The sequence below is a fragment of the Rattus norvegicus genome, chromosome 16 (genome assembly GCF_036323735.1).
Source record: "Rattus norvegicus strain BN/NHsdMcwi chromosome 16, GRCr8, whole genome shotgun sequence".
Taxonomy (NCBI): Eukaryota; Metazoa; Chordata; class Mammalia; order Rodentia; family Muridae; genus Rattus; species Rattus norvegicus.
In genome coordinates this window covers 87,941,461-88,085,639 of record NC_086034.1, presented here as the reverse complement: position 1 = coordinate 88,085,639, position 144,179 = coordinate 87,941,461, and positions in this window count along the sequence as shown.

Here is a 144,179-nt window from a genome sequence, read left to right as displayed (position 1 = left end):
TAGAAGAAGCAAGAAACTAATCGTCTTGGCAACAAAACAAAGAGAATGAAAGCACACAAGCATAACCTCATATCCAAATATGAATATAACGGGAAGCAATAATCACTATTCCTTAATATCTCTCAATATCAATGGCCTCAACTCCCCAATAAAAAGACATAGATTAACAAACTGGATACGCAACGAGGACCCTGCATTCTGCTGCCTACAGGAAACACACCTTAGACACAAAGACAGACACTACCTCAGAGTGAAAGGCTGGAAAACAACTTTCCAAGCAAATGGTCGGAAGAAGCAAGCTGGAGTAGCCATTCTAATATCAAATAAAATCAATTTCCAACTAAAAGTCATCAAAACAGATAAGGAAGGACACTTCATATTCATCAAATGAAAAATCCACCAAGATGAACTCTCAATCCTAAATATCTATGCCCCAAATACAAGGGCACCTACATACGTAAAAGAAACCTTACTAAAGCTCAAAACACACATTGCACCTCACACAATAATAGTGGGAGATTTCAACACCCCACTCTCATCAATGGACAGATCATGGAAACAGAAATTAAACAGTGATGTCGACACACTAAGAGAAGTCATGGACCAAATGGACTTAACGGATATTTATAGAACATTCTATCCTAAAGCAAAAGGATATACCTTCTTCTCAGCTCCTCATGGTACTTTCTCCAAAATTGACCATATAATTGGTCAAAAAACGGGCCTCAACAGGTACAGAAAGATAGAAATAATCCCATGCGTGCTATCGGACCACCACGGCCTAAAACTGGTCTTCAATAACAATAAGGGAAGAATGCCCACATATACGTGGAAATTGAACAATGCTCTACTCAATGATAACCTGGTCAAGGAAGAAATAAAAAAAGAAATTAAAAACTTTTTAGAATTTAATGAAAATGAAGATACAACATACTCAAACTTATGGGACACAATGAAAGCTGTGCTAAGAGGAAAATTCATAGCGCTGAGTGCCTGCAGAAAGAAACAGGAAAGAGCATATGTCAGCAGCTTGACAGCACACCTAAAAGCTCTAGAACAAAAAGAAGCAAATACGCCCAGGAGGAGTAGAAGGCAGGAAATAATCAAACTCAGAGCTGAAATCAACCAAGTAGAAACAAAAAGGACCATAGAAAGAATCAACAGAACCAAAAGTTGGTTCTTTGAGAAAATCAACAGGATAGATAAACCCTTAGCCAGACTAACGAGAGGACACAGAGAGTGCGTCCAAATTAACAAAATCAGAAATGAAAAGGGAGACATAACTACAGATTCAGAGGAAATTCAAAAAATCTTCAGATCTTACTATAAAAACCTATATTCAACAAAACTTGAAAATCTTCAGGAAATGGACAATTTCCTAGACAGATACCAGGTATCGAAGTTAAATCAGGAACAGATAAACCAGTTAAACAACCCCATAACTCCTAAGGAAATAGAAGCAGTCATTAAAGGTCTCCCAACCAAAAAGAGCCCAGGTCCAGATGGGTTTAGTGCAGAATTCTATCAAACCTTCATAGAAGACCTCATACCAATATTATCCAAACTATTCCACAAAATTGAAACAGATGGAGCACTACTGAATTCCTTCTATGAAGCCACAATTACTCTTATACCTAAACCACACAAAGACACAACAAAGAAAGAGAACTTCAGACCAATTTCCCTTATGAATATCGACGCAAAAATACTCAATAAAATTCTGGCAAACCGAATTCAAGAGCACATCAAAACAATCATCCACCATGATCAAGTAGGATTCATCCCAGGCATGCAGGGATGGTTTAATATACGGAAAACCATCAACGTGATCCATTATATAAACAAACTGAAAGAACAGAACCACATGATTATTTCATTAGATGCTGAGAAAGCATTTGACAAAATTCAACACCCCTTCATGATAAAAGTCCTGGAAAGAATAGGAATTCAAGGCCCATACCTAAACATAGTAAAAGCCATATACAGCAAACCAGTTGCTAACATTAAACTAAATGGAGAGAAACTTGAAGCAATCCCACTAAAATCAGGGACTAGACAAGGCTGCCCACTCTCTCCCTACTTATTCAATATAGTTCTTGAAGTTCTAGCCAGAGCAATCAGACAACACAAGGAGATCAAGGGAATACAGATCGGAAAAGAAGAGGTCAAAATATCACTATTTGCAGATGACATGATAGTATATTTAAGTGATCCCAAAAGTTCCACCAGTGAACTACTAAAGCTGATAAACAACTTCAGCAAAGTGGCTGGGTATAAAATTAACTCAAATAAATCAGTTGCCTTCCTCTATACAAAAGAGAAACAAGCCGAGAAAGAAATTAGGGAAACGACACCCTTCATAATAGACCCAAATAATTTAAAGTACCTCGGTGTGACTTTAACCAAGCAAGTAAAAGATCTGTACAATAAGAACTTCAAGACACTGAGGAAAGAAATTGAAGAAGACCTCAGAAGATGGAAAGATCTCCCATGCTCATGGATTGGCAGGATTAATATAGTAAAAATGGCCATTTTACCAAAAGCAATCTACAGATTCAATGCAATCCCCATCAAAATACCAATCCATTTCTTCAAAGAGTTAGACAGAACAATTTACAAATTCATCTGGAATAACAAAAAACCCAGGATAGCTAAAGCTATCCTCAACAATAAAAGGACTTCAGGGGGAATCACTATCCCTGAACTCAAGCAGTATTACAGAGCAATAGTGATAAAAACTGCATGGTATTGGTACAGAGACAGACAGATAGACCAATGGAATAGAATTGAAGACCCAGAAATGAACCCACACACCTATGGTCACTTGATTTTTGACAAAGTAGCCAAAACCATCCAATGGAAAAAAGATAGCATTTTCAGCAAATGGTGCTGGTTCAACTGGAGGGCAACATGTAGAAGAATGCAGATCGATCCATCCTTATCACCCTGTACAAAGCTTAAGTCCAAGTGGATCAAGGACCTCCACATCAAACCAGGGACACTCAAACTAATAGAAGAAAAACTAGGGAAGCATCTGGAACACATGGGCACTGGAAAAAATTTCCTGAACAAAACACCAATGGCTTATGCTCTAAGATCAAGAATCGACAAATGGGATCTCATAAAACTGCAAAGCTTCTGTAAGGCAAAGGACACTGTGGTTAGGACAAAACGGCAACCAACAGATTGGGAAAAGATCTTTACCAATCCTACAACAGATAGAGGCCTTATATCCAAAATATACAAAGAACTCAAGAAGTTAGACCGCAGGGAGACAAATAACCCTATTAAAAAATGGGGTTCAGAGCTAAACAAAGAATTTACAGCTGAGGAATGCCAAATGGCTGAGAAACACCTAAAGAAATGTTCAACATCTTTAGTCATAAGGGAAATGCAAATCAAAACAACCCTGAGATTTCACCTCACACCAGTGAGAATGGCTAAGATCAAAAACTCAGATGACAGCAGATGCTGGCGAGGATGTGGAGAAAGAGGAACACTCCTCCATTGTTGGTGGGATTGCAGACTGGTAAAACCATTCTGGAAATCAGTCTGGAGGTTCCTCAGAAAATTGGACATTGAACTGCCTGAGGATCCAGCTATACCTCTCTTGGGCATATACCCAAAAGATGCCTCAACATATAAAAGAGACACGTGCTCCACTATGTTCATCGCAGCCTTATTTATAATAGCCAGAAAATGGAAAGAACCCAGATGCCCTTCAACAGAGGAATGGATACAGAAAATGTAGTACATCTACACAATGGAATATTACTCAGCTATCAAAAACGAGTTTATGAAATTCGTAAGCAAATGGTTGGAACTGGAAAATATCATCCTGAGTGAGCTAACCCAATCACAGAAAGACATACATGGTATGCACTCATTGATAAGTGTCTATTAGCCCAAATGCTTGAATTACCCTAGATCCCTAGAACAAACGAAACTCAAGACGGATGATCAAAATGTGAATGCTTCACTCCTTCTTTAAATGAGGAAAAAGAATACCCTTGGCAGGGAAGGGAGAGGCAAAGATTAAAACAGAGACTGAAGGAACACCCATTCAGAGCCTGCCCCACATGTGGCCCATACATATACAGCCACCCAATTAGACGAGATGGATGAAGCAAAGAAGTGCAGACCGACAGGAGCCGAATGTAGATCGCTCCTGAGAGACACAGCCAGAATACAGCAAATACAGAGGCGAATGCCAGCAGCAAACCACTGAACTGAGAATAGGTCCCCCGTTGAAGGAATCAGAGAAAGAACTGGAAGAGCTTGAAGGGGCTCAAGACCCCAATAGTACAACAATGCCAAGCAACTAGAGCTTCCAGGGACTAAGCCACTACCTAAAGACTATACATGGACTGACCCTGGACTCTGACCCCATAGGTAGCAATGAATATCCTAGTAAGAGCACCAGTGGAAGGGGAAGCCCTGGGTCCTGCTAAGACTGAACTCCCAGTGAACTAGACTATGGGGGGAGGACGGCAATGGGGGGAGGGTTGGGAGGGGAACACCCATAAGGAAGGGGAGGTGGGAGGGGGATGTTTGCCCGGAAACCGGGAAAGGGAATAACACTTGAAATGTATATAAGAAAAACTCAAGTTAATAACAAAAAATTCCAATACAATTCTTCATAGAGTTAGAGTAATTTGCAAATTAATTTGGAATGACAAAAAGCCCAAGATAGAGAAAATTATCCTCAACAATGAAAGAACTTCTGGGGAAATCACAATCCCTGGTCTCAAGCTGTATTATAGAGCAATAGTGATAAAAACTGTATGGTATTGGTACAGACACAGGAGGGTAGATCAGTAGAATAGAATTGAAGACCCAGAAATGAACCCATACACCTATGGTCACTTGATCTTTGACAAAAGAGCTAAAACCATCTAGTGGAAAAAAGATAGCATTTTCAACAAATAGTGCTGGTTCAACTGGAGGTCAGCAGTAGAAGAATGCAAATGAGTCCATTCTTATTGTCCTGTACAAAGCTCAAGTCCAAGTGGATCAAAGACCTTCAAATAAAACCAGATGCACTCAAACTAATAGAAGAAAAAGTGGTGGAGATTCTCAAACGTACCAGCACTGGGGAAATTTTCCTAAATACACCACCAATGGCTTATGCTCTAAAATCAAGAATTGGTGTCTTAGTCAGGGTTTCTATTCCTGCACAAACATCATGACCAAGAAGCAAGTTGGGGAGGAAAGGGTTTATTCAGCTTACACTTCCACATTGCTGTTCATCACCAAAGGAAGTCAGGACTGGAACTCAAGCAGGACAGGAACCTGGAGGCAGGAGCTGATGCAGAGGCCATGAAGGGATGTTTCTTATGGCTTGCTTCCCCTGGCTTGCTCAACTAGCTTTCTTATAGAACCCAAGACCACCAGCCCAGGTACAGCACCACCCACAGTGGGCTGGGCCATTCCAACTTGATCACCAGTTGAGAAAATGACCTACAGCTGGGTCTCGTGAAGGCATTTCCACAACTGAAGCTCCTTTCCTGTGATAACTTCAGCTTGTGTCAATTAACACACAAAACTAATCAGTAAAATCAACAAATGGGACTTCATGAAATTGCAAAGCTTCTGTAAGGCAAAGAACACTGTCATTAGGACATAACAGCAACGAACAGATTGGAAAAAGATCTTTACCAATCTTACATCCAATAGAGGGCTAATATCCAATATATAGGAAGAACTCAAGAAGTTAGACTCCAGACAATCAAATAACCCTGTTAATATGGGGTACAGAGCTAAACAAAGAATTCTCAACTGAATGCCTGAGAAGTACCTAGAAAAAATCATCAACAAAGTTAATCATCAGGGAAATGCAAATCAAAACAACCCTGAGATTCCACTTCACACCAGTCAGAATGACTAAGATCAAAAACTCAGGTGAGAGCAGATGCTGGCAAGGATGTGGAGAAAGAGGAACACTCCTCCATTGTTGGTGGGATTGAAAGCTGGTACAACCACTCTGGAAATCAGTCTGAAGGTTCCTCAGAAAACTGGACATAGTACTTACTACCTGAGGGCCCAGCTATATCGCTCCTGGGCATATACCCAAAAGATGCTCTTACAACAAAGACACATGCTCCACTCTGTTCATAGCAGCCTTATTTATAATAGTCAGAAGCTGGAAAGAACACAGATAGTCTTCAACAGAGGAATGGATACAGAAAAATGTGGTACAGCCTCACAATGGAGTACTAATCAGCTATCAAAAAGAATGACTTCATGAAATCCACAAGCAAATGGATGGAACTAGAAAATAGCATCCTGAGTGAGGTAACCCAGTCACAAAAATCCCATATGGTATGCACTCACTGATAAGTGGATATTAGCCCAAAAGCTCAGATTCTCCAAAGATACAATCCACAGATCACATGAAGCTCAATAAGAACAAGCAAAGTGCATATGCTTCAGTTCTTCTTAGAAGAACAAAAATATTAATAGGAGGAAATATGAAGACAAAGTTTGGAGTAGAGACTGCCCCATCTAGGGATCCAGCTCATATACATACAGCCACCAAACCCAGACAATATTTCTGATGCCAAGAAGTGCATGCTGACAGCAGCCTGATATACCTGTCTCCTGAGAGACTCTGCCAGAGCATGACAAATACAGAGGTGGATGCTTGCAGCCAACCATTGAACTGTACGGGGGCCTGACTGGAGCAGTTAGAGAAAGGATTGAAGGAGTTCAGGGGATTTGCAACCCCATAAGAACAACAATACTAACCAACCAGAGCTCCCAAGAACTAAACCACCATCGAAAGAGTACACATGGACAGACCCATGGCTCCAGCTGCATATGTAGCATAGGATGGCATTGTTGGGCACCAATGGGAGGAGAAGCCCTTGGTCCTGCCAAGGCTGAACCCCTCCCCAACCCCCCGTGTAAGGGAATGTAAGGGAATGTCAGGGCAGGTAGGTGGGAAGGGGTGGTTCGATTGGTGAGGGAACACCCTCATAGAAGAAGGGGAAAGAGGGAGGAGATAGGAGGTTTATGGATAGGAAACAGGGAATGGGGATAATTTTTGAAATGTAAGTATAAAAATATCCAACTAAAAAAAACTCAAATCTTTCAAATGCATCAGAAGATCAGTGGAAGGAAGCAATGTGAGACTGTAGATAAAGAGATGGTGTGGTTCCTCCTTGTGTGAGCTGTGGGTCCTAGATGCCATTTATACAACAGTCCCTCACTAACTGTATGGCAATCAGAAAGACCACATACATAGATGTGCTGCACATTTTCTCGGCAGTATCAGGCGAGCCATTCCTGGACTAGACATTTGGTTGACACTGACCTAAGCACTACTGCAAAAAGCCAGAGGATGGTGGAAAATATGAGATCAGATCCACACTCTGGTGCCATGGTCCTTTATTCATCTTGTAACAAACCAAAAGCTCTTTGCCTCAGTGTTCCCAGTCTGAGTAAATACTGCTGATTTCTTGCTGGTCAAGTATAGTGAGAAAAATCTACATAAAGATTCCACAAGGGTGGAAATGATCAAAAATCTAACTCTGGGATATCAACACTTATCCAACTGAGGATTAAGAAAGAAAAGCTTGGGACTAAATGGAAACACTTGAATGGCTCTCCCAATGATCACAGACATTGACCAACATGATTAGTATGCCTAGTAACAGGTTATCACTCTCAATCATTGGGAATGGATGGCCAAACATGAAGAGACTGTGACAAGTTAAACCAAGTCACAAAAGGAAAATGTGGACATGTATAAGGCTTATCAGTAAAACTAAGCTTTCTAGAGCAGATAAGTGTTCAAACAAGCCAGTCTATAAACCAATGCAACTTGGTTATATATAGTTAAAAGTCTGACATTTACTTGAAGTCAAGAACCATTAATTCTGCCTAAACTCACTTTGTATATAGGATACATCTGTAGTTCATTACAAGTTAATAGTAAATGCTTTCAAATATAGGGACAGATTAGCTTTGAGTTCTCAGTTGAAAAAATAAATGGTTCCAATATGGGCATTGAAGACAAAGAGAAAAAGAGGAACTCCCAGTGCCAAAGATGAGGAATTGAACAAAACCACCAACCAACATTTATCAGGAATAGCCTGGCATTAACACTTGGCTCTGCCCACATGAGCCTGACATGTTTTATTCATATCAAACATTGAGATGTTGTTCTCTTTCAATAACTAGACTACCCTTGCCAGTTTATTTCTGATTTGCAGTTAACTACAATTCTCCAATTTGTAAATTTGGGTTTGCCTGCAGTTCTACAAGCTAATAAAGCAAATAGCTTTTGGAACTCTTTTTTTTTTTTTTTTACTCTAGCTATCACCTAAAGCTTCAAGCATTATAAATACTTCTGGTAGGAGTATAAAGCAATTGGGTTTTCAGTAATGGCTAAATGAGTCCTGTAACCCAGACATCTTACCCATGACATATTAATCTTATCAAAGAAAAATTGTGAACGCAAAATAATAGGGTGGATAAATTATACTTACAATTTGTCACACGGGCTCAAGTAGGTTTAGGTGTGGATGTGAAAAGATGAGTAGGTATGGGTGTGTAGATGGGCGTGCATGCTTAGGTATACACATGTGCATGGGATGTTGTTCCTCGGGGTCATTCACTTTGTCTTTTAAGACAGGGTCTCTCACTGGCCTGGAGCATACCAAGCTGGCTATGCCTGTGGGCCAGTAGTCTCCAGAAAGCACTATATCCCATGGATTTTGATTATAAAGAACACCAGTATCATGCCCAGATTTGTATGTGTTTCTGGGTATCAAACTTAGTTCCTCATGGTTGCATGTAGGGGAATGATTTGTTGACTGAGCATGTCTCTAGCCCTCACGTACATTTAAAAATAGGTGAGTTTCTTGCTTTTTTTTTTATTCTTGTGGAGGAGTTCTCTCAATCTAAATTCCTTGGCTTTGACATAAGAGGACTCCAGAGCCAAAATAAATACATTTCTGATAACAGAGTAGAACGCTCTTTTCTCTCAAATGGAAATTTCGGAATATTTGAGCCAAAGGTCCCAGCCCTTTCTGCAGGCGGTTGGACAGGGCATCATTAAACCTCTAAACAAGCCTCAACAGAAGCAATGTGGTATTTTTTTTTCTTGCCTTGCCTGGTCCTTCATTTCAGCCCATTGGATTGAAGCTTCAGTAGCTGAGCTATGCTAACTCAAGAAGTGTGTCTTGTCCCTTGACACTGTCACCTCTCAGTTACACATCCTTACTGAAATATCTGAGGATCCTGCCCACCCACTCCCAGTGTGGCTAACATCAGTATAGACAAGTAGGACTCACCATTTAACAGTTCCCTGCCTGTCACTCAGAAGCTGACCTCTAAGGAGAGGCAGTGAGCTTGCACACAGTGTAATTAAGTGTTAGGGCTAAGAGGTCAGGTGGTTGTAACTTTTCCAGCCAAAATAATTTGGAACCTTCATGTAGAGATTTATGATTGTGCTGTCCTGGCCATGCACCAGGACTATGGTTATCTTAACTCATCCAGGACCTGCACTGAAGAGCTAATGTCTGCCTTTGATAAAAAGTCACTTTATTTGTAGAGTATCACACATTCTCAGGCTGTCCCTCACCAATTACCTTGGTTGGAATTACTCATACTGGCTTGGTTGAGATGTGCTGTGCGACTTTTACTGCAGCTAAGGCAGAGTTATCACTGAGAACACAGCTTTACAATACCCCATTTACACTATCAATGTGTGCTTTACAGATGCCTTACAGCCATTGACACCTTCTTGTTAAACCAAGCCACAAGCAGGCTGTGCCTGGACACCACACAAGGCAAGCCTTTTCCTCAGCCTTTCTCTGAAAGAGAGATGGTGTAGGTTTCCTTTGTTCTGATAACAAACACATTGAAAAATCTCTCATTTTGTGTCTCTGTATAACAATCAAAATAGCATTACAGGATTTGGAGAGATGGCTCGGCCGTTAAGAGACAAGCTGCTCTTCTAGAGGATCCTAGTTCTCGACTAAGCACACATGATAAGTGGTTTACAGCTATAACTCCTGCTTTAGTGGATGGAACACCCTCTTCTTGTCTTCTTGGGTACATATACATGCCCATGGCACCACAAAGACATATATACACATATACATACTGTAACTTATTTTTCATTTATTGAAAAAAAATTTTTTTGCCTCACATAGCATATCCTGGTTTTGGTTTCCCCTCTCTCTACTAACCCTCTACTCCTCCCAATTCCTCCTTTCCAGATTCACTCCTTTTAGTCCCTCGGAATACAAACAGGTTTCTCAAGGATAATAATAAAATAAATAAAATGAAAACTAACATATCAGAATGAGACAAAACAAACAGACGTAGAGAAGGCACAAGAAACAGATACCTACTTGTTCACACACCCTGTTCACACACAAGGGAATCCAAAACAAAACAAAACAAAACAAGCACTAAACTGGAAGCCAATGTATGCATAGCAGACCTGTGCAGGCCCTGTGTGTGCCTCAGTCTCTTTGAGTTCATATGAACTTTGATTATTAATTTATATTTAACCTTTATATTACGCTTTCTTCTTGATTTGGAGAGCCTTGGGTTTTTTGTTTGTTTGTTTGTTTGTTTTTTATGTCTTCCATCCCCTCTAGCTTTTACATTATTTTACCTCTGCTTCTAAGGAGTTCCCTTAACTTTGAGGATAGACATTTGATAGACATAATCCATTTAGGGTTATGTCTCTTTTTCTGCATAATGCCTGGCTATATATGGGTTTCTGTATTTGGTCCCATCTACTGCAGGAGAAAACTTCTTTATTTATAACTGAGCAAGGCACCAACCTATGGGTATCATTGTTAGGCGTTACTTTATTGTTTCATTGATTTTATAGTAGTATTTGGTTTTACCCTTGAACTACCTAGTTTCAGGTTCTTAGACACCCAGTGCCAGATGGGTTCCATCTCATGGAGTGGGCCCTAAATCCAATTACATATTGGTTACTCCCACAAGTCTTGTGCCATTGGTAAGCATTGTACCACAATTGCACAAGGATATCTTGCAGGCTAGATGGCATTGGAGATTAAAGAATTTGTGGCTGGGTTGGTATTTACTTTTTTCTTTTGGTAGCCCGAAAGGTATCTTTCTATACCCAAGGCATTGGAGGGTAGGGCTGAAAACTCTATGTAGGCACCAATTCAACTTCCCAATGTTCATTGATTTATGTAGGTATTGCTTCCAGCAATGGGGCAACAGCTTAAGCCGTTCGGAAATTCTCATGGAACCCTGTTGGCCAACAAACAAATTGGATGTAACACAATTCCAGAACTGGAAGCTCCATTTGGTAACATGCGACAGCCATTTGGGGCTCTGTGTATCCCATTATTTGATGAATTCATTTAGATTGCCTTCATATCTGTATATATTTAAGGTAGCTTCTTCTATATTAGGTTTTCAAACTCCCCTTCAAATGGCCGTTAATTTTAGCCTTCTTTCCCTGAATTTTATCCTCTGTCCTCTCTCTCTCCATTTGATTCTATCAGATCATCCATCTATCCATAACAACCCATTCTATTTCCCTTTGCTAATGAGATCTTTCTTGTTTACTCTATACCTGTGCTCTGTGCATCTCCAGATTGTAGCCTGTGTATCACTCAGTTAACAGGTAATAATTACATATAAGTGAAGATGTACACTATTTATCCTTCTTAGGTAGCTCGGAATAATTCATTTCTAATTCTAACCATTTAGGAATTCTGTGCATCTCACGATTTCGGTTTCACACCTGAGTTACCACAGTTACACACTTTCTTCATCTGCTTTACTGCTGAGGGACATTTAGGTCATTGGCAATTTGAGGCTATTATGAATACCACAGCAATGAACGTGGTGGAGACGGTGTCTTTGTAGCAGAATAAAGCATCCTTTAAGTATGCCAAAGTGTGGTATACTTAGATTGTGTGGCAGACCAATCCTCGTCTTACTGAGGAGCTGACACGCTGATTTCCCATAGTGCCTGTACAAGTTCATACCCCCACCAACAGTGGATGAGTGTTCCCTTACTCAAAATCCTCATTAAGAGTTTGCTGGGCAGCTAGCCTACAGTGAGCTGCTGGTTCAGTGAAAAACACTATCTCATGGCCATAGGGTAGAAAGCAATAAAAGAAGATACCCGATGTCCTATCCTGGCCTTTGCAAATGGGTACATGCACCCCCACACATCATATCTCATATGCATACTTTTTTGTTCAATTTTTAACTCTGAATTTGGTTTTAATTCAAATATGTGGATTTGACATGCTACAGCAAATGTCCCTTTTTTAATATAAAAACAAAACAGTAATAATCATTAAAAATTTAAAATACTTTAATAAAATTATATGCTCAGTTTTTTCTCTTAATTTCTAACAATAAATTCCCAGCACAATATTCTAAGTGGGTTTTAAGATGCAATCATATCAAGTAAAAAGCCATGTTACCAGTGACTGGTAGAGCCCCTGAAGCCAGAGTTTCTGGAGGTCAAGGGCTGGAAGTCAATTGCCTACTGTGTTAGAGGCCAAACTGCATTTGCAATGGGGCTCAATCTATCTTCAAAACACTGCTGTGTGTTTTTGCAGAACGAATGGCATTCAGACACCAAATTACAGTAACTCAGACAAAATGAACTGGTGGTTTTAAATTCTAATTTTAACATAGTTTAAAAACTGTATGTTACAAGAACAAAAGAAGTCTATTTTCCACCTGACAATGATAAACGATGGTGAATATAGAAAAACAACCCATCTCATACACTGGTGCCAGTTTTGTAAATTGCTACAAAATTTTTTGGAGAGCAATTCAGCAATTTCTATAAAAACATAATATGATAATACCCATTGTCCCAGTCATTCCACTGTTGGAAATATATACCATGGATATGGTGCCACACTGCAAAAAAAGAATGAATGAGGATACTCAATGTAGTTTTAAGTGTTCAATCCAGCCATAAGAACATCAGCCATGTCCCCGGTGTCTATATGCAGCATGCTTAGATAAGTGTGAATAATGAGGGGAAATCTTATTTGTGAATAGGAAAAGAATAAAAGCAGCTAGACCCAATTAGGGTAACTTGCTCCTGTGAGATCATTTTTTAAGGATTAACTTATATAATAGATGATCATGGGTAAGCAGAGATTTTCCAGAGAAACAAAGCCAAAATCATATAATGGCATAGAGACAATGGAAACAGATGGGAAACTAGAAAGACAGAAACACATTATTTGCTTCTGAGGATCTTCAACTGATTCAGTAAGGGCCACTCACACTGGGAAAATATACAAATATAATTTCTGCAAAGTTCACTGAATTAAGTGTTAGTAGCATCCACAGCATCTAGACTGGGGTCCAACCAATCAAGTAAGGACCACAGTGTGCCACGCAACATAAATGATCAAAGATACGTAAGTATATGACAAGATAGCAGCTAAAAGGGAAACATGCACGAGTAAATTATATGAAAACATACCTACATCTTCACGGAAAATTCCTGTCATGAAACCATTACCTGTAGCCCCAGGTGATGTAATAAATATGGAGGAACAGACTTTACCATCTAAACCCTGTGATGCCTGGTTTTCATTTCAACCCACATGCATGCACGCATTGGATCTTAGTAACTACTTAACATATCAAATAACATACATGTAAATTAACATGAAAATACATGGAATTTCTCTTGTTACTCATGAGTCCTTTCAGTCTGTCCGCTCCCACAGCCTCTATTTTCTGCACCTGCTTTCTCTAAGCCTTAAAATGCTGTAGCTTGGTGCTGGGAGATGGCTCAGTGAGAGAAAATGCTTAGAGTGCAAACATGAGGACCCACATCTGATCTGGCACATATTTAAAAAGCAGATGTGGCAGTGTGTGTCTGTAACCCAAACACTGAAGGGACAAGATAGGTGAATCCAAAGAGCTCACTGGCCAGCCAGTCTACCCAAAACAGTTGGATTCCCAATCAGTGAGAGACAAGGCAGAGAGTGATAGAGGAAGACACTGGATGCATGCGTGACCCTTTGCATGTACACAAACTGGCAACTATACCTGTATGTTTACATACATGTCTCACAGGTGTCCCTTATCCCACACATTATTTTCTGCGACTTCTCTGAATCTACATTTCTTCCTTGTCCTTGCCACCTTTCTATATGGACTTTTATATATGTTCTCTTCATTCTTGTCCTGATGGCCTCATGCACTGCTCATTAGGGTATGAAATAGTTGATCATATGTCTGCACTACATGAACACTTTGGGTTAGATTTCCTCCAGTAGAGGCCACCGAGGATGACCATCTCTTATTTATGTCTGTCTCCTTCTGTTCTTATCCAAAAGCATGGATCTTGCCTTATCTTTATCATGTCCAGCACATCTGGAAATGTGCTTGAGGTGACTGCATGAATATGAGAATTCTATGTATCCTAGAGTCAAACACTATGATATTCTGGAGATTCTGAAACCCACAATTCACCACTTTCAAATAACCACAGATAGCAAGTGAGCACCTGAAGGCTAAGGTGCTTACATCAGGTAGTGCCTGAACATTCAGTGTCCCATGCTGGTATGTGAATCACATGTTCTCTACGACATGCAAACCAGCTGACTTTGCTCTCCTTCCTCTGAACCTACCATTTGTTAAGTATCTTACTATGCTGTATTGGACCTGCTAAAAATAACTTATTTAATGGACTTGAATACTCATATCCCTTCCGATGAGTATTGCTTTTTGCTTCTTTGACAAGTAAGGGTGAAAGCTAGAGAAAAGATTGAGGCATGCGCCCAGATGGTGACATTAGTGGCAGTTATGGCAGACCCACTGAAGCTCAGCTGTGAGTTCTTTCTGTGGCTGCCACCTGTAGCCTCTGCTGAGACTCTCTTCACACTAACAACTCCTGCCCCAGTACTGAAGCATAACGTGCGTAGATTTCCTTCAGATGCCCATCACTCCCAGTCACTCAGCTCCTGCTTATCTCTTGCATCCAGAGAATAGAACTCCAAAGGGTAGCATTTCTTCTAGGGCAGATTCATCTTTCTGCCTTCAGACACAACAGTGATGTAAGTTTAAAGTCTATGCTGACAATCAACTGCCTTCTTCACAGTAGATGACTCTTGAGTCATCTCTTAGTAGAAATCTCATTTATCTTCTAGAAACATAGACGTCAGGGCATTTCAGTCTTAGTTTTACTGACCGTTTGACTAGACAGGTCTTCCCTTGAGTAGTTTTTCTGAGTGCTGAGTCCTACCCATGTTCACTCACTAGACTTTAGTGGCACTGAAGAGTTCCAGCTGGGACACTCACAATGTCCCCACACCTCACTAAACGTCATCTCTGTGAAAAGAGAGAGTGTCACAATTTCATTTGTAAAATGGAGAATACCACCTACATGTTCCAACATCCCCTGGTGCTCTATCGACTTAAATCTAACAATCTTCTCTCAGTCGTCTTGGCTTTTATCTTCTAAGTTTCACTAATGCAATTATAGTACTTGTAACATTTGTGTTACTATGATCAAAAGAACTATTGATTAAAAACTATTTCAGAGAGGGCAGGAAGTCGCGCTCCAGAAACCTTGTGCAGTTTGGGAGTGAGAGCAGTAGGGGGGACTTTAAGAAGTCCGATTCAGAGTTCTCTGCACCCAAATCCCGTGGGAGGGAGAGCTAAACCCTCAGAGAGGCAGACACGCCTGTGAAACCAGAAGAGACTGCACTCTGCATACACATCTCTGACGCCAGAGGAAAACACCAAACGCCATCTGGAACCCTGGTGCACTGAAGTTCCCGGAAAGGGCAGCACAGATCTTCCTGGTTGCTGCTGCCACGGAAAGCTCTTGGGCAGCACCCCACGAGCAAACTTGAGCCTCAGGACTACAGGTACGACCAACTTTTCTGCTGCAAGAAAGCTGCCTGGTGAACTCAAGACACAGGCCCACAGGAACAGCTGAAGACCTGTAGAGAGGAAAAACTACACGCCAGAAAGCAAAACACTCTGTCGCCATAACAGGCTGAAAGAAAACAGGAAAACAGGTCTACAGCACTCCTGACACACAGGTTTATAGGACAGTCTAGCCACTGTCAGAAATAGCAGAACAAAGTAACACTAGAGATAATCTGATGGCGAGAGGCAAGCACAGGAACCCAAGCAACAGAAACCAAGACTACATGGCACCATCGGAGCCCAATTCTCCCACTAAAACAAACATGGAATATCCAAACACACCAGAAAAGCAAGATCTAGTTTCAAAATCATATTTGATCATGATGCTGGAGGACTTCAAGAAAGACGTGAAGAACTCCCTTAGAGAACAAGTAGAAGCCTACAGAGAGGAATCACAAAAATGCCTGAAAGAATTCCAGGAAAACATAATTAAACAAGTAGAAGCCATAGAGAGGAGTCACAAAAATCCCTGAAAGAATTCCAGGAAATCATAAATAAACAAGTAGAAGCCCATAGAGAGGAGTCACAAAAATCCCTGAAAGACTTCCAGGAAAACACAATCAAACAGTTGAAGGAATTAAAAATGGAAATAGAAGCAATCAAGAAAGAACACATGGAAACAACCCTATATATAGAAAACCAAAAGAAGAGACAAGGAGCTGTAGATACAAGCTTCACCAACAGAATACAGGAGATGGAAGAGAGAAACTCAGGAGCAGAAGATTCCATAGAAATCATTGACTCAACTGTCAAAGATAATGTAAAGCAGAAAAAGCTACTGGTCCAAAACATACAGGAAATCCAGGACTCAATGAGAAGATCAAACCTAAGGATAATAGGTATAGAAGAGAGTGAACACTCAAGGCTCAAAGGACCAGTAAATATCTTCAACAAAATCATAGAAGAAAACTTCCCTAACCTAAAAAAAGAGATACCCATAGACATACAAGAAGCCTACAGAACTCCAAATAGAGTGGACCAGAAAAGAAACACCTCCCGTCATATAATTGTCAAAACACCAAACGCACAAAATAAAGAAAGAATATTAAAAGCAGTAAGGGAAAAAGGTCAAGTAACATATAAAGGCAGACCTATCAGAATCATACCAGACTTCTCGCCAGAAACTATGAAGGCCAGAAGATCCTGGACTGATGTCATACAGACCCTAAGAGAACACAAATGACAGCCCAGGTTACTGTATCCAGCAAAACTCTAAATTAACATTGATGGAGAAACCAAGATATTTCATGACAAAACCAAATTTACACAATATCTTTCTACAAATCCAGCACTACAAAGGATAATAAATGGTAAAGCCCAACATAAGGAGGCAAGCTATACCCTAGAAGAAGCAAGAAACTAATCGTCTTGGCAACAAAACAAAGAGAATGAAAGCACACAAACATAACCTCACATCCAAATATGAATATAATGGGAAGCAATAATCACTATTCCTTAATATCTCTCAATATCAATGGCCTCAACTCCCCAATAAAAAGACATAGATTAACAAACTGGATACACAACGAGGACCCTGCATTCTACTGCCTACAGGAAACACACCTCAGAGACAAAGACAGACACTACCTCAGAGTGAAAGGCTGGAAAACAACTTTCCAAGCAAATGGTCGGAAGAAGCAAGCTGGAGTAGCCATTCTAATATCAAATAAAATCAATTTGCAACTAAAAGTCATCAAAAAAGATAAGGAAGGACACTTCATATTCATCAAAGGAAAAATCCACCAAGATGAACTCTCAATCCTAAATATCTATGCCCCAAATACAAGGGCACCTACATACGTAAAAGAAACCTTACTAAAGCTCAAAACACACATTGCACCTCACACAATAATAGTGGGAGATTTCAACACCCCAGTCTCATCAATGGACAGATCATGGAAACAGAAATTAAACAGTGATGTCGACAGACTAAGAGAAGTCATGAACCAAATGGACTTAACGGATATTTATAGAACATTCTATCCTAAAGCAAAAGGATATACCTTCTTCTCAGCTCCTCATGGTACTTTCTCCAAAATTGACCATATAATTGGTCAAAAAACGGGCCTCAACAGGTACAGAAAGAAAGAAATAATCCCATGCGTGCTATCGGACCACCACGGCCTAAAACTGGTCTTCAATAACAATAAGGGAAGAATGCCCACACATACGTGAAAATTGAACAATGCTCTACTCAATGATAACCTGGTCAAGGAAGAAATAAAGAAAGAAATTAAAAACTTTTTAGAATTTAATGAAAATGAAGGTACAACATACCCAAACTTATGGGACACAATGAAAGCTGTGCTAAGAGGAAAACTCATAGCGCTGAGTGCCTGCAGAAAGAAACAGGAAAGAGCATATGTCAGCAGCTTGACAGCACACCTAAAAGCTCTAGAACAAAAAGAAGCAAATACACCCAGGAGGAGTAGAAGGCAGGAAATAATCAAACTCAGAGCTGAAATCAACCAAGTAGAAGCAAAAAGGACCATAGAAAGATTCAACAGAACCAAAAGTTGGTTCTTTGAGAAAATCAACAAGATAGATAAACCCTTAGCCAGACTAACGAGAGGACACAGAGAGTGCATCCAAATTAACAAAATCAGAAATGAAAAGGGAGACATAACTACAGATTCAGACGAAATTCAAAAAATCATCAGATCTTACTATAAAAACCTATATTCAACAAAACTTGAAAATCTTCAGGAAATGGACAATTTCCTAGACAGATACCAGGTACCGAAGTTAAATCAGGAACAGATAAACCAGTTAAACAACCCCATAACTCCTAAGGAAATAGAAGCAGTCATTAAAGGTCTCCCAACCAAAAAGAGCCCAGGTCCAGACGGGTTTAGTGCAGAATTCTATCAAACCGTCCTAGAAGACCTCGTACCAATATTATCCAAACTTTTCCACAAAATTGAAACAGATGGAGCCCTACTGAATTCCTTCTACGAAGCCACAATTACTCTTATACCTAAACCACACAAAGACACAACAAAGAAAGAGAACTTCAGACCAATTTCCCTTATGAATATCGACGCAAAAATACTCAATAAAATTCTGGCAAACCGAATTCAAGAGCACATGAAAGCAATCATCCACCATGATCAAGTAGGCTTCATCCCAGGCATGCAGGGATGGTTTAATATACGGAAAACCATCAACGTGATCCATTATATAAACAAACTGAAAGAACAGAACCACATGATCATTTCATTAGATGCTGAGAAAGCATTTGACAAAATTCAACACCCCTTCATGATAAAAGTCCTGGAAAGAATAGGAATTCAAGGCCCATACCTAAACATAGTAAAAGCCATATACAGCAAACCAGTTGCTAACATTAAACTAAATGGAGAGAAACTTGAAGCAATCCCACTAAAATCAGTGACTAGACAAGGCTGCCCACTCTCTCCCTACTTATTCAATATAGTTCTTGAAATTCTAGCCAGAGCAATCAGACAACAAAAGGAGATCAAGTGGATACAGATCGGAAAAGAAGAGGTCAAAATATCACTATTTGCAGATGACATGATAGTATATTTAAGTGATCCCAAAAGTTCCACCAGAGAACTACTAAAGCTGATAAACAACTTCAGCAAAGTGGCTGGGTATAAAATTAACTCAAACAAATCAGTTGCCTTCCTCTATACAAAAGAGAAACAAGCCGAGAAAGAAATTAGGGAAACGACACCCTTCATAATAGACCCAAATAATATAAAGTACCTCGGTGTGACTTTAACTAAGCAAGTAAAAGATCTGTACAATAAGAACTTCAAGACACTGAGGAAAGAAATTGAAGAAGACCTTAGAAGATGGAAAGATCTCCCATGCTCATGGATTGGCAGGATTAATATAGTAAAAATGGCCATTTTACCAAAAGCGATCTACAGATTCAATGCAATCCCCATCAAAATACCAATCCAATTCTTCAAAGAGTTAGACAGAACAATTTGCAAATTCATCTGGAATAACAAAATACCCAGGATAGCTAAAACTATCCTCAACAATAAAAGGACTTCAGGGGGAATCACTATCCCTGAACTCAAGCAGTATTACAGAGCAATAGTGATAAAAACTGCATGGTATTGGTACAGAGACAGACAGATAGACCAATGGAATAGAATTGAAGACCCAGAAATGAACCCACACACCTATGGTCACTTGATTTTTGACAAAGGAGCCAAAACCATCCAATGGAAAAAAGATAGCATTTTCAGCAAATGGTGCTGGTTCAACTGGAGGGCAACATGTAGAAGAATGCAGATCGATCCATCCTTATCACCCTGTACAAAGCTTAAGTCCAAGTGGATCAAGGACCTCCACATCAAACCAGGGAAACTCAAACTAATAGAAGAGAAACTAGGGAAGCATCTGGAACACATGGGCACTGGAAAAAATTTCCTGAACAAAACACCAACGGCTTATGCTCTAAGATCAAGAATCGACAAATGGGATCTCATAAAACTGCAAAGCTTCTGTAAGGCAAAGGACACTGTGGTTAGGACAAAACGGCAACCAACAGATTGGGAAAAGATCTTTACCAATCCTACAACAGATAGAGGCCTTATATCCAAAATATACAAAGAACTCAAGAAGTTAGACCACAGGGAGACAAATAACCCTATTAAAAAATGGGGTTCAGAGCTAAACAAAGAATTTACAGCTGAGGAATGCCGAATGGCTGAGAAACACGTAAAGAAATGTTCAACATCTTTAGTCATAAGGGAAATGCAAATCAAAACAACCCTGAGATTTCACCTCACACCAGTGAGAATGGCTAAGATCAAAAACTCAGGTGACAGCAGATGCTGGCGAGGATGTGGAGAAAGAGGAACACTCCTCCATTGTTGGTGGGATTGCAGACTGGTAAAACCATTCTGGAAATCAGTCTGGAGGATCCTCAGAAAATTGGACATTGAACTGCCTGAGGATCCAGCTATACCTCTCTTGGGCATATACCCAAAAGATGCCTCAACATATAAAAGAGACACGTGCTCCACTATGTTCATCGCAGCCTTATTTATAATAGCCAGAAAATGGAAAGAACCCAGATGCCCTTCAACAGAGGAATGGATACAGAAAATGTGGTACATCTACACAATGGAATATTACTCAGCTATCAAAAACAACGAGTTTATGAAATTCGTAGGCAAATGGTTGGAACTGGAAAATATCATCCTGAGTGAGCTAACCCAATCACAGAAAGACATACATGGTATGCACTCATTGATAAGTGTCTATTAGCCCAAATGCTTGAATTACCCTAGATCCCTAGAACAAACGAAACTCAAGACGGATGATCAAAATGTGAATGCTTCACTCCTTCTTTAAATGAGGAAAAAGAATACCCTTGGCAGGGAAGGGAGAGGCAAAGATTAAAACAGAGACTGAAGGAACACCCATTCAGAGCCTGCCCCACATGTGGCCCATACATATACAGCCACCCAATTAGACAAGATGGATGAACCAAAGAAGTGCAGACCGACAGGAGCCGGATGTAGATCGCTCCTGAGAGACACAGCCAGAATACAGCAAATACAGAGGCGAATGCCAGCAGCAAACCACTGAACTGAGAATAGGTCCTCCGTTGAAGGAATCAGAGAAAGAACTGGAAGAGCTTGAAGGGGCTCGAGACCCCAAAAGTACAACAATGTCAAGCAACCAGAGCTTCCAGGGACTAAGCCACTACCTAAAGACTATACATGGACTGACCCTGGACTCTGACCCCATAGGTAGCAATGAATATCCTAGTAAGAGCACCAGTGGAAGGGGAAGCCCTGGGTCCTGCTAAGACTGAACCCCCAGTGAACTAGACTATGGGGGGAGGGCGGCAATGGGGGGAGGGTTGGAAGGGGAATGCCCATAAGGAAGGGGAGGGGGCAGGGGGGAGGGGGATTTTTGCCCGGAAACCGGGAAAGGGAATAACACTCGAAATGTATATAAGAAATACTCAAGTTAATAATAAAAAAAAAACTATTTCAGAGGGCTGGAGGGATGGATCAGTGGTTAAAGACCATGTACTTCTTTAGTTCGGTTTCCAATATCCGCAGGGGGCCACTGACAGCCACCTGTTACTCCAAGCACTGCCCTCTCCTGTACATGTGCACACATACTTTCTAAAGTAGAAGCTATCTATTTGGCTCACAGTATGAGATGATAAAGTCCACTGTGGCAGAGAATCATGGTGGCAGGAGCATGGGTAGCTGGTCACATTGGAGTCACAGTCAGGAAGCAGAACAATATGCATCCTAGTGCTTGAGACACTTTCTCATTTTTATTCAGTCTGCTTGTGGGATGGCACTGCCCACATTCAGGTCTGGCCTCCATTAGCACCCACTAAGACAGTCTCTGTTCAATCTCACTGGACTAGTCCTCTCCACGTGATGACATGGAGAAAAGGTTTCTTGGAGACATCATATACTACATGACTTCCTTTCAATGTTCCCCTGTGCTAGAGAAGATGAGGTCCAGGTTGTTGACCTTGCTTTTCAGAGGGACAGCATGTGGTCCCTCTGGTCTCCAGCCTTGGTTTACAACTCTCCTCTGCAAGTCTCAACAGGGCAGGTAGTTACTCATTGACACTGGGCTGTGTGTATGGCCTGATGTCTTTTCCTAATTCTGCCACCGCCTTTGGAAAAATCCTCCCCCATGGCATTTCTCTTAGGAAAGATTCTTTTCTTTCAAGACCAAGGAGATAACGTAGACTGCTCACAAATGTTCGCCTCCCTGGTTGACCTGAAATATGCTGCTTTCCCTGCCGAAGCAATGACTATTTACATAAACTCCCTTTCATCTCTTGAATAGCCTTTGTGGGATAACAGCTTTTTTCTTGTTGGACTGAAAACTTAATGATGGAAGACATTTAATTATATTCTTCTTTATGTACCCGATCACACCTCCCACACCAATGTGCATTTAGGTGGTTTTGTTTATCTAAATATATAATAAAAGCCAAGTTATTTCTTGCTGTCTTAAATCAGTTCCTACAATTGCTCTCTTAATTGTTGTACTGACTCCTCTCACCTCAACCCATCCTTCGCCTGCTACAAAAGGAACTTTCCAAACACAAGCCTGATCATGTTGATTCTGACTTAGAACTTGGAATAGCTCCTGTAACTATTGCAAATTCCTGTGTAGAGCACAGAAACCCTCTTGTGTTCTGGTTATCTTGATATGCCTCAGCAGTCCAACCTCATCTCTTGTGTGGCATGTTGTCAAGTTTCTCAACGTCGCTGTCCTGCCAGTATTCTGTTTCTAAGCCTTCTGTCTTAGTTAGGGTTCCATTGCTGTGAACAGACTCCATGACCAAGGCAACTATTATAAAGGACAATATTTAATTGGGGCTGGCTTACAGGTTCATAGGTTCAGTCCTTTATCATCTAGGAGGGAGCATGACAGCATCCAGCCAGGCATTGCATTGAAGGAGCTGAGAGTTCTACCTCTCCATCAAAAACAAAAAACAAAACAAAACAAAAAAAAAAAAAAAACAAAAACAAAACAGGAACAGACTGTCTTCCAGGCATTTAAGAGGAAGGTCTCAAAGTCCACCCCTACAGTGACACACTTCCTCCACCAAGTCCACAGCCCCTTATAATGCCACTCTCTGGGTCAAGCATATTCAAACCATCATATCTTCCATACCTCCAATTGTTCTGTTCCTTGAACCAGGATGTATATATGCATCTGTATTTTTTAGTCCATCTCCCACCGCTGAGCAATGAGAGCCCCCCACTGCTAAGTGTTGGGAGCCATTGTAGTTCTTGTAATATTTTGGTGAGTTGACCCTTCACATAATGGAATGCACGTCTACTTGATAGACTTCGACAACCTGAGTTATGTTTAATGGTAGTCTCTCTAATGATGCTGAACAACAAAAGAAGTTGTGGAAATTGCTGAGTTCCTGGATGGACAAATGGATGTATATATGTATGCATGGATGAATGGATGGATGGATGGATGGATAGATAGCTGGATGAATGAATGCATGCATAGATGAATGCAAGGGTGAATAGACAGATGAATTGAAACCAGAAAAATCAATATTTTTATTTACCAATGAAGAATGTAAGAAGCTTTGAGATTAATCACATCAGTGAGTAAATGTGACCAACAAGATCTGTTTGTTCTGAAACCTAAATGTTAGACACTACTGAAAGGAGACATCTGAATGAACAAGCTGCCGCTCACTGCAATTGTTCATTTTATATTTAGACAATTTAAGCTGCATTATGTATTGCCCTTCGTCACCCTGTCGGACACTCAGGAAGCACCTTTTTTCTTCTTCTATGTTGGTGTCACACAGTACAAATCCCCCATGTGAGCTGATGCTTGTCCACAGACGCCTTAGTGGAATCTGTCTGTGTAGAAGCCCATTTGCCCTCATTCTGCCTCCAACAGGTGTTACTCCTCAATGCTGTTTGCATAAACACTTAAGCATCTCTCCACCTTGCTCCTTCAGCACTCTTGACCCCTCACCTCCATTGTGCATCAATCTTATGATTCAAAAGCCCTGCCAGGAGAATTGAGAAAATCCAAGGTTATTAAATCACACACATGGTCCCATTTGATTGCTAAATCAACATGTCATAAAATAATGAATTAAACAATAGGTGTATTCCTCACATTTCTGGGGGCTCGGAAATAGAGATCAAATTACATGAAGATTCTGTTCCTGGTAAGGGCCTGTTTCCAGGTATGTAGATGGCACCTCATCATGTCCTCACATAGAAGAGAGAAAAAGATATAAAATACTCTGGGGTCTTTGCTAAGGGCTTGAATCCCATTCAAGAAGGCTCTGCAGTCACAGCCTCAAGTCCTAAAATCTGAATATTATACACAGGAGATTAGCGTCATTGTGTGGCTTTGGTACTGGGAAAGAACAAACCCAGTACCAAACCCCACACATGTGCTGAAACCCCAGCACATAATAGTTATACACTATTCTTATCAATAGGTGTTGTGGTGAGATGGTTGTATTTCTGACCCCTAAAAACACAAATGAGCTAGCTAGGGGCTTTTCCCTTCACATTGCAACGGCTTTACACACATGCTTCTGTGACTGCTCTCTCCCAGAATGGATTTTGTCTTGTTTAAAGATGGAAGATGGCTCAACACGACCATCCTTCACTCTCTGCATCCGTACTGTTATGCAATGTGAGCAGCTGCCTCGAGTGCTGATTGCCATGACTTCCTCCCCATGAAGGACTAAACTCTGGAACTGTGACCCAAACTTCCTTCCTTTAGGGTGCTTTTATCTGAATAGTTTATCACAACAACAAGGCAAGTAACTAACACAGAAAATAAAGAGAGAAAACTAAAAATAATGTGAAAGGCAGTTACTGGCTAAGAGAGGACAAAGGAAAGTGATGGAGTCACGTAGTCGGCTGTGTTGGCTGACTCACACCTACAATCTCAGACTAGGAGTATGAGGTGAGGTTTGAGATGAGTTTGACCAACCTGGAGTCTCTAGAGTGTTCATGAGTGCTGCCTTTTGTAGGGTTTTGGTTGCTATGACCATAAGTAACTTAGGGAGGAATGTGTATTTTACACTACAACTCTCAGGCATCAGTCCGTCACTGATGAAAGACATGGCAGGAAATCAAACAAGAGAGGAACCTAGAAGCAAGAGCTGATGCAGAGGCCATGAAGGGATGCTGCTTACTGGCTTTCTCCCCATGACTTGTTCATCCTGCTTTCTTATAGCTCCCATAACTACTAGTCCAAGGGTGGTATGCCCACAGTGATCTGGACCCTTCTACATTAATGAAAAATCAAGAGAATGAACCACAGACTTGCCCATAGGCCAGTCAGGTGGAGACATTTTCTGAATGGAGGTTCCTTCTTTTTAAAGCACTCCATCTCCGTTGTAACCTGAACCAGGGCAACTGTATAGTAACATGTAGTTGCTTGACATGTAGCTCAAAGGAAAATAAACAAAAAAGGAGAACCTAATAAGAGGAAGGAAAAAACAATTACAGTATAGGTATAATGATAACACATGGTTAGTAAAATAGGTTGGGCCATGACAGGAAATATAATCACAGAGGAAGGAAATCAATCCCGAAGAAAGAACAGAAAGAGTCAGGCCAACCCTGGTCTCTGAATGGTAATAATTAATACTTACTATGCATGTGCTTCCCAGCAGGCCCAGACAAGGCACCTTCCATGCATTATACTATTTAATCTTCACAATAATTTTTAGGTAATTATAAACCTTTTACCTATTTAAAGGTGAGAGGCCCTGGTGATTCAGTTATCTATTTAAACCAGAATAGCACATTCCTATAAAGAGTCATATGACTACAACAGCCTGTAACAATGCCTGTGGGCCCAGGAATGAGTACAGAGAAGCCATTAGGCTCAAGTCCCACACACTGTGCCTGCACCTGGTAAAATATGTGTGACCAAGTGCAGGTGACTGGTTCTCTGTGTTTGGGGGATAAGACAGGTGACAGCTGTTCTCCAGTGTCCTCCTTTCAGCCTAAAACTCATCCTGCAGCAGGCTAACTCTGACATGTCCTTCTGCAATGATGGTCAAAGGAAGATTGCAAATAGAAACTTGCAGATGCTGTTTCAAACCACCACCATCACCCATGATTCACAAGCAGTCAAAGTACCGGAAACAGAAGCAAAGTGGGCATGTGTGAGAAGGCTAGAGACTCAATTGAGAAGATGTCTCAACAAGACCAGGCTGTAGACAAGGCTGCAAGCATTTTCTCAATTAGTGATTGATGGGGAATGGTCCAACAATTGTAGGTGGTACCATCTCTGTCTGGGATGGTGGTCCTGGGTTCTATAGGAAAGGAGGCTGAGGATGCTGGGAGGAGCAAGCCAGGAGGCAGCACTCACTGCATCAGCTCCTGCCTCCAGGTTCCTTCTCTGACTTTCTTCAGTGATAGTTGATGTGGAAGTGTAAGCCAATGAGCCCTTTCTTCTCCAAGTTACTTTTGGTCATGGTGCTTCATCACAGCAACAGTCACCCTGAGACAGACATCTTCTAAACAGTGTGGCTCAAGAGAGAAGGGAAGGGTGATCCCCTACAGCAGAGGAGGTCAGTCAAAACACTTGCCAACAGCCATCAGTAGTTAGGTGTCAGAACTAGGATCCAAACTGGAACCATGTGACCTCATCTCATCCCTGTAAAAAGCTAACATGATTGGGAGAGGGTTCCATGCATTAGATTATGGAAACCTACAGGACAGCCATGAACAACATTCTTGAGAAAGTGATGGAATCCTGTGAGCTTAGAGAGGAGTGTTTAGATTGAGCTGTGCCTTGCTCTAAATTCCTCCATATCGTATAAAACACTGGATTTTCATGCTGTTCTTTACCCTAGGAAACTGGATTCTCAAGAAAAATCATTTTGAGAAATAAGTGTGACTATAAAGTCTAGGTAGACCCAGAAACTGCACCATCAATTGAACAGAGGCTGATATATCACTTATTCCTGGGAATAGAAAGCCACCAGACACATTATAAGTTTGGAGGTGTGTGAATTTAGACTGTAGGGACACGTGGGCATATTAAAATCATAATAAAGAAACCAAACTAATGTATCAACGACACCAGACCAATAAAAGGGTATCATTCTCTTGGCCAAACCTTATAAAGTGATGGACACTTAGTGCTCTGATATCCCAGTATTGGAGACAAGTGGCTGTAAGGTCATTTTATTTTCAGACAACAGAGCATTAATATGGATTTTCAGCATTGGCCAAGAGGGCAAATCTACACATCTGAGGGCTATGAGTCAGCACACAATGGTTGGCATACTGGACATCTGGGGACCCAAGAAGTAAGCAGTGATACAATATCTTATATAACTATTGGTGCAGAATGCCACTTCAGTGTGGGTTCAATATAAATATAAGGCCTTCCACCTCCTCTTTATCCAGACTTCCTGTTGTGTAGGCTTTTGTGCCTTCATGAGGTCTATGTGCCTGCTGGCAGCCATTTGCCAGAGTGAATAAAGTATGTTTTATCTGCCTTTGACTCCCTGCCATCTTCAAGCTTTTTGAACCATCTCTGTGCTCCCTTTTCCTGGCCTTAGAACATGGACTTACACATGCCTCTACCTATCATCTGATACCTGGCGTGCTCAAGACCAAAGACTCTCCAACTCGGTCTCCTTCTGCTGGCACAGTCGACTTCATTCTACTACTTACCTATCCACCTGTTCCTCCATCTGGACCTGGACCTGACAGGCTGTTTCCTGCTCCTGACCCATTTCCTGCTCCTGACCAGCTTTGGCCTTTACCCCACGGTTGTACTCTGGCTTCTCTCTCGAATCTTATTCCAACTGTTCCAACAGGCGCTCCAACCTGACACTGGTCTAGTTGATAATTTTGTCAATACAGACACTTTCTTGTCCTGCCTCTAAACCCTCCTGAACTTAGCTATAGCATCTTTGGCTTGTATATATATGTATACATATATATATATATTTGGAAAATACGTAATATTTAGAAATATATTTGGAAATATATAGAGATGTATATATTTATTATCCAATGTGTTGTGTGTGATACGAGTGTTAATAGTAGCAATTAAGATTGGAATAAAAACAAGCATTTACCTTGACCAAACTACGTAGGTAGGCATAAAATATGACAAGTATCTAACTCTGGAACCACTAAACATTACAAATCTATTATTATCTGACTTTGTAGGAAGATACAAACATGTTCACCTATGTCCCTGGCACAGCATACTAATGACAGCTAAATTCAACCTTAAAGCACCTTATTCCAAGTCTTCCCTACGAAGAGCTAGAGTACTGTGGAGGGCCCTTAATGTATGCGATGCCTACAGAGCGGCCATGGGCAACATACCTGAGAGGTGTGACAAGAATATAACAGAGTTCAAAATCCAATGTTAAGAGTGGGAGAAAGAGAGAGAGAAACTACAACCAGACGTCAGATGGCAGATGCACCAGGATGGACGGTTTGGGAACCGTTGCTTCTAAAACCACAAGAACAGCTTTGTCAAGAGAGGAAAGCGTAGAAGACAGAGAGGACTCTGAAAATATGTCACAGCGCGTATTTATCTCTCAAATGTCACTCCTCGCTTCTTATCGCTTTTTTGTTATTGTTGTTTTTGGATTGGGGGTTGTTTGTTTGTTTTCATTGTTGAAGATTCTACAAACAGACTTTATAGTGCAAAATGCTGACTGAGGTTTATTTTTTAAAATGCACCTATGGATTGCAGCTGGGGGAATGGTCATAACATCAAAGGCAGACGTCATCATCTTTGTTTTTTCCATATTTACTTTGTATTCAAGGAGATTTTAACATGTAGCAGAGGATAACCTGAATCTGGAGATCCTCCTGCCTCATCCTCTCTAGTGGGAGGATTACAGGTCTGCATATATAGCCCAAACTGTCTTTTTGCTTCTGTTTTTATCTCATGCTGTGTTAACACCTGTGTATGCCTATGTGTGGGCAGGTGCATATGCACAAGTGAATTCAGAGATTACCCTTAGGTGTCTGTCTCTACTGTCATCCACCTTAGTTTTTGAGACAGTATCTATCACTAACTCAGAAGCTCACAGGCTGAGCAGGACTACCTGTTCACAGAGCTCCAGGGATCCTCCTGTCTCTGCTCCCAAGCAAGAGGCTTACAAGTGCATCCACTATACCTGGCTTTTTACTTGGGTACTTGAAAGTCCGAACTCAGGCTCTTATACTTAAACAGCAGACATTACTCACTAATCCATATCCTCAATTCCTCCAACCACCCTCATAAATGAACTAGTCTGGCTAGTCAACCTTGAACCACCTTTATCTGTCAAGAATTTTACATCCTTTTGAAGAAAACACAGTAGCCACGCTCAACAAATATATCTGATGACAACCTTCTTAAATGTTAGCAGAGTGGTGTGTTAGGGTGGCGTCAGGCATAAATAAAAGCAAAAAAAGCAAAAAAGCAAAGAAAAGCATCTTAAATGTTAATTCACCTGAAATGAATCCTTTGTGAAGGCAGCTGCTGGGGTCATTGCCACCCACATTCAGCTTCAACATAGAATAAAGTAGACAGGTAACATTTTTCGGCATTCGTGACTGACTTTGAATTTAATTTTGTCCTGTGGCTAACTTCTAACTTGGTGTCTCCCCTGACAGAACCATTTTCACTGCAAGTCTAATCTGGATGTCATGGTCACGGTCGGAAGCACACATGATACCGTCACTTCCGTCACCTGTCCTTTGCCATCAGCTGTTCTGCTCTGACTTCTTGCCTTAAAGTTGCTGGTGCTCCCAGTGGGATAGAGTGAGAGCCTATCTTGGGATAGAGTGTGATTCTCTCTGACCATTATAGAAGCTATTAGGGTCAGAACCAGGAAGTGAGATAAGAGACTGACTGGGCAGGGATGCCACTTGCCAACATGATTGCTACTGTCCACTAAGTCACCCATGGGTGTTTTTGTTAATCATCCTGATGCTGTCATTCACAATCATAAGAGTCAAAAGCAACAGCATTTTCAGTGTTCACTATGATATATTTATTAGTTCCTTTTTATTATGGTGTCCAAATAGGACAGAGGCAACTTACTAGAAGAACAGGTTTAGGGCCTAGTTTCAGGACTCAAAGTTCATGGTGGAAAAAATGTGCAGGGCTGCTGCATGGAGGCAGGAAGTGTGTTTAAGGTTTCACACCTAAGGCTTCACACTGAAGTCAGACAGGAAGGAAGATTGCCTTCAAGGCCTGCTACAAGACTCCCATCCTCACTAAGTCCTGAAGGCTCCCAAAACAGCAGAGTATCAGGAGAGCAAGTGATCAAAGACAGGATCCTGTAAAGGGTATCTTACATTTGAACTTGAAATCCTGTTACCCACAGCATCTTTTTCAACCCTGAAGACATTTCTAGGTCAGCAGGTCATACCGATTTTCAACTCAATAGGACCTGGGAATACCCTGAAGGCAAATTTCTAGTCATATCTGTGAGGGATTTTTCCAGTCTAGGTGAGAAGACCCACCCTCATGTAACCAACACAGTTACCTTGTCTCAGGTCATTGGATGCAAAAAGAAAGAAAGAAACAAAAAAAGAGACAAAGAAAGAAAGAAACAAAGGACAACTAGTAAACAGAGGTGAGCATAATACAGCCAGCCACCTCACACTGCAGCCAGGCCATCCCTGTTATTACAGACTATACCCTTGAACTGTGAGACAGCTAAGCCTCTCTTGGGTTGCTTTTGTCAAGTATTCTGTCAGGAATACAGCATCACATAATTTAACCACAGGTCAACAGTGGCTTGTCATTGCAGGAATGACTGTGGAGGGACACAGCCCAGGCGTTGGTTCAGTCAGCTCCATTTCTGCCTATGGATCAGATTCTGTGGGAGACAGCGTCTTTTCCTTGCTCTTGATTTTGTCCTCACACCTTAGACTAGCAGCCACTTATCAAGATGATTCTAATATTATAGATTCCCCATGGTTTTTATTCACCCTGACAATGCCTGAAGCCACAGGGCAAACTCTGATGGGGGCAGGAAGTGCAGAAGGACAGAATTCGGATCTGGTGTCCTGTTAAACTGTCCACGTGAAGTGAGGCAGGCTATTTCCCCTTCCCAGCTGGGTTCCCTACTTCTAAACGTGAAGTGACTAATCTTTGCCTGGCCTCCCCTCAGGGTATGTCGTGAAGACCAACAAGGACAAAGTAGATGATGTTCTTTGTAAACTGCCGAGCAATGCATGCATGCTATACTGGTTTCTGCCTCATTAATCTCCCACTGTGGCCTTGGAAGAGCTGTGTCTTGTTCTTTTTGCCAATGAGGCTGCACAGCTGGACAGTCAGGTTAATATCATCCCACCTTTAGCTAGGTCCCCCTCCTGCTGACCCTCTGCTCTTTCCCATGCATACCCATGATTCATCTTTTAGAAGCAAAACAATATATCCTGATGACTTTCCCCTGCCCCTGCACTTGTTGCTCTGGCCTGCCTGCTGTGCTCTTTCCAAGGCATGCAAGGAGCTGGAACCAAATGCAAACATTGTCACCAATTAACACATGCTTACATCTCCTGCAAGGGACATATCCCTCTCTTTTCCAGAACTCAAACAGTGTGGCTTCCCCCTCTAAGTTTTTCTAAGCACTATGCAAACACCCGGCTACATGATGCTGAGACTCTGAACTCAGGAACAAGCTGTGACTCTGGGAGCCATGGGGTTTTTAAAAATTATTAGCGCTCTCCCTGGAGTCCCTGAAATATCTGTTTGTCTTAAAGCTACCCTACTTAGGAACGGTCTTCAACTGATTGCAACCCAGTACCTAAGCCTCTGTCTGTCCACAGAGAGAAGTGAGGACAGGTTGTGACCTGTATCTGTTTCATTGCCAGCACTGAGATCTTACATCCTGGGAAACTCCCCTCATCTTGAACAAACCGCACAATTAGTCACTCCAGAAGAGCGGTTCTCTATTTAGCACCTACCTGAAGCACAATGAACAATTATTATCTACCATTGACTTGTACAAAGCACTTTTTGGGGGGTGAAAATGTTTAAAAACAAAACCGTGAGCACTTCATTTTTGCTCTTTCATGAGAACAAAAATGTTCTTTCTTTGTCTTCCTGGGAATGGTGGCTAACCTGGGACACCCACATCTAAAGCCAAGCCTGAGTTCTTCCCTGCGTATTCTGTCTCCAACTCTTTCAATAAATTGTCGGCTGGTTTTTCATGTTTGCAGTTCTCCCAAACAATAAAGCAAGAATGTTTGTCATCCACAAACTACAGCTGCAAGAATAGTGTAGGAGTGATAATTGGCTGACACGCAGGAGAGGGACAACCAGGGAAACATCTCCCCCAAGGAAATGGAGCCTAGGAGAAAGGAGGCCATCCCTTGAAGCACCAACTCCTGGCCAGCTGGGGCCACTCTCTCTTCCTCCTACGATGCCCACCTGGTGTCAGCAATGGGGTTCCAGTTGCAGCACGCTCCCAGTCCTGAGACACAGATCACCTGCCAACACAATTTTCCCACACCCGGTGGTGGTGGTGGCTGCTGCAGTGGCAGCAGTCTGAGGTAGCCTGTGGGGGGGGGGGGGCTTTGCTTCTGTTTCCAAATGGGCCTCAGAGCTAGAAAAGGCCAACCACCCTTAACCCCACAAAGAGACCCCTTTGACAGTAAGGCTTTGAGTCAGAGAAGGTTTGGGGCTCTCTGCGACAGGCAGCTGTCAAACAGGGCCTCTGGCAGAAAGGCAGTAGGAACATGGATCCCCATGAAAGGAACACTACAAATGTTTGATCCTCTTATCCCTATGCGTCCCACTTGGATTCCTCACAGACAATGGTGCAACTTAGGAGAGTCTTCACACAAAGAGCCGTTTATTCTCCCTGATCTTGGCAGAATTGCTACTGCCTTTGAACGTCTTGTTGAGGGAAATCCAAAAGGTTTAAAAATCATCCCACTAGTTTTGAATCTTTCCTTGTAGCAACTGAGACCTGAGATCATTTATATCAAGGTCAAGACTTAAAAATAATGTCTCTGTGTTTTCTCACTTCCCTTGTTACAGAGGTGGGGGGGGGAGGTCTTTGCATAAACCTGAGAAGGGTTTTTAAGTCCTCTGAAGAGTAAAGAGCTGTGAAGCTCTTTAGAGACATACAAAGCAACACCTACAAATAGCATCGGTACAAGGCTGAAGGCAGAAAAGGCAGGGCAAGTGAGGCAGGGTCCTTGAGATTTAAATAAACAGGCCTCAACTCTATAAAGAGAAGAATGGGAGATTTGATTTGTGCTCCCTCTGCCCATTTATCCTTTCTAGAGAAGGGAAAGTGGGGCGTCATGTTGATACCATGATAGAGGGTACAGCTTCTGTCATTGAGGTCCAGATGTTATGGATTCGTCAGTGCATAGAACACATCTGTAGCCAGCCAGAACAGAAGACCCCTCTCAAGTTCAAAAAGGGTTCTGGAGATCCCTGGTATATGCATCTGGCTGCAAAAGTATAAAGAACTAAGTGTATATGGCCTCCTCTCTGCCAGAAGACATATTTTTGTCCCTGAAATGGGAATTCATAATCTTGGTCCCTACTGGCCACTAAGATTGTATCAGTCAAGAACTGTCTCTGCCAGTTCAGCTACAATAACAAACTGAGGTAATGCTGTATTTCCCATAGTACTACAGGCACAGGATCAAAGGGATACACGATCCCATATCTGGTAAGGGCTCCGTACTAATTTGCAAATAAGCATTACTTTAGATCTTCTCAACTCAGGGAGTAGAGAAAGGGAGCAAACAAGCTCCTGTGTTTCTCCTCATATGGATACTAATCCCCTTTCCCAAGGAGACCACCCTCATTATGTGATTACCTCCAGGGAGCTCCATCCTGATATCACAGGGGAGATATAGATTTCAGAGGACACATACTCTCAGTACACACCTAGGTCTTCTATAGAAACAGGACCAATCCCCTCATTACCACTGTGGGAATTTTCAGGCTCACCACTTGAGATCTTCAGGAGACTGAATAAGAACCACACACTCTGAGTACTCTGTCCCATCTAAAGTCACTGAAAGAAAGATATTAACCAAATGTTCAAACTGCCTTCGCAGCAACACCAGCACTAGGGTTTAAATAAAGAATTGACTTCTACAGCCCAGCCACACGGATGCACGTTAGTCCTCCAGGGATCCACCCAGTTCTTCATGGAATTCAGCTATCCTGTTCCACCAATCAGAAGGTATTTAGCAGAATTCTTATGTCCATTCTGACTGTAGTAATCACAGGTCCTACTCCTACCCCCTCAAACACACACAGCTGCATGGACACACCACATTGCTGAAATCTTAAGCGTACAGGAGAAAAATTCTTCAACCTGAGAGCTGCTTTCATAAAGCATGGGGTAGAAATCTTGGGTTTTATGTGTCATACTACAAACAGTTCTGCACTGTTCCAAGAGTAAGTTAGAGCCCAGTGATGGGCCATCAAAATAGCTCAGCAGACAAAATGACTTTGTCTGTAAACCCAATGACCTGAATCCAATCCCTAGAACTAACATCCAGGTGAAAAAAAGAAAGATTCCATAAAAACTGTCCTTTAATGGCTACACTTGTGCTGTGATATGCAGACACAAATATCCACAGCATATACACATAGACACATAATAATAAACAGAAATAAAAATTTTAAGAGTGGTGACATTTCTCTTCTTAGATACTTGTCTTTTCCCTTGAGTGTCTCTTTAGTACACTGAAGGTTAATCACCTTAATTAATATTAATTCTTCTTAATTAATATTCTCTTGTAGGTTCTCAGGAAGCAAAGCCCCATCTCTTGTAGGTGCCACCCACCATAGAACACTAACCTACCACTGCCTCAGGTATGATACCATCCTGAGCTCTCATTAGGGCCATGGTAGCTTGTCTCTTAAGACTTATAATTAAAATAAAGTCATATGACCAAATGGGGGGAGGTGTCCTAGTAACTCTAGTTAAGCCTTGCAAGTCAAGCCTTAGACTCTCTAGTCAAAATGACATAAAGGCTTAATATCATAATTTTATTTGATCTTTCATTAAACAGAATATATTTTACTTTCTGAATACATAAAGTAGCTTTGAGCTTGATGTGGATAAAGGCACAGTAACAAACCTACTTTTCCTAAATTATGGCTCCTTTTCCCTATTCATTATGTTGCTATTAACAGATTTGTGTGTACCCTCCTAATATATATGTATGTATATAAATGTGTCCTGTGCTCTTTCAACCATCTGGAGTGAAATGGCACATGGGTGGCAAACTGCTATTTTGAGCATTGAATGCATTATCTATAACTAAGCATGATTGTCTCCTGCACTGTTAATTTCCTGCTGGGTCTGTGTAATTCTGGTATCTTCATGGTCCATGCACAACTGTGCAGCATGTTATATTAAGCAGCCATGTGCATTAAGGAAGGGAGCCAGAGTTTTCTTTAATAGTATGTTAGCTACAACACTGTGGTGCCAGGGTTGCAAGATGAAGACCCCAGGAGGCTACTAAACCACTGTTTGTAACTGAAGAATACCTGTTTATGTAGCTGCTTCAATCAAGGCAAAGAAAAGCATCCAATTTGGCTTTTCGGCCATTAAGCATCATAGCCGGATATGGGAATTTCTTCTTGGCATTCCTCTCTGTTGATTTAAAACAAAGAACAGAGCAATTTTTTTTACTGGACTCTTAAGTGGCTACATCTTCTGTTTTACAGTGAGGTCAGCTGAGAACCATATGCTAAATGTGCACACTGTGAAGTACATCAGAGCCTGCATGTCCAATAAAGTGTTCATTTTGCAAACCTAGCAAAATGGCTGTACAGACTCAGGCAGAAGCCAACTCTGAGGTTATTTCTGGTGAGAGGCTCCTGGGGTTCACCAAGCCTGGCTGGATGATAGCATAGGCCTACTTCTCAACACAACTGAGTGCTGACACCAGCTATCCTCTTCCCCATGTTTAAGGAAAAATAGGTTTAAAGAGCCCCAGAAGGAGTAGACAAGATGTTAAAGGATTTTTTTCATCCTTCACCCTAATCCTGCTTTAAGACAAAATGAAAATGAATTGTGTGTCTGAAGGCCTTCTTCTTTGAAAGGAAAGAAAAGATCTATGTTCTACATTATGTATCCAGTACAGACTTTCCCAGGTTGGAAACTAACTTTACATGCTCATAAGGGAAGATGTCACAGATAGCAGGTCCTAATCTGTCTGAGTCCTGGAACTGCACAGCACTCTGCTTTCTATTCACCTGAGGAAGTCAGTATCTGGGACCCCACCTCCTCTTGGAGACCACACTCCTAACCAATTAGACTTTCACTCTTCTTTTTGTTATGTTTAAGAACATTCAGTCTTACACTCACAGTGAGAGAAAAATGGAAAACAGGTCCGGGCTCATTCTGTGTGAACGAATGCATTTATCCCCTATGATGGCAAATAGACTTTTATCCTGTTTGGTTTGCAAGTTTACCATAGCTCAAGGGTGAAGGCAAGCAGCTCAGACTTGCTACTTTGCATGTGTATTTTCAACTATTTCTCACAGAAACTGTGAGGATGGATATAACAATTCACATTTGCCTACACGAATATAGATTGCATTTCTTCGATTTATAAGAGGGGCATAAAATGCACCTGATTATTAACCCCTGATCTTCCTATCTAAGTATGATACACAATAATTCAAACTATTAATAATTCAAATGCCAGACGATTGTTATATGACTAAGCTGCCCTGACCAACTTAAAATTTAAATCATAACCTTGGACAATTACCATTGTAATCGGGACACAGATTCCCAATATTCTCTTATCCTGAGTCAAAGCAATTGTAAGGTTAAATGGTACCAGTTACAGTAGTAAGTACTGAGGATGGCCAGCTGATAAGAGACAATAATTAGAGGCATGCTTATTGGAAAAATAAGTGTTCCCTAGTGAGGTTTAGCGAGACATGTCAATTTTTACCAACAGATCCAAATACTTTTCAAACATCCCACTCTAGAGTTTGAGCTCTTTCAAGGAGTGTGACCAGTGTTTGCCAGGACTCAGATTCCTTGAAACAAGCCAACAAAATTTCAAATATTGTCACTCAAATATTGTTCATTAAGCTAGGTGTAGTTGTACATGCATGCAGTCCCAGCATTCAGGAGCCAGTGTTAGAAGAATCAAGACTCAAGCCCAAGTTACACAGTGAAAGTCTGACTCAAAATGAATAAATTTCATTTTGTTTTAATCTTCCATTATGTCAAACTACATCCTCGTTCACCATGCAATCATATGCAACCAATATGTCATCCAACCAATGTCATTCATATTTCTTGTGAAATCTTGAATCTTATGCAAGAATGAGAACCAACATGAGCTAGGAAAATCCTTCTGAACTCCCATCTCTAGACTGTTCCTCACTCAAGAATCCCCATCTGTCTATGGGTCAAAACACATCTAAAGCTGCTATACATAATACAATTTCTAATAAGACTTCGGTACTGAGTATCTCAAAATGAGAAGTAAGCCTACTAGGATAGAGCAGTCCTCTCCGGGTTCTATCACTAAGACCAGTTACTAGTTTTCAAGAACTATCTACCCAATATTTACTTAATAGGTGGATTACTGTCTATGAATTGATGGACAAAGTGTTTCATATCAGAAATTTCAGAAAGTTCATGTTCTAACATTTTAACCTAGGTTAAAGAGAACGGATAGTTTAGAATGACTGTGTAAAACAAAGGTACTTAAGATTTCTCTCAATACAGGATTGCCTACACACTGGAAACACAGCAAACACCAAGTGAAGGAAGAGTCAAACTGAACCTTGTGGAAAGGATTATTCATGTTACCTTATTTGTCCCAGGAGAGTTGTAGGGTAGACATAGACTCACCTTGTAAATGAATAGTTGGCTGCAGTAGAAAGAGAAGATAAGGCAAGCCTTGAGGCCCTGCCAGCTTTCCCACTGCCCAGCCGTCACCTACTGAGTAACACATAATTGGTCTGGGAGACATGGAATGGGAGAGGTTCTAATTATGGACAAGCTAATGATGCCCAAAATAATTACTCCGGAGCCTTTTGCATTGTGTGGTTTCCATTTTATGGTTTTAAGAAAAGAGAATGTGACATTCATCATGGTAAAGTCCAAATTCCTTCAAGATGATAGAAATGTAATACAACTTGACTTGAAAGAATTCTACTCAGTAACACCATGTGTACCCCTCCTGACAGACTCTGCAGCTCTCCCATTCCCGACATGGATTTCTTTGTAAAGCCTGTCAGCCATCTCAACCATCACATTGCATTTATTCTCCTTGAAAAATCTCATGTTCTGACCTTCTTCATTTCCTCCCAATACCTTATATCTCCTAGAACATTACCCAACCAGTTTTCTGTTTATCATCTTCCTGCTATTTTATACTTCCCATGTGTCTCACCAGCCTCCTAACAGGGTGCCTGCTCTAAGCCCACACCCCATAGAAAACCTCCTACAAGTTAGATTCCTTGCCCAACTTGTTAAATGATAATGCACTCATTAATTCTGAAACTGTCTTCTATTTTTCTCACTTCCTCTTTTTGTTAATTGCATTGCGTCTAAGCTCAAACTTCCCAGGTTGCCACATCAGTATGCATTTTAAGTGTAAGATTGCTTTACTGTGTGTACAGGGTGGGGGATCTCTACCAAAAGGAAGTTGAGACTCCCTCCAGTGCTGTACTCCCACTCAAGGCTGAGTAAGAAGTGCCACGAAACAGAAGGGTGGTACGTTCAAGGCGTCAGGCACTTCCTGATACAGATAAAATGGCTGTCCAATTGGCAAGAGGGAAGAACCTCCCACACTGAGGACCCAGGTTCAGAAGCCAAAATATCTGGAATATTTTAAATGAGCCACTGCAGAACTGCAGAAACTTTGGAGGGATGCGTCCCTTCCAGCTTATTTCTTTCCAAACAGAATACTTCATCATCATGATTTCTTACTTCACAGCAATGCTTAATACACAGTATTGCAGCTATGCTCAGTACCCACCAGTAATGCAGCTATGCTCAGTACACATCAGTAATGCAGCTATGCTCAGTACACACCAGTAATGCAGCTATGCTCAGTACCCACCAGTAATGCAGCTATGCTCAGTACCCACCAGTAATGCAGCTATGCTCAGTACACACCAGTAATGCAGCTATGCTCAGTACACACCAGTAATGCAGCTATGCTCAGTACCCACCAGTAATGCAGCTATGCAACATACTTCAGTAAGAAAATAAAAAAAATGTGGTATTACATATATGTACAAAAACATCATAAGGAAACCCAATACTTTGTACAATAACAAAGTGGTTAATTCAGTGTGATTAGAAATTGAACTGGAGATAAACGACTTTACATTTATTCACATTCTGTGATCACAGACATTGTAGCTATCAACTACTTTGTAAAAGCCTTCAATGGGCCTTCCTACTTCTTTGTTAATTGTTTAGTGCTTACCACAGACTCATTAACACAGATTTACCTTACTCACGAAATATCAGTACACTCCTAAATTTGTACTGTGTGTATGTGCATGCCTCTGTGTCTGTATGTGTGTGTTTATGGATACATGAATATGTGTAAATGTGAGACTATGTATGTGTGTGTATGAATGTATGAATATGTATGAATATGTGTGAATGTAAACAAATATATGTGTTATGTTTGTGTGTGTGTAAGTGTGTAAGTGTGTAAGTCTGTGTGTCCTATTTTTTGTTGTAAAATGAACACACAGTGAAACTCAACCTCTTTGGTTACTCAGTTATAAGGACTATAATTAATCCACATTATTGTGACCATTATAAAATAAAGATATACAAAGCAGCTGTGCCCAGAGGTCCCTCTTATCTAGATCACTGACCACTTTCCTCAGCCTCAGCATTGGTGGGCATAAATACACTTCCTTGTCCCATAGTCTTGCCTCTCCAATAATGCCATAAATGCATTTTACAGTATTTAGCCTTTTGTTGTTGTATGACATCAGAAGACACAGTGCTTTTGATAGAATTCTGGGATTCCAAAAGTGTCAGAGAAAGAGACTGACATTCATGATCAGAAAGTAAACAGCTGTATAAAAACCCCTTCTACATCCAAGAAAGAAGACATACACCATTGGAGACAGTATTGGAAATTGTTGTGGAGGTAATGGATAACAGAGACAGAGTGGTGGCAGAGAAAGGGAAGAGAGAGAAATTAAAGAAGCAGGGGAGAGAAGAGAAGAAACAAATGAGAAAAATCAAGTGAAGAAGGGAAAGAGGAGAGATACGGAGTTGACAAATGAGTGGAAGAGAATCAAAGGTGCTGTGCTCGAGTAGTGGCAGAGAAACAAATGACCAATATTTCAATATACAATTAAAAGTGAGGCAGTTGGAGTGATGAGGAAAGGCAGGCTTCTAGCTGTTAGAGTTGTACTTCCCTCTCTCACACACCCTCCTGTGCTTGTGGCAGCTCTTAGGTCATGGACTGGATATGTAGGGTTTGATTTAATCTCATCTTTTAACTGTGTTTGTTTGCTATGAGCTATGAGTAGTGGGGATTACAGTAACATTGTGACTACCTCAACGGCAAGGACTTTAAAGCTGATCATCAAATTTCACACAGTACTTCCCACAGTGCCTCATCCAGAATAGGGGCTGACAGATGTAGACCAACTATCCCCGAGTGAGTAAACAGGTTAAGATGCAGACAAAACCCTACTTCAAAAGCTATATCTGGACAAAGATTCTCAACAAGCATGTATTACTATATTATATTATTAAAAGATTCCTTAGAGGACTGTTTGCATTCCCCTACCTTGTATTAATTGCCCCCACCTCTGGCCATTGAGTTCATGTAAACAATCAGATAATCCAAATTAGTTCGCAGTGGAAATGGATCAATAGTAGACTTAGACAGAAGAATGCACCTCTGAGGAAATTGGATCATTATGGTTGGCGGACTATGAAATTACAGAACACCACCAGGCATATGCCATGGAATTTCATGTGATGTCCCTTCAGCAAGGCACCATTAATTTCTAGAACTCAGTGAATGGAACCACCACAGAGAGTCATTTGTCTTGAAGGTCTCCAATTACATTATACGATTGCTACATTCATAAAAACAATGCCTGTGACCTGCCATCAATTGGCCATGCCCAAGAGGCAGCTTACAGCTTCTGCAAATTGATCTACTAACCTGAGGAAGGCATCCAGGATAAGATGTGGTCAAGAAATAACCTGAGCCCAGGAAGAATGTTTCCTGATGTGAATAAAATTATTACTAACTCCTTCCATACTTAACCCCATATGCAGTTGAGTGATAGACTTATTATAAGGCTTTCAATGTGGGGAGGAAGGTAAAAAGGGTTGAAAGTCTGGCTTGTCCTTGAGCTAATTAGTAGAAAACAAAGCCTATCTCACCCTTACTGCAAGTCTTGGAAATACACTGCTAGAAAGTGGCTTCTTAGGAATTTGACTTCTCAGGCATAACTAAGACCTTTAAAATTACTTAGGTTTTCTCTATAAAGGATCTTGAAGGAAAATGATCTCTCTATAGTTTCTGAAAAGGTAGGTGCTCAACTCAGAACCTCTCAATGTGGGTTCATTATAGTAAATTTAACAGGTCATAATAGATGAAGGTAGACACTGATTCAATGCCATATGCCCTTCCATCAAGGAAACTGGCCACAAAGATTCACAGAAAAGGTAGGAAATGGGGAGTGTCTTGTGATCAACATGATGTAGCTATGAGCCTAAAAGAGCAACAAACTGGAAACCACCACAAGTTAGAAAGAGGCCCTGAAGTATTTTCCTCTACATTCACAGAGAGTATATGCCTTAGTTAACCCCTTGATTTCAGACGATTTTTTAGAAATGTGGGACAATAGATTTCTAATGGTCAAGCTATCAACCTGTGTGCTCTGTGATAGAAGTGGAAGAAAGTAACATGACGATTAGCCTTGAAGATCACCAGGCCCAGAGGTCAACAGCCAGGCTCCAAACACACTCCCACATAGGCAACACTAGCCACTCACCTGTTATCTTAGGGTTTCTATGCCTGCACAAACATCATGATCAAGAAGCAAGTTGAGGAAGAAAGGGTTTTTTACAGCTTATACATCAACATTGCTGCTCATCACCACAGCAAGTCAAGACTGGAACTCAAGGAGGTCAGGATGCAGGAGTTGATGAGAAGCCATTGAGGGATGTGACTTATTGGCTTGCTTCCCCTGCCTTGCTCAGCTTGCTCTCTTATAGAACCCAAGACTACAAGCCTAGTGATGACACCACCCACAATGGGCTGGGTCCTCCCCCCTTGATCACTAGTTGAGAAAATGCCTTACAGCTGAGTCTCATGGAGGCATTTCCTTAACTGAGGAAACTCTGTGATAACTAGCTTATGTCAAATTGACACATAAAACCAGCCAGTACACTTGGCAAATAAATGCCATGTCATTTAGAGAAAAAAAAGTTGGGGGTGTCATATGAAAAAGAGACAGCATATCTCAGCAGGAGGTGGTGTATGTACATCCAAAGGGTACATGAAGAGTGGCAGAGATTCAAGTGGGGCACTATTGAGTTTTGTGCTCTCTGGGATTATACCTTCTCATTGCTCAAACACATGTCTGCATGTATCACACATACATTCACCACAAACACACATACCCCAAATAGAAAGGTCAATATGCTTCAATAAACAAGCATATGTTTGCAGCTAAAAAGTCTACATGGATTAAAGTGGCAAAAACATTATTAAACATAATTTAAAAATGATATTAAATATAAACAATGATGGCTTAGAATTGTGTGCAAACATAAGGACATAGGTACATGCAAGTGGTCTTACATGTGCCCTAAAGAAATATTATAAGTATGTCATGTATGTCTGTACTTGAGGTGTTCTTGAAATGACAAGAGATCTCACTCATTCCAATAATCTTTACAATGAAAATACATTGGGAGTTTGACAGTTACTAGCTGCTCTTACAGAGGACCTCACTTCAGTTCCCAGCACATACATCACAATCATCTGAAACTCCAAGTCCAAAAAATCTGATTCCCTCTTGTGGCCAGTCTAAGTAATGTATGCATGAGGTGCATATAAGTACAAACAGGCACTCATGCATATACAAGAAATCTAGAAAAGGGGAAATTCCATGTGTCATTTTACATCTAGGGTAAAAGGTTTCACACATCCTTTCCTTCATCAAAAATTTCTATCATTTATTTCACACATTGTTTACAGATTAAAAACTAGAAGTAGATTTCTAAGATAACTCTCATTCTACTTAAAAACAAATAAACAAAACAAAACAAAAGCAAAAACAAAAAATGATGTTTCCAAAAGCTAATTTCCATCTTCTGAGATCTCCTTCAGTTTCTTTCTTCAGAAACTTGAAGTTCTTATCATACAGATCTTTCACTTCCTTGGTTAGAGTCACACCAAGGTATTTTATATTATTTGGGATTATTGTAAAGGGTGTCATTTCCATAATTTCTTTCTCAGTCTGTTTATCCTTTGAGTAGAGGGAGGCTATTGATTTGTTTGAGCTAATTTTACACCCAGCCACTTTGCTGAAGTTGTTTATCAGGCCTAGTAGTTATCTAGTGGAACTTTTGGGGTCACATAAGTATCCTATCCTATCATCGGCAAATAGTGGTATTTTGACTTCTTCCTTTCCCATGTGTATCCCCTTGACCCCCTTTTGTTGTCTGATTGCTCTGGCTAGGACTTTGAGTAATAAATTGAATAGGTAGGGAGAGAGTGGGCAGCCTTGTGTAGTCACTGATTTTAGTGGGATCACTTCAAGTTTTTCTCCATTTAGTTTGATGTTAACTACTGGTTTTCTGTATACTGCTTTTACTATGTTTAGCTATGGGCCTTGAGTTCCTCATCTTTCCAAGACTTTAAATATGAAGGAGTGTTGAATTTTGTCAAATGTTTACTTGGCATCTAATGAGAAGATCATGTGGTTCTTTTCTTTGAATTTGCTTACATAGAAGATTACATTGATAGATTTCCTTATATTGAACCATCCCTTCATCACTGGGAAGAAGCCTACTTGATCATGATGGATGATTATTTTGATGTGTTCTTTGATTTGGTTTAGGAGAATGTTATTGAGTATTTTTGCATCCATATTCATAAAGGGAATTAGTCTGAAGTTTTCTTTCTTTGTTGTGTCTTTGAGTGGTTTAGGTATAAGTGTAATTGTGGCTTATTGCAAAAATAGGATAGTCTTCCTTCTGTTTATATTTTGTGGAATAGTTTGGACAGTATTAGGTCTTTTATGAAGGTCTAATAGAATTCTGCAGTAAACCCATCTGATTCTGGGCTCTTTTTGGTTGGGAGACTTTTAATAACTGCTTCTATTTATTTAGGAGTTATGGGATTATTTAGATGGTTTATCTGATCCTGATTTAACTTTGATATCTGGTATTTGTCTAAAAAATTGTCCATTTCCTCCAGACTTTCCAGTTTTGTAGATATAGGCTTTTATAGTAGGATCTGATGATTTTTGAATTTCCTTAGATTCTGTTGTTATATCTCCCTTTTCATTTCTGATTTTGTTAAATTGGATACTCTCTCTGTGTCGTCTGGATTGTCTGGCTAAGGGTTTATCTATCTTGTTGATTTTCTCAAAGAACCAGTTCCTGGTTTTGTTGATTCTTTGTATAGGTCTTTTTGTTTCTACTTGGTTGATTTCAGCGCTGAGTTTGATTATTTCCTGCTGTCTACTCCTCTTAGGTGAATTTGCTTCTTTTTGTTCTAGAGATTTTAGGTGTGCTGTCAAGCTGCTAATGTATGACCTCTCCAGTTTCTCTTTGGAGGCACTCAGAGCTACGAGTTTTCCTCTTTGCACTGCTTTCATTGTGTTCCATAAGTTTGGGTATGTTGTGCCTTCATTTTCATTAAATTCTAAGAAGTCTTTAATTTCTTTCTTTATTTTTTCCTTTACCATTATTGGTTATCATTGAGTAGAGCATTGTTCAACTTCCATTTATATGTGGGCTTTCTGTCGTTTTTATTGTTACTGAAGAACAGCCTTAGTCCGTGGTGATCTGATAAGATGCATGTGGTTATTTCAATCTTCTTTTATCTGTTGAGACCTGTTTTGTGACCTATTTTATGGTCACCTTTGAAGAAAGTACTATGAAGTGCTGAGAGTAAGGTATATTCTTTTGTTTTAAGATGAAATGTTCTATAAATATCTGTTATATCCATTTGGTTCATTAGCTTCTTTTAGTTTCTCTATGTCTCTGCTTAGTTTCTGTTTCCATGATCTGTCCACTGATGAGAGTGCAGTGTTGAAATCTCCCACTCTCTTGTAGGAGGTGCTATATGTGCTTTGAGCTTTAGTAAGGTTTCTTTTATGAATGTAGGTGACCTTGCATTTGGACCACAGATATTCAGGATTGAGAGTTCATCTTGGTGGATTTTTCCTTTGAAAAATATGAAATGTCTTTCCTTATCTTTTTTGATAACTTTGGGTTGAAATTCAATTTTATTCGATATTAGAATTACTACTCCAGCTTGTTTCTTCAGACCACTTGCTTGGAAAATTGCTTTCCAGCATTTTACTCTGAGGTAGTGTCTGTGTTTGTCGCTGAAGTATGTTTCCTGTATGCAGCAAAATGCTGGGTCCTCTTTATGTATCCAGTCTGTTAGTCTATGTCTTTTTATGGGGAATTGATTCCATTGATGTTAAGAGATATTAAGGAGTAGTGATTGTTGTTTCCTGTTACTTTTGTTTTTAAAGGTAGAATTATGTTTGTGTGGCTCTTTCCTTTTGGTTCATTGCAAGGAGATTACTTTCTTGCTTTTTCTAGGGTGTAGTTTCCCTCCTTTGTGTTGGAGTTTAATCTATTATCCTTTGTAGGGCTGGATCTGTGGAAAGATATTGTGTAAATTTGGTTTTGTCATGGAATATCTTGGTTTCACCATCTATGGTAATTGAGTGTTTAGCTGGATACAGTAACCTGGACCGGCATTTGTGTTCTCTTAGGGTCTGTATGACATCTGCCCAGGATCTTCTGACTTTCATAGTTTCTGGTGAGAAGTCTGGTGCAATTCTGATAAGTCTGTCTTTATATGTTACTTGGCCTTTTTCCCTTATTGCTTTTAATATTCTTTCTTTGTTTTGTGCATTTGATGTTTTGACTATTATGTGACAGGAGGAATTTCTTTTCTGGTCCAATCTATTTGGAGTTCTGTGGTCTTCTGGTATGTTTATGGGCATCTCTTTCTTTAGGTTAGGGAAGTTTTCTTCTATAATTGAGGCAACTTTTCTTCTATAATTTTGTTGAAGATATTTACTGGCCCTTTAAAGTGGAAGTCTTTGCTCTCTCTATACCTATTATCCTTAGGTTTAATCTTCTCATTGTGTTCTGGATTTTTTGGATGTTTTGGGTGAGGAGCTTTTTGCATTTTACACTTTCTTTGTTAGTTATGTCTATGTTTTCTATGGTATCTTCTGCCCCTTGGTTTCTCTCTTCTATCTTTTGTATTCTGTTGGTGATGCTTGCATCTATGCAAGCATCTCTTTCCTATGTTTTCTATCTCCAGGGTTGGCTCCCTTTGTGCTTTCTTTACTTGTTTACCTGTGTTGTCCTGTATTTCTTTAAGGGAGTTATTTTTGTTCTTTAAAGTCCTCTATCATCATCCTAAGATGTGATTTTAAATCCAAATCTTCCTTTTCCAGTGTGTTTGGATATCCAGTATTTGCTTTGGTGGGAGAACTGGGCTCTGATGATACCAAGTAGTATTGGTTTCTGTTGCTTAGGTTCCTGTGCTTGCCTCTTACCATCAGGTTGTCTCTGGTGATAGCTTGTCTTATTGTCTCTTGCAGTGGCTTGACCCTCTTGTAAGTCTGTGTTTTATCACTCCTGTAGACCTGTTTTCTGTCAGCTGGATCTGGGAACAGAGAATTGGGTCATCTCCTGGTACAGGCAGAAACTAGAAGGGTCCTGTCTCAGACTGCTCCTGGGTTTGTATGTCCTCAAGCCTCCAGGCAGGTAGCTTGGAGCAGAAGGGTTGGTCTTCCCTCTGTTCTCAGGTGTGTCAGCGCTCCTGGCAACTGGCTTTCAACTCTGGGTGCAGGCAGAAACTGGATGGGTCCTGCCCCTAACGGCTCCTAGGTTCCTGGGCACTAGGAGTGTTCCTCTTGGGCCTGGAATGTGAGCAGAAGTAGTTGTCTCCCCTGAGCTTTCAGAATTGTCTGTACTTCTGAGAGTCCCGCTCTCTCCCCCACGAGATTTGGATACAGGGAGCCTGTCTTGCCTATCTTAAAACCTGTCATATTAGATTAACATCTTTTTTTTTTCAAAAAGTGATATCAGATAGATTGGCAGTGGTTATAGGGACTCAAGATCTTTCAAAGGGAAATTTAATTCAATTAGTACTTATTGAGAAGTTCATGATTTTTAAAGGTTGTAGCTCATGAAAGGAAAACTAGATATACTTGTTTATATGCATGAACACATATGAAGTTCTTACAGTACTCAACAGAGCTGTCAACTGTCTACTGCACTCTGATGAACTTTGATACCCAATACTTATCATCCACCCACAGAGTCCTTAACTACTTTCTCGGTGACCTTAGCCTCAGCATCTGACTTCCCCTCCAGTTCCACATTCGTTTTTAGATTGGTCCAGTGTAGTTTTTGTTTTGCCACCTATCACACACGTGGCATCCTACTCACTGGTAAATTTTATATCCATATAGAACTTGCCTGGAGAATGCTTCTAGCCCACTCATGGTCTGCCTTCCCTTTCTGTCCACCCATAGCAGCTACTCCTTCTAAGAAATTCTCATTGATATCTTTGCAACCAAATCACTCCTGAGAAGTCTAGAAAGCATGTTCCCATGAACTCTGCAGGCAAGGCCTCAATCACTGTGCACTTCACCTCTGTGGGGTTCAGTATTTTAAGCTACTGAGTACTAACACATAGGTCTTTTAAACTTTAGCTTGCTCATCTCCTGTCTTGCTCACCCCCTCACTCTTTCCCATGCTCTCTTCTCTTTCTATAATTCTGGTCAAAGAACAGGCACCTCCAGGATTTGGCTCTAGCCTCTTCACAACTGTTCTTTCAAACATTCATCTTGTCTTCCTCAGTTCCAACCCATGTCAAGTTAAAGAGCCATACGTCCAACTGCTTGCAAGATTGTCTCCAAAAAATTTTTTTTCTTATCTATTACCTACTTGATTATTACTTTAAAATTATAGCACTGTATTTAAGTATAAAAAAGTTGAGCCTGGGACCTAGAGAATGAGCTCAGCAGTTAGGAGCATTGACCACTCTTCCAGAGGACCCAGGTTTGACACTCAGCACCAGTGCCGCAATTCTCAACTTTCTGAAACTCCATCTTTAGGGATCTAATGCCCTCTTTCAACCTCTGCAAGTAACAGGTATGCATGTGGTATGCAAACATATATGTATGAAAAACACCCATAGACATAAAATAAAATAATTAAAAATGTAAAAAAAAATTGTGTCCATGTGTGTATGTACAAATTGACTTAGATATCTATCTGTCTGGGCAGCTTTTTCAGTATTTGAAATACATTATCAGTAACTCATAAGCTATACAGCAAGTACATTAAATTCCTGTCAAAACACACCAGTTTATTTGCATTAATTATGCCAGATGTAAATTTATATTGATAAAATGAAGTTGACTACTATTCATGGGACATTTTACATAGCCCACTGCCCTGATGATATGAGATATTACATGCAGAAAACAAGTGACCCCAGCAAGGTGCTGGCTGTAAGTGTCATCCTCCACTTAGTAACATGTAGCTTTTTTTTTTTTTTTGGTTCTTTTTTTTTTCCGGAGCTGGGGACCGAACCCAGGGCCTTGTGCTTCCTAGGCAAGCGCTCTGCCACTGAGCTAAATCCCCAACCCCAACCTGTAGCTTTTTTCTGCCCCAAATCCCTCTTCCATTTCATTATCCTCAACCCTTAGGCTATCCATTCATCCTGTTTACTGACCAGATCAGCCAACACATACTGACATAAAGCAAGCTAGCTTTCATCTCAGAATTCACTTTATATTCAAGGCAGTGATGACCAGAACAAACCAGTAGCTTATAGTTTGGCAGGGATGGGTAAGATAACAAAGCCCCCTCTCTATTTCTCGGTGACTATTGGCAAACACTGCTGGTGTGAGAGTGTGATTTGGTTGGTTATAGAGCATAAGAAGATAGTATTTCAGAGCTCTTTCCTGTCCCTCGGGGCTTTCATTATTCCCCTCTTGTTTTCCACTTTGTTCTTTGAATCTTAAAGGTGAGCATATGACTATCCTGCTTACAGATGAGCACACACCGTCACTTGATCTCAGCATCTTCAGCATCCATGCATCTCTCCATTCACCACCACTCATTATGAATTCTTTATGATTAAGACTAAAGCAGCCTTTGTTTATGCTTAGAAACGTAAGTGTTTAGAAGGCAGCTTCGAGCTGCATCAGTTTAGCCAAACAACAGTAAGAAGCCCATGCCCCAGGTCCTATAACACCCTCCACCATGGGTTTTTAGCATTCTGTCTTGTAGAACCTGCCTCAAAAGTAATCAGAGAACACCTGTTTGCCCCTGTAAAAATTGTACCACTACTGCTCAAGTGAGAGTATCTTGCCTGGCAGGGGGTATAGTAGTTCGTAGGGTTCAAACTGGGTAAAACAATTGAAACCCTTTTTTTTAGCTAACAGACTGAATTGTACCTCCAAACACTATGCAAGCTGGCCAGCAGGGAGAAACCTTCCAGCTCAGTTCCTGCTTCACTTCTCTGTGTCTTGAAGCAAGGTATGTGGCATTACAAGCAAGAAGAAACTATCAACTAGGTGTGATGAGCAACCAAAATGAATGTCAGGAGCTTGTATAGTTTGGGGAGTGTCTGGTGCCTGTAACCAATACCTCCCAAGAGGGTACCCAAAACCTGGCATTGGGATTTTTGTTCAGTAATCTGTTAGATGTGGCATAATTCTGCCATGTAGGCTGTGGCCCTTCTAATTCTCATATATTTTGGTTGTCTCAGAAAGTCAAAGTTTCCTCGTGGATTTTTCAAGCAACGTTCATTGAATTTAATCTTCCTTCCCCCTCCATCTTCCTTGTCCCTGTGCCATTGCCCCTGTTCAAGTTTCTTCTTCAGTATCCCCCACCTTAGCTTTATCACCTAGGTTATGCTATATCCCCACCCCTGACACCTTCACACTCATGATCCTCTTACAGTTTTCTAGCTTCCAAGTTAAACACACAAATCTATACCTTTGAAACTATGAGAGAGAACAGGTCCATTTGTCTTTCTGGTCTGGGGTATCACATACTGTGCAAATTCTACCTTCCTGAAAAACTCATAATTTCATTTCTCTTTACAGCTGAACAAAGTTCATGGTGAATATGTGCCACATTTGCAATGCTGACTCTGTTTCCTAACTGTTATGAAGAGAGCAGCACTGAATATATTGACCACCAACTTCTGTAGTAGGATACAGAAACCTTTAGGTATATGCCTAGGAATTGGTTGGTTAGGCTATTTGGTACTTTTATTCTTATCTTGGTGAAGAACCTTCACACTGAATGCTATGGTGTCTGGGCCAGAGTATACCCTCACCAACAGTGAGTATAGGGTTCTGTTTCACGGTATGCTCTCCAGCATTTGTTGTCATTTGATTTCTTAGCCATTCCAACTGGGATGAGATGGGATCTCATTTGCATTCCCTTGATGGATAATGATGTTGAAACTTTTCTAAATATTTATTAGCCATTGTATTTTTTTCTCTCAAGAGTGTCCTATTCATATCCCCAGTGCAGTTTTGCTTTAATTAGCTGGTTTTGTTTGTACTCAGTTATTTTATGTTATTGTGTATTCTGGATAGCAATACTCTGTCAGGTATATGGCTGACAAATAGTTTCTCTCATCCTATAGACTGGCTCTTCACTCCATTGACACTTTTCTTTGCAGCACAGAAGCCTTTGAATTTCATGAGTCCTGTCCATCAGCTGTCAGCCTTGTCTCCTGAGCAATGCAGCCTTGTTTCAGAAGTCCTTACCTATGTCTTTATCCTATAGAGCATTTTCTACATTTCCCTCTAGCTTTATGTTAAGACTTGTATCCATTGGAAGTTGATTTTATATGGGATAAGAGATAAGGATCTATTTGGATTTTTCTGAACGTAGGTACTTGGCTTCTCCCCCATCATTTGTTAAAGGTATTTTTTTTCAGTGTGTCAAAAAAATCAGGTGGCTGGAGTTGTAATGCATTTGTATCTGGGCACTGTATTCTGTTCCACTGATGTAGGTGTCTAATTTTGTGTAGTGCTGAACTGCTTTTACTACCATGACTCTGTATTTCAGTTTTGTCAAGAATAGTAACTCACATTGTTCTTTTTGCTAAAAATTTTGTGAATTTTAAGATTTTTTTCCTGAGGAAATTTCACTACAACTTTCATTAGAATTGGGTTAAGTCTGTAGAAGGCTTTTGATAAGTTGCCCATTTTTACAGTGTTGATTCATTCATTGAGCATAACAGATCCTTCTATTATCTTCCTCAAGTTTGCTCTTTGTTTTTGTTGTTTGTTTCATTGTTTGTTTGCTGTTTTAAATTTTTCTTCTAGAAGTTCATTATTTCCTTGCATAAGTTTATTCCAAAGTAGATTTTTATTATTATGGGTAAAACTGTTTCCTTGCTCTCTTAGTCAGGATGTTTATCGTTGGTATATATGAATGTTCTGATTTTTTTATACATTTTAAGTTTGTAGCCTGCAGTCTTCTGAAAATGTTAATAAACTCTAAGAGGTGTGTTGTTTTACATCTAGAATCATGCCGTTTTGAAATAGAAATATTTTTACATCTTTCTATTTTATCTGTATTCCTTTCATTTTCTTCTCTTGTTTTCTCAATCTGGCCAGGACCAACTAGACCTTATTCAGATCAAGTACAGAGCTGAAGAAGACCAGGGACTGTAAATACCATGGTCTCACTACTAAGTGTAATGGAAGTACTTCAAGATTTTCTCCATTTAGCATGAGGATGGTTTGTCATGTAAAGCCTACATTGTGCTTAGATGGCTTCTTGCCATCCCCAGTCTCTCAAAGGTTTAATAATATTGATATTTGTAAGAAAAAGTATTGTTTCAAAAATTCTTTCTTAATTTTATTTTTCTTGAATATTTTATGTATTTACATTTCAAATGTTATCCCCTTTCCCCCCTCTTCCATACTCCCTCCCTGTGCCCTGCTTCTATGAGGATGCCCCCACTCCCACCCACCCACCCACTCCAACTTTACCACTCTGGCATTATCCTACATTGGGGAAAATGTGCCTTCACAGGACCAAGGGCTTTTCCTCCTACTGATGCTGGACAATGCCCTTCTTTGATACATATGTGGCCGGAGCCATGGGTCCCTCCATGTGTACTCATTGGTTGGTGGTTTAGTCCCTGGGATCTCTGGTGGGGTCTGGTTGATTGATATTGTTGTTCTTCCTATGGTGTTGCAAACTTTTTCAGCTCCTTCAGTCTTTCCTCTAACTCCTCCATTGGGGTCCCCTTGTTCAGTCCAATGGTTGGCTGCAACCATCCTCATCTGTATCAGTAGGGCTCTGGCATAGCCTCTCAGGAGACACCCATATCTGGGTCTTGTTATAAGGAAAATACTTTTGTGGGTTTTATTAATACAAGATTACTAAAAATATCCCCAAGGGTCTGCTTCAAATGAATGTGGGACCACCCCTATGACCCATGTACTTTGTATGGTCCCAACAACACAATACTGTGTTGACAATTTCGTTGCAGCATATTAGTTAAATTTCAATGGCATTACACTATGTTTATTCCTAGATGCTCAAATGTGAGTGTAATCAATTAGGTTTGTATTAAGGAACAACTCTACTTGAAATAACTGCCTGGACATGACTTCCTACTCATCTATGGAGGTACATCACTAAATGGCAAATGGACAAATAATCCCCATACAGTACTCATCTCCAACTTCACGGATTATATGCACAATGATCCAAAAACAAGTGAATGTGCAGGAAAGTAAGTGTCAATCTGAGTCATGACTTCAATCCTAAAGGCAGCCAGCAATTCAGATGTTTTAGCTTATTCTGATACTTAGATATATAAATTAAATTCCAAGATGGACTACTTCATAGTTCAGGTTTTATTTCCAGCCTAGTACATGCTTTTGTATGGCTTCTTTGTATGGCTTCTCCAGGTGCTTCTCTTGGTTTATGAGTCTCCCACTCTGTGACTTTTTCTGTTACCATTTATTAGACTGTTAGTAGCAGCCAACCCCTTAGCATGTTGGATCTCAAAGAACAATGCTGGTTTCCAACAGCTATTCTTTAACAAAAAGAAATATACTTCTCTGTTGCTCATCTTTTCCATGTTTTCTCTATAATGAGCACAATAAAAAATCCTCCTAAACAAAATAATAAAAAGGAGAAAAATGACAAACTACTTGGACAATTAGAAAAAAAGTCAAAATGTAAACATGGCAGGGGTGCAAGTGAATTCAGAGCCAAAAGTAAACAATCAGCTGAATTGTAGAAGCTAGAATTTGAAATGAACACCACTGAACTAGTATTTTCAAACTGAACATATGGTATCTTACCCTTAATAAATTGGTGTTAATATCAACAGCAGAAAATCAGGAGAGAACATTCATTTGAAACCAAAACCAAACTGCAAGGGAGGAAAAATAGACCAAAGAAATGCAGCAAGCTCAAACTCTGTATCTGTTCCTTCATCCTCATTAGTCAAACAGGAAAAAAAATCAATGTTATTCTAATGAGTGTAACAGTCATATAAGGGGGAGTTTTCAGGTGGGTGTGATACAACTGAATGACACATAAAATAGCACCTTTATCTTTGTTTAAAGGGTCTCTTTTCTGTGAACAAATCTCATTTAAAGGGGCCAAAGTAACAGCTCTAAAAATGAGAAACCTTGAAATGCCAAAAATCTGTCTCCAGGTTTGAGGACTGATCTCCTGCAGAGCACAGTTCACCTGTCACCTGATATCTGAAGTTGTTCTTTTGCAAATAAATCTAAATACAATGAGTTACCTATAAGCATTGAAGAAACACTGGAAGACGTGAGTGGTGAGTCTTCTCTATGCCAAACATGTGTCTCCTACTGGCCACTGTACCTAGAAACACACATTACCAAAAATACTGAATATATTACTATATCAGATGGAGCCAGGTATCTTAGGGTTTTTATTGCTGAGATTAAACACCATGGCAAAAACCATGTTGGAGGAAATGTTTTACTTCAATTATATGTCCATCACTAGGACAATCATGGTAGAAATCAAGGCAGGAACCCTAAAGCTTCAGAACTAAAGTTGAGGTCATGGATGAATGCGGCTCACTGATTTGCTCCCCATGGCTTGTGTGCTCAGCCTGCTTTCTTATGCTCTGAAGACTGTCAGCCAGAGATGGCACTACCCATCTCTGAGGGATATTTTCTCAATTGAATTTACCTCTTCTAACTTGTTTCAAATTGACATAAAACTACCCAGCACACTAGCCAAACTAGTAAAAGATCTGAACAAAATGGGAAAGTGTGTGTGTGTCCATATACTAAGAAAGTAACATTTTTAATTCAGCAAGATTTTCTATGTTTGTACTTGAACTAGCTTTCCCCCCAAAAGAGTTGTTTGTGGGAGATGATGGATCATGAATGCAAATAGCACTTAAAAGGGTGAAGCAAGGAGGACAGGGACAAGTTTGAGTTCAGCCGAGGCTACATAATGACCACTAGAACAGCAGAGATTGCAGTTAGACTTAGCTCAGAAAAACAAACAATGATGACATTAATTAATCAAATCCAGCAAGACCTAACATTTCATGAAGGTTTGCTATATTATCCTCCTTTGAACCTTCATGTTTTTGTAAAACTGAGTTTCTCTCCAAGAAGAATTACATACATTTAAGATTCATTTTCTCCTACACAAATCAAATACAAATTTAACCAAAGCTACAGTAAACGTGACGCATGGCCAAGAAATTGGAAAATTACTTGTTTAATTAAATGTTGTTTATGCAGAAATAATTCAAAGGCCTGCACACAGCTTGGATTCTGAAAGCCCATGTTGGACAAGAGCTGACTCAGGTGCAGGAGCATGTGCTAGAGAGTTTGTTCTTGTAGTTAAGTCCTTGAAGAAGCATCTACTCCCTCTTTGGAAACTTCAGTCTCTGCATTAGTAGATTTCAAAGGAGGCCACCATCATATCATTGTCACAGGGCCACAGATAGAATGTAAAGGATGGCATCTACAGAAACGCCACACACATAATTGTGTTATGTGAATGTTATCTAGATTAGCATTCTTGGCTTATACTTGTGAATCATAAATAATTAGATTATATCAAAAACAAAAACAAAAGGGACATTAACCTTTTTCCAATGAAAAATCTTACAAAGAAATAGAATGATGGAGTATAGGTAAATCCAGAAATATGCAAATGGCATCACTGCTGAAGTCAGAAATACAGAATCCGGAAATATTCTAAGCAATTACTAACTGAACTCTACTCACTTTGAATTTTATGTAACCATGGAATTATGGTGATTTAAACAAAATCCTTTTTCTACATAAATCCCTAATGTGATAGCAGAAGAAGTTGGAACAGGGGAACCAATGGCCTTAGAGTACGAGATAGAAAAGCTTCAAAACTATTCATATTCAAAAGACATTGTTGTAGAAAAGACTCAAAACTGTTCATATTCAAAAGGCATCAATAAAATCTAATACCATGCGAGTGCAAACACTCTCCTCAGTCTGTGGTTTTATACAATTATATTATGAATAAAGTATATTAATTTCTCTATGACTTTTTATGCATTTTATTATATGAGCAAAAGGATAATGCAACCTTGGAATACCAAAGTGCTGATACAGTCAGCCCACTGTGTACAAGCCTGTCCTAAGCACAGGAGGATCAAGACTCAGATAAGGAACTGACTTCCAGCTCTGGCAAGGATGAAAGGACTACTCTCTTGCATATTTCTGGAAGATAAGCACATGACTGCAGCTTCTTTTGCAATGTTCTAGGCACTTCTTTTGAAATTAACAGCACCTAACATTCTCTGAGTGTTTTCTCCTTCAAAGACAAGTTACAGAAGAACACAAGACGCACATACAAGGATATTCACTGGAGTGTTTTCAGGATGGTGAATGGCAATAGTGACAGCGATAGTAGTTTTTAAAAATGTGACAGTAGCCATGTAAAGTATAATTTAAATGTACTCCCTGAGTTCCAGGGAGATGGATCTGTGGGTAAAAATGGTTTGCCTGGTGTACCTGAAAGCCTGGTATCAATATGCAGGGCCCATAGACAGGATAAATGTGAAGAACATGCTCATCTAACCCCAGGATGCCTACAACAAAACAGAAGGCAGAGGCAAAGAACGGCTAGACAGTCACAGGCTAGCAATCTTGGAAAATGCAGTGCATTAGTAGAAACAAGAGAGTCTCTTCTTTGGAAAAAGTAGGAGAAAATTGAGCCCTAAAAGTCATGCTGTGGTGCACACACATGCTTGCACACACACACACACACACACACACACACACACACACACACACAAACAGACATATACACATACACAGATACACACACAAACATACACACACACTCCAAAGGAAACCATATGCATAAAAAATAAATATATGTTAAAATATTACTATAGATAGATGTTGAAAATAAGGAGTTGTTTGTATATGTATGTCTATATGTGTACATCAAAGGGAGGTCATTATATATTGCTCAATAAAACAGTAATAAGCTTCAAAAAGGTTTTTTGATTACTCAATTAACAGCATTTATAAAACACTACACAATACCAGCTTATTTCAATTTCCAGGTGTATGGGAAGTAAACAGGTTTGAAGGTAATAGAAAAGGCAGTCCTGAGACAACTGGCATTGCTGTAACAATAGACATGATGGCATTTTAACAGCCAACCCTAGCACAGCTGAGGAAACCAGAACCACTCACCAGGTGAGAGCTACCGAATGGAGCAAACCCCATACATCAGCAGAGCAATGATCCTTTGGCAGTGCTGAAACCTGAACTAGACAGAATCAGGTAGTGTGGAGTGTATCTTTGCCACAGCTTTCTAAGACCATTCTGGACCAAGTGAGACTAGAGGATCACTGAAAGGAGTGACAAGGTACAACTAGAATGTAATGTGTTCTGTCTAGTGGACTGAGTCTGAATAAGCCAGAGTTATAAGTCTCTGGCCCACAGAAACTCCTCGGAATTTATCCTGTGAAATGTTTGGCTGTGTCTGTTTTTGTTGTTGCTGTTGTAGTAATTTCACACATGCAGGCATAGAAAGCTAAAATAAGTAGTGGAAATAACAATTTATACATCAGTATTTCTAAATCAAATTTACTGAACTGTCCTCATAATCTGGCATATCCTAGATATGTTGTGAATCATTAACAAATGAAGAAGCTCCTTAGTAAGAATAGGCCTGGATGTCCTCCCCACCTCTACCAGTAACAATCATTCCACTTCCTCTTCCACATATTCTTCATTAACCCTGAGGGGTGATGAAGTCATCCCATAAATTCAGGATAGAGTGTTTCAAAATCTCCCGCTATTTTTTTGTTTGTTGTTTTGGTTGGTAGGTTGGTTGGTTGGAAGGTTGGTAATTGTTGTTGTTTTTGTTTTTTGTTTTTCTACAATATACAGTTGTTGGTCTATGTATTATGGACCATCTAACTGCTGGAGAAACTGCCCTGATGATGACTGAGCCAGACACTGGTCTATGGACATAGCATAATGCTGTTAGGAATTATTTTATCGCTATGTTTCTTTTCAGCAGAACGGTGGTATTTGGCTCTTCCCTGGGTTCATGACCTATCTGATCCCCGGTTTTAGGCACCTAAGCAGTGTCAAGCATGGACTCCATCCCAAATGATGATCCTTAAATCTAATCAGACTGTGGTTGTTTACTCCTAAAATGTTTGTGGAATTATTGCACCACTGTATCATGCAGGCAGGTCACCAGCTGTCAGTGGAAGGATTGGTATCTGGATTGGTGTTAACCTTTCTCCATGGGTAATGTGCAGAGTGCTTTCTAGTACTATGAATATTGGTATGCATTGGGCAGTCACCCTGGCCTATTCAATGAGAAATGCTGACTCAAAAACCAACAAATAACAAAAAGGTGGACCTGAGGTTGTCTTTTCACACACACACACACACACACACACACACACACACACACACACACACACACACTACAGAGCATCCTTGTCTAACTACCAATTTCATACCTTTTGTCCTTATTGTTTCAGATTCCAACAGCCTCAGCATTCTAAGTGAATTGTCCTTCTTTATCCAAGATACATTTGGAACTTCCTGTGGCTTCATTAACCTTTGCATATATAAGTCCGTGAGCAGAAGAATGTCTCTTATTTTTATTTCACAAAATATATGAAACGCATTGATTTCAATATCAAATGTCCACAGCTCCTTTTCCACGTTCTCATCTAAATTATAAAACCATGTTGTCAAATAAGAAATGGTGACCCAGGATGGTATTTGCTCCAAGCACTAAGTCATTCCCTATGTGCTAGTCATAGTTTTATCTTCTGGTCACTGGCAATACAGCAGCTCAGATTCTTTTAGATTCTATAAACACTATGGGCAAATATTTGCAAGGCAATTTCCATCAGTAGAGTGGTACTGGGGACATTCAGCCAACCACATACAAGAGTATAAAGAGCTCGCATTATCTGTAAATCAATTTTATTTAAATAGTGTATCTAAATTGCTAGTAAACAAGTTTGCCCAAACGTGTTTCCCTTTGCACTAAGATATCATTTCCTTTGTGGCTGAAATTGTTGTCTCTATTAAATAATGTCTTGTTTCAACAATTTGCTTTCACAGTAGAATAAGTGTTTGGGCAGATGGACCACAAGATACAAACAGACTAGGAAGTGTGCTTTCAGACTGGAAAAGGCTTAGTTTTATGGTTAACACCGTCTAAACCTTCAGAAGGTGAGAACTAAAATTACTGGTTTCTGGTGACTGCTCCAAAACCACATACACAAGGAAAAATGGGCCATTTATTCAAATGAGAAATGCATTTTTCACGATCTTGCTCATTGTCCTACCCTATGACACACCTGAAGGTCAGAAGATTCTGAACTTTCTGTTCTTCTAACTTGGCTTCTTCATCTCCTAGAATCTCCTTTCTTAGACAGGCCTTTTCTCAGGAGGCTTCAAGGATGTTTTCCTGTAGTGTTTCATGTCCTTCCATGTAGACAAATCTTTGCACACCACCCCTATCCACTCCAAACTCCTTGCATCCTAGCCTCTGCTGGATTACCAGACCGCTGTCTACTTTCTTCTCTCTTTTGTACACCATACATCCTCCATGGAGTAGCTTAGCTATATTCTTCTTTGTACTTGTATCTTCAGACATTTATTTCCAGTCAAGTTCTCCGAGACGAATGCATCTTGTTGCTGGTGGAGACACTCATCTGAGTTTTTGAGGGCTTCCACCCCAACAATTCCGCACCGAGGTCACCAACTTCCTTCCTTTTCACTGTGCTCTGCACTTGCTCAAGTCACATGGTCACTGCACTCTAGCTAGACTAACAGTGTACAAAGCCCCCGGAGTTAAAGTACATAGAACACAGGGGGCATTTTAAACTCCTACCTGAATACTTTGTATGACATGAAATATTGTTGATGTTGATTAACAAATGCTTTTAGAAAGAGTTAGAGTGAATTTTATAATGAAAAATTAGAATGACAGATCCAAAAACAGAACAAGAAAATTTACAATAAGACAAAACCAAAACCAAGGAATTGTGGTTGTTGCTGCTGCTAGTGGTGGTGGTTGTAGTTGTTGTCTGGTTTTGAGAGGGCAAAAATAAGGAGGTGTCTGTGGGATGTTAAGCTTGCAGAGTATGTCTCCAATACCTGGTAGCAAGCAGGCATCCAAGAAGTAGATGTTCAGTGACTTCATGAGCAAATGTTCTCATCAGGAAGCTAGATTTACTCTTTAAACTTATAGCCGAATGACCGCTGTGTTTAGAATTTTTAATTTTCTTAGAGAATCCCTTTAATCAAAGTGTGCAAAAAACACTGCAGTCTACTGTTATCAGTAGGGAATAGATAGTACAATACATTCCTGACTCAATGTCTCTGTGACATTAGAAAGGCTGTGAAAGGGGATATAATCATCTTTAATTTGCATAACTAGGTCTGCATCAGAAAATTTCATATGTGCATGGAAACTACTTCAACAAGTATATCACCCTGTGTTGGGGGAAGTTTACAAATTTCACACTGGGAGGTACCTGAGTACAGGCATATTTGAATCTCTTCTTGAGGTGCATGGCAACAGCAGCAGCAGCTTGGAGTGTGGATGAGGTACCCACTTTGCTGCCTCTAGCTCTTTCTGATACCCACAAACCATATATGTTAAAGGTCAACTGGCTCAAATCATGACAGCAATATATTACAGTTCACAGCCATGTCTTTTATTTAAAGCGTTTTCCAACACATTTGCTTCCACAGTTCTTACAGGACAGGGAACCACTGAGTCAGTCACACTCTAAGCTGGCCATGTTTGAGCATCAGGCATTGTGTCTGGCACTAAGGATGATGAGTAAAACAACTAGACATCCCTTGGGCAGTCCTGGAGGATATAATTTATCTGACAAGTCATCCTCAAACACTAATTCAAATGATTCTAAAGTTAAACCAGGCCAGGTAAGAGGAAGGAAAGAGACAGCCATGATGAAATATCCACGCAGGCCGAATCAACAAAGAAACAGAAGATCAGTGGGGCCACTGTGCATCTTAAATCAACTTCACCAGCCATGACCCAAAAGAGTAAAAGAGTGGTTTTGTTTTAGCATGAACACTCTGCCATCTGCGAAAGTATTCTTATCAAGTCCTAGACTGAATGTTTGCAGACACTGAGGGCACAGTTTCCCACAGAGCTCATGAGTGACGAGTTGACCTGGGATCATGTCAAGAGGAAGAAGAAGAAGAAGAAGAAAAAAAAGGATGCTTTCCAAAGTTTCAAGGCTGTACAGCAGGGCCAGGGGCTAAAGGCAAGAGCAGTCAGGACAACATGGAGAGTAAGTTCTCTTCCCAGGAAACTTCAGAAAATACAAAATTGAGATCTTCCCAATGTACATCTCTTGAGACCACAAATTCTATATTTAAATTCTATAATTAAATTCCAAGAATACCTTTAAATTTTGACAAATGTGCCTTATTTAGATATATTACTTATAATTTTATAAAAATGGAAAACAAATGTTTAACTCATAAAGAATTTAAATAAACATGATCTGCACATGAAATAGGAATGGTTACTAAATCTACAGAGATGTGGGGCTGGAAAGATAGCTCAGCATTTAAGATACTGGCTGCTCTTCAAGTGAATCCAGGTTCAAATCCCATCACCCTTATGATGACTCACAACTACCTTTAACTCCAGTTCCAGGGGATGTTATGCCCTTTTATAACTTCTACTGGCACTACACACAGGTATTGTACACACGAATGCAAGCAAATTGCCTGATAACGTAAAAATAATGGGATACAAATGAAATTGTAGAGATATTAAAATGATATGACATGACACATAAGAGCATATACATACATATATTTGTGTATGTAAGTATGCATATATGTGTATATATATTATTTCATCTGAATTTGGACAAATACCAGTTGTGCATGCTCCTTCATGTGCATATGTGTTTGTGAGAGAGAGAGAGAGAGAGAGAGAGAGAGAGAGAGAGAGAGAGAGAGAGAGATTCTGCGAGATTCTCTACTTCTGTGTGGAGAAATACACAAATGTGTAAACAATAGCTAATCTGCCTTTTAGCTTCATTCTGTCTCATCCCTCACACCACCCCCAAAAGTCCACTGGTGATAAAAAAAAAAACCCAAGAAATGCAAAACAAGGCCAGGTGTTATGCAAAGAGAGAGCTTCAGGAGAGCCTTATCTCCTCTGGCTGACCCAGAGCCTTGGGAACAGTGAGTGTGTGCTTTAGTTGGCTTTCCACAGAAGAGTGATTACTACCACAGAGGAAATGGCAGTAAGAACTCAGAGCTACAAAAGAGTCTTTGAGAAATGAAGAATCTCTTTCAGAAGCTTTACCTCATGTTGCATGTAGCATGTGTTCCAAACAAGAAGCTCATAGGTAATCAACATTGTTTCAAGTTTTTTAAAAATCTTATGTGAATAATTCCAGGAATAATGGTCATAAAATTACAAGCATATTGCTTAAAGTAGAATAATCCAATTCTTCAGACATCCATCAACTATCTGGACTTTGAGAGGGATGTATTGCCTTAAAAAGTCATGTCTACTTCTACCTCTCTTTCTTTTAAAGACTCGTGTCTTTACTCTACCTTACTAATTCAGTGCAAGCAAGTGGCCCTTAACTGGGAGACTTGGATCATGGTCTCATACTACCTACATTGTCATATATGCTGAAGCTATGGCATCAGAAACTATCACCTAAGGACATCCCATAATCTTCAGGAAGACCCCTTAGGAGGCTCTGGGTGACAAGCCAGCATTGAACCTGGCCAGCCAGCCTTTGGAATGATGCTGTACACTTTCACATTAGGTCTGTGAGCCTGGAGCCCAATGCACCCAGGGGGTAAGACACACAGGCTGCCCTCCCAGCTGGTGGCCATCTGCCTAAGTGACAGCTGCCAGATGGGGAGAAAGCACTGAACTGGGGATCAAACAGTAAATAAAAGAGGATTTCTTGGGAAGTGGCACTGACACCAATTCTTCATATGATTTTTTAATGCCTTGGAAGTTTTCATTTGAAATATTTTGGGATTTTTTTTTAAGGCAGATAAAATAATTCTGGGATGAATGTGCCTAGTGTGAAGACATGAAATGCTTTGGGCTTCCTACAGAAAACACACTGAACTGATTTATAAATGTACTTGTTGTTCCGTTCAAACTTCAAACTAGACAGATCAAAGAATCAATAAATGCAGGCTTGTGCCTCCCTCACAGGATAGGAAGCACTCTGTTGCTTCCATTTCGTGGTAGAGTTCCCTAAAGCTCTTCTCCCAAGAGTCACTAACCTGCTGGTTGTCACACATTGGAACCAAACCATGAGTAGGAGAAGGGATGACCTGATGGGAGCTTGCCCCACTCTTCTGGTTTGCAAGCCTTGACTGAGGAAAGGAAGCAATAGAAAATGGAGGAACCAAGAAAAATGTACTCTACTTTTATTTTCCTAACTCAGCTAGGAAAGAAACACTTTTTTTTCCTGAATGAGTGTGTGTGTGTGTGTGTGTGTGTGTGTGTGTGTGTGTGTGTGTGTGTTGCTGTAAAATTATTTAAAAATGCTGTCTTTTACCCCACACTAGAGCTGGCACCATAGTGCCCCACGATATCTGGTAGATATTTTCATCTCAGTCAGCAAAGCATCTCATTCACTCTGCTCTATCCCATATCACACTGCCGATAGCTTCTCTCTGAGCCTGGCAGCAATCTCTTTACCTATCTAATTCCCAAGGCAGGCTGCCATTGTGTCAGACATACACATCCCAGTTACGTGGTGGCCCGGTGTCTCCACCACCACACACTCTCTGAAACTTAAATCACCGAGTGAAAGTAAACCTAAAAGGCGTTTAAAACCTGAGCATGTAGACCCGGTGAGAGAGAGACCCAACTGCCTGGTCAGGTAGGCACTCCTGAGGCTGCAGAGCGGAAGAGACCACCAACACTGCTCACCCCTGCCCACATCCCTGGCCCAAGAGGAAACTGTATAAGGCCTCTGGGCTCCCCTGGGGGAGGGCCCAGGAGCGGCAGGACCCCTGCCAGAGACACCGCCGGACCCTGAAGGAAACAGACCGGATAAACAGTTCTCTGCACCCAAATCCCGTGGGAGGGAGAGCTAAACCTTCAGAGATGCAGACAAGCCTGGGAAACCAGAAGAGACTGCTCCCTGCACACACATCTCAGACGCCAGAGGAAAAAGCCAAAGACCATCTGGAACCCTGGTGCACTGAAGCTCCCGGAAGGGGCGGCACAGGTCTTCCTGGTTGCTGCCGCTGCAGAGAGCCCCTGGGCAGCACCCCACGAGCGAACCTGAGCCTCGGGACCACAGGTAAGACCAAATTTTCTGCTGCAAGAAAGCTGCCTGGTGAGCTTGGGACACAGGGAAGCAGAATTTCTCTAGGACCGGGCACGTTGTGTGTTTAACGGAAGTCCCACACCCTCAGATCCCGGCCTGCAGCAGCTCTCTGCTCCCAGACCCGGTGAGAGAGAGACACAACCGCCTGGTCAGGTGGGCACTCCTGAGGCTGCAGAGCTGAAGAGACCACCAACACTGCTCACCCCTGCCCACATCCCTGGCCCAAGAGGAAACTGTATAAGGCCTCTGGGCTCCCCTGGGGGAGGGCCCAGGAGCGGCAGGACCCCTGCCAGAGACACCGCCGGACCCTGAAGGAAACAGACCGGATAAACAGTTCTCTGCACCCAAATCCCGTGGGAGAGAGAGCTAAACCTTCAGAGAGGCAGACAAGCCTGGGAAACCAGAAGAGACTGCTCCCTGCACACACATCTCGGACGCCAGAAGAAAAAGCCAAAGACCATCTGGAACCCTGGTGCACTGAAGCTCCTGGAAGGGGCGGCACAGGTCTTCCTGGTTGCTGCCGCTGCAGAGAGCCCCTGGGCAACACCCCACGAGCGAACCTGAGCCTCGGGACCACAGGTAAGACCAAATTTTCTGCTGCAAGAAAGCTGCCTGGTGAACTCAAGACACAGGCCCACAGGAACAGCTGAAGACCTGTAGAGAGGAAAAACTACACGCCCGAGAGCAGAACACTCTGTCCCCAGAACTGACTGAAAGAGAGGAAAACAGGTCTACAGCACTCCTGACACACAGGCTTATAGGACAGTCTAGCCACTGTCAGAAATAGCAGAACAAAGTAACACTAGAGATAATCTGATGGCGAGAGGCAAGCACAGGAACCCAAGCAACAGAAACCAAGACTACATGGCATCATCGGAGCCCAATTCTCCCACCAAAGCAAACACGGAATATCCAAACACACCAGAAAAGCAAGATCTAGTTTCAAAATCATATTTGATCATGATGCTGGAGGACTTCAAGAAAGACATGAACACACTTAGGGAAACACAGGAAAACATTAATAAACAAGTAGAAGCCTACAGAGAGGAATCGCAAAAATGCCTGAAAGAATTCCAGGAAAACACAATCAAACAGTTGAAGGAATTAAAAATGGAAATAGAAGCAATCAAGAAAGAACACATGGAAACAACCCTGGATATAGAAAACCAAAAGAAGAGACAAGGAGCTGTAGATACAAGCTTCACCAACAGAATACAAGAGATGGAAGAGAGAATCTCAGGAGCAGAAGATTCCATAGAAATCATTGACTCAACTGTCAAAGATAATGTAAAGCGGAAAAAGCTACTGGTCCAAAACATACAGGAAATCCAGGACTCAATGAGAAGATCAAACCTAAGGATAATAGGTATAGAAGAGAGTGAAGACTCCCAGCTCAAAGGACCAGTAAATATCTTCAACAAAATCATAGAAGAAAACTTCCCTAACCTAAAAAAAGAGATACCCATAGACATACAAGAAGCTTACAGAACTCCAAATAGATTGGACCAGAAAAGAAACACCTCCCGTCACATAATTGTCAAAACACCAAACACACAAAATAAAGAAAGAATATTAAAAGCAGTAAGGGAAAAAGGTCAAGTAACATATAAAGGGAGACCTATCAGAATCACACCAGACTTTTCGCCAGAAACTATGAAGGCCAGAAGATCCTGGACTGATGTCATACAGACCCTAAGAGAACACAAATGCCAGCCCAGGTTACTGTATCCAGCAAAACTCTCAATTAACATTGATGGAGAGACCAAGATATTCCATGACAAAACCAAATTTACACAATATGTTTCTACAAATCCAGCGCTACAAAGGATAATAAAGGGTAAAGCCCAACATAAGGAGGCAAGCTATACCCTAGACGAAGCAAGAAACTAATCGTCTTGGCAACAAAACAAAGAGAATGAAAGCACACAAACATAACCTCACATCCAAATATGAATATAACGGGAAGCAATAATCACTATTCCTTAATATCTCTCAATATCAATGGGCTCAACTCCCCAATAAAAAGACATAGATTAACAAACTGGATAGGCAACGAGGACCCTGCATTCTGCTGCCTACAGGAAACACACCTCAGACACAAAGACAGACACTACCTCAGAGTGAAAGGCTGGAAAACAACTTTCCAAGCAAATGGTCAGAAGAAGCAAGCTGGAGTAGCCATTCTAATATCAAATAAAATCAATTTTCAATTAAAAGTCATCAAAAAAGATAAGGAAGGACACTTCATATTCATCAAAGGAAAAATCAACCAAGATGAACTCTCAATCCTAAATATCTATGCCCCAAATACAAGGGCACCTACATACGTAAAAGAAACCTTACTAAAGCTCAAAACACACATTGCACCTCACACAATAATAGTGGGAGATTTCAACACCCCACTCTCATCAATGGACAGATCATGGAAACAGAAATTAAACAGTGATGTCGACAGACTAAGAGAAGTCATGAGCCAAATGGACTTAACGGATATTTATAGAACATTCTATCCTAAAGCAAAAGGATATACCTTCTTCTCAGCTCCTCATGGTACTTTCTCCAAAATTGACCATATAATTGGTCAAAAAACGGGCCTCAACAGGTACAGAAAGATAGAAATAATCCCATGCGTGCTATCGGACCACCACGGCCTAAAACTGGTCTTCAATAACAATAAGGGAAGAATGCCCACATATACGTGGAAATTGAACAATGCTCTACTCAATGATAACCTGGTCAAGGAAGAAATAAAGAAAGAAATTAAAAACTTTTTAGAATTTAATGAAAATGAAGATACAACATACTCAAACTTATGGGACACAATGAAAGCTGTGCTAAGAGGAAAACTCATAGCGCTGAGTGCCTGCAGAAAGAAACAGGAAAGAGCATATGTCAGCAGCTTGACAGCACACCTAAAAGCTCTAGAACAAAAAGAAGCAAATACACCCAGGAGGAGTAGAAGGCAGGAAATAATCAAACTCAGAGCTGAAATCAACCAAGTAGAAACAAAAAGGACCATAGAAAGAATCAACAGAACCAAAAGTTGGTTCTTTGAGAAAATCAACAAGATAGATAAACCCTTAGCCAGACTAACGAGAGGACACAGAGAGTGCGTCCAAATTAACAAAATCAGAAATGAAAAGGGAGACATAACTACAGATTCGGAGGAAATTCAAAAAATCATCAGATCTTACTATAAAAACCTATATTCAACAAAATTTGAAAATCTTCAGGAAATGGACAATTTCCTAGACAGATACCAGGTATCGAAGTTAAATCAGGAACAGATAAACCAGTTAAACAACCCCATAACTCCTGAGAAAATAGAAGCAGTCATTAAAGGTCTCCCCACCAAAAAGAGCCCAGGTCCAGACGGGTTTAGTGCAGAATTCCATCAAACCTTCATAGAAGACCTCATACCAATATTATCCAAACTATTCCACAAAATTGAAACAGATGGAGCCCTACCGAATTCCTTCTACGAAGCCACAATTACTCTTATACCTAAACCACACAAAGACACAACAAAGAAAGAGAACTTCAGACCAATTTCCCTTATGAATGTCGACGCAAAAATACTCAATAAAATTCTGGCAAACCGAATTCAAGAGCACATCAAAACAATCATCCACCATGATCAAGTAGGCTTCATCCCAGGCATGCAGGGATGGTTTAATATACGGAAAACCATCAACGTGATCCATTATATAAACAAACTGAAAGAACAGAACCACATGATCATTTCATTAGATGCTGAGAAAGCATTTGACAAAATTCAACACCCCTTTATGATAAAAGTCCTGGAAAGAATAGGAATTCAAGGCCCATACCTAAACATAGTAAAAGCCATATACAGCAAACCAGTTGCTAACATTAAACTAAATGGAGAGAAACTTGAAGCAATCCCAGTAAAACCAGGGACTAGACAAGGCTGCCCACTCTCTCCCTACTTATTCAATATAGTTCTTGAAGTTCTAGCCAGAGCAATCGGACAACAAAAAGAGATCAAAGGGATACAGATCGGAAAAGAAGAGGTCAAAATATCACTATTTGCAGATGACATGATAGTATATTTAAGTGATCCCAAAAGTTCCACCAGAGAACTACTAAAGCTGATAAACAACTTCAGCAAAGTGGCTGGGTATAAAATTAACTCAAATAAATCAGTTGCCTTCCTCTATACAAAAGAGAAACAAACCGAGAAAGAAATTAGGGAAACGACACCCTTCATAATAGACCCAAATAATATAAAGTACCTCGGTGTGACTTTAACCAAGCAAGTAAAAGATCTGTACAATAAGAACTTCAAGACACTGAGGAAAGAAATTGAAGAAGACCTCAGAAGATGGAAAGATCTCCCATGCTCATGGATTGGCAGGATTAATATAGTAAAAATGGCCATTTTACCAAAAGCAATCTACAGATTCAATGCAATCCCCATCAAAATACCAATCCAATTCTTCAAAGAGTTAGACAGAACAATTTGCAAATTCATCTGGAATAACAAAAAACCCAGGATAGCTAAAGCTATCCTCAACAATAAAAGGACTTCAGGGGGAATCACTATCCCTGAACTCAAGCAGTATTACAGAGCAATAGTGATAAAAACTGCATGGTATTGGTACAGAGACAGACAGATAGACCAATGGAATAGAATTGAAGACCCAGAAATGAACCCACACACCTATGGTCACTTGATTTTTGACAAAGGAGCCAAAACCATCCAATGGAAAAAAGATAGCATTTTCAGCAAATGGTGCTGGTTCAACTGGAGGGCAACATGTAGAAGAATGCAGATCGATCCATGCTTATCACCCTGTACAAAGCTTAAGTCCAAGTGGATCAAGGACCTCCACATCAAACCAGACACACTCAAACTAATAGAAGAAAAACTAGGGAAGCATCTGGAACACATGGGCACTGGAAAAAATTTCCTGAACAAAACACCAATGGCTTATGCTCTCAGATCAAGAATCGACAAATGGGAATTCATAAAACTGCAAAGCTTCTGTAAGGCAAAGGACACTGTGGTTAGGACAAAACGGCAACCAACAGATTGGGAAAAGATCTTTACCAATCCTACAACAGATAGAGGCCTTATATCCAAAATATACAAAGAACTCAAGAAGTTAGACCGCAGGGAAACAAATAACCCTATTAAAAAATGGGGTTCAGAGCTAAACAAAGAATTCACAGCTGAGGAATGCCGAATGGCTGAGAAACACCTAAAGAAATGTTCAACATCTTTAGTCATAAGGGAAATGCAAATCAAAACAACCCTGAGATTTCACCTCACACCAGTGCGATTGGCTAAGATCAAAAACTCAGGTGACAGCAGATGCTGGCGAGGATGTGGAGAAAGAGGAACACTCCTCCATTGTTGGTGGGGTTGCAGACTGGTAAAACCATTCTGGAAATCAGTCTGGAGGTTCCTCAGAAAATTGGACATTGAACTGCCTGAGGATCCAGCTATACCTCTCTTGGGCATATACCCAAATGATGCCTCAACATATAAAAGAGACACGTGCTCCACTATGTTCATCGCAGCCTTATTTATAATAGCCAGAAAATGGAAAGAACCCAGATGCCCTTCAACAGAGGAATGGATACAGAAAATGTGGTACATCTACACAATGGAATATTACTCAGCTATCAAAAACAACGAGTTTATGAAATTCGTAGGCAAATGGTTGGAACTGGAAAATATCATCCTGAGTGAGCTAACCCAATCACAGAAAGACATACATGGTATGCACTCATTGATAAGTGGCTATTAGCCCAAATGCTTGAATTACCCTAGATCCCTAGAACAAACGAAACTCAAGACGGATGATCAAAATGGGAATGCTTCACTCCTTCTTTAAATGAGGAAAAAGAATACCCTTGGCAGGGAAGGGAGAGGGCAAAGATTAAAACAGAGACTGAAGGAACACCCATTCAGAGCCTGCCCCACATGTGGCCCATACATATACAGCCACCCAGTTAGACAAGATGGATGAAGCAAAGAAGTGCAGACCGACAGGAGCCGGATGTAGATCACTCCTGAGAGACACAGCCAGAATACAGCAAATACAGAGGCGAATGCCAGCAGCAAACCACTGAACTGAGAATAGGTCCCCTATTGAACGAATCAGAGAAAGAACTGGAAGTGCTTGAAGGGGCTCGAGACCCCAAAAGTACAACAATGCCAAGCAACCAGAGCTTCCAGGGACTAAGCCACTACCTAAAGACTATACATGGACTGACCCTGGACTCTGACCCCATAGGTAGCAATGAATATCCTAGTAAGAGCACCAGTGGAAGGGGAAGCCCTGGGTCCTGCTAAGACTGAACCCCCAGTGAACTAGTCTATGGGGGGAGGGCGGTAATGGGGGGAGGGTTGGGAGGGGAACACCCATAAGGAAGGGGAGGGGGGAGGGGGATGTTTGCCCGGAAACCGGGAAAGGGAATAACACTCGAAATGTATATAAGAAATACTCAAGTTAATAAAAAAAAGCTAAAGAAATGAAAAAAAAAAAAAACCTGAGCATGTGAGTGGGTCTGGTTTGTAGTGATTTGGGGGTGGGCCTAGTGTCTGCGGTTTGGGTATGGGGCTTCCCTTTACAGCCCCCTTAATAACAGAGTCCACTTCTCCACTCTGTCTGGAATTAGATTCAACCAAGCACAGGTGAAAATCTCTAACAAAAACTGACAAAAATAAACCCTCTGATTTGACATTTATCCTGGTGTTTGTCTCTGGCATAATTGTTGAAAGATGGTAACAGGTCATTTTAATATATTTACATTTTTATAATTAATTTAATTATAATTAATTAATTTTATAATCAATTTAATATATTTACATTTTTATAATTCAGATGTCTATAATACTTATTTTATCTATTTATTTATTTATTTTTATCATTTTAATATATTTACATCTTTATAATTCAGATGTCTATAATGCCTATTTTTATCTATTGTGTGATTTGATTTCCTTTCCAGGGTTTTATTAGAAATATACATTGACACTGTCCCAAAAAATGATATAATCAGTAAGACCAAATTCGAACACTAGCATTCATGTAAATTGTGAATTCCACCCTGGAAACACAGCTGAATTGGGCTCTGTGTCTGACCAGTAAAATTTATTTCTGGGCAAATAGATACCAGAAAACATAGACTCTCGTGCATTTCCTACCAAAGTATAAATGTCCACGTTCTAGAAGGTGCTCTTGCTTCTGGATTGAAGGCACGCAGATGTCTGTCTGTAACTGCAAAGCTAAGAAACACACACAACAGAAGAGATCATTGCAAAACATTTTACAAGTGGCTCATCTCACTGCTTTTCGTAATCCATGATAAGCACATATAGGTCAAATTGAATTAAATGTCATATAAAATAACTGCAGGTACCCCCAAATATGATTTTTTTAATGTATAGGGTGATGTCATGAACAGTGGCAATTTCCTCCTACACACTTGTTACCATGATGTGTAAATTAAGTGAGCAGTTACCTTTCTGGCTAATTCCCAATGTACAGAACATCACAGGGCTGACCGCACATTTGTCCAAGAGAATTAAGTAACAGCACTGGATGACTGACATCCATCTCACTCAACTGCCCTCACATTTTGAAGACATCTCCCCTGTCTTCCTGCTCAGAGGATGAAGGCGTCAGAGGCTAGGTAGGTTTGTGGCTCACCTAGAGAACTGTTTGCCTACCATGCAAAAAAAAAAAAAAAAAATCCCTGTTTGATCCTCAGCACTGCATAACAGGACACACATCTGTAATTCTGTCACTTGGGGGGGATTGAGGCAGGAGGATCATAAATGCCTAGTTATCCTTGGCTACCCGGTGAGTTTGAAGCCAGCCCGAGCAAAGGACTCTGTCTCAAAAAAATAGAATGAAACAAATAAAAGACAAGCTCACCTTGCAGGTATAAACACAGGTGTGTTTCAGAGAGTCAGAATATAGCAGTTTGTCTCTGCCGCAGTGGCTAACACCATCTCCCACAGGCTCTGTGCGTCAGCAGGAGTTATTCTTACCTCACGCTGGGAAATCTAGCGAGTGTTATTTTGCAGTTTCTCATGGCATGCCACTTTCTTCAAAGTGTTGTGCTTTAGAGAAATATTTCCTAATTTGTAGCCAAAACTCTCAGCGTTTGGGAAATAGCATTGAGTTTCTGGCAAATTCCCCGATGCTAAGCTTTGAGGTTGAGCTGCAGCTGTTACAGATCCTGAGAGGACACACATCATACGCTGCGGCTCATGCTTCAGACCATTTCCCTCAACGTTTTGCAAAGATGATGGTGGCTTGTAAGACACCCCGCTTCAGGGCTCTTCCTCGAAGCGCAGGAGAGCGAAGACCTGGGTATCAGAAGCAAAAAAAAAAGATGTCCAGAGTCCCCGCACCACTGTGTGCAGCTCAAGGTAATCTGAAGCATTCCCAGTTTCCACATTTGAGAAATAATGACTCAATGAGATTTTTTCAGGCCAACCGCCTGGGTCATGAAATGCTTGTTTAGAGTAATATGGGGGTGGAGAGGTAACTCGGCAGTAAAGAGCATTTGTTACTCTTGTGGAGGACTTGGGTTCAGCTCTTAGCACTCGAATGGCAGTGCACGACTGTATGCAGCTACAATTCCCTTTTCTGGCCTCTCTGAGTATCAGGCATACAGTACACATGTATGCATGCAGGTAAATCCTTATACACATAAAACACAAATATTTAAAATAATAGTAATATTACTTTTTCTGGGGCATGGAGCATCCTACCAAGGTATCTTCTACAGCTGCAATCTCCCCAAAGTTTATGAGGTAGATACACGACTTATAACGTGAATACGGCAAAAAAGGCACCTTACTCTAAACTTTTACTGTGCACACATTGGGAATTTAACCTGCAACCTCGTGAACGTTAGATAAGCACGCCACCGCTGACCCACAGCTGCAGTCTCCTAAACTTCTTTTAAACCAAAATTATCAGGCAGACCAGGCAAGAGTCTGTGTCACTATCTGGGCAGGCATCTATCAGACCATCTAGAGGTGTGTTCAGGGTCGCAGAAGTGCCTAACGTGATTGCCAACGTAAGTTCTCGGTGCCCTTAAACAACACTGAGGACCTCTTAAGACATGTCAAAAAGCCAGGAGTTCCCTTGTGTTTGAAAACACACACACACACACACACACACACACACACACACACACACACACTCCTTAAATGTTTAGCAGTGCCCAACTAAAATGCCATCCCCAAATAAATGAGTTTAAAATCGGAAAGCTGAGGAATTTATCAATGGCAACACCCCATGCTTTCATGATTATCAGCAGTCAGAGTTAGCACTGCAGGAAACCAGCCTCCTAAGACTTCCCACCCACCCCGCCCCTAGATTAGCAGAGTGTCTTTCCGTGCTGACCTTCGTGATGTTCCAAAAGCTCCCTGAGATTTCTTTTAGCGTCTCCTCACTGTGGCCATACTTGAGGTCATCCCATAGAGAATCGGGCCCACTGAGTGTTTACTGAGTGCCACATCAGTCACAAACCCCTGGCATGAGAGGGGCAGAGGCAAACCGTGCCAATTTAGATGCTAAATGAGGAAAAATATTAATGTAGGCTCAGTCGATCAATAAAATATTGATGGGCTGAAGATACATGTAGTTTGAATTTTATACCATAAGGTAAAATACGGTCAAGATTAATTGAGAAATAACCAGACAAGAAACTCATTAATTGAACTACAAGACTCAACTTCTTTAAGAAGAAATTGAGGCTGTTCATCGAATTGTTGGGAGTGACAAAGAATCAGACTTAAGGGTGCCAGATATTAACCCCCGTACCATGCCATAGACTTGATACAACAGCAATCCTAATTTTCCACTATCTGTTCCTCAGTTGGGCTCAAATTTTATTTCAGCCACCTCCTGTTTCCACAAATCAACCCCATATACACAACCCTAAAAGGAAGATGTGTCCTCTGATGTTACCTTTCATTGTCAACCTGATACCATCTAGAATCACTTGGGAAGAAGGACTCAATAAGGGGTGGCCTATATCAAGCTGGTCTGAGGGCACATCTATGGGGATGTGGGGGATGGCTGTCTTTGTTATTTTACATTGGTGTAGGAAGACGCAGCCCAATGTGAGCAGCATTGTTCCTTAGGCAGAGTTTCCCAAACTGTGTAAGACTGGAGAAATCCAGCTGAGTGCAAACAGGTGACTTCGTCTCTCTCTTTTCTTGAAGATAATGTGACTGTCTGCCTTGACTTTTCCACGATGAAAGACCAAAGGCTGGAATTATAAGTTAACATACATCTTCTCTCTCCTAAGTTGCTTTTTGTCAGAGTGTTTCACCATAGCAACAGAAGCTAAACAAAAATAGGTCCTGAAAATGAACTTCTTGAGCCTCAGTCCTGAAAGTATCTAGAGTTGGTGAATTTGACTAGCAGAGCCCTGAGCTTTTTCAGCAGGAAAGGCTGGCAAGGTAAATAAGCATTGATGCCTACTGGAGGAATTTCTTTCATCTACATTAGATTAAAAGAAGAATCACCAAAATGTGGCCAAGGATCTATATCATGGGCACTCAAGATAAGTAAGAGTTCTCCTACTTCCAATGCTCTAGGTACCAGCTTCCTGCCGAAAACTCATCTTCCCTCTCCACCCAGCACCTATAGCTTATCTCATGGTAAGTACTTGCTTTATCAATAAACAATGAGCTTTCTAATCCATAGCCCTCCTGCCCCTTTTCAATGAGTAAACCTTTGAAATATAACCCAGGCTGGTCTCTGACCCAAAATCCCCCTGTGCACCCCATGCTCCAAACAGACAGTCTGAATGATGCCTAGCTGCTTTCTTTCCTTATCCAGCCCATATACTAACAATGGGGTTTATCACTATGGAAAACTGTATGTCAGATCCATCCCTATCCCTCCATCACTCATTCCATGGTTGTTCAGTGTTCAACCTCTCCTCTAGAATATTGGGTGCTTCTCTTGGTTGCCTCTAATTGATTCTTCTATCCTTCAGTAGTCTGAAATTGCTGTATTTAGTCATTTTAAAGAGTGTCGGGAATCCTATCAATCCTATCCAAGGCTTTCCTCCTTTACAAATTGCAAGCTATTAGCAAATGGCTAGCAGAGAACAGGGATTCATTGCACATGCTCACAGCCTGGTCCCAGTTATCAGGCCATCCTGTCTTCCTTGTTACTACACAGCAGGTTCAAATCCCGCTTCCTGTTTGCCAAGATTCTCAGCTGATTCTGATCCTACATAGTCACTGTGGTTTCCAAACCCCTTTCTCTTGCTTCAGCTAATTCCAGCTGAAATTATAAACTTCTTTGTAAATGTCATTACCAAGAAGCCTAGCCTATCCTCTGACATGTTCTTACTCTGTGCTATTTTTGTGTTTTGACAGAGTTCCCACAGTTGACAATCATTTTTCATTCAGTATTCTATGGGATTACATGTTCACATTCTGCCCTCCCTGAGCCTTGTGAAGGTTTGGATAGTTATATTACTCCATGCAAGGGACCTGGAGCCTACCATCTAACTTCAGATAGCTGGCATTTGGGTGACCACAGAAATGATCAAATAAACCCATTCTGGTACGGCAGACACCACATTTAGGAGATACACACAAGTGCATCTTCCTTGCTGAAGGAAGACCAGATCAGAACCAATTCTGAAGACAAACATAACAAAAAGCACATGGAAAATCAACAGTCCAACCATGTAGCCATTGCCTGCAACCCAAACTGCAAATTCATAGTGGGAAACTGATGAGAAAGGATGAGAGAGATGTGCAGCCAACAGGACTGGGCAGAAGGCCATGCCCTGCTGCTTGAGAACAGGGCAAAGAGGAGAGAGGACAGGAGGAAGGGCCCATGTGTTGACAGTGCAGAAGCAAAGGACATCCTCCCCTGGAGTCTCCCTCCCACTAAGCCTGGTGACCACATGCCTAATGCACACAGCTGGAGCTGGGTGTCCATTCAGTGTCTTTTCCAAGTGTCTATTATGTTCAAGGCAAAAACAAAAACAAAAACAAAAACAAAAACAAGAAAAAAAGGACGATTCTTACTTCCAATAGTTTAAAGACTATTAGGAGATAATGCAATGACTTCAGTAAAATCATCAACGTATGCACCTGCTTTGGGGTTTCACTCAGAGTCTACAAAGTGCTTTCACATGCAAGATCTCTCAAAGAAAATGTGCTCCGGACTAAAAGAGTGGCAGGGTTGTAATTGTAGTCTATTACAGGAAATTGCTTATCCTTAACGTAAAAATAAACACTTGAAAAGGTAAAAGCAGAAGGAGCTCCACACTTCACAAGGCTTGGTGCAGACCCTAATGAGGACTGCGCTCCTGCAGGCAGTCCAAAATCCATTTGAAGCCATGGAGCATTGAGCGAGCTCTCTCTCTCTCTCTCTCTCTCTCTCTCTCTCTCTCTCTCTCTCTCTCTCTCTCTCTCCCCCCCCTTCTCCCTCTCCCCCCTCACTTCTCTGCATATATAGGTAATATTTGCTTGGACACAACACTTCTGCTACAAAAAGAATTAGCTTACCTTAGAGGTGCCAAATGCCATATTTTATCCTGAAACAGACTTGGAAATCACTTCCCCACTTCCCTTCTTTGGTTGAACTGAGGTCTCACGCATGCATCCCTCCTGCCCCCAGTGAAGTTATTCATTTACTGGTATAACCTCCTCACAACACATTCATCTCCAAAAAGTTAGGGAAAACAGCTTCCTGTTTGTCTAAATAAGATATCCTCAAAAGGCACTGTCATTAGTGATCGTGTTGAATAGCTATGATTAAAAGTATATATTCTTCTGAGGAAAACTCTCCATTTATTTTCTAATAATCCAGAAATTTGGGGTACAGGAATAAGCTTGCCAAATCAAAGTGCCATGCATCTTAAACAGATGAATACACACAGTTTTAGATAAACACTGTCCATTCTGTAAATGTCTGTAATCATCAAAAATAAACATGATACTATTGGACTCTCCCTTGAAATGCCTTAGCAATTCAGTTCGGTTTGCCTTCTGATAATCACACCAGGCAAACAGAGAAACAATACAGCTGATAATGAAAGTTTAACATTGTTTAACTCCCTTTGCTTTCCAGCCAAAACAAATTGGTCTGATCTTACACTCATTTGGAATAACACAGAAAGGGAGAGAGAGAAATATTTAGTGCATGACCTCAGCGCATCTTTCTCTTTGCTTAAATATCACTTGTTTTCCCTCCTGATATACTGTAGTAAAGGCCAAAGCAAGGGCTGTTTTTCACATGGAGATACAACATTAAGCCTCAAAGAGGGTAGTGTTCTAAAGAATATCACATAGAAAATAGTGCACCCAGGCCTTTTTCAAATGTGGCGTCCTTCAGCCGCAAAGAGTGATCTCCTTGACTCTAACATTTTGCTTAAGGGACAAATGTGAGTTCACCTGTCTACAGGCTTTGATCATTCTTAGGATATTAAAACCACAAAGTGCATTCACATAAAACCATGCAGAACTGTCATGATAAGTCAGCAAATAAATTAAAAGGAGAGACAAATACGTCCTATAACCCATAAGAGGAAATTCAGGGCAAAGCTGTGATCCAACGGTTTTGCTGGAGGTCTGAAGGGACAGCTGTGTTCCATGTAAATTTGCTGACCCTCCCAAACTCCCTATCAACAAGGTCTTCTCAGTCTCCCATTATTGCTGTTCAACAATTAATCAGCAGCTGTTGAAACATTATAAGCACGCATGTAATTTGGGGTAAAATTAATGATTGTCTATCTGTTAAAATGCTGAGGGAAGCTTTGTTTTCCAGCCCCAGTGTGAACTTGCTGATTTATTCTTTAAATCAATTACCCTCCTGAACTCCCAGCCTCCTGACTGTTGGCTAAGAGCCTCCCACATCCCAAGCCTCCCCTTAGGGAGCTTTGACATATTTAAGACTGTATATGTTGCCTGGCCACATGGTTCTGCAGAGTAGAGGAATATGTCAGTAGAGAAAATATAAAACATACACATACATAGTGAGTGGAAGGTTTTTGTGTGTGTGTTCTACAGTTATCTGAAAGTAATTTTTACAAAAATTCTGACTTCATAGCTATGAAACTCCACTGGTGCCTCACGTATTAATAAAGATGTTCTGTGTCTTATGTGAGAACGGAATACACACAAGCCAATGTGCCACTTTGAGTGGGTTGACTGCCCTCTGGCAACTAGGAGACAGCTCTTAGAAAAGTGGGCTCTTATCGGCGGTGGTGGTATACTCAGCTTCCCAGCAGGCCTGTGGATTCTATGCTAAATGACCATTAGCCTTGACCCAGTCTGCCCTCACACTCTGCAGCACTGGACTGGACAACTATTCTATTTTAAGGAACGTGGTCACCTTTAAGGAATGTGCCAGATTACTGTAGCCTGTTTTAAAGGTTTGTTCCTACTCAACTGTTCATATTTTTACGGGCACAATTTCTAACAATGATCCACACAGTGTAATTCCTGTATGTATGTATGGATATATGTATGTATGGATGGATGGATGAATAGATGGATGGATGGATGTGTTTATTTGTGAAGCACATGTATAGGGGTATGTATGTATATACATGCTTGTGCTGGTGAAGGTCAGAAATAATGTCTCCTATCTTTCTTGGATGTTTTCCTTGGAGACAAGGTGTCTCATTGACTCTGGAGCTCACCTAGGCCATCCAAGGTATCCTCCTGCCTCTGCATCCCTAATCCTGAGATTTCAGGTGCTCACCACTACACTCAACTTTTTACATGTGTGCTGGAGAGCCAAACTCAGGTCCTCATGCATATGTGGCAACCCCTTTACTAACTCAGACCTCTTCTCAATTCAAAAAATGAATCTTTAAGGTCAGAGAATTCCACAGCTGAGACAGAGAGATAAGCATGAATCAATCGGGTTTTGCTTATACAGCTACAGATGCACTATGGCTCTGTGGCTTCTTACTAACTCACAGAAGAGCCTGGATGAGTTTGCACATTCCCAGCTGTATGGCCAATACCCTACCAGGTCAGTCCTCTACAACTTTCCCTAGAGCTTTCAGCTCTGCTATCCATTGAAATCAATTACATTGGTTTACCTGTTTGTATCGTTTCTGATTACACATAAGAAAGAATGGGCATGGTACGATGTCTCAGCTGATAAAGGTTCTTGCCATCATCCCTGGCAATTTGAGTTCCATTCTTGGAGCCCACATGATAGAGAGGCAACTCTCTGTATAGTACTCTGACATCCACATGCTCACAATGGTACACAAGCTATGCTCCCAACCACATTCATGAAATAAAGGCCAGCCATACTTTTTGAAGAAAGTTTGATGTAGCAAAAGAAGCCAACAACACAACACTTTGCACAGTCATAGCAGATGCAGGCTTCTCTGTAGAGTATGTAGGAATGAAGGAGGATTTTAATAATATAAATTTATTACAAAGTTCCATTCTCTTCTACCTTTACTAAATGTACAGGTTCTCCATCTAACTAGTATCATTTCACATTTTGTTAAATTATAATAATACTTTTCAATACTTGTGCTTCAAATCATGTTTCTCTTCTGTGAAGAAGCAGCATTTTTCTACCCACTACAACTAACTTCTTGGCAAAAATGGTGATGAGTTAGAAAAGTTGTGTTAGTGTTGTACCAGAGAATAACTCTTTGTGGGCCAATGTGCATAAAAAAATTACATTTAAAGCCAAGTTACAATTACATACAATTACTTCATCACAGAGCCGTGAGACTGTAATAGACTACAAGCTACTTAACTTACTGCAAGGACTTTTATTTAAGAAAAATTACACCATCAGAGGCACCAACAGAACACATCAATCTGTGTTCAGTTACTAAAATCTTATTTAAATTTAAGGATCCAACAAAGCACAGCTCTCACTCTCATGCACACCTCCAGCCTGACACGAAACAGTGAAAGAAAGCCTGAAGAGATTACTGTCACCCAAATCAAGGCTAGTGTATGGCTATGGAAGGGCGAGTTTGAAGCTAACCTGACACTGCCATGATGAGGAGGAGGAGGAAGAAGAAGAGGAGGAAAAGAACAAGGAGGAAGAGGAGGATATCATCAATATCAATGAGTAATAATAATAGGCGTTTTGGATTTCCTTTAAGAGAATGTTTTATTTAAATGTAGATTATCATTAATACCAAAAAGTGCCTCCATACAACTTTCTTTTTTAAAAGTAAAACCATGCATGGAAACTGAGGCAGGAGAATAGAGCATCCAAGACCTCTAGTATTTATTAGACAGTTCTAGACTACCATGGTCTGTATAGTAAAACTGTGTCTCGAGGACACTTGAGACAACCCCATAGGAAGAACCCTATAGGAAGAACAACAATATCAACCAACCAGACCATCCAGAGTGCCCAGGGACTAAACCACCAACCTAAGAGTACACATGGGGGAACCCATGGCTCCAGCCGCATATGTAGCAGAGGATGGCACTGTCTGGCATCAATAGGAGGAGAGTCCCTTGGTCCTGAGAAGGCTCTTCTCCCCAGTGTTAGGGGAATGTCAGATTGTTGAGGTAAGAATGGGTGGGTGAGGGGGGGGACATCCTCATAGAAGCAGAGGATGGGGGATGGGAAAGGGGAGGAACCAGGGAAAGAGGATAATATTTGAAATGCAAATACACAAACTACCTAATTTTTTTTTTAAAAAGGACAAATCACAAATGGAGGAGGAGAAAAAAAAACGAAGTCACATGGCACATACTTAAAGGAGCATCTATTATTGGCTGAATTGAATTTTTAATTTTCCCTAAAGTTAAACGTTTAGATGGCCATCATGAATTTTAAGTGGGGACAAATGGACTCTCATTGATGACTTACAAACTCTTCATTCTTGTTAAATTCTTCATTCCAGTTAGAAGGAAATAGATTCTTCCTCATGTGTTCTAATGTGTTTCCATTTTTTTAAAAATGCTTCTGGGTTTTATAAACACCTATTTGTTGGATAAAACTGTAGTCATGCCCTTATAATTCACTTTAATATTTTTCATATTTTATCTACAAAAAAAATAAACCAAATGAAGTCAAATGTGTTTATACTGATGGTTGGTTTACACGACAACGTGACAGAACAGCTTGATTTATTAAGGTATTATGAACACTCAGGAAAGCTACAGAGATCGCCACATAAAGCAATATGCAAGTTCGTCTTCTGTGTGAGTGCAGACACCCTTGCTCACACACAGACTAGCGCACATCTCTTGAATGGATCTTAAAGAAGATATTGCACGTGCATCTGAAATGCCATTTGACAATGATCTCTTTAAAGCCTCTATTAACAATCAAAGTCCCTTTCTTCCCTTTCCTCCTTTCAGCTTGCCTTTCTGTGCACTAAGAATGACATAGTCCTCCAATCTTCCCCATTCTCCTCCAGCACAATCTTCCCTCCATCTGACTAATATTATTAGTCAAAAGTGCATGAGTAAGCAGTGGGGGATGGGACCTGTCAGGCAGTGCAATTTCTACAAAATCTGGGAGCTAAATTCTGATCTGAGATAAACAAGAAACCAAGACTTACAGCTGCTATCTCGAGAGAAAAAGAGGCAGCACACAAGAAGAGATGCTGCCAGGTCGAATTTTTATTTTGAACATAACACTACAAAGTGGTAGAAATTATAGCTTGCTGTGAAGATTGGTTAGCACTCTCTCAGCATACCTGCTGAGTTGGGTCATGACCTTAGAAAAGTCATTGAACTGTTTTGTGACTCAACTTCTCAGAAGCTAAATTGGCAGAAACTTCACCTGACATCTCCCCATCAACAGCACAATGAATATTACAGAGAAATTTGAGGAAAGACACCCCTGGATCCCAGGTTCTAAAGAATGTGGTGCTCTCACTGTGTGAGTTGCTTCCTCACAGCACGGTGCCAAGGATGCTGCCGGTCCATCCATCAGGACAGAAGAGCCTTTTAATCCACATGCCCATAGAATCCTTAGCATTTTTACTATTTCAAGTTTATCTTGCAGTGTCTGTATTTGGTTACTAAGCTCCTTGTTCACAACTTCAATTTAACCTTCACAATCTGCAGCCATACACTCACAAGAGGCCAGTCTACTGACTACCAAAAAATATTGTCTGAGGTCACCATTTTAGGGCCAGTAAGATAGCTCAGTGAGTATAGACCTTGTCACCAAGTTTCTTCAGGTTTGAGTTCAAGTCCCCAGGACACACACAGTTGACATCAAGAGCTGACTCCCATAAGTTGTTTTCTGACCTTAACATCTGCTCAGTATCATAATCATGCAAATACATAGCCAAAAAATGTAATACATAAATTAATCAACCGAGAAATCAATGGATAACTGTATGTAAAAAAACCTTTAATTGCTATACTAACGATTTTTTTTCTGCTTTTTTTAAATTTATTTTTTAAAGATAAGTAACGTGAATAGAGCCCACACGCAATTGCATGATGTTCACAATTTTCTTTTATAGTCTAATCCTCTTTTGAAAGGGAAAGGCGAGTTTTTCTCTCTTAGAAGTTGACATCCAATATTAATGACAGCATTATCTATCTATTTATTTATTTATTTATTTATTTATATTCTTTAGCTGTTCTTTACAGTTCAGTTGTTATTCACCTCCCAGTCTACCCTCTGACTGTTCCTCATCCCATACCTTCTCTCCCATCTGCAAGAGGATGTCCCCACACACCCACTCTCACCTCACCACACCTCCCCACTCCCCAGGGCCTCAAGTCTCTTGAGGGTTAGGTGCATCTTCTTTCACTGGAGCCAGTCCAGTCAGTCCTCTGATGTATGTGTGATGGGGGACTCAACGGCAAAGGACATAGTCAATAGGACAATTGGCAACCTACAGATTGGGAAAAAATCTTCACTAACCCCACATCTGATAGAGGGCTAATAAACAAAATATATAAAGAACTCAAGAAACTAACCACCAAGAAACAAACAACCCAATCAAAAAATGGGGTATAGAACTAAACAGAGAATTCACAACGAGGGAATCTCTAATAACTGAAAAGTGCTTAAAGAAAGAAATGTTCAAAGTCCTTAGTGATCAGGGAAGTGCAAATAAAAAAAATGAGATTCTACCTTACACTAATCAAAATGGCTAAGATCAAAAACTCTGGTGATAGCACATGTTGGTCAGGATGAGGAGAAAGAGGAACACTCCTCCATTGCTGCTCGGATTACAAACTGGTACAACCACTCTGGAAATCAGTCTGGAGGTTGCTCAGAAAATTGGGTATAGGTCTACCTAAAGACACAGCCATGGCATGCTAACAATTTCTTTAATGAAGACCTTACAATTTAAAAAAATTTAATAAAGTCACAATTTTCTCGTTCCTATATTGCTATATGCATCTACTTCCTTAGAGCAGAATGGGAAAACAAACCTTGAAAAGTGTACACATTGTGACATGTTTGCTAGTCCTGAGCTATGATGAGTAAGCCTTGTGATCTGCATTCTGTGTCACTCAAAATCCTCTTTTAAAATGGAATCACCAATGCGACGATATTCAGAGGTAGGAGCTTTGAATGGAGCTCAGATCATAAGGACAGAGTTGTGATGTATGGAATGAGTGCCCTAAAAAGAGAGGCACAGTGGCAGCCTTGTCGCTTCTTGTTCCCTAGGAGTTTAGAGCACCATCTAGGAATAGAAAGACATCCCTCATCATACAGAGACTCTACTGGTATCTTGATCTTGCACTTCTTGCCTCCAGAGCTGTACAAAATGAGTCCCTGGTGTTTCTGAAGTGCCTGGAGGTAAACCCTAAAAGATTCATGAGATGATACTATCTCATCCATGATTTCTTTTTTTTTTTTTTTTTTTGGCATAAATAGAAAAGTAGAGGAAGACCCAGGGAGGCTCCAGCAAATTGAACATTCTTGACTGACTTTATCACTGTGAGTCATCAAAAACAGACTTGCCTCACTATCTCTGTTGTTTAAAACCACCAAGAACACACTGCAGTATCAGCACTTAATGTATAATACATTATCTCCTCTCAGAAGAATTCACAGGCCACAAAAACCATTAAGCCACACTCTTCAAGTTTCTGCAGTGAAATGTGGGTTAAAAGCTTTGAAATCTCATAGTCTGGTACAGCGTCCAACCCATTTATAAGTGATTCAATGCACACTTCTAAGAATCCAGGGTCAAGCTTGTAATTCATATGAGATAGCCCCCACTAGAAATGAGTGGATGGACCCAAGAAAGCCAATTCTTAGGCTTCATTTAAATTGGAGTTTTATCAAACTTACCTCATATTCCCTTCCATTTAATCAATACTCATTTGGAAGTAGTCTGGTAGTTATTAGAAGACCCACTCATGTGACAAGACATGATCTCTTCTCCCTCAGTACCATGCCATACCCTAGTGCCCAAATCAAGTATGTGCAGTACAGAGTCTAGCAGGTGGCATTAAATTGCTAGCAACAAATGTTTGCACAACATGAAATATAAGTGCTAACTAATGAAGAAAGGCTGGAAAAATGTGTTGATCAAATGCCTACAGCACAAGGAAGAAGACACTTTTGGTTCTGATAGGAGAAAGACTTGACATAGACAATGTCAAGTTTAAACTTAAGAGAATGAGGGGGCAATCTAGGAACGGGGTAGGTGAGCACATAGAGAAGTAAGAATGTCAGACCTCTGGGAGAGAAGAGGTGAGCATCTGGGACTTCAGGACCTGGCAGGATGTGGTACCCAGTGGATTCTTTCTAGGTGTCCACACATCCTCTTCCAGATACATCAATATTGGAGTTTCCACTGCTTGCTTAAACCTGCATTGATTTTTAAATTCACACTACAAGTGTGTGGGTTGATTTAGCAATTATATTCTCTATTGCTTTATATTGAGTTTGCAATCACCTAAAACCTGTGCATTTTCCTCTTAGCAAATGTTGTCAAGCTTGATCACTCTTGAATTTTTGTTGAGAATTTCTTAACTTAAATGCAGAGCCCAAGGCTGCCTTTAAATTTCTTCCCTGTTGTTACAGCGAGCTGTTATTTTAATTTGTCAAATTTTTCGTTGAGTCCTGACTGTGTCATCCTCTACAATAGCTATTCCTCCATACACTAATAATAGCAAAAATTATAATTATACCACACAATTTTGAGAGAATCAAAAGATTGGGCCCAATGGCTTGACAGTGGAGACCTTTAGCCAAGCTGACTGTGCTCAGTCAATCAACACTTTTTAAGTATTAACTTGATGAGCTATTCATCAATGTAATTATTATACAATCTGTGTTTCTTTAACTTCTATGCAAGTTCTGAGATATTTTTGAACTTCTTGCTTGAAATTAAAACCCACACTCTTGTTGCCACTTCATAAATAGCTAAGCTTGTGTTCTATAGATGGGACATGTTCCCTGAACACAACAAACTTATGCTCGATAGTACTATTTTCTTTTATTGAGCCATTATCCTTCCATTTAGCTAACATTTATAAATACATAAATAACTTTTTTCTAGTTGTCTAGAATTAATTTTGGAATTACCTGCAGTTTCTTATTGCTAGGCTGTGCCAACTCATTAAAGGCTACCAGAACTTTTCTTCCCAGCTTCATGGTCCAAGACTCATTGGTAGGTTCAACCATCCTGGTAGGAATATTTATTACATTACCACCAGCAAATGGTATATCCATAGATTGTTAGGAATAATTTTTTAAAAACTGGTTGTTGAATTTTTTATTTAAGGAAGATAGTACTTAAAAGTCTCCTAAGGATCCTAGCTCCTAGCAAATTATCGTCATCATTGCATGTTAATCAAATGCATTTGAAGTGACCTAGGGACCTCTAAAAGAAGACATTTAACTCATAAGTAGGGAGGAAAGGATGGAGCATAAAGAACGTAAAGCAGAGGCCCCAGTTTTGAAATGAACACGTACCAAATGTACACAAAGAAGAGAGATTATTAAAAGCAGTAAGGGAGAAAGGTCAAATAACATTACAAGGTCAGAACTATCAGAATTACACCAAACTTTTCAATAAAGACAATGAAAGCTAGTAGATCCTGGACAGATATCATAAAGACCCTAAAAGAACACAAATGCCAGTCCAAGCTACTGTATCCAGCAAAACTCGCAATTACCATAGATGTAGAAACCAAGATAATCCATGACAAAACCAAATTTGCACAATATCTTTCTACAAATCCAGACGTACAAAGGATAATAAATGGAAAACAGCAACACAAAGGAGGGAAACTACACCCTAGAAAATCCAAAAAGTAATCTTTCAACAAACCAAAAAACGAAGATAGCCGAACAAACCTAATTTCACCTCTAACGACAAAAATAACAGGAATCAATAATTACTATTTCTTAATATCTCAACATCAATGGACTCAATTCCCCAATAAAAAGACATAGACTAACAGACTGGACCCATCATTTTGCTCCATATAGGAAACAAAAGTGACAAAGACAGACACTACCTCAAAGTAAAAGGCTGGGAAAAAATTTTCCCAGCAAATGGTCCCAAGAAACAACCTGGAGTAGCCATTCTAATATCAAATAAAACTGCCTTTCAACCAAAACTTATCAAAAAAGATAAAGAAGGGCACTTTATACTCATCAAAGGAAAAATCTACCAAGATGAACTCTCAGTTCTGATATGCCAATACACTCCAAATGCCAATACACTCACATTCATAAAAGAAACTTTACTAAAACTCATATATATATATATATATATATATATATATATATATATATATATATATACCTTCTTCTCAGCACCTCATGGTACTTTCTCCAAAATTGACCATATATTTGGTCACAAAACAGGCTTCAACAGATACAAAAAGATTGAAAAAATCCAGTGCAACATATCAGACTACCACGGACTAAGGCTGGTCTTAAATAACAACAAAAGCATCAGAAAACCCACATATACATGGAAGCTGAACAAGGCTCTATTCGATGACGACTTGTTAAAGGAAGAAATAAAGAAATTAAAGACTTTTTGGAATTTAATGAAAATGAAGGCAAAACATAGCAAAACTTAAGCACACAATGAAAGTAGTACTAAGAGGAAAGTGCATAACTCCAAGGGCCACTAAAAAGAAACTAGAGAGAGCATACAGTTGAAGCTTGCTGACACACCTGAAAGTTCTAGAACAAAAAGAAACAAATACACTCAAGAGTAGATGGCAAGAATAATCAAACTCAGGGCTGAAAGAAATAAAGTAGAAACAAAGAGAATTATACAAAAATCAACAAAACCAGGTTCCGGTTCTTTGAGAAAATCAACAAGATAGATAAACCATTAGCCAGACCATCCAGAGGGCACAGAGACAGTATCCAGATTAACAGAATCGGAAATGAAAAGGGAGACATAATAACAGAAATTGAGGAAATTAAAATAAAACATCAAATCTTTATACAAAAGCCCATTATTCAACAAAACTGGAAAATCTGAATGAAATGGACAATTTTCTAGACAGATACCAGGTATCAAAGTTAAATTAGGATCAGATAAACCATCTAAACAATCCTATAACCCCTAAAGAAATACAAATCATCCTTAAAGGTCTCCCAACCAACAAAAGCCCAGGACCAGAGGATTTAGTGCAGAATTCCATCAGACCATTTAAGAGGACCTAATACCAATATTCTTAAAACTATTCCACAAAACAGAAACAGAAAGAATACTGCCCAGTTCATTTTTTTTTTTTTTTTTTTTTGTAGTTCAAATTCTTTTTTTTTTTTTATTAACTTGAGTATTTCTTATATACATTTCGAGTGTTATTCCCTTTCCCGGTTTCCGGGCAAACATCCCCCTCCCCCCTCCCCTTCCTTATGGGTGTTCCCCTCCCAACCCTCCCCCCATTGCCGCCCTCCCCCCATAGACTAGTTCACTGTGGGTTCAGTCTTAGCAGGACCCAGGGCTTCCCCTTCCACTGGTGCTCTTACTAGGATATTCATTGCTACCTATGGGGTCAGAGTCCAGGGTCAGTCCATGTATAGTCTTTAGGTAGTGGCTTAGTCCCTGGAAGCTCTGGTTGCTTGGCATTGTTGTACTTTTGGGGTCTCGAGCCCCTTCAAGCTCTTCCAGTTCTTTCTCTGATTCCTTCAATAGGGGACCTATTCTCAGTTCAGTGGTTTGCTGCTGGCATTCGCCTCTATATTTGCTGTATTCTGGCTGTGTCTCTCAGGAGCGATCTACATCCGGCTCCTGTCGGTCTGCACTTCTTTGCTTCATCCATCTTGTCTAATTGGGTGGCTGTATATGTATGGGCCACATGTGGGGCAGGCTCTGAATGGGTGTTCCTTCAGTCTCTGTTTTAATCTTTGCCTCTCCCTTCCCTGCCAAGGGTATTCTTTTTCCTCATTTAAAGAAGGAGTGAAGCATTCACATTTTGATCATCTGTCTTGAGTTTCGTTTGTTCTAGGGATCTAGGGTAATTCAAGCATTTGGGCTAATAGCCACTTATCAATGAGTGCATACCATGTATGTCTTTCTGTGATTGGGTTAGCTCACTCAGGATGATATTTTCCAGTTCCAACCATTTGCCTACGAATTTCATAAACTCGTTGTTTTTGATAGCTGAGTAATATTCCATTGTGTAGATGTACCACATTTTCTGTATCCATTCCTCTGTTGAAGGGCATCTGGGTTCTTTCCAGCTTCTGGCTATTATAAATAAGGCTGCGATGAACATAGTGGAGCACGTGTCTCTTTTATATGTTGAGGCATCTTTTGGGTATATGCCCAAGAGAGGTATAGCTGGATCATCAGGCAGTTCAATGTCCAATTTTCTGAGGAACCTCCAGACTGATTTCCAGAATGGTTTTACCAGTCTGCAATCCCACCAACAATGGAGGAGTGTTCCTCTTTCTCCACATCCTCGCCAGCATCTGCTGTCACCTGAGTTTTTGATCTTAGCCATTCTCACTGGTGTGAGGTGAAATCTCAGGGTTGTTTTGATTTGCATTTCCCTTATGACTAAAGATGTTGAACATTTCTTTAGGTGTTTCTCAGCCATTCGGCATTCCTCAGCTGTGAATTCTTTGTTTAGCTCTGAACCCCATTTTTTAATAGGGTTATTTGTTTCCCTGCGGTCTAACTTCTTGAGTTCTTTGTATATTTTGGAAATAAGGCCTCTATCTGTTGTAGGATTGGTAAAGATCTTTTCCCAATCTGTTGGTTGCCGTTTTGTCCTAACCACAGTGTCCTTTGCCTTACAGAAGCTTTGCAGTTTTATGAGATCCCATTTGTCGATTCTTGATCTTAGAGCATAAGCCATTGGTGTTTTGTTCAGGAAATTTTTTCCAGTGCCCATGTGTTCCAGATGCTTCCCTAGTTTTTCTTCTATTAGTTTGAGTGTGTCTGGTTTGATGTGGAGGTCCTTGATCCACTTGGACTTAAGCTTTGTACAGGGCGATAAGCATGGATCGATCTGCATTCTTCTACATGTTGACCTCCAGTTGAACCAGCACCATTTGCTGAAAATGCTATCTTTTTTCCATTGGATGGTTTTGGCTCCTTTGTCAAAAATCAAGTGACCATAGGTGTGTGGGTTCATTTCTGGGTCTTCAATTCTATTCCATTGGTCTATCTGTCTGTCTCTGTACCAATACCATGCAGTTTTTATCACTATTGCTCTGTAATACTGCTTGAGTTCAGGGATAGTGATTCCCCCTGAAGTCCTTTTATTGTTGAGGATAGCTTTAGCTATCCTGGGTTTTTTGTTATTCCAGATGAATTTGCAAATTGTTCTGTCTAACTCTTTGAAGAATTGGATTGGTATTTTGATGGGGATTGCATTGAATCTGTAGATTGCTTTTGGTAAAATGGCCATTTTTACCATATTAATCCTGCCAATCCATGAGCATGGGAGATCTTTCCATCTTCTGAGGTCTTCTTCAATTTCTTTCCTCAGTGTCTTGAAGTTCTTATTGTACAGATCTTTTACTTGCTTGGTTAAAGTCACACCGAGGTACTTTATATTATTTGGGTCTATTATGAAGGGTGTCGTTTCCCTAATTTCTTTCTCGGCTTGTTTCTCTTTTGTATAGAGGAAGGCAACTGATTTGTTTGAGTTAATTTTATACCCAGCCACTTTGCTGAAGTTGTTTATCAGCTTTAGTAGTTCTCTGGTGGAACTTTTGGGATCACTTAAATATACTATCATGTCATCTGCAAATAGTGATATTTTGACCTCTTCTTTTCCGATCTGTATCCCTTTGATCTCCTTTTGTTGTCTGATTGCTCTGGCTAGAACTTCAAGAACTATATTGAATAAGTAGGGAGAGAGTGGGCAGCCTTGTCTAGTCCCTGATTTTAGTGGGATTGCTTCAAGTTTCTCTCCATTTAGTTTAATGTTAGCAACTGGTTTGCTGTATATGGCTTTTACTATGTTTAGGTATGGGCCTTGAATTCCTATTCTTTCCAGGACTTTTATCATGAAGGGGTGTTGAATTTTGTCAAATGCTTTCTCAGCATCTAATGAAATGATCATGTGGTTCTGTTCTTTCAGTTTGTTTATATAATGGATCACGTTGATGGTTTTCCGTATATTAAACCATCCCTGCATGCCTGGGATGAAGCCTACTTGATCATGGTGGATGATTGTTTTGATGTGCTCTTGAATTCGGTTTGCCAGAATTTTATTGAGTATTTTTGCGTCGATATTCATAAGGGAAATTGGTCTGAAGTTCTCTTTCTTTGTTGTGTCTTTGTGTGGTTTAGGTATAAGAGTAATTGTGGCTTCATAGAAGGAATTCGGTAGGGCTCCATCTGTTTCAATTTTGTGGAATAGTTTGGATAATATTGGTATGAGGTCTTCTATGAAGGTTTGATAGAATTCTGCACTAAACCCGTCTGGACCTGGGCTCTTTTTGGTTGGGAGACCTTTAATGACTGCTTCTATTTCCTTAGGAGTTATGGGGTTGTTTAACTGGTTTATCTGTTCCTGATTTAACTTCGATACCTGGTATCTGTCTAGGAAATTGTCCATTTCCTGAAGATTTTCAAATTTTGTTGAATATAGGTTTTTATAGTAAGATCTGATGATTTTTTGAATTTCCTCCGAATCTGTAGTTATGTCTCCCTTTTCATTTCTGATTTTGTTAATTTGGACACACTCTCTGTGTCCTCTCGTTAGTCTGGCTAAGGGTTTATCTATCTTGTTGATTTTCTCAAAGAACCAACTTTTGGTTCAGTTGATTCTTTCTATGGTCCTTTTTGTTTCTACTTGGTTGATTTCAGCTCTGAGTTTGATTATTTCCTGCCTTCTACTCCTCCTGGGTGTATTTGCTTCTTTTTGTTCTAGAGCTTTTAGGTGTGCTGTCAAGCTGCTGACATATGCTCTTTCCTGTTTCTTTCTGCAGGCACTCAGCGCTATGAGTTTTCCTCTTAGCACAGCTTTCATTGTGTCCCATAAGTTTGAGTATGTTGTATCTTCATTTTCATTAAATTCTAAAAAGTCTTTAATTTCTTTCTTTATTTCTTCCTTGACCAGGTTATCATTGAGTAGAGCATTGTTCAATTTCCACGTATATGTGGGCATTCTTCCCTTATTGTTATTGAAGACCAGTTTTAGGCCGTGGTGGTCCGATAGCACGCATGGGATTATTTCTATCTTTCTGTACCTCTTGAGGCCCGTTTTTTGACCAATTATATGGTCAATTTTGGAGAAAGTACCATGAGGAGCTGAGAAGAAGGTATATCCTTTTGCTTTAGGATAGAATGTTCTATAAATATCCGTTAAGTCCATTTGGCTCATGACTTCTCTTAGTCTGTCTACATCACTGTTTAATTTCTGTTTCCATGATCTGTCCATTGATGAGAGTGGGGTGTTGAAATCTCCCACTATTATTGTGTGAGGTGCAATGTGTGTTTTGAGCTTTAGTAAGGTTTCTTTTACATATGTAGGTGCCCTTGTATTTGGGGCATAGATATTTAGGATTGAGAGTTCATCTTGGTGGATTTTTCCTTTGATGAATATGAAGTGTCCTTCCTTATCTTTTTTGATGACTTTTAGTTGGAAATTGATTTTATTTGATATTAGAATGGCTACTCCAGCTTGCTTCTTCTGACCATTTGCTTGGAAAGTTGTTTTCCAGCCTTTCACTCTGAGGTAGTGTCTGTCTTTGTCTCTGAGGTGTGTTTCCTGTAGGCAGCAGAATGCAGGGTCCTCGTTGCGTATCCAGTTTGTTAATCTATGTCTTTTTATTGGGGAGTTGAGGCCATTGATATTGAGAGATATTAAGGAATAGTGATTATTGCTTCCCGTTATATTCATATTTGATGTGAGGTTATGTTTGTGTGCTTTCATTCTCTTTGTTTTGTTGCCAAGACGATTAGTTTCTTGCTTCTTCTAGGGTATAGCTTGCCTCATTATGTTGGGCTTTACCATTTATTATCCTTTGTAGTGCTGGATTTGTAGAAAGATATTGTGTAAATTTGGTTTTGTCATGGAATATCTTGGTTTCTCCATCAATGTTAATTGAGAGTTTTGCTGGATACAGTAATCTGGGCTGGCATTTGTGTTCTCTTAGGGTCTGTATAACATCAGTCCAGGATCTTCTGGCCTTCATAGTTTCTGGCGAGAAGTCTGGTGTGATTCTGATAGGTCTCCCTTTATATGTTACTTGACCTTTTTCCCTTACTGCTTTTAATATTCTTTCTTTATTTTGTGCGTTTGGTGTTTTGACAATTATGTGACGGGAGGTGTTTCTTTTCTGGTCCAATCTATTTGGAGTTCTGTAGGCTTCCTGTATGTCTATGGGTATCTCTTTTTTTAGGTTAGGGAAGTTTTCTTCTATGATTTTGTTGAAGATATTTACTGGTCCTTTGAGCTGGGAGTCTTCACTCTCTTCTATACCTATTATCCTTAGGTTTGATCTTCTCATTGAGTCCTGGATTTCCTGTATGTTTTGGACCAGTAGCTTTTTCCGCTTTACATTATCTTTGACAGTTGAGTCAATGATTTCTATGGAATCTTCTGCTCCTGAGATTCTCTCTTCCATCTCTTGTATTCTGTTGGTGAAGCTTGTATCTACAGCTCCTTGTCTCTTCTTTTGGTTTTCTATATCCAGGGTTGTTTCCATGTGTTCTTTCTTGATTGCTTCTATTTCCATTTTTAATTCCTTCAACTGTTTGATTGTGTTTTCCTGGAATTCTTTCAGGGATTTTTGCGATTCCTCTCTGTAGGCTTTTACTTGTTTATTAATGTTTTCCTGTGCTTCCCTAAGTGTGTTCAGGTCTTTCCTGAAGTCCTCCAGCATCATGATCAAATATGATTTTGAAACTAGATCTTGCTTTTCTGGTGTGTTTGGATATTCCATGTTTGTTTTGGTGGGAGAATTGGGCTCCGATGATGGCATGTAGTCTTGGTTTCTGTTGCTTGGGTTCCTGCGCTTGCCTCTCGCCATCAGATTATCTCTAGTGTTACTTTGTTCTGCTATTTCTGACAGTGGCTAGACTGTCCTATAAGCCTGTGTGTCAGGAGTGCTGTAGACCTGTTTTCCTTTCTTTCAGTCAGTTATGGGGACAGTGTGTTCTGCTTTCGGGCGTGTAGTTTTTCCTCTCTACAGGTCTTCAGCTGTTCCTGTGGGCCTGTGTCTTGAGTTCACCAGGCAGCTTTCTTGCAGCAGAAAATTTGGTCTTACCTGTGGTCCCGAGGCTCAGGTTTGCTCGTGGGGTGCTGTCCAGGGGCTCTCTGCAGCGGCAGCAACCAGGAAGACCTGTGCCGCCCCTTCCGGGAGCTTCAGTGCACCAGGGTTCCAGATGGTCTTTGGCTTTTTCCTCTGGCGTCCGAGATGTGTGTGCAGGGAGCAGTCTCTTCTGGTTTCCCAGGCCTGTCTGCCTCTCTGAAGGTTTAGCTCTCCCTCCCACGGGATTTGGGTGCAGAGAACTGTTTATCCGGTCTGTTTCCTTCAGGGTCCGGCGGTGTCTCCGGCAGGGGTCCTGCCGCTCCTGGGCCCTCCCCCACGGGAGCCCAGAGGCCTTATATAGTTTCCTCTTGGGCCAGGGATGTGGGCAGGGGTGAGCAGTGTTGGTGGTCTCTTCCGCTCTGCAGCCTCAGGAGTGCCCACCTGACCAGGCGGTTGGGTCTCTCTCTCACCGGGTCTGGGAGCAGAGAGCTGCTGCGGGCCGGGATCCGCGGGTGTGGGACTTCCGGTAAACACAGAACGTGCCCGGTCCTAGAGAAATTCTGCTTCCGTGTGTCCCAAGCTCACCAGGCAGCTTTCTTGCAGCAGAAAATTTGGTCTTACCTGTGGTCCCGAGGCTCAAGTTCGCTCGTGGGGTGCTGCCCGGGGGCTCTCTGCAGCGGCAGCAACCTGCCCAGTTCATTCTTTGAAGCCACAATTAGGCTTATACCTAAAACACACAAAGACCCTACAAAGAAACAGAACTTTAAACCAATTTCCCTTATGATTATCGATGGGGAAATACTCAATAAAATTTTCACAAGCCAAATCCAAGAACACATCAAAATGATCATTCACTATGACCAAGTAGCCTTCAATCCAGGGATGCAGGGATGGTTCAACATACAGAAATCCACTGACGTAATCCACTATATAAACAAACACAAAGCCAAAAACCACACAATCATTTCATTAGACGTTGAGAATACATTTGACAAAATTCAACACCCCTTTATGATAAAAGTCTTAGAAAGATCAGGAATTCAAGGCCCATACCTAAACATAGTAAAAGTAACATACAGCAAACCAGTAGCCAACATCAAACTAAATGGAGAGAAACTTGAAACAGTCCCAATAAAATCAGGGATAAGACAAGGGTGTACACTCTTTCCTTACTTATTCGATGTAGAACGTGAAGTCCTAGCCAGAGCAATTAGACAACAAAAATAGGTCAAAGGGATACAAATTGGAAAGGAAGAAGTCAAAATATCACTATTTCAGATGGTATGATAGTATATTTTTGTGACCCCAAAAATTCCACCAGAGAACTCTTAAACCTGATGAACCACTTCAGCAAAGTGGCTGGATATAAAATTAATTCAAACAAATCAGTAGCTTTCCTCTACTCAAGGGATAATCAGGTGAGAAAGAAATTAGGGAAACGACATCCTTCACAATAGCCACAATAATATAAAATACCTTACTTAGTGTGATTCTAATCAAGCAAGTGAAAGATCTGTATGACAAGAACTTCAAGTGTCTAAAGAAAGAAATCAAAGATCTTGGAAGATTGAAAGATTCCCCCATGCTCCTGGATTGGCAGGATTAATAAAGTAAAAATGGCCATCATGTCAAAAGCAATCTACAGATTGAATGCAATCACCATCAAAATTCCAACTCAATTCTTCATAGAGTTAGAAAGAGCAATTTGCAAATTCATTTGGAATAACAAAAAACCCAGGATAGAGAAAACTATCCTCATCAATAAAAGAACTTCTGGGGGAATCACCATCCCTGACCTCAAGTTGTATTACAAAGCAATTGTGATTTAAAACAACAACAACAACAACAACAACAACAAAACAAAAAAACAAAACAAAAAACAAAACCTGTATGGTATTGGTACAGAGAGAGGCAAGTAGATTAGTGGAATAGAACTGAAGACCCAGAAATGAACCCACACACCTATGGTCACTTAATCTTTGACAAAGAAGCTAAACCCATTCATTGGAAAAAAAGATATTTTCAACCAATTCTGCTGGTTCAACTGGAGGTCAGAATGGTAGAAGAATGCAAATTAATCTATTGTTATCTCCTTGTACTAATCTCAAGTCCAAATGGTTCAAGGACCTCCACATAAAACCAGATACACTGAAGCTAATAGAAAAAAAGTGGAGAAGAGCCTCAAACACATGGGCACAGGGAAAAATTTCCTGAACAAAACACCAATGGCTTCTGCTCTAAGAACAACGAAAGACAAATGGAACCTCATAAAATTGCAGAGCTTCTGTAAGGCAAAGGATGCTGTCAATAGGAAACAACGGCAACCAACAGATTAGAAAAAGAGCTTTACCAACCCTACATCTGATAGAGGGCTAATATCCAATATCTACAAAGAACTCAACAAGTTAGACTCCGGAAAACCAAATAATTCTATTAAAATGGGATACAGAGCTAAACAAAGAATTCTCAAGTGATGAATATCGAATGGCTTAGAAGTACCTAAAGAAATGTTCAACATTCTTAGTCATCAGGGAAATGAAAATTAAAACTACCCTGGGATTCCGCCTCACACCAGTCAGCATGACCAAGATCAAAAACTCAGGTGACAACAGATGCTGGCAAGGATGTGGAGAAAGAGGAACACTCCTTCATTGTTAGTACAATGCACTCTGGTACAAAGCAAGCTGGTACAACCACTCTGGAAATCAGTCTTGAGGTTCCTCAGAAAATTGGACTTAGTACTAACTGAGGACCACCTATACCTCTCTTGGGCATATACCCAAAAGATGCCCCAACATATAAAACAGTCACGTGCTCCACTATGTTCATCGCAGCCTTATTTATAATAGCCAGAAGCTGGAAAGAACCCAGATGCCCTTCAACAGAGGAATGGATACAGAAAATGTGGTACATCTACACAATGGAGTACTACTCAGCTATCAAAAACTATGACTTCATGACATTCTTAGGTAAATGGATGGAACTAGAAAATATCCTGAGTGAGGTAACCCAATCACAAACGAACACACATAGTATGCACTCACTGATAAGTGTATATTAGCCCCAAAGCTCATAATACCCAAAGATACAATTCACAGACCTCATGAAGCTCAAGAAGGAAATCCAAAATGTGGATACTTCACTCCTTAGAAGGGGGAACAAAATACTCACTGGAGGAAATACAAGAACAAAGTGTGGAGCAGAGACTGAAGGAAAGGCCATCTAGAGACTGCCCCACCCTGCCCCATCCCATATGCAGCCACCACCCTGTCACTATTGCTAATGCCAAGAAGTGCTTGCTGACAGGAGCCTGAGATGGATGTCTCCTGAAAGTCTCTGCCAGAATCTTACTGATACAGATGTGGATGCTTACAGTTAACCATCAGACTGAGCACAGGGACCCCAGTGGTGGAGTTAGGGAAAGGACTGTAGGAGCCAAAGGGGTTTGCAACCCCATAGAAAGAACAATAATATCAACTAACCAGACCCCACAGAGCTCCAAGAAACTAAACCACCAACCAAAGAGTACACATGGAGTGACCTATTTGCAAAGGTAGCAGAGGGTGGCATTGTCTGGCATCAATAGGAGAAGTCTTTGGTCCTGAGAAGGCTCATTTCCCCAGTGTAGGGACATGCAAGGTGTTGAGGTAGGAGTGGGTGGGTGGGAGGGGGAGCATCCTCATAGAAGCAGGGGGATGGGGGATGGAATGGGAGGAACCTGGAAAAGGGATATCACTTGAAATATAAATACATAAAATATCCAATTAAAAAAAAAAGAACCAAACCTTTTATGGCCCTATTTTGAAAAATGAGGGACTGGGAGCCTCTGTATAAAAGAAAGAACTTTATCCATGGAGAACCACCTTAAAGCCACCAGCTCCTGATTAAGCATACACAGAGCACAGGATAGCCCTGGATGATTTAAACCACATTAAACTCCAGTGATGTATAGGAACCATCTAATGGAGCAAGCAACTAAAGAATTATTGCACTTCCAGCCTAGAGATCAGATTTGTCTGCAATATATTTGTGCCTTGTCTACCTTGGAATCCATTCTCTCTCTCTCTCTCTCTCTCTCTCTCTCTCTCTCTCTCTCTCTCTCTCTCTCTCTCTCTCTCCTATAAAGAATCTGGGAAGAAATCACCTGTGTGTTCTTTCCCTTGCCCTCCTTGGCAAGACTTAATACAGAATCTCAGTATCTGTTTCTTTTCTATTGATGTAATAGAACACCCTGACACAGAGCTACAGAAATGGCTCTGCAGTCACCAGCACTCGCCACTCTGGCAGGGGACGCACATCAGGCAGCTCACAATTGCCTATAACTCCAGCTCCATCGGATCCAACTTCCTCTTCCGGCCTCTATGGGCACCAAGCATGCCAGAGATGCATTTACATACATGTAAGCAAATACACGTAAAATAAAAATAAACAAACCTTAAACATAAAAAAATCAACAAAAGCAACTTAAGAAATAAAATATTGGGGTTGGGGATTTAGCTCAGTGGTAGAGTGCTTGCCTAGCAAGCGCAAGGCCCTGGGTTCCGTCCCCAGCTCTGAAAGAAAAAAAAAAGAAAAGAAAAGAAAAGAAAAGAAAAGAAAAGAAAAGAAAAGAAAAGAAAAGAAAAGAAAAGAAAAGAAAAGAGAAGAAAAGAAAAGAGAAGAAAAGGAAAGAAAAGAAATAAAGTGTCAACTTTGGCTCGCAGTCCCAGAGGGTATTCAGTCAATCATGGTAGGAAAGGAGTGTGAGGCCAGTCTAGCCATCAAAAAAAGTAATCAGACCATTTATCCACACACAGGAAGCAGGTAGAGGGGAGAACAGGAAGTGAGGTCAGGCTCTAAAATCTAAATTCCGGTGAGTAGCATGATATGCTTCCTCCAGCCAGGTTCTGCCTCCTAAAGGTTCCATAACCTTCCCAAAGGGTACCACCAACCTGGAACTGACTATGCAAACACATGAGCCTGTGGGAAAGAGATCCTATTTGAACCAAAATAATCACTAATGAGTGTTGTATTATCTTTCCAACATGGGATAATTGGAGGACATTCATTATTCCTCTAGACTTGCTTTGCCAGATGACTGAGATCACTCCATACCACAGCGTTGTGCATGTGGCTGCCTCACTTTCAGAATTACAGAGGCTGTGCTAGTCTCCCTGGGATTTCTGAGTATTGGGATTGATTTAAAACTACCAACAGACCTCATGGTCTACGAAGTAGTGACTTGGAAAATGTGAAACGCTTTCCCGACTCCAGAAAATTTGATTTTGGTTTTCAACTGAAACGATGCATCTTTACCTAATGAAAATTTGTAACTATTACATGGTTCACGATAAAACTTAATACTTCTAAGTGTTTTACAAAAAAAAAAATGGACTTCCAAGCAATTTCTATAGTTCATGTCCCTCTTATATCTGTCAACCCATTCTAGATTTGTAAACCAGAATTCACGGGAGGTAGGGAGGTAGGTTTTCACATGTTTAGTTTTTCCCATTCTGTTTTTCTGTCTTTTCCAAGTTTTCCACAACTGAAAAAAATGAAAGATATTGGTTTTTTAAAGCCATTTGGCCCACAAAATAGATTTGGTTTTATATAAACAGGATTTTTCATTCAGGACAACATTCTATCAATTTGCTTCATTCTGACACCAATTCAGTTAAGGCACAAAAGAAAATGCATGACCTTGTAAGTGACTGTTTACTGGCCAGAGTACAGTAATTAAAGATGTTACTTTAATGGATGACTTCATAAAAACTGATTAAACTCTAATTTCATATTAAAAGTTTACACTTTTGGGGTTGGGGATTTAGCTCAGTGGTAGAGCGCTTGCCTAGCAAATGCAAGGCCCTGGGTTCGGTCCCCAGCTCCGAAAAAAAAGAAAAAAAAAGTTTACAATTTTAAGAGTGATCATGGATAAGGACAAATACGGGTCACATGTGTTAACAAACAAAAATACTTTCATCGTGAATAAAATAAACCTCAGGACCTTAAAGGCTTGTAAGATCCTGAGAAGACCTGCAGCCCTAGTTCTTACCATATCACCATCTTTGAACAGCTCAGAAGAAGCCTCCAACACCCATGTGTGTGCGTGTGGATGGCTTCAGCCTGCAGTACAGGCAATGTAGGAACGAGGTTATTTTCCATGATTGATCTCATTCTTTTGCTTGCTTGAAAATACATTCGTCATTTCTGCCAACAACAGCATCCTTCCAACAACAGCTGTTATGTCATTAAGAGAGACTTGTACATGCTGGTATAAATAACAAAGGTGTTAGCTAGAATTAAAAGTAGATGTTTCATATATATACATACATATATTATATATATGTATATACATATATATATATATATCTTTAGTGATTACTGAGTGAGTGTAAAAAATCCGCTATAAATAAATTTTACATAAACAACATGTTTAACGAACACTGGAAAGTTTGACTAAGAAAGAAAAATTTATCTTCAAATTGATGACTGTTTTGCTCACCCTAAACAGAGTTTACATGACTGTTATACATAAACAGACTCTAAGATATTCATTAATCACCAGCTTTGAACTAAATCCCCACTTGAAGAGAACACATGTGCTTCTGGGTGTGATTTTTATAAACACCAAGATGCCTTAACCCCTTCCCACACCGAGAGTTGTTGACGGTCTCTCAAATCACCTCCTAGACAGACGTCTTGAGAGAAGTTGGGTGTTGTGGTAGCAGAGTTGTGGCTGCTGCAAAGGTAAGCGTGTATGAATGCAATACCAGGTTACCAGGTCAGGCTGTCATGTCCTACACTTTCCTCCGTCCTTCACTGGCTATCAGCTCTTTGTCCACACTTCTGCAGGACTCTGGGAAAGAAGCATTGTCAACAGGGACAGACCATGAATTGTAGAATAATGAGACTCCCCTGCATCTATTGCATATCCTTGGAGGGCAGAGCCTCTGTAAACTGGGTGGAGAAACATGATTCCTTGGCTTCTGTATCAGAGTGCGGTGCTAAAAGAACAAGGGAGCACCCACGTTGCACAGGCTGCACGGAGCATGGTTTAAGGCTCAGTTCTTCCACACAGGAAGATGGTCCTGCAACATCTACATGCCTGTCTTTACACCGGGCTCCTCTCCTGCACATTAGGGATGTACCTACTCCATGTGATTGTTAAGAGTAGTTGATGCATTAATACTTGTGAAGGATGTGGAATTATTTCACAGGGATTTATTAGGGGAAACAACTAAAAAGTGCCCACATGCAATGAGGACCGCCTTCAACCTTGTTCTTAGCTTCGTTTCCCGAACAAACACAAGAGCACAGGAGTTTTTAACTCAACTTGTTAGATAAGAAATCTGAGGCTTATGAGGTTAACCACCTTGCCAACCAAAAGCTCAGTAATAGGCCCACAATTGTCTGTGGCTGAGGGAGAATGTTCCAAGCCCTTGTTAAATCAAGCTTGATTAATGGTGAGAGGATCAACTGCCAAGCTACTAATTAAAATATCCACCAAAGGTAAGGGAGCACTTGGATCCCATGTAGCTCAAAGATGCATTTGGAGAAGCTGATAAAATAGAATCCCAAAATAAGAAAACAAAATAATTACAAAAAACTGTAAATAGATGAAGAAAAAATACCTTCCATGTTTTTAAGTTGTCGCTTTCTAGAACTAAACAGTAGTTCTTTATTCTTGTAGGCCATTAATACTTTGAGTTCTCACATTATTACAGGGAATGTAACAGTAGAGAAATGTACCCATCAAAAAGTTTACATAAATTCCAAAAGAACCAAAGACACAATGCCCACCTCAGAGTCCTGTCACCTTTGCCTATGAATTTGCTTGGAGTCTTATACTAATTAACCAAGAGAGGGAAAGACATACAAAGGAATGTCTTTCATGTGAATTATTTTAATTGTGGGGATAAGGCAAGTCTTCTCAGACTTTGCTCTGTGAACATGTACAGATCCACAGGGAAGGTATGCCAACAGTGAGTGAGTAAAACCAGAAATGTTCATACCTGGAACACAGCCACTAACTGAGAAAACCACAAGTCAGCATGACCTGAAACAACCCACATCTCAGATGGTGCCGCCACTGCCTCCTGACCAGTCTGCTTCAGACTGAGGTTGTGTGAACTGGAGGAGAGTGGTATCTCCTTGCTCATTTCCACAGACTTGGCAGGCAAACATTACCTGCTGTCTGTAAATAATTCAGTAAATTCTTGAATTCATAAAAGAAATGAAGGTAGCTAGACTGGAGAGGTGAGTCCAGGGATTAGGGGCTGTACAGGTCATAAACTATTTTAATACAGAGCACTGTTCATATTTATTTGTTTACTCATTTATTTAATGTGTATGAGTATTTTGCCTGCATATACATATATGTGCACCACATACCTATCTGGCACCATGAATCCCCTGGAAGTGGAGTTGCAGACAGTTGTGAGCTCCCACATAGGTGCTGGAAATTGAACCCGGGTCCTCTAAGAGAGCAGCCAATGCTCTTAGCTGCTGAGCTATCTCTCCAGCACATGAAAAACTGTTCATATTTAAATGACTGCATTAATGACTTGGGATATAATCCAAAACAAATAATAAACAAAAGTGTATTTCAGAATACATGGCACAACCATGGACTACAGATCTTTATTTCTCTATCTCGCTCTATTGAAAACAATGACAAATTGAGGAGAAGAACAGTAATATATTGTACATACTTATGGTTTGTATATGAAGTTTCTATGAAAAGATTCATGTATTGAAGTCCTGTTCCCTGGTTCAGGAAGTAGTCAGAGATTATGGTTTGGTCACTGCTTAGAAAGGGAGGATTTTCCCTTCATGAATGGATTGACCCATTCATAAATACCCTATGTGAACAGACTGAGAGCAGAATTCTGTAAGGTGGGGTCTGGCCACTGGGAGTGTGCCTTCAAGAGCTGTTTCTTAACCTCAGCACCTTCTCAATCACCTTTCTCTTTCTTTTGACTGCTGTGTTGAAACATATTCTTCTGTCCTTTCTCTTCAGTGCCATAGTGTTGTGACTCACCAGAGCCCATCGTAATCATGCCAGCTGACCAGGGCAGGAACTCAGGCTTCATCCCAGAGTAATTACAACACTCTACCTTTCCTGATCAAAGAGCTTCACATTGTGTTTAAGACTGTCTTTCAAGCTATTGGTCCAAAACATACAGGAAATCCAGGACTCAATGAGAAGATCAAACCTAAGGATAATAGGTATAGAAGAGAGTGAAGACTCCCAGCTCAAAGAACCAGTAAATATCTTCAACAAAATCATAGAAGAAAACTTCCCTAACCTAAAAAAAGAGATACCCATAGGCATACAAGAAGCCTACAGAACTCCAAATAGAGTGGACCAGAAAAGAAACACCTCCCGTCACATAATTGTCAAAACACCAAACGCACAAAATAAAGAAAGAATATTAAAAGCAGTCAGGGAAAAAGGTCAAGTAACAAATAAAGGGAGACCTATCAGAATCACACCAGACTTCTCGCCAGAAACTATGAAGGCCAGAAGATCCTGGACTGATGTCATACAGACCTTAAGAGAACACAAATGACAGCCCAGGTTACTGCATCCTGCAAAACTCTCAATTAACATAAATGGAGAAACCAAGATATTCCATGACAAAACCAAATTTACACAATATCTTTCTACAAATCCAGCACTACAAAGGATAATAAATGGTAAAGCCCAACATAATGAGGTAAGCTATACCCTAGAAGAAGCAAGAAACTAATTGTCTTGGCAACAAAACAAAGAGAATGAAAGCACACAAACATAACCTCACATCCAAATATGAATATAATGGGAAGCAATAATCACTATTCCTTAATATCTCTCAACATCAATGGCCTCAACTCCCCAATAAAAAGACATAGATTAACAAACTGGATACGCAACGAGGACCCTGCATTCTGCTGCCTACAGGAAACACACCTCAGAGACAAAGACAGACATTACCTCAGAGTGAAAGGCTGGAAAACAATTTTCCAAGCAAATGGTCAGAAGAAGCAAGCTGGAGTAGCCATTCTAATATCAAATAAAATCAATTTTCAACTAAAAGTCATCAAAAAAGATAAGGAAGGACACTTCGTATTCATCAAAGGAAAAATCTATCAAGATGAACTCTCAATCCTAAATATCTATGCCCCAAATACAAGGGCACCTACATAAGTAAAAGAAACCTTACTAAAGCTCAAAACACACATTGCACCTCACACAATAATAGTGGGAGATTTCACATCAACCCGTCTGGACCTGGGCTCTTTTTGGTTGAGAGACCTTTAATGACTGCTTCTATTTCCTTAGGAGTTATGGACTCACTCTAATCAATGGACAGATCATGGAAACAGAAATTAAACAGTGATGTCGACAGACTAAGAGAAGTCATGAGCCAAATGGACTTAACGGATATTTATAGAACATTCTATCCTAAAGCAAAAGGATATACCTTCTTCTCAGCTCCTCATGGTACTTTCTCCAAAATTGACCATATAATTGGTCAAAAAACGGGCCTCAACAGGTACAGAAAGATAGAAATAATCCCATGCGTGCTATCGGACCACCATGGCCTAAAACTGGTCTTCAATAACAATAAGGGAAGAATGCCCACATATACTTGGAAATTGAACAATGCTCTACTAAATGATAACCTGGTCAAGGAAGAAATAAAGAAAGAAATTAAAAACTTTTTAGAATTTAATGAAAATAAAGGTACAACATACCCAAACTTATGGGACACAATGAAAGCTGTGCTAAGAGGAAAACTCATAGAGCTGAGTGCCTGCAGAAAGAAACAGGAAAGAGCATATGTCAGCAGCTTGACAGCACACCTAAAAGCTCTAGAACAAAAAGAAGCAAATACACCCAGGAGGAGTAGAAGGCAGGAAATAATCAAACTCAGAGCTGAAATCAACCAAGTAGAAACAAAAAGGACAATAGAAAGAATCAACAGAACCAAAAGTTGGTTCTTTGAGAAAATCAACAAGATAGATAAACCCTTAGCCAGACTAATGAGAGGACACAGAGAGTGCGTCCAAATTAACAAAATCAGAAATGAAAAGGGAGACATAACAACAGATCAAGAGGAAATTCAAAAAATCATCAGATCTTACTATAAAAACCTATATTCAACAAAACTTGAAAATCTTCAGGAAATGGACAATTTCCTAGACAGATACCAGGTACCGAAGTTAAATCAGGAACAGATAAACCAGTTAAACAACCCCATAACTCCTAAGGAAATAGAAGCAGTCATTAAAGGTCTCCCAACCAAAAAGAGCCCAGGTCCAGACGGGTTTAGTGCAGAATTCTATCAGACCTTCATAGAAGACCTCATACCAATATTATCCAAACTATTCCACAAAATTGAAACAGATGGATCACTACCGAATACCTTCTACGAAGCCACAATTACTCTTATACCTAAACCACACAAAGACACAACAAAGAAAGAGAACTTCAGACCAATTTCCCTTATGAATATCGACGCAAAAATACTCAACAAAATTCTGGCAAACCAAATCCAAGAGCACATCAAAACAATCATCCACCATGACCAAGTAGGCTTCATCCCAGGCATGCAGGGATGGTTTAATATACCGAAAACCATCAACGTGATCCATTATATAAACAAACTGAAAGAACAAAACCACATGATCATTTCATTAGACGCTGAGAAAGCATTTGACAAAATTCAACACCCCTTCATGATAAAAGTCCTGGAAAGAATAGGAATTCAAGGCCCATACCTGAACATAGTAAAAGCCATATACAGCAAACCAGTTGCTAACATTAAACTAAATGGAGAGAAACTTGAAGCAATCCCACTAAAATCAGGGACTAGACAAGGCTGCCCACTCTCTCCCTACTTATTCAATATAGTTCTTGAAGTTCTAGCCAGAGCAATCAGACAACAAAAGGATGTCAAGGGGATACAGATCGGAAAAGAAGAAGTCAAAATATCACTATTTGCAGATGATATGATAGTATATTTAAGTGATCCCAAATGTTCCACCAGAGAACTACTAAAGCTGATAGACAACTTCAGCAAATGGCTGGGTATAAAATTAACTCAAATAAATCAGTTGCCTTCCTCTATACAAAAGAGAAACAAGCCGAGAAAGAAATTAGGGAAACGACACCCTTCATAATAGACCCAAATAATATAAAGTACCTCGGTGTGACTTTAACAAAGCAAGTAAAAGATCTGTACAATAAGAACTTCAAGACACTGAAGAAGGAAATTGAAGAAGACCTCAGAAGATGGAAAGATCTCCCATGCTCATGGATTGGCAGGATTAATATAGTAAAAATGGCCATTTTACCAAAAGCAATCTACAGATTCAATGCAATCCCCATCAAAATACCAATCCAATTCTTCAAAGAGTTAGACAGAACAATTTGCAAATTCATCTGGAATAACAAAAAACCCAGGATAGCTAAAGCTATCCTCAACAATAAAAGGACTTCAGGGGGAATCACTATCCCTGAACTCAAGCAGTATTACAGAGCAATAGTGATAAAAACTGCATGGTATTGGTACAGAGACAGACAGATAGACCAATGGAATAGAATTGAAGACCCAGAAATGAACCCACACACCTATGGTCACTTGATTTTTGACAAAGGAGCCAAAACCATCCAATGGAAAAAAGATAGCATGTTCAGCAAATGGTGCTGGTTCAACTGGAGGTCAACATGTAGAAGAATACAGATCGATCCATGCTTATCGCCCTGTACAAAGCTTAAGTCCAAGTGGATCAAGGACCTCCACATCAAACCAGACACACTCAAACTAATAGAAGAAAAACTAGGAAAGCATCTGGAACACATGGGCACTGGAAAAAATTTCCTAAACAAAACACCAATGGCTTACGCTCTAAGATCAAGAATCGACAAATGGGATCTCATAAAACTGCAAAGCTTCTGTAAGGCAAAGGACACTGTGGTTAGGACAAAACAGCAACCAACAGATTGGGAAAAGATCTTTACCAATCCTACAACAGATAGAGGCCTTATATCCAAAATATACAAAGAACTCAAGAAGTTAGACCGCAGGGAAACAAATAACCCTATTAAAAAATGGGGTTCAGAGCTAAACAAAGAATTCACAGCTGAGGAATGCCGAATGGCTGAGAAACACCTAAAGAAATGTTCAACATCTTTAGTCATAAGGGAAATGCAAATCAAAACAACCCTGAGATTTCACCTCACACCAGTGAGAATGGCTATGATCAAAAACTCAGGGGACAACAGATGCTGGCGAGGATGTGGAGAAAGAGGAACACTCCTCCATTGTTGGTGGGATTGCAAACTGGTTCAACCATTCTGGAAATCAGTCTGGAGGATCCTCAGAAAATTGGACATTGAACTACCTGAGGATCCAGCTATACCTCTCTTGGGCATATACCCAAAAGATGCCCCAACATATAAAAAAGACACGTGCTCAACTATGTTCATTGCAGCCTTATTTATAATAGCCAGAAGCTGGAAAGAACCCAGATGCCCTTCAACAGAGGAATGGATACAGAAAATGTGGTACGTCTACACAATGGAATATTACTCAGCTATCAAAAACAACGACTTTATGAAATTCGTAGGCAAATGGTTGGAACTGGAAAACATCATCCTGAGTGTGCTAACCCAATCACAGAAAGACATACATGGTATGCACTCATTGATAAGTGGCTATTAGCCCAAATGCTTGAATTACCCTAGATACCTAGAACAAATGAAACTCAAGACGGATGATCAAAATGTGAATGCTTCACTCCTTCTTTAAAAGGGGAACAAGAATACCCTTGGCAGGGAAGAGAGAGGCAAAGATTAAAACAGAGACTGAAGGAACACCCATTCAGAGCCTGCCCCACATGTGGCCCATACATATACAGCCACCCAATTAGACAAGATGGATGAAGCAAAGAAGTGCAGACCGACAGGAGCCGCATGTAGATCGCTCCTGAGAGACACAGCCAGAATACAGCAAATACAGAGGCGAATGCCAGCAGCAAACCACTGAACTGAGAATAGGACCCCTGTTGAAGGAATCAGAGAAAGAACTGGAAGATCTTGAAGGGGCTCGAGACCCCATATGTACAACAATGCTAAGCAACCAGAGCTTCCAGGGACTAAGCCACTACCTAAAGACTATACATGGACTGACCCTGGACTCTGACCTCATAGGTAGCAATGAATATCCTAGTAAGAGCACCAGTGGAAGGAGAAGCCCTGGGTCCTGCTAAGACTGAACCCCCAGTGAACTAGACTGGTGGGGGGAGGGCGGCAATGGGGGGAGGGTCGGGAGGGGAACACCCATAAGGAAGGGGAGGGGGGAGGGGATGTTTGTCCGGATACCGGGAAAGGGAATAACACTCGAATGTATATAAGAAATACTCAAGTTAATAAAAAAAAAAAAAGACTGTCTTTCAAAGTGTACAAAAAAAATACAAATTTTAAAATACCAAGTGTTTTTGTCTTAATGACCCAGAAGCCTACCAGTCCCCTGTGCCTTGTGCTTTCCTCTCCTTTTTCCTTTCGTGTCTATCTTTTGTTGTCTTACTTATCTGCTTTGGGATATGTTAATAGTGAGGCTCTTCACTTTAGAAAAACTGAAGACTTTATGACTTATTCTGGAAAAGTGGAAAATATGGAAGAGTGTCTGGAAATCTGACTCCACATCACCTGGCCTATCTTCACTGGTTTGGTGGAAACACAGAATACTATCCCTTTCCTGAAGGTAGCATACACCAGACCTAGCCTCAGATACCCACTGAGGAAGATGTGCTAATTGGATTTCATCAGCTTAACAGGAACTTAGGCATATGTGGGATAAAAACTTCAATTGAGAATATACTTCCTTCAGGTTGCCTGTGGGCAGATGGGGGGAGCATTTTCATGATTGAGGATTCATGATTAATGTGGCTGGGACCAGTGCATTGTGTCACCCCTTGGCCTGAAGTGAATAAGAAAATGGAGTGATCCAGGAGGAGCAAGGCAGTGGATAGCATTCACTCATGCTCTCTTCTTCGGTCCTGTTCCTCCAGGTCTACCTTACTTGAGTTCCTGGCCTGGATTCTCTCAGTGATGCTCTTACTTGGAAGCAGAAGCTGAAGTAAACCCTTTCCTCCCGAGCTGCTTGTGTTCATTCTCTTTGTCACACCAATGGAAACCTAATTAAGATGGGAGCATTCTCTGCAGCTGTTTGAAATTTATCTCCTGGGATTTCACCTAGTCATCCACGTGAGTAAAAGCAGTAACACCTCCATAGGCACAGCTGTGTCACAGAGCACTCCCCACTGCCTGGTTGCCCTGTTTGTCCTGCATTTTACATTCTATCTGCTTTGAGTGTGAAATGTCTCCCATAAACTAATGTGTCTGGACAATTGGTCCCACCTTAGACACTGTTTACAAAGGCTGAGAAATATCTGGGAAGCGGAGCCTCTCTAGAGAAAATGGGTCATTCAGAGGAAGACTGGGACTTCTGCTGGAATCCTAACTTCCCTGTGTGCTCCTTGATGAAGATGGCATAGGTGCAATGTGCCTAGTGACGTTGTGCCTTTGCTGTCATGCCATCCCCATCACAAACAGTGTCCCTTCTTAAACTCAGAGCCAAACAAAATCGCTCTTTTTGTTTTTGCTCAGTACTTTGTCAGAGCAATAAGAAATAACATATATATGTGTTTTATATATATATATATATAGAGAGAGAGAGAGAGAGATGATAGATAGATAGATAGATAGATAGATAGATAGATAGATAGATAGATAGATAGATAGATAGATAGATAGATATAGAAACACAGACACACACATATATTTTATTTTCGTGATTATTTTTGGAAGGGAATGTTTTGTTTTTAGCTAGGTTTTTTGAATAGTGATATCCTGATATAATATTTCAAAATTTAAAAGTATCCATTACATGGCCATGGGCTTACTGTGAAGAACTATGATCCTTCAGCAGGAGCCTGAGCTCTGACAGACTGATGTACTAATCAGTGGTTCTAAACGGGGCTGCATATTCTCAGTCTTCTACAGACACGAAAGCACTAAGAGTGGGGCCCTGAAGGCTCAACAGTGAAGACAAATGAGTTACTCTAATGCAAGCTTTTGAATCTGAGGAGGATGCCAGCCTAAATTGAGCATGTTGTGCTCAATGTTGCTGTGAATTTAAACTGCCCTTAACAAGGACAATTAAGGAGAAAATGACCATGTTGGAGAGATGGCTTAGTGGATAAGAATGCTTGTCTTGCAAGCATGAGGACCTGGATTCTAATTCCCAGTATCCACCTAAAAAGTATAGTATGGCTTCACATGCTGTAATTCCAACCTGGTATTGGAGGAAAGGGTGAATACCAAGAGCTCCCTGGACAGTCGGCCTTGCCAAACAGTATGCAACCAGTTCAGTCAGAAGTCCTGCCACAGAACAATAAGGGAAAAAGCAACCAAGGAAGACACCTGCGACCCCTCCCTGGCCACACACACGCATGCACAAATGCAGGCACACATGCATGTGCTAAACATATTGCATACATGTACACACATATACACATGCAAAGAAGAAATGAATAATAATGGCTAATATCCAACTACCAGATCCAGGCAATTTGATTTAATTTGTGTTGGTTGTGACATAGTGGCAGAATTTTTTAATGTACCCAAGTGGTTCTATAATATGAGAGCATTCAGGAATCAACATGTTGGGTGATTAGAGTTTTAAATTATTTTTCTCTTTTCTCTGTTGTCAAAGGCCAGGAATTATAAGACTAGGCTGTTTTTTGTTTTGTTTTCTTTTTCTGTTTCAAGAGCACAAGTGTTTACTTGCAACCATTCAGTAACTAGTTCAAGAGCAAATGTCTAAGGGGCTTGGGAGAGAGCACAGAAAGGAATTTACTTGCTGAGCAATCTTTGAAGACCCAAGTTCAGACTCAATGAACCTACATAAGAGACACACTCAAGAATGCTTATCTATAAACCAGTGCTGGGAAATGGGGTGGGGCCAATGAATCCCTACAGCTTATTGTCTAACCAGCCTAAACAACTGATGAGTGCCAGGTTCAGACTAAAGACTGAATCTCACAAGATAAGATAGAAAACAAATGCAGAGAGAACCTTGACATGAACTTCTGCCCTCTGCATGCATGAACTCACATGTATGCATTAATGAGAATAATATTATTATTTAATAATATTATTAAATAAATAATGTAAGAATAAAAAGTTAGAGTTGGGTAGAAAACAATTTTTCCATTGGCCAAAAAGCTGATCTCACCAGTGTGTGTGTGTGTGTGTGTGTGTGTGTGTGTGTGTGTGTGTGTGTGTGTATGTGTCTGTCTGTCTGTCTGTCTGACTGTCTGACTATGTACAGGTACATTCAATAGTAGGTCAGAGGTGAGCATCACATGTCTTCTCATGTACCTCTTCACTTTGCTTTTTGAGATGGAATCTCTCATTAGAACAGAAGCAAAGGGTTCAGCTAGAATCTCTCAAAGGGTTCAGCTAGACTGGCTAAAAACACTGGGTCTCCCTGCTTCTGTCTCCAGGAGTAAGTGTCTTGAAGTCTTCAATTCCTATACATAATGTTTCCTGATAATGCTGCCTGAAGTGTAGAGTACAAATCAAGATTAAAACTGACAAACTATTCCTGGTTGCTGCCGCCACAGAGAGCCCTTGGGCAGCACCCCGCGAGCAAACTTGAGCATCAGGACCACAGGTAAGACCAACTTGTCTGCTGCAAGAGAGCTGCCTGGTGAGATCGGGACACACAGAGGCAGAGTTCATCTAGGACCGGGCACGTCCTGTGTTTGCCGGAGGTCCCACGCCCTCAGATCCTGGCCCGCAGCACCTCTCTGCTCCCAGACCCCGTGGGAAAGAGACCTCACCGCCTGGTCAGGTGGGCACTCCTGAGGCTGCAGAGCGGAAGAGACCACCAACACTGCCCACCCCTGCCCACATCCCTGGCCCAAGAGGAAACTGTATAAGGCCTCTGGGCTCCCGTGGGGGAGGGCCCAGGAGCGGCAGGACCCCTGCCTGAGACACCGCCGGAACCTGAAGGAAACAGACCAGATTAACAGTTCTCTGCACCCAAATCCCGTGGGAGGGAGAGCTAAACCTTCAGAGAGGCAGACAAGCCTGGGAAACCAGAAGAGACTGCTCTCTGTGCACACATCTCGGACGCCAGAGGAAAACACCAAAGGCCATCTGGAACCCTGGTGCACTGAAGCTCCTGGAAGGGGCGGCACAGGTCCTCCTGGTTGCTGCCGCCGCAGAGAGCCCGTGGGCAGCACCCCACGAGCGAACTTGAGCCTCGGGACCACAGGTAAGACCAACTTTTCTGCTGCAAGAAAGCTGCCTGGTGAGCTCAAGACACAGGCCCACAGGAACAGCTGAAGACCTGTAGAGAGGAAAAACTACACGCCCGAAAGCAGAACACTCTGTCCCCATAACTGGCTGAAAGAAAACAGGAAAACAGGTCTACAGCACTCCTGACACACAGGCTTATAGGACAGTCTAGCCACTGTCAGAAATAGCAGAAAAAAGTAACACTAGAGATAATCTGATGGCGAGAGGCAAGCGCAGGAACCCAAGCAACAGAAACCAAGACTACATGGCATCATCGGAGCCCAATTCTCCCAACAAAACAAACATGGAATATCCAAACACACCAGAAAAGCAAGAGCTAGTTTAAATATCATATTTGATCATGATGCTGGAGGACTTCAAGAAAGACGAGAAGAACTCCCTAAGAGAACAAGTAGAAGCCTACAGAGAGGAATCGCAAAAATCCCTGAAAGAATTCCAGGAAAACACAATCAAACAGTTGAAGGAATTAAAAATGGAAATAGAGGGGCTGGGGATTTAGCTCAGTGGTAGAGCGCTTACCTAGGAAGCGCAAGGCCCTGGGTTCGGTCCCCAGCTCCGAAAAAAAGAACCAAAAAAAAAAAAAAATGGAAATAGAAGCAATCAAGAAAGAACACATGGAAACAACCCTGGATATAGAAAACCAAAGGAAGAGACAAGGAACCGTAGATACAAGCATCACCAACAGAATAGAAGAGATGGAAGAGAGAATCTCAGGAGCAAAAGAGTCCATAGAAATCATTGACTCAACTGTCAAAGATAATGTAAAGCGGAAAAAGCTACTGGTCCAAAACATACAGGAAATCCAGGACTCAATGAGAAGATCAAACCTAAGGATAATAGGTATAGAAGAGAGTGAAGACTCCCAGCTCAAAGGACCAGTAAATATCTTCAACAAAATCATAGAAGAAAACTTCCCTAACCTAAAAAAAGAGATACCCATAGGCATACAAGAAGCCTACAGAACTCCAAATAGAGTGGACCAGAAAAGAAACACCTCCTGTCACATAATAGTCAAAACACCAAACGCACAAAATAAAGAAAGAATATTAAAAGCAGTAAGGGAAAAAGGTCAAGTAACATATAAAGGCAGACCTATCAGAATCACACCAGACTTTTCGCCAGAAACTATGAAGGCCAGAAGATCCTGGACTGATGTCATACAGACCCTAAGAGAACACAAATGCCAGCCCAGGTTACTGTATCCAGCAAAACTCTCAATTAACATAGATGGAGAAACCAAGATATTCCATGACAAAACCAAATTTACACAATATCTTTCTACAAATCCAGCACTACAAAGGATAATAAAGGGTAAAGCCCAACATAAGGAGGTAAGCTATACCCTAGAAGAAGCAAGAAACTAATCGTCTTGGCAACAAAACAAAGAGAATGAAAGCACACAAACATAACCTCACATCCAAATATGAATATAATGGGAAGCAATAATCACTATTCCTTAATATCACTCAACATCAATGGCCTCAACTCCCCAATAAAAAGACATAGATTAACAAACTGGATACGCAACGAGGACCCTGCATTCTGCTGCCTACAGGAAACACACCTCAGAGACAAAGACAGACATTACCTCAGAGTGAAAGGCTGGAAAACAATTTTCCAAGCAAATGGTCAGAAGAAGCAAGCTGGAGTAGCCATTCTAATATCAAATAAAATCAATTTTCAACTAAAAGTCATCAAAAAAGATAAGGAAGGACACTTCATATTCATCAAAGGAAAAATCCACCAAGATGAACTCTCAATCCTAAATATCTATGCCCCAAATACAAGGACACCTACATATGTAAAAGAAACCTTACTAAAGCTCAAAACACACATTGCACCTCACACAATAATAGTGGGAGATTTCAACACCCCACTCTCATCAATGGACAGATCGTGGAAACAGAAATTAAACAGAGATGTAGACAGACTAAGAGAAGTCATGAGCCAAATGGACTTAACGGATATTTATAGAACATTCTATCCTAAAGCAAAAGGATATACCTTCTTCTCAGCTCCTCATGGTACTTTCTCCAAAATTGACCATATAATTGGTCAAAAAACGGGCCTCAACAGGTACAGAAAGATAGAAATAATCCCATGCGTGCTATCGGACCACCACGGCCTAAAACTGGTCTTCAATAACAATAAGGGAAGAATGCCCACATATACTTGGAAATTGAACAATGCTCTACTAAATGATAACCTGGTCAAGGAAGAAATAAAGAAAGAAATTAAAAACTTTTTAGAATTTAATGAAAATAAAGGTACAACATACCCAAACTTATGGGACACAATGAAAGCTGTGCTAAGAGGAAAACTCATAGCGCTGAGTGCCTGCAGAAAGAAACAGGAAAGAGCATATGTCAGCAGCTTGACAGCACACCTAAAAGCTCTAGAACAAAAAGAAGCAAATACACCCAGGAGGAGTAGAAGGCAGGAAATAATCAAACTCAGAGCTGAAATCAACCAAGTAGAAGCAAAAAGGACCATAGAAAGAATCAACAGAACCAAAAGTTGGTTCTTTGAGAAAATCAACATGATAGATAAACCCTTGGCCAGACTAACGAGAGGACACAGAGAGTGCGTCCAAATTAACAAAATCAGAAATGAAAAGGGAGACATAACAACAGATCCAGAGGAAATTCAAAAAATCATCAGATCTTACTATAAAAACCTATATTCAACAAAACTTGAAAATCTTCAGGAAATGGACAATTTCCTAGACAGATACCAGGTACCGAAGTTAAATCAGGAACAGATAAACCAGTTAAACAACCCCATAACTCCTAAGGAAATAGAAGCAGTCATTAAAGGTCTCCCAACCAAAAAGAGCCCAGGTCCAGACGGGTTTAGTGCAGAATTCTATCAGACCTTCATAGAAGACCTCATAGCAATATTATCCAAACTATTCCACAAAATTGAAACAGATGGATCACTACCGAATACCTTCTATGAAGCCACAATTACTCTTATACCTAAACCACACAAAGACACAACAAAGAAAGAGAACTTCAGACCAATTTCCCTTATGAATATCGATGCAAAAATACTCAACAAAATTCTGGCAAACCGAATCCAAGAGCACATCAAAACAATCATCCACCATGACCAAGTAGGCTTCATCCCAGGCATGCAGGGATGGTTTAATATACGGAAAACCATCAACGTGATCCATTATATAAACAAACTGAAAGAACAAAACCACATGATCATTTCATTAGACGCTGAGAAAGCATTTGACAAAATTCAACACCCCTTCATGATAAAAGTCCTGGAAAGAATAGGAATTCAAGGCCCATACCTGAACATAGTAAAAGCCATATACAGCAAACCAGTTGCTAACATTAAACTAAATGGAGAGAAACTTGAAGCAATCCCACTAAAATCAGGGACTAGACAAGGCTGCCCACTCTCTCCCTACTTATTCAATATAGTTCTTGAAGTTCTAGCCAGAGCAATCAGACAACAAAAGGATGTCAAGGGGATACAGATCGGAAAAGAAGAAGTCAAAATATCACTATTTGCAGATGATATGATAGTATATTTAAGTGATCCCAAACGTTCCACCAGAGAACTACTAAAGCTGATAGACAACTTCAGCAAATGGCTGGGTATAAAATTAACTCAAATAAATCAGTTGCCTTCCTCTATACAAAAGAGAAACAAGCCGAGAAAGAAATTAGGGAAACGACACCCTTCATAATAGACCCAAATAATATAAAGTACCTCGGTGTGACTTTAACAAAGCAAGTAAAAGATCTGTACAATAAGAACTTCAAGACACTGAAGAAGGAAATTGAAGAAGACCTCAGAAGATGGAAAGATCTCCCATGCTCATGGATTGGCAGGATTAATATAGTAAAAATGGCCATTTTACCAAAAGCAATCTACAGATTCAATGCAATCCCCATCAAAATACCAATCCAATTCTTCAAAGAGTTAGACAGAACAATTTGCAAATTCATCTGGAATAACAAAAAACCCAGGATAGCTAAAGCTATCCTCAACAATAAAAGGACTTCAGGGGGAATCACTATCCCTGAACTCAAGCAGTATTACAGAGCAATAGTGATAAAAACTGCATGGTATTGGTACAGAGACAGACAGATAGACCAATGGAATAGAATTGAAGACCCAGAAATGAACCCACACACCTATGGTCACTTGATTTTTGACAAAGGAGCCAAAACCATCCAATGGAAAAAAGATAGCATTTTCAGCAAATGGTGCTGGTTCAACTGGAGGTCAACATGTAGAAGAATGCAGATCAATCCATGCTTATCGCCCTGTACAAAGCTTAAGTCCAAGTGGATCAAGGACCTCCACATCAAACTAGACACACTCAAACTAATAGAAGAAAAACTAGGGAAGCATCTGGAACACATGGGCACTGGAAAAAATTTCCTAAACAAAACACCAATGGCTTATGCTCTAAGATCAAGAATCGACAAATGGGATCTCATAAAACTGCAAAGCTTCTGTAAGGCAAAGGACACTGTGGTTAGGACAAAACGGCAACCAACAGATTGGGAAAAGATCTTTACCAATCCTACAACAGATAGACGCCTTATATCCAAAATATACAAAGAACTCAAGAAGTTAGACCGCAGGGAAACAAATAACCCTATTAAAAAATGGGGTTCAGAGCTAAACAAAGAATTCACAGCTGAGGAATGCCAAATGGCTGAGAAACACCTAAAGAAATGTTCAACATCTTTAGTCATAAGGGAAATGCAAATCAAAACAACCCTGAGATTTCACCTCACACCAGTGAGAATGGCTATGATCAAAAACTCAGGGGACAACAGATGCTGGCGAGGATGTGGAGGAAGAGGAACACTCCTCCATTGTTGGTGGGATTGCAAACTGGTACAACCATTCTGGAAATCAGTCTGGAGGATCCTCAGAAAATTGGACATTGAACTGCCTGAGGATCCAGCTATACCTCTCTTGGGCATATACCCAAAAGATGCCTCAACATATAAAAAAGACACGTGCTCAACTATGTTCATTACAGCCTTATTTATAATAGCCAGGAGCTGGAAAGAACCCAGATGCCCTTCAACAGAGGAATGGATACTGAAAATGTGGTACGTCTACACAATGGAATATTACTCAGCTATCAAAAACAACGACTTTATGAAATTCGTAGGCAAATGGTTGGAACTGGAAAACATCATCCTGAGTGTGCTAACCCAATCACAGAAAGACATACATGGTATGCACTCATTGATAAGTGGCTATTAGCCCAAATGCTTGAATTACCCTAGATACCTAGAACAAATGAAACTCAAGACGGATGATCAAAATGTGAATGCTTCACTCCTTCTTTAAAAGGGGAACAAGAATACCCTTGGCAGGGAAGAGAGAGGCAAAGATTAAAACAGAGACTGAAGGAACACCCATTCAGAGCCTGCCCCACATGTGGCCCATACATATACAGCCACCCAATTAGACAAGATGGATGAAGCAAAGAAGTGCAGACCGACAGGAGCCGCATGTAGATCGCTCCTGAGAGACACAGCCAGAATACAGCAAATACAGAGGCGAATGCCAGCAGCAAACCACTGAACTGAGAATAGGACCCCTGTTGAAGGAATCAGAGAAAGAACTGGAAGATCTTGAAGGGGCTCGAGACCCCATATGTACAACAATGCTAAGCAACCAGAGCTTCCAGGGACTAAGCCACTACCTAAAGACTATACATGGACTGACCCTGGACTCTGACCTCATAGGTAGCAATGAATATCCTAGTAAGAGCACCAGTGGAAGGAGAAGCCCTGGGTCCTGCTAAGACTGAACCCCCAGTGAACTAGACTGGTGGGGGGAGGGCGGCAATGGGGGGAGGGTCGGGAGGGGAACACCCATAAGGAAGGGGAGGGGGGAGGGGGATGTTTGCTCGGATACCGGGAAAGGGAATAACACTCGAAATGTATATAAGAAATACTCAAGTTAATAAAAAAAAAATATCTGATCAGTATGACTCTGCGAGGTTTCCAGAGCCTAATCACACTTTTTAAAAACACAAAGACAAAATCTTTCTCCCAAAATACTGTGTTCCTTAGTCTGTAACCAGAAAAGTTTGTATCTTGCACTCTCTCCCACAGTAATAACATAACCATAAAACTCAAAGTCAAAAAAAAAAAAAAACTGACAAACTAGAAAACAAAACCAATACAGTGGTAAGAGAAACGAACACTAAGTATGTAGCATTGCCCTAAGAAAAGCAGGTGAGCAGTTAGAATTGCTTGATAAAGTTAAGCTGAAAAAAAATACAGAACGATGAACCATGTTGCTTCAAAATCTGATATAGTTGTGGAATATAATCTGGGATAGCTTTTTTGTTATTGGTTCAGCATCTAAAAATTAACAGTGATCACTGCCATGACTGAATTTCATGCAGGGGAGTATGTCCTCTCTAGAAGCTATGGAAACACTGGACCATGTGATTGACTAGAAACTCAGCATGTCCAGTAAATGTTTGTCAAGCGTTTAAGGATCACATCAGGTCACTTCAGTGACAGAGAAGCTAAGCACTGGCAGAATGAAGCTGCATTTTTTTCACAATCCTGTCTCTATAGAGCAGGAAATTTTGAATTACAACCCCAAATGCTCTTTCACCTAGGGTCAATTTCTGCTGTTGTGCAAATGCCCACTCACGTACAGACTTTCTTCTTAGCAAGAGGACACTTTTTTTTTCTTTTTGTTTTTCAAAAAATAGCTTTTAATAGTGAATTGCAAGGTCCCCGCCATTACAGTCCCTCTGATGAATGAATGGACGGTGACTAACCCTGCGGTGCTCGACAGTTCAATGTGCAACTGTTATGAGTACATTCACTTCCCCTTCCATTGACATCCTCAGTCTGTATATATTTATAAAGCTGTCATATGTGAAGTGCATACAGGACAAGTATCCATGAATGGCATGATCCCTGGACCTAAGTATTTCAGCCACACTTGTCAAACGTGGTAAGCAATGGGTTCAAGATTTTCAAACTGCCCTGTCCTAGTACCCCAAAACCATTTTAGGGTATCATTTTACTCATAATATAAATGCATGGCTCTTCATTCTTTCTTTCCTGCGCCCTTATCTTGACTCAACACATGAGCACACAGACACATATACATTCCTACAATCCAGGTACATACAAGGGCACATACACATTCAGGCATAAACACACATACATACATAAACATAACACACAGTCTTGTATATGTAACCTGGGGATCAGTTACATGTATCATACATACACACACATGCACATACATGTACACACATACATATTCACATCACACACTTTGGAACTTGGCTCTCAGTCACATATATTATACACACAACCGCAGTGTTTATGTTACTTTATCCTGTAATGTGCCAAGAAGAGGTGAGTTGATACTTGTCCCTTCCTGGACAGTATTCATCTTGAAAGGAAGCATACAAAAATGTGAATTGGTTACTTGATGATTGAGGAAAGCAGCGTAAAATCTTAATTTAGAATAATGGGATCTTGATTCTTGCTTTTGGTTTAAAGGATTCCAAAGAACAACAAGTACTTTGTTTTATGAGAGTTGGGGATTATCAACCACCCCAAGTTAGATTCATCCAATTTGTTTTCAACTACAACATCTTTGCATTCTGTTTACTCCATTATTGTAGCTATAATATTGAGCTAAATCATATATAATTTTACAGAGTAGTTTCACCAGTTAGGGAAACTGTGACCTGTTCCAACTGTAACTGCAAATACACAAAGAAAAACACGTCATCTCTTGGTGATTCTCTCTCTAAGGAAACTGTGCTACATTCACACTCACCTACAAGTAATACCTTTGAGTTTACCTTTGCAGAAAACCCTAAAGTGCTTTCTTTCTGACCCCTTACCAAAAGTGTTTGTAGATCCAGGGTTTAGGTAGCCACTATTTCTTTAAAAGATGAAACCTAACACCCGCGGATCCCGGCCCGCAGCAGCTCTCTGCTCCCAAACCCCGTGGGAGAGAGACCTCACCGCCTGATCAGGTGGGCACTCCTGAGGCTGCAGAGCGGAGGAGACCACCAACACTGCCCACCCCTGCCCACATCCCTGGCCCAAGAGGCAACTGTATAAGGCCTCTGGGTTCCCGTAGGGGAGGGCCCAGGAGCGGCAGGATCCCTGCGCCTGAGACACCGCCAGAACCTGAAGGAAACAGACGGGATAAACAGTTCTCTGCACCCAAATCCCGTGGGAGGGAGAGCTAAACCTTGAGAGAGGCAGACACGCCTGGGAAACCAGAAGAGACTGCACTCTGTGCACATCCAGACGCCAGAGGAAAACACCAAACGTCATCTGGAACCCTGGTGCACGGAGGCTCCCGGAAAGAGCGGCGCAGATCTTCCCAGTTGCTGCCGCCGTGGAGAGGACTTGGGCAGTACCCCACGAGCAAACTTGAGCCTTGGAACCACAGGTAGGACCAACTTTTCCCCTGCAAGAAACCTGCCTGGTGAAGTCAAGACACAGGCCCACAGGAACAGCTGAAGACCTGTAGAGAGGAAAAACTACACGCCCGAAAGCAGAACACTCTGTCCCCATAACTGGCTGAAAGAAAACAGGAAAACAGGTCTACAGCACTCCTGACACACAGGCTTATAGGACAGTCTAGCCACGGTCAGAAATAGCAGAACAAAGTAACACTAGAGATAATCTGATGGCGAGAGGCAAGCGCAGGAACCCAAGCAACAGAAACCAAGACTACATGGCATCATCGGAGCCCAATTCTCCCACCAAAGCAAACACGGAATATCCAAACACACCAGAAAAGCAAGATCTAGTTTCAAAATCATATTTGATCATGATGCTGGAGGACTTCAAGAAAGACATAAAGAACTCCCTTAGAGAACAAGTAGAAGCCTACAGAGAGGAATCGCAAAAATCCCTGAAAGAATTCCAGGAAAACACAATCAAACAGTTGAAGGAATTAAAAATGGAAATAGAAGCAATCAAGAAAGAACACATGGAAACAACCCTGGACATAGAAAATCAAAAGAAAAGACAAGGAGCTGTAGATACAAGCTTCACCAACAGAATACAAGAGATGGAAGAGAGAATCTCAGGAGCAGAAGATTCCATAGAAATCATTGACTCAACTGTCAAAGATAATGTAAAGCGGAAAAAGCTACTGGTCCAAAACATACAGGAAATCCAGGACTCAATGAGAAGATCAAACCTAAGGATAATAGGTATAGAAGAGAGTGAAGACTCCCAGCTCAAAGGACCAGTAAATATCTTCAACAAAATCATAGAAGAAAACTTCCCTAACCTAAAAAAAGAGATACCCATAGACATACAAGAAGCCTACAGAACTCCAAATAGAGTGGACCAGAAAAGAAACACCTACCGTCACATAATTGTCAAAACACCAAACACACAAAATAAAGAAAGAATATTAAAAGCAGTAAGGGAAAAAGGTCAAGTAACATATAAAGGCAGACCTATCAGAATCACACCAGACTTTTCGCCAGAAACTATGAAGGCCAGAAGATCCTGGACAGATGTCATACAGACCCTAAGAGAACACAAATGCCAGCCCAGGTTACTGTATCCTGCAAAACTCTCAATTAACATAGATGGAGAAACCAAGATATTCCATGACAAAACCAAATTTACACAATATCTTTCTACAAATCCAGCACTACAAAGGATAATAAAGGGTAAAGCCCAACATAAGGAGGCAAGCTATACCCTAGAAGAAGCAAGAAACTAATCGTCTTGGCAACAAAACAAAGAGAATGAAAGCACACAAACATAACCTCACATCCAAATATGAATATAATGGGAAGCAATAATCACTATTCCTTAATATCTCTCAACATCAATGGCCTCAACTCCCCAATAAAAAGACATAGATTAACAAACTGGATACACAATGAGGACCCTGCATTCTGCTGCCTACAGGAAACACACCTCAGAGACAAAGACAGACACTACCTCAGAGTGAAAGGCTGGAAAACAACTTTCCAAGCAAATGGTCAGAAGAAGCAAGCTGGAGTAGCCATTCTAATATCAAATAAAATCAATTTTCAATTAAAAGTCATCAAAAAAGATAAGGAAGGACACTTCATATTCATCAAAGGAAAAATCCACAAAGATGAACTCTCAATCCTCATCTTCGATTGGTTTATATACAAGTGTGCAATTTCTAGGCTTGAAAGTAAAATGATGCTATCTGGTGCTGGATAGAGGAGCCTTATTTTTTATTATGGCAGCTTGCTATTTTTGTAACATGGTGATTTGGTTGAACACAATAAAGTACAGTAGTAACTGATCTCCCCCTCTTCCTGGATGAGTGAGGAGATGATTAAATGTTGATGTCAGCATCCATGAGCATATTCAGATGAGCTTCTGCTTCTGTTGAAAAGGATGCTGTGTTTGATTGTGGTCCGAAGCTTTGAAGCACTACTTGGCATCTCCTTCCTTGGAGGTCTCACTGTTTAAACATAACAGATTTGATAGTTTGTTGGTAAGGTGAGGTCCAGCTTGTCTCCACTAGGTCATCTTCATGTGAATCCGGTGGTTATACGGTTTTGTTCTAGGGATATTTCATTTTTTTAATAACGGTTTTAGCTGACATTCATGGAGAGAATGAATCCTTAGAAGTGTGCCACTAGTGAAAGGAAATCCTGTCTAGAGTATGTTTCTTTACAAAGCTGTGTCACACCATCCTTTGGGCCCTCTGCTGGAAAAGTAGAATCAAGTCTCAAATAATGCCTTTTAAATTGTATCCTCTAGTATTATAGATGTAGGACAGTACTGTATCATACCTTTGTGGATGTAAAATAGCTTGTACCTGCTTTATGATACGTAGTAGTGACCGTGCTTTATCAGAGCTGTTTTTAATGATGTTGCTCAGAATGTTTTCTTTCCAGATGATGATTGAGAAGCTAATTTAAAAAAAAAATGGTGCCAGGTACCACAAGAGTAACAGAACTGTGCTGTTTTCTCGGGTTTTGTTTTTTTACTTTTTTTTTTTTAATGGAGTGTGCTGGATGTCTCTACAGTTTTGTTCAGATGACTGCAGAACCTGGAAAAGCCGTTGCTGCTGTTGATGCATAACACACTGCTATTATTGGTCTTTTTATATAAATATAAATATATATATACAGATATATAATTTGAATTTTTTGAAACTTTACCTGTGCTGTCAACTTTCGAAAAAAGTATCCCCGTTTACTGTGTTGAGTTGGCACTGTACAGAAATTAACAGCCATATTGGTCTAGAAATGTTGAACTTAAGTTTTTTCCATTTGTACAGGGGTAACACACTGTATTAAATATGTAAGGTCTTATATACGTGGGTTTGATTACAAAAACTAATATTATCTAAATTAAAAAAAAAGATGAAACCTATATTCTCATTTCTATGGCTATGATCCCAAATACTAAAGAAGCCAAGGCGGGAAGATTTCAAGTTCATGTCCAGCCTACAGAGTATATGTTGGAAGTGAACCTGGGCTAAAGGCCCATGTACAGAAAGGCAAGGTCCACCTTGTCACCTTTTTACTTGAAGCTATCCCACAGAAGCCCATTGAGCTGACCCATTTTTCCTCCTCTAAAATGGGTCTACAGGCAATTCTGGTCATGCTTCAGTAGCCTTGACCAGTGTGTCACCTCACTAGATGTCGGATAGTCTGGTAGAAGTAGAGCTTGGTGTCACCTGACCCTTGTCTCTCTGTAAGTGGCACATCTTTCTTTCTCAAACCTGCTTGTAGGGCTGTTTTCACTCACATGTCTGTGCTGCACACTACTCTGTGTGAGATATGGCAAATAGCTTGGAATCCTCAGGAAGGGACAGTCACTAACCAGGGGTGAGATCGCAAATCCTTCTCTGTCATTGTTGGTTTGATAGTGATCATTGAATGGTATTATTTCTAAGTTAGAATATCAGAGACATTAAAAATATAAGTGGATTCTGAGGCTATGATAAAAGTCATAAGAAATTAGGTTATATACTCTCTGACAGCATTCTTATCGATGACATGAAAAATATACTTGACCTTAAGATAATTTTTTTCCAATGTAGTGATTGGTTGGTGGATAATTAGATTGAAATACATGTATGGAACACTTCTACTAAATATTCATCTATCTAGTTTTATAAATGTAACTCTAAGTGCCTTTAGATTAGTTCCCCTTATCCGGCTTGATGTGGCAGATAAATCACAGGATGTTTCTGAAAGCTTCTGGCATTTCATAATCACCCCCAAGCGATTCCTGTAATGTTACTGTTATTTTATGCCACTGCTGAGCCCAATTCTTACTTTTTCTCTGCTACCTGAAGAATTCTGATCTCTCCTGTCATTAAAAAAAAAAAGGTAAAAGAAAGAAAGAAAAGAAAGCTTTGGTGATTTCTCAAAAATTTCCCTCTAAGATATTTCCCTATGTGGTACCATGCAGAAAAGAAATTATGACGCACATTGTTTAATTGCAAATCCATGTTTTGAGTTGAAATTCTGACTTGAAGAGTGAGGTCAATAAAGGAAAAAGTGATCGCTTCTCTGGGGAAGTAGAAAAGGTATGCTGATTTTTTGAAAGCTAAACATTTTTGGGTTTTTTGGTTTTGGGGTTTTTTGTTTGGGGGTTTTTTGGTTGTTTGGTTGGTTGGTTTTTTGGTTTGTTTGTTTGTTTCTTTCTTTCTTTTTTTGTTTTGTCTTTTTTGTCTGTTCTAGATACATGGATAAAGAATAATTGTGAAACTGTATCAACTCTCTTGGCTCTTTTCTATTCTTCATGATCCAGTTTTTATGATTTCTAGGGTGGGAATATGGAGCTTTTAATAGATGAGACAGGATGTAGAAGACCTCGGCTATAATCAACAAAAAAAAAAAAAAGAAGAAGGAAGAAGGAAGAAGGAAGAAGGAAGGAGGGAGGGGAGGAGGAAGAAAGAGAGGGAATGAGAGGAGAAAGGAAGGGAGGGGAGAGGGAGGGTGGAAGGGAAGCAAGCCTCTTTACTCCTCACAGATACAACAAAAATAACCACAAGGGGCTGTTGACTACACCAAAACTTTGTACCCTAACAGTCAAAAGCCAGCTTTCCTCAACCACGCTGTGACACTTAACCCATTAGTGGCTTCTAAATTCACTGGGTGAAGTTGTGAGAAATGAGATGAAAGTATTTCAAATATATGAAAGAAAATAAACAGGAATGTAAAATTGGCTCTGTCTGCAGCATATGTGTAGAAAAAAGTATTGTTCAGGTTTTGTCAACCCCAAAGTTCTTAAAATATACTTAATGGCCCTACAACATGGTTCCACATACTTCACATTCATGCTGTAGGAAAAATACAAGAAGATAAAGCTTTGTAGTAGGAAGAATAAAAGATGAACAGAATAAGACAGTCGCTGGCTCATATTGATCCAGCTTACAGTGTTTGAGGCCTTATCAATGGTATATAGGTGATCTTGAGTTTTGTTCTTCTCCCTGGCCCTCTGTCTGCAGCATGACCTGCCCTTGCAATTCCGATCAGTGGCATAAAGTTGTATGGCAAAGACAAACAACCCATGCTGTGCAGTGCTGTGCAGTGCTGCAGAGATGTGAGGGTCTGTGGTAGTATCTTACAAGTATCAAGTGCATGTCTGACTTCTTATATCTTCAACCTGTGAGGTACTGCCTGAGAAAACACAGAACTCTAAAATATGATAAGGGCTTTTCCCTTGACACAGCATACCTTGGAAGAGTCTTTTCCCTTGGCACAGCATACCTTGAAAGCCTCCCTAGATCATGGGACCGGAGTATAACAATTAAAACACTCTCTGGGATAAGGACCTTCAGAAAGGACCACATAAACGTAACTGTTGAATCAGAAAGGTGAAATTAAATCAATAAAAGAATCACATCTTTCTGATGGGAAAACATGATTGCACCCTATTGCTTCTTCAAGCTTTAATATGAAAATAGACAAATTAAGCATGTAAAAACCCAAATTCTAAACCTAGTCAGTCCTGAACTCTATAAACAGACTTAGCCTATGTTTATTTTGTTGCTAAAACTGTCCGAAAACTGTTGGGACAGTAGATTGTGAATAAATTTTTCATTAAACATTGAATCTTTCTCCCTTTCTGGACATAGAATGAGATTTGTAAATAGTGTGTCATTATAAAATATTACTAGAGAGAATGCAGAATGGCGGCACCACACTAATCAATGGAAGGACGTCCAACAGTAGCCGCCAAAATCATGGACGCAATTATCTTTTGCTTCAGTTATCTCTGTTATAATATTGTATTGGTACAGAAGCAAAATTAAGACTATATGTGGCTACCTAAAGACTATACATGGACTGACCCTGGACTCTGACCTCATAGGTAGCAATGAATATTCTAGTAAGATCACCAGTGGAAGGGGAAGCCCTTGGTCCTGCTAAGACTGAACCCCCAGTGAACGTGATTGTTGGGGGGAGGGCAGCAATGGGGGGAGGATGCGGAGGGGAACACCCATAAAGAAGGGGAGGGGGAGGGATTAGAGGGATGTTTGCCCAGAAACCGGGAAAGGAAATAACATTCGAAATGTAAATAAGAAATATTCAAGTTAATAAAAAAAATAAAAATTAAAAAAAAGACTATGTGTGGTAATCTGAGTTCAAGACCAGAACCCACTGAGAGAAGGAAAGAGAGAGTAAGTTCATAAAGAACGATCATTCATTAACCTCTGCATCAGTATGGTGACATGTGTATCTACACATACACATCATGAACATATGCACAATAATAAATTAACATAGCCATTTAGTAATAGCCAGTAACTGTGTGCACCATAAGAAGTCCCCATGATGAAATTCAGTTTTTAGATGATGACCTATATTTCCAGCCAAGAAGAGGCAACAAAAGCTCTTTATTTGAATCAACAACAGTAAAAAGCAGATAAGGCACACAGCTGGCCAAATAACAGATGCCAGGAAACAAAATATGCAGAGTGAGAGAGTCTGAAACTGATTTGTCTTGTTGGCTTGATCAGCCCGTGAGTATAGGAAGATTCTCTCAGATAGACCTGGGATTTCACTCAGCCAGGAAATGCTACCTCCCCGACTGATGCCCAAAGCAATGTGCCCATCCAATAGTGGAACAGACAAATCAAAGGCATGCAACTATGAAGAAGAGCAAAGCATTGCTTTTGTATATCTCTATTTTCTAAGGTATTTCTTCTAGAGATGAAAAAAATGACTAAAACTATCTGGAGTGGTTGTTAGTATCAGGGTCCAGCATGGTTTCTACATGGCTGTTCCCAGGAGAACAGCAAACCATCATGACTCATTGACAATAGAAAAGTGAAGACTGTCTCAGTAATGAGGAAATACAAGTCCTATATAAAATACTATTCTACACCTGCCTGATGAATCTTTAAAACAATATCTACCATTGAGTAAAGTTTATAATGTCCGATTTCTGAACAAAAGTAACAAGAAAATAAAAGCAAAGAAATGGGGAAGAATACCACAAATAGATAAAACTGTAAAACTCCCTAATTAACACTGATTCTAGAACTAGCATAAGACTTTAAAGCAGATATTATAACATGCTCACAATTCAATGACACATGTTCACAATTAAAACAAAGACATGAGAAATACTTTTTAAGGATTTAAAAGTCTATTAAAATTTTCAAAATCTATAGAACAATGCTTGCTACTCGTAAAGAAACCCTAAAGCAAAAGAAAAGCACACTGGACATAAGTAGCCAGTGATTGAATGTTGCAAAAGAAATAGTTGTGATCTTACATACTACTCATGAAGACCATGCAAAATGAAATACTAAGATAAACAGGAATCCTGAAACACAAAATTGCATCAACGAGCTTCATGTGATCATGTGATCCAATGTTTGTATGACAGAAGTTACTGAGGGAAATAGAGAAAAGATAAGAGAGAAAAAAATTTCAAAGAATTAATTACCTTTTATTTTTTTAAATATTTTATTTATTTATTATATATGAGTACACTGTAGAGAGACTTTAATACTAGTTCAATAACTGGTAGGAAATTACATCTAAATCATTAATGTTTTACATGATTTACAGTCTATTTTCAACTTTGATCATTTATACAACCCTCCACGCAACAATCGTATACACATTTATTTTAAGTGGTTACAAACATTCACCAAGATGAACATTCACCCTATATGCCGTAAAACACGTCTCATGCACTGTAAACTTTTGAATAAGGCTCTTTCTCTGAACATAATGAGATTACCTTGAAGTTCAACAACAGAAGGGCATTTGGTGAATTCCTAGACAAATGTAAACCAAATCACACATTTCAAATTAACCTATTGATCTACACCCTTGGGGAAAATCTAGAGTCTGGAATTACTCTGTCCAGAATTACTCCACAGCTAAACTGCAAAAACATTGTGTGAAAATAAAAACTAAATTCCAACATTGCTCAGGTATACACACGTCTGGATTTTTAAAATCCACCAAAACATTTGAAAGGACATTACACTGTGTTCTGCAAAGTTCAAATATGTCCTCAGAAGTCCCCTCAGCTACTGTGTTACATCCATATCCTATATAATCTATCCTGCCTGAGTGTTAAGAATGCTTAAAATTGATTGACGGATCAAAGTGTGGGTAAAGCGGAGGCGACCTGGAATTCTTCACACCACCATAAGAATGGAAAATGATGCAACTGTGAAACCGGCCAGCAATGCCTTATGCTAGCAAATGTGTTCCAGATGTAAAACCAGGCCATTTAACTCTGAGATGGTTACTAGAGAAAGGGCCACTCTTTTCCGAACAGGAGACATACCCTAGCGTTGATGCGGCTTTGTTTCTAACAATCAAACACTGAACCTAATTCAAATGTCCGTCCCAGGTCAATGAGTAAACACTCCGAAGTGCATACGCACAAGGCTGTGTCACACAACGCTGAAGGAGTGAATGACCGATTCATGCCACTGCACCCAGGCTGCAAAATAATTAAACTGGATGAAAGAAGCCAGACAGAAGTAAATACGTATGCGGTATAACTCCAATCGTATGAAAGTCCAGGAAACGCAAGCCAGTGTTCAGTGACAGAGAGCAGATCTGTGGTCCTTGAGAACAGCAATGAGAGAGAAATTCAGAAATGGCAGGAGAATGAACACTGTGGCAATGATGGGCATGCTCCTTGAGCCAGCAGTGCTATTGCTCCCATGTAAACATACATATGCACACACTTACCAAGTTGTGTGTTTATCAGATCCGAGAGGCCTCGACCCTACCCAAAGAACGATAAGCAATTAAGGTAAACTGGGAGCACGGGAGGGGTCGTCTTCCCCAGGGTTGTCTAATGCCAAATGTCAGCCCTAAAACCATACGTATAAGTAAAATTAATCAGGCTGAACAGATTACGTTTATGACCATTCATAAACACATATATGCATCCAATAACAATTCATGGGGGAAAAAGGAGGCCGTGAATTTGAAGGGGAGTAAGGAGAGATAGCTAGGAGGACCTGGAGAGAAGAAAGGGAAGGGAGACATGTCATAACTATAATCTCAAAACCAAATAAAAATTATAAACAGTTTGTTGTACATTGGTTATATCAGAATAACACTATTTTTTTAAAAAACATTAAACAATGAGGAGTATTTTATATACTGATCCAGAAGGCATTCCAAACATTTGGAGTAAAAGGCTTAATTAAACATAATAATGCAAATATCATTCTATATTTGGCATGAGAAAGGAAAATAAATATATTGTTTCACTGGGAGACCTGTCAGTTTAATTCCTTTCAGTATTTTAATACTTGATCTATAAGTACTCTTTAAAACATAAATGTAGTCAAAAACAAGTGACAATCTCAGTGTCTGTCAACTGTAGGGTAAAGTAGTGAGATGTGGATTCTATGACCATTTTAGTGTACGTTCCTTTAGAAGTAAAGTGTATGAGGTATTGCTAGATGCTACAACAAAGACGAACCTTGACACACCACGCTAAGGGAAAAAAGCTAAGCACCTCACACCACACAGAGTCTAATCTCTTCATGTAAATGGTCTAAAACAGATAAATCCACAGACGCAGAGATCAGAGACTTGGGCCAGGGAATTGTGCAGCTGATAATGTGTTTCAAGTTGCTTTTTAGAGTGATAAAACTGTTCTAAAATTAAGGTACGGTTCTGATTATTATACATCTCTAAGTTATTGAAAACCACTGAAGTGTGTGTGTGCTTTAAATGGTGAATGTTATGGTAACATGTTCTCGGCAAAGCTGTTTAAATAATACTTTCATACTCATTGAGCTCACTCCATTTGTAAACTTTGTATATGTTATTCTTTTATTTGACATAATTTAGCACACGTTGAGGGCAGCCAACACTGAAGTCCCTTTTTGCCAGACTCAAAGCAATAATGTAGCCTTTGTCTCTGTATCCAGCAGCACGGGGGCCATGAGTGATCCCTCTGAAAGCCTTAGTTGACAGGCTCATAAAGGGTGGTGGATGCTCATCCATGTTTCCATGTGTTCCTACCTAAATGTGTCTATCTTGGTCCTGGGATACATTTTGTCACAAACTGGCTCTGACCAATAGATGAACTCAGAAATTCTTCCCGTAGGAGCTCCCTCTGACAGGTGTAAAACAAACCAATGCTGAATGAGCTTTGGGGTGTACAGAGGTCGTGCTAGGGTTCATTTAAGTATATTTGAACAGATCAATTAATGAGGCAGGTTTAATATCATGTGACTTAACAATTAAGTCTCCGATTGACTTTTGAAGACGGTGATGAAGCAGAAGATTTGAAGCCTCCCATCCAGATGGGTGGTCTGGGAACGAGAGCAGCTGTGCAGGGAAAATGACAAGAGCTAAAGAAACAACTTGAAGATAGATAAACCAGTGGGTGACGGCAAAAGTTACAGAATTAGGTCAACAATGTGTCGGCATTTGAGTGCAGAAAAAGTACAAATTAGGAGCTTAGAAATAACTTCACTTGATTAAATTAAAAGTCTACAGGATAGGACCACACAGCAAGTGAAAAATAAACCCAGGACTAATTATTGTTCTTGCAAATTATTTAGAGAATCATTATAATTGGAAACAAAAATTCCACGGCGACAGAGGTGACAGGCGTCCTCCAGAGCTGCCACCCTGGTACAAAACCACAGGTTAATCTGAGCTTCTGTTTCTCCTCACATTCCAGGTTGAATATGGACGCCACTCCCCTGCTTCAGCAAGTTTACGAACAAAGCAGGAAAATGGAGTAGTAGAGGAAGCTGGCAAATACACCTGAAGTTAATAAGAAATAAAGAGCAAACCATGTTCCCCACAGCTAAACGCGTCTCAGCCTCCACAAATCACATCACAACTACTTTTCTAAGGTTTTTTTTTTCATTTTTTAATTTAAGCACCTAGTAAAAACTATGCCATTTTCTTGTTTTAAAATGAGCAGCAAAGGGAGGGGGAAAAAAGCATTCTCGGTATTTTTAAACGCCTGGATTATATCTATTTCCGATTCAACTTCCTTTGCTTTCTTTACACAAATATTAGAATGGAGAAACTTATTTGCATGCAGGGATGAAGAAAGGAAACATTTAGAACTTCCTCCTAGGATATAAACAGAAAGAAAATTCCTTTCTCCCTGGCTTCCAGAGCCAAGGGGGACAGTGAGCATATTGTGGAATTTGGAGAAAAGTCCTGATGTTTCTAAAACATAGAACAATTTGCAGGAGCAGCCCCTCATGGGTTCATTGTTGCCTACGTATGTCCTCTAGGCAAGGGCTTGCTCTAGCACTGGTTGCACGAATAGTCACCAGCTTTAAGAAAAATAAATTAATAAAGTCGGACAATTTCTTGTAATAAAGGCGCCAGAAAGCCTAGAGTTATGTGGTTGAAAATGCTTCAGTGAAGTCTTTTTCCAGACGTTTCTCTACCCAGTGCATCTAAAATCAGTCACTCACTGTTCAAAACCTGGACATTTCCAATGGAAGACAGGTGACAAGCAGTCATTCCAGAAGAAGGTATTTTCTATAGGTTCAAAGACCACCACACACATAGACCTTTGAAAAAAGTCAACAGTACGACTATAGAGAGAATGTCTTGTTTACTATATGGATGCATCACCTGTCAACTAAACAGCCTATGGCCTATGATTTAGGCAGGAAATTGAGGTGGGACATCTGGGAGGAGGAAAGAATTCCTGGATGGAGCCACGGGGTAGATTTGCTGGGAAAATGTGAGAAAATAAACCCTCGGTAACCTGAGCACAGAGAACCAGCCACATGGCAGATTGTAGATTAAAATAAGTGGGTTGTCTTGAGTTATGATCTAGTCAGAGTAGGGTCTAGCTATATGGCCAAGGTATTTGTAAAGATATTTTGAATCTGAGTCTTATTTCTAGGAGCCTGAGATTGGAAGGTAGAACTTAACTACAACCTACAGCTGCCAGAGGTTCTCTCAAAAAGCTAGCAAACCCCAAAAACTTCATGGTGCAGGGAGCCTGACCAAGCCCACTAGTGTCCTGAAAAATGGAGCCTGTAGTGGATGTTTTGCCCTTCGTGAGTGTGTCAAGTCTAACTGAGAAGAAAAAGAGAAATGCTTCAAAATACGAACCTTAGAAATTCCTCAAGAACCAAGGCTGACTTCAGGGAGGAAGAAAGGAGCAGACAGAAGAGTTTCTACCTGGATCTGCACAATTAAGTCCCATCAGAGCCTAAGCACACATCTGCAGATGTGTGGGACAGGAAGGGGCAAAAAGAAATGTGGGCATCAGCACACTGGCTGGGAAAGCGACAACAGCCACAGTACTCTTTAGAAGATGTTGCAGGACCCAGGGTCTACCTTACTTACCCTCCCCCCACCCTCCTGCCCTCCCCCCTCCCCAGTCTACTTTCCCAGCCCAACCCTGCAAAAGATTCTGCTTGGAAACTGGCATGAGTGATTTCTTTGACCAATCAGATAAACTAACAATAAATAGATCTTAGACCCATCCGCACGGGTGCGCCTGTGCTAGGGTTCACTTGAGAACACCATCAAGACTCTCTAGTAGGAGAAATCACCCATGAAGACAGCTGACAGACACGGAACTCCTAGAGGAAAGTATTTTCTCAAGAGTTTTCCTAAAGTGCTTTAAAATGCAGCCATATGTTTGATTGAATGCAGTCTTTCTATTTTGTTTGTTTGTTGGTCCGGGATTTTGCTGTTCTTTGCAGTGCTGGGGATGGGACTCCCTCCACCCCCACCCCAGCACTACTAAGTGTATCCCCAGACCATAAATTTTTGGAAGTTATTTACAAGTTGACTAATTTGGACATTCTTCAAAAAAGACTTTCACAATGTTTTGGATAAACACACTCAATCATCATATAAACATCTTATTCTGCAAGAAGTAGGGAAGAGAGTGGGATAATGCACATAACCCAGTTGCAGAGGAAAAAATATGAATGTGCCGTTTTAAAATATTCTATTTTTATTTTTATGTGGTGTGTGTGTGTGTGTGTGTGTGTGTGTGTGTGTGTGCGTGTGCCTGGAAAACCAGAAGAAAATGTTTAATCCCCTGGAACTAGAGTTAGGATTCAGATCCTTTGCAAAAGCAGCAACTGCTCTTAACTGCTGAGCCGTCTCTCCAGGCCCTCTGGGTGAACATTTTAGTATTTACTTTCTGATTATGTCCAGCAGAACGTGCTGTGGAAGATGGAAATTATTTTCCCCTTCCACGGCAGAACCTCTGCGAGTGCTGTGTCTGTTCTGAGCTTCTTGCAAACATTGCGAACTAGAATCATCAGACCGGTGGGAACAGCAATGAGGGCTACATGAGAACGATGGGATGTCCAGTTCTTTGTGATGTGAGTAGCAATGAATACAGGTTGCAAATGGAAGAAAACCATTGAGAGCAGCCGGGGAAGCCATGAGCGAATGTGTAAGGAGCAGACGAAGTTCTGAGCAATGTGTAATATTGACAAGAACCAATGCCGCAGGCTCACAGGAACTGGCAAAGTCTTCCTCTGGTCCAAGTGCAAATGTTGACGGAGTGTATGGAAAGCTCAGACTGACCACAGCTTCCTGGTCGAAAATGTTTACATCCTGAGTGCGAACCCTCACAGATCGCCTGCTGAGGCGAGCTAACCCTTTCTCCTTGTGCTATCCACAGTAAACGCACTGAGGGTCCAGCTCGTTGCACACTAGTGCCTCTCCATCAGAGCATGGCTCACAATGCCCCAGCTTTTCTGTATGTGTCTACGTGCCTATCCTTTTTTCATTCCTTTGTCACCCCGGCCACATTCAGGACAAAGCTGTGCTGGGTGTGTGCATTACACAGAGGACTTTAGAAGTGTCACAAAAGAAAACCATACAAAACAGAAGGCCCCAAAGTAGGATCACAAGAGACGTGGCTAAGGATGGACAAGGAAAGGGTACTATGGGGGAACCATCAGTCACATGATTCCTGACCCCCAACTCCACCTGCTTTCCCATCCTATGGAGCCACAGTGCCACAGAAATAATCATTAGTGACTGGTGGAAACATTGCTACTTGACTTAGAGTTACATGTGGAACTCTCTGAAATGGAGACAGGTCACATACTGTAGTCATCTCTCAATATCCAGATACTAAGAAGATCATCATCTGGGAAGACAGAAAGCTCCATCTCTGACAACTGGCAGAAGGCTCCTCAGGCCTTCCAGAGAATAAATGGGCCCAGTCCCATTGCTGCTGCACACAGAAGTTGTCCAAGGTGACTGTGTCCTTGTACTTAAGGACACGGGTCATAAGATGTGCCTTGCTCTCCTCCCAGAGAATCGGTTTGGTAATGATTCATCGTTTTGTTGTCTTCCCAACACATCTCAAACCACAGGAGTCATTTCTGTTTTATAAATTATTTAGAACATGTCTATCCCCCATAGCCAGGCCAAGCACAAAGAGCCAAGGTATTCTCAGGCAATTTAGTTAACAGCCAAACTCTTGCCCTTCAACTCACATTACACTTGATATTTGTAGCAAGTAGAAGAATGTTACAACATGACCCTGGGTACTTTTATGTTCCACCAATAGATTCTGATAGTTTTGTTAAAATACCTACCAAGAGAGCTCATAGAAAGATATACTTTATAGAGAAGATACACAGGAATGTGTACATTAATACATTGTGTCAATCAATACATTATCTCCCAGAAAGAAAAATCCCATTTTATTTCCTTCCCTCTAAATCACAACACCTAACCCTGACATCCCAACTGAGCTCGGTGGCAAGGAACTTAATCTTCGCTTTAAGTTACTCCTGGTTTCCCTTCTCTGAGATTTGCTCGGATCCCAGGGTTCCCTCCAGGAGCTAAGATCTGGAAGCCACTTCTGAAGAGGGCAATCAGTCCACTCTTGTTATCATTTGCTCTCCATCTGCCTCTCTCTGCCTGGACCCTGGGATCTGGCAGCTTTGCTCCCTCTACAATTAGTCACTGGAGAGCCTGGGAGATAAAAATCCAGGAACCAATCTTCCAGATGGACCAGGTGTTATCTCACCCCATGCATTTGCCTAGGTAAGCCTTTCATTTTTATATGCTTCTACTCTCTCTTGGTTCTAAAAATCATTTCCCTTTAATTCTCCCATTAAGAAAATCTCCCTATTACACCAGATAGAAAAGACTGTTACATTTGACGTCTTTGTTTGATACATGTAAAAATGTGAGACAAGAATGAAACAGAATATTTAAAAAAGAAATCAAAAGCTCCTGGCCTTAAGGGCATGGAGAAAGTGTACCACACATAGAAAACACGAGTATCTTTATGCACCAGCTCTCACTCCGCTACTGTTCCGTGTCTATTAACAGCATCTGCACTAACGTTTTCCAACTTGGCATAAATGAGAATTGAAGTTCCTGCTTGTCCCCTGAGGTATGTCTTTGCATTTTTATTTATTTACTGTGGCTGACTTTTTTCTTTCATTTAATTTTATATGTTTGGTACGAGTGTTCTGCCTGCATGCATGCCTGAGCATCCTGTGTGTGCTATGCCCAAAGAGGCAAGAAGAGGGCATTGAATGTCTGGAACTGAAATTACAGATGAATTGTGAACTGCTATGTGGGTGCTGGGAATCAAACCAGGGTCCTCTAAAAGGGCCACCAATGCTCGTACCCTCTGAGCCATCTCTCTAGCACAATGACTCACATCTCATTCAAATACTTCTTACTTAAGTTTGCATTTTTGTCCAATTTAAAGCAAGCCCTTTAAAGCATTTTTCTCTCTTGACTCTTTTGCACTTCATGGAGTTTCATGCTACCCAAATGAGTTGGTTTGAATGGGAATGGCCCCCATAGACTCATATATTTGAATGCCGGGTTACCAAGAAGTGACCTACTTGACAGAGATTAGAAGGTGTGGCCTTCTTGGAGTAGGTGTGGCTTCATTGGAGGAAATGTGTCACTGAGGGTGGGTTTAAAAAGGTCAAGCCAGTTCCAGTGTCTTTTTCTTCCTGCTGCTTGTAGATTCAGATGTAAAACACTTAGCTACCTCTCGGCATCATGTCTATCTATATTACCATGCTTCCTGCCACGCTGATAATGGACTAAGCCTCAAAATGTAAGCAAGCCCAAATTAAATGCTACTATAAGAGGCGTGTGGTCATAGAGTCTACAGCAATAGAACACTGACTAAGACACTAAGTACGTCAGGGATAATAAATACACAAATCACTCACTTCCAGAGACTGATCTTTGAGTTTATTCTACACATCCAACTTCCTGTTTGTTAAGAATAAAGAGAGGGGCTGGGGATTTAGCTCAGTGGTAGAGCGCTTACCTAGGAAGCGCAAGGCCCTGGGTTCGGTCCCCAGCTCCGGAAAAAAAAAGAACCAAAAAAAAAAAAAAAAAAAAGAATAAAGAGAAATTTTTATACAAGTGAAAACCCAACGTGTTTGTTTGTTTTTATATAAATAATTAAATTTCAGCAAATATTTGATATTATAAAATATACAGAATCCTCACCACTTTTCAGAGTTAATCGATATTTTAATTTTATAATTGTCAATGCTGAGAAGGCTTCTTTGCATAAATGTTTTGCACAAAATGGCAGGAACATGTGTTTAGGGCCATTTTATAAATTGTTGGCAATTCTTTCCTAATCCCAGGCAAATTCACTTAATAGTTGTTGGTTTTGATATTGGTTTGGTTTAGTTGTTGTTTTTGTTGTTGTTTTTGTATTGTTTATGTAGCTCAAGTCAACACCCCAAACTGCAAAATTTTTAACGTTTTATGCCAATATGGTCCAAAGACATACTAATTTGATACTCACTTAACGTGGTAAGGAGTCAGCTGCAGTATGCAAATCCTAAATGCACGCTGTGGTGTTTCAGAAAACACTGGCCAGCGTTGTTTGGTGTGGTTCCACGACCATTGTGGGATGTGCGTCTTAGGTATCCAGAATCCAGGCTATAGCAAAGTCGCATGGTGCACAATGGGTGAGCACTTACGAGCAACACCGCAGATTTATTATGGATTTAATTTTAAATTATTTTTGCTTGCTGCACATTAAGAAACGTTTTATTGTTGCCAACATTTCTACATCCTTTGCTTTTAGCTGCACATACGGAGTGGGAACCCACGGTGTGAAAAACTGGACCTTAAAACGGGACGAAAGAACGTTTTTTAAAAAATAAAATCAGTATCAATTGAAGAAATATTGAGTTGAGCGTTGAAAAATATTTGTGACGCTGATGCTTATGAGGAAGTTTGGTGTTTCCATTCTCACAACTTAAAGGTCTCCTCGTAATTCTAGACATAAAACCCAGGCTGTGGGAAGAGGCTTACAACTGATTCAAAACTGGCCAGTCGCAAGAGACTTCTGAAAATAATTAGGAGAGGAAATTGGAAGATCAAAGATGAGCAGGAGAAAAGTGTGGCAAAGGTGTGCTTGTGAAGGTGGCGAAGGGGCTAAATGTCCTGCTACATAGGTTAGGAAGAACAAAAGAGAAACTCCCTGGGAGTTCCAACCTCAGCCCAGCTGCCTTACTAAACACAACAAACAACACCGGAAGGAACCGGCTCTCATTTTAATTAAGATAAACGGAGGTATGGAACTAAACAATCAGCATTGCTGCCCACGAAAGTACAGGAAAACGTGGAGCATATGGGACAAGCCCTGGCGGGACAGCTGCGTGCATTATGGGAGAAGCCCAGGTGGGAAAGCTGGGTGCATCATGGGAGAAACCCATATGGGATAGCTGGATGCATCATGGGAAAAGCCCAGACGGGACAGCTGCGAGCATCATGGGAAAAGCCCAGACGGGACAGCTGCGAGCATCATGGGAAAAGCCCAGACGGGACAGCTGCGAGCATCATGGGAAAAGCCCAGACGGGACAGCTGCGAGCATCATGGGAGAAGCCTAGACTGTACAATTGGGTGCATCATAGGAGAAGCACAAATGGGAAAGCTGGATGCATTGTGGGAGAAGCCCAGGCAGGAAAGCTGGGCATAATAATAAACATTTCTTATTATTCCAAATATAACTGATCATGAGACTATCACCTTAAGAAGATTAAACCATGCTAAACAAAATGTTTACTGGGTGCTTGTTTTGTAATGCTAGCTTTGTAACTATTATGTTAAATGCTGCCATCATTGCCTCACAATTATGCTCAGAATAGAAGAATATTACATGGAAAATGTGTTGATATTCTCAAGAAAGAAAGACTATAAGCAACTGGAGTGATTTCACTTTATTGTAAATTAAAATAACTGGAGTTATTTAACTTTCTTGTGAAACCAATTAAAATTATCTTTAAAATTTTTAGCTTTTTTTTCTTATAATTCCACATTGTTTTAAGATAGCATGTAACTTTTGTAATGACTAATGTTTACCTGCTGTAAATGTTGTAGTTTAAAGTATCTGAACTATTTTTAAATACTTCATTGCTACTACACAAGAAAAAAAAATCAAACCTCACAAATACATACACTATTTCCGTTTCCTTCTAGTCATCTTTAAATAATAAGGAAATTGGGGATAGAGATGGGACTGCTCAATGGTTAGGAGCAAAGTTCAGTTCCCAGAACCCACATTAGGTGGTCCATAACTAACTTCGACATCCTCTTCTGGTCTCCACAGGCACCTGTACCCACCCACAAGTACATATCCACAACACAAACACACATAAACTCACTACTAAGATTAAATGAGCCAGGGACCTGTCAGGAGATTTTGTGTGTGTGTGTGTGTGTGTGTGTGTGTGTGTGTTAATATATATTATGAGGGCATGATAAGACTGGCATATCCTTCCCTGAAAAACTGCAAGTTCATGCAAACATTGGACTTCTTGATTGGGTCATACACATATAAATATCTTTATACAAAAATATCAGCAAGCCTTCCACACATTTTAGAAGACATAAGAGGTTAGGGAAAAAAACATGCAGTTTGGAAACAGTCAGCAATGCTGGGTAATCTTTCTAGAGGTGGAAAGACATTCAACAAAGAAAGGGTTCTGACATGAAACTCAAGGATGACCAAAATGCGAATGCTTCACTCCTTCTTTAAAAGGGGAACAAGAATACCCTTGAGAGGGAATAGGGAGGCAAAGTTTAGAACAGAGGCAGAAGGAACACCCATTCAGAGCCTGCCCCACATGTGGCCCATACATATACAGCCACCAAACTAGATAAGGGGCTTGAGACCCAATATGAACAACAATGCCAAGCAACCAGAGCTTCCAGGGACTAAGCCACTACCTAAAGACTATACATGGACTGACCGTGGACTCTGACCTCATAGGTAGCAATGAATATCCTAGTAAGGTCACCAGTGGAAGGGGAAGCCCTTGGTCCTGCCAAGACTGAACCCCCAGTGAACGTGATTGTTGGGGGGAGGGCGGTAATGGGGGGAGGATGGGGAGGGGAACAGCTATAGAGAAGGGGAGGGGGAGGGGTTAGGGGGATGTTGGCCAGAAACGGGGAAATAACAATCGAAATGTAAATAAAAAATACTCAAGTTAATAAAGATTAAAAAAAAAAAAAAGAAATGGTTCTGAGTTCCAAGTTATGACTCATTGCTTCTCATTCAAGAACATTTTTAAATCTAAGATCTATCCAAGATCATTTATCAGAGCATCTAAAATAAGCTGCTTTTTTGTTTACTTTCTGGTTTTTTTTTTTTTAAGACAAGGGCAAGGAACGGCTCTGGTAGCAGAGATAGAAACAGGGCATCGGGTAGCAAATCAGTAGGAAGGTGGGGCTCAAACGCAACAGGATTCTGAAACAGCACAGTACAGTATCAGAGATTTGGAGGATTATTTATGCTCTAAGTGAAGAATGACAACATAGAGCCTTTGTTTCACTTTTTTTTTTTTTTTTTTTTTTTTGGTTCTTCTTTTCAGAGCTGGGGACCGAACCCAGGGCCTTGCGCTTCCTAGGTAAGCGCTCTACCACTGAGCTAAATCCCCAGCCCCTTTGTTTCACTTCTTTTTTTTTTTTTTTTAAGATTTATTTATTTATTATCTGTAAGTACACTGTAGCTGTCTTCAGACACACCAGAAGAGGGTACCAGATCTCATTACAGATGGTTGTGAACCACCATGTGGTTGCTGGGATTTGAACTCAGGACCTCTGGAAGAGCAGTCGGAGCTCTTAACCACTGAGCCATCTCTCCAGCCCTTGTTTCACTTCTTAAGCAGCTGATACCGCTGTGAGCCTTCCGCACCGGGCATCTTTGAGTCGCAGTGACGCTCAACTGGATCACAGTGAAGGCTCAGCCTCTGAAAACCTTACACATCCTTGAATGATTCCAAGAATCACTAGCTTTCCTGTAAAATGAGTCTCGGTATTAAATATGTGCCTGGAAGAAACGCGTGAGACCAAATGCTGATTTAATCTGATGAACTCAAGTTACGCAGGAAAATCCCCCTCGTGACTCTTCTCCATTTATGTCCAAACACTCAGGAGAAGTTTGCGAGCCTGTTGATGCCCATGCAAGGCACATTCTGCAAACAGACAGAAGACTTTGTTCGCTGGTTCCTTTCATTCGGAGTCTTTTCATGAACTGTGAATTCCCTCTAAAAGCACCTATCAGCATGAATAAACTGATAAAAGCAAACGTGTGAAATGCCTTTCACTTAGCTAACAGGCATGACTCCAGACCCTGGAACTCCTACTGCTCTCATCTGAAACCCTACCCTCCATGATAGTAAACACAGTTTGATGGAAGGTCCAGGACCTTGGCCTATTGTGAAGCCATGGTTAATGGCTAGCTTTGTCAGGCACAATCCATTCCTGTGCAGTCTTTTAGAGCACCCTGTGACTGTGGTATTCCATTCTGCACAAAAAGTCAGATTAATAAATCCATTCGGCCTTCCCGGAGCTCCCATTTATACACTGGCTCCTTCAACAACTGCCACGCAGGGAGATACTCGGGTGACAAAGCGGAGCCCACGCCTCCAAAGCCCCGTAAAGATGTCATGCCGGCAGCCGGGTTTATAAAAATAAGAAGGGAGAATGATAGAGCGGTGGGATATTGATTAACTCACAGCAGCTGGGTATCTCAGTCACCGAGAGGTCGGAAGGACAGAAATAGTAGTAAAGACCTTGAAGGAGGTCAACACCGGGCTTATCAGAGAGCAGACCTAGAATCTAAACACACAGAACGCATTCTCCCAAGTACTACCCGAAACGCATTCTCCCAAGTACTACCGTACTTCCTAATCACATAGGCATTTATAAGAAAATTTCCAAAATGTCAAAGGATTTGTGCCAAAAATAAAATAAAATAAAAAAGATAAATTAGAAAATAGCAGCCAAAAAAAAACTTCATTAAAGTCCACATATAATTCTAAATATTGATTTTTGAAAAGGCAATGGAAAATAATGCCGGTAACTCAGCAATAATGAACATACATGCTGGCGCATTACACGCAGGGTTCACTGTGTGCTGAGGAGGACCTCCTGCGTCTATTTCCTGACTTTGGGGAACAGAGCTGTTCACCGCCATTCCCTGTACATTAGGAAGTAATCACAGGGCTCTGAGCATGGTTGGTGAACATTCTACCACTGGGCTACACCACCGGCTCCTTAGATTTCGTACCCCACCCCGTCCCCCAGAGAGAGGGGGGAGGGAGAGGGGGAGAGGGGGAGAGGGAGAAAGGGAGAGGGAGAGAGGGAAAGGGAGAGAGGGAGGGACGGAGGGAGGGACGGACGGACAGAGGGAGGGGGAGAAGGGGAGATGGAGAGAGGGAGAGAGAGGGAGGGAGGGAAGGTTTGGAGGGAGGGAGGGAGGGACGGAGGGAGGGAGAGAGAAAGGCCTGGATTAGAAGATTTACTCAGCAACTGATTACAGTGCTAAAGAAGCCTATAATAAATTAGGTGGGGAAGATAAAGTAGAAATTACAAAAGAGGGGTACAGGTATAACAGAGAATCACCAACTCAAATGCCAGCACTTCAAGAAAGCTGACCTAAACGTCCAGGGCAAACAGTAATAGCAAAAAGATAGGAGCCAACGCACCAGGCCACAAATGAAAGGCAGGGGATGGAGGGATTGACACCACCGGAGAGGATGAAGTGGAGGGGAAGAGAGAGCCACGAGCGAGCTCCATTGATGTATTAACTCAAAAGGGTACATGAGCAAGTGCTGAGACGGAAGATTCCAGGAGAAATAGCCCCTCCCACCCCGTGCCAACTTACATTTTAAACTTTGATACAAAGTTGCAAATCTTTCCTCCAGAAAAACATCTGGCCCAACTGGTTCTAAAGAACTGTTCCACACTACTCCACTTCTCCACTTGTGTACTAACATTTCCAAAAAGAGGGGGGAAGGGAAAGACCCCAGTGTGCAGCACCAGGCTTGTGCAGAACAGGGTGTGGCAAATGTCCTGAACCACGTCAGTCAGGAGCAGAGACCCACAACTCAGAGTTTGACAGAGAACTAGCAAATATAACGACATCATTTTTTTTTTGTTTGGTTTTTGGGTTTTGTTTTGTTTTTTAAAGTAGAAGGCAACATTGGGCTAATTCTGGGAATACAAAAGTTCATTCGCCAATGAAAAGTGGTGATTCCTCACACTAAGAGATCAAGGAGGAGAAAGCACAGTCTTCTTGCCGGGTAAAGATCTATTCGTTTATTTATTTATTAAAGCATCTATTTATAATAATGGAAGTCTTACCACACAAGAACGTTTTCTTAAATCCATAGCAAGTTAAACACGTATATGAAAAGCCTAGTGTGTGGAATCTCTGATACTACATATTCTGGAGCATTTTCTTTAAAACTGACCTCCAGTAAAATTAAGATCTCTGTACAGCTAAAGACAGCAGAGAGTCTATGAGAGACAGAAAATGAGCAAGAGATGGTAGACACAGAAAAGACAATAAAACTGTGTAACATAATCTGCCTCAGTCCAGTGGGCTACTAGAATAAAATGCCTTGGGTTTGATAAATTACTACTGATAAAAAAAAGAGGGGGGCAGCAGTGAATTGCCCATAGATCTGGAGTCTGAGAAGCCTGGGATCAAGGTGCCAGAAGATTCCTTGACTGATGAGAGCTTCCTCAGGGCCCCAAAGATGGCTTCTTTGAAGTGATCTTGCGATCGCTTCTTTCTCCAAAGATAAAAAGACAAGCCACGTGTCCCAGGCCTGATTTAGGAGCACGAATCCCATTCTGTCAGAGTCTAGTCTTGAATGGTGACTTCCCCAAGGCTCTGCTTTTAGCAGTGTTTCATTTGAGATCAGGTTTTCTACATGAATATTGTGAGGACATTAAGATTCAAGAC